The 143,760-nt window shown below is 45.2% G+C and overlaps 4 protein-coding genes and 1 long non-coding RNA gene across 11 annotated transcripts in view; 1 reads left to right on the forward strand and 4 right to left on the reverse strand.

Annotated features, from left to right (window-relative positions):
* Positions 1-9,268: 9,268 nt before the first annotated feature.
* On the reverse strand, positions 9,269-13,782 carry LOC127694582 (uncharacterized). 2 transcript variants are annotated; one of them, XR_007979826.1, is made up of 2 exons: positions 13,615-13,782; positions 9,269-9,916 (listed from the first exon to the last, which is right to left on the reverse strand). It is a non-coding gene; the product is annotated as an uncharacterized LOC127694582 (long non-coding RNA). The 2 variants fall into 2 exon arrangements; XR_007979827.1 differs by having other exon boundaries at positions 9,269-12,788.
* Positions 13,783-13,954: 172 nt separating this feature from the next.
* On the forward strand, positions 13,955-22,407 carry Snn (stannin). The gene is made up of 2 exons (XM_052196219.1): positions 13,955-14,069; positions 19,754-22,407. The coding sequence occupies exon 2, from the start codon at positions 19,841-19,843 to the stop codon at positions 20,105-20,107; it is 267 nt and encodes an 88-aa protein (XP_052052179.1). The 5' UTR covers positions 13,955-14,069; positions 19,754-19,840; the 3' UTR covers positions 20,108-22,407.
* Positions 22,340-83,693, reverse strand: Txndc11 (thioredoxin domain containing 11). Of its 4 annotated transcripts, none has more exons than XM_052196215.1 (12): positions 83,307-83,692; positions 77,535-77,751; positions 71,928-72,025; positions 65,958-66,087; positions 54,194-54,287; positions 42,839-42,951; positions 40,554-40,754; positions 36,223-37,012; positions 33,266-33,408; positions 32,771-32,880; positions 28,058-28,138; positions 22,340-23,041 (listed from the first exon to the last, which is right to left on the reverse strand). In XM_052196215.1, the coding sequence occupies exons 1-12, from the start codon at positions 83,546-83,548 to the stop codon at positions 22,456-22,458; spliced, it is 2,805 nt and encodes a 934-aa protein (XP_052052175.1). In that variant the 5' UTR covers positions 83,549-83,692; the 3' UTR covers positions 22,340-22,455. The 4 variants fall into 4 exon arrangements, with proteins under 4 accessions (XP_052052175.1, XP_052052177.1, XP_052052178.1 ...); XM_052196216.1 differs by having other exon boundaries at positions 22,752-22,941; positions 83,307-83,693; XM_052196217.1 differs by lacking the exons at positions 65,958-66,087; positions 83,307-83,692 and having other exon boundaries at positions 77,535-77,633.
* Positions 83,694-85,032: 1,339 nt separating this feature from the next.
* Zc3h7a (zinc finger CCCH-type containing 7A) lies at positions 85,033-121,202 on the reverse strand. Of its 3 annotated transcripts, none has more exons than XM_052197886.1 (24): positions 121,056-121,202; positions 117,780-117,859; positions 109,913-110,014; positions 108,558-108,597; positions 106,681-106,878; positions 105,057-105,215; positions 104,773-104,853; positions 104,638-104,676; positions 103,070-103,103; positions 102,559-102,842; positions 99,799-100,006; positions 98,692-98,756; positions 97,979-98,165; positions 97,440-97,601; positions 95,857-96,053; positions 95,119-95,219; positions 94,605-94,786; positions 93,724-93,800; positions 93,004-93,137; positions 92,545-92,650; positions 89,931-90,039; positions 88,772-88,905; positions 87,286-87,449; positions 85,033-85,932 (listed from the first exon to the last, which is right to left on the reverse strand). In XM_052197886.1, the coding sequence occupies exons 3-24, from the start codon at positions 109,978-109,980 to the stop codon at positions 85,743-85,745; spliced, it is 2,919 nt and encodes a 972-aa protein (XP_052053846.1). In that variant the 5' UTR covers positions 109,981-110,014; positions 117,780-117,859; positions 121,056-121,202; the 3' UTR covers positions 85,033-85,742. The 3 variants fall into 3 exon arrangements, with proteins under 3 accessions (XP_052053846.1, XP_052053848.1, XP_052053845.1); XM_052197888.1 differs by lacking the exon at positions 117,780-117,859 and adding an exon at positions 120,068-120,275; XM_052197885.1 differs by lacking the exon at positions 117,780-117,859.
* A 17,486-nt stretch (positions 121,203-138,688) lies between these two features.
* Positions 138,689-143,760, reverse strand: part of Rsl1d1 (ribosomal L1 domain containing 1) — an 11,258-nt gene continuing 6,186 nt past the window's right edge. Inside the window, exons 7-9 of the mRNA XM_052195464.1 lie at positions 143,590-143,712; positions 140,209-140,457; positions 138,689-139,471 (exon numbers count right to left, since the gene is read on the reverse strand). Of these exons, the coding sequence (XP_052051424.1) occupies positions 139,211-139,471; positions 140,209-140,457; positions 143,590-143,712 (633 nt within the window). The 3' untranslated portion in view covers positions 138,689-139,210. The remainder of the gene's footprint in view (positions 139,472-140,208; positions 140,458-143,589; positions 143,713-143,760) is intronic.

A 143,760-nucleotide genomic window follows, 5' to 3' on the forward strand; every position in this document is an offset into this window, starting at 1 on the left:
TCGGAAGGCTGAGGCAGAAGGATTGTGAGTTCTGGCCACAGCAATAATTCAAGGCCAGTCTGAGCTATACAGTGAGACCTTGTGAAAAATAACAATAGCTTCACAATATCACCATAAATAGACAATGTGTAGAACTTGGGCAGTAGTGACTTCTTGGTGCCACTAAAGACTATGATGGGGCTGCTGAGACTAAACACACCTGCCAACCAGGCCACTGAGTTCGAATCCCAGAACCCACATGGTGGAAGGAAAGAACTGACTCTTGAAAACTGTTCTCTGACCTCCTCAGGCAAGCTGACACCCGTCCCTATGTTAGACATACTCCCCAGATAAATCTAATTTTAAAAATGACACAGCTAGGGGCTGGAGAGATGGCTCAGTGGTTAAGAGCACTGACTGCTTTTCTGAAGGTCCTGAGTTCAAATCCCAGCAACCACATGGTGGCTCACAACCATCTGTAAATAGATCTGATGCCCTCTTCTGGTGTGTCTGAAGACAGCTACACAGTGTACTCGCATATAATAAATAAATAAACCTAAAAAAAAAAAAAGACACAGCTAGGAATAGTGGCACAGGCTTTTTAATTCTAGCACTCAGGAAGCAGAGGCAGAAAGATCTCTGAGTTCCAGCCCAACCTGGGCTACATAATGAGGCCCTATCTTGAAAAAATAAAACAACAGTAAATCCATAACTTGCAGCCAGGTGGTGGTGGGTGGTACACATCTTTTAATTCAGCAAACTGGGAGGCAGAGGCAGGCGGATTTCTGAGTTTGAGGCCAGCCTGGTCTACAGAGTGAGTTCCAGGACAGCAGGGCTACACAGAGAAACCCTGTTTCAAAAACAAAACAAAACAACAACAACAAAACACACACACACACACACACACACACACACACAAAGTGCCCCTTGCCTGCCAAACACTTCTTCATTCTGTTGACTTCTGTGTCTGTGTCTGAGGGGAAGGGGAGGTTTTAGTGCTGACCTGCTGGGGCATGCCTTGCCCTTGGCATTTCCTTGCAAGTGCCCACAGCCTGCCTCAGATTCCTGACCTATCAAGTGAGGTGACCCGTGTTGAAGGGCTGGTGAAGGCAGACAGAACAAGATTCAGCACGTTTCAGGCTTTAGGGAGCCGCTGCTTTGGCTACTGCTACAGAGGCATGGTTTCTTTTAACTTTCTATTTATCTGAGCAGACCTGGGCTCTAGTGTGTTGGGGGAAGGGTGCAGGATATCTGGGGTATTCTGTATTGTTTTGGTTGTTTTGCTACAAGGCCCTGGAATATATGAACTACAAATCACTTTTTTGAGGTTTTGGGAAATGGGTCATCACTATGTAGCCAAGTCTTGAACTTTGGGTAAGTCCTCTGCCTTAGCCTCCTGAGTACTACCACATCTGTGAATGCATGTGTGTGTGTGTGTGTTGTTCTTTGTGATAAAAGTCTTACTATGCAGCTGTGAGAGTTAGCAACAATCAATTTGACATACCTAAAATCTTAGGAGAGGAATTACCTCTCTGAATCGGATTGGCTTGCCTGTGAGGGATTGCCTGCCTGTGAGGGGTTGTCTTGAATGCTAATTGATGAGGTGTGGGCGGGTCCACCCCACCCCCACCCCACCCCCACCCCCAGGGCGGGTTCCTCTCTAGGCAGGTGGTCTTGGCTTCTAAGGTATCAGGCTGAGTGAGCTGGAGAGAAGCATTTCTCAGGGGTTTCTTCACGTTCCTGCCCAGACTTCCTCAGTGACAGACTGTGGCCAGCGTGAGCTGAAGGCCCTCCCTCCCTCAGTTGTTTTGTGTCAAGAGTTCATCACAACAGACAGGTAAGGAGAGCATGTCCCTGGCTGTCTCATCCCAAGCGCTGGAATTACGCCGGCAGCCTCACTTTACTGAGGGTGCTTGGTGGGCTTTCTTAGCCCAAGACGATGGGTTCACACCCCTTACGAGGTTCACACGTCTTACGAGTCACCATTTGAAGGGCACAGCTTGGTGGATTTTTTTTTAAGCACATCTATGGAGTTGCTGGCTGTGCCTGTAAGGAATTGCGGCACCTTTATCCACATTCAGGACATGGCTAGAGAGGTCCCAGGGCACTACTCTGAACCTGCTGATGGCTTCCTATGACGAAAATACCCTGGAGACTGCTGCCTTTCCACTGCTCCCCCAGGATGGGGTGACAGGCAGCCCTGAGCTATCACCGGCACCATACGGCACCAGCTGGCCCAGCTCCTAGACACTGCATTTACTGCAGTCACGAGAAGTGTATCTTTAGACGGTGGCGCCCACAGGCTTCACTCCGGCTCTCTCAGATCAACGCTAACCTGTCAGTTTAATGTCCTCCCTCCTCCTGGAGGAGGAGCACTGGGTGTGGATGTGCAGCTGGAGTGAAGGCTGCTGCCAGGTCCGGGGAGGACACTTAGGGATGGCCCAGGGGACAGAAGGGGGCAGAGAGCGTGAGGATAGCTCTCAGGTGCCAGGCTCAGCCACATGGAGCTGACCTGGGCAGGGAGGAAAGAGTAATGAGCTCGCAGCACGTCTCCCAACCTTGTGAGGTATGATAAGCTCTGACAAACCTTTGGGGCACAACCGAGCTGGCCCACCTGGCTCCTAAGCTCTGGCCCGATGGTGGGCTCTGAGGGTCTGTGACCTACATCACCCCTACCATGTGGCCAGCACACAGTAGGTAGGAATGCAAGTCCTTTGGGCTGCCACCCATAGAGTAACTCCAGCTCAGAGAGCACCTGACCCTGCGCTGGGGGTGTGGGGCTAGACTGGGGGGGCGGGCGTTGGGGGAAGGAAAGGCCTGTGGAGGGGGGAGGATGAAGCGAGGCCGCATGGTCAGGGGCTTCCCAGCTGTAGGAGGAGAGACTCTGGGAGAGGAGGGAAAGAACAGAGTTCCTGGGCTGGCAACCCTAGATACCTCTCAGGACGCGTTCTTCAGTGTCTGCCATCTGTGGGGCCTGCCTGCTCTGACTCCCTTCTCCACCCACATCACCTCCAATCCCTTGCTCTTTGGCTCCTTTACTTGGGATGTTTGAAGAGTGCTTTCTTGGCATTTGTTGGGCCCAAGCTGTGTGTGCCTAGAGGGTCCCTCCCTGATCTTTCAAATGCGGGTCTCCAGGCCCTGCCACCTCATTGTCTCTCCATTCCTCTCAGAAGGAGATGACATCATGTGACTCTTTTACTCATGTCCCTCCCCTTTTTTGGCAAGACAGCCATGAGCTCTGATCTGTCTCCATGACCTGGCATATGCCTCTTGGATGGCTTGGTGGAGATTCAGCTGGGGCCAGGCTGTGTCTGGACTGGGCTTATTCTGGTCCCTCAGGCCCTGCAAGGCAGGGAGGTCACTGTCCAGGAGGAAGCTCGATGTTTGCTGCAGTGTATGCTTGCGTCTACACTGCTGTCCTGACCTCCTGGGTTAAGCTGCTTCCCAGTAACCTGGTTCCTGCCTGGAGACAAAGGACGGGTGAGCTCTCTGATGGCAGGAGGCTAGCCCGAGGTGAAGCTGCAGTGCAGAGATGTCTGAGACAGACCAGGGCCTACAGACAGTTAGGGCTCGGGTCCTATCCTACCTAGACACCACTCTGGCTATGTGTATTCACTTATCCACTGCTCAGAACCCTGGCTGCCTCGGTGCCTTCTCAAAGAACCTTCCAAAGGCCCAGCAGTCGGCCACTCATGGGCTTTCATCCCACACCTGGCCTTCATGAGTGTGAGCAGGCCAGATTTTTAAATACCAATCAATAACTACTTAGCACCAACTCTGGGCACCATAGAGGCAGGTTAACAGCCTCTCTGCCGTCTGAGACTGAGGCTTAGCAGGTCCTGTTTTCTCTTTCATTCCCCTGGCTTGTCTGTCTGCTGGCCCACGTGCATTCATTTGCCTGTGATAACCATTTACAGAACTCATGGGTCTGTTCCAGACTCTGGTAAGGCCTGGCTGCTCACATAAAGTATGGAAAAGAGCAGGATGTGGGCATGGAAGGGAGAGCTAGTGGAGAGAAAAACAGCATCTGAGGCACAGAAACAGCTGTTGGGAGCGAGGAGAAGACATGTTAGTGGAGGCATGGCTGTCGAAGAGGCATGGAACAGGAGACCTCAGGGCAGATGGCGCTGCTGAGGCTGAACTCCGTGGCTTCAAGAGTTTGAGGAAGGACTGGAGACCTAGGGCCAAACCTCTTCCATCTGCTCCCTCTTCTTCCTCCGGAACTAGAGTAGCAGTGAAGACCAGCTCAGCAGAAGCCCAGGGGAGCACCAGGGACGTGACTCCATCCAAGCTTCAGCCTTGTTTTATTTTCCTGTGTGCTGTATGACTATGGTCATGGATGTGTACATGCATGTGGAGGCCTGAAATCAACATGGGAATGTCTGTCACTCACTGAAGTGAAGCCAGTTCAACAAGACTAGCTAACTCACGCGCCCCAGGGATCCTCCTGTGTCTGCCCCACATCTGGATTTTCACAAGTGGCACACACTTCCCTGACTCTGCTCTCACCCCTCCTCACCCTGCCACTCCTGTTACAGGCACCACCCTGGCCAAGCTCTAAGCAATTATCCAGTCTGTCAGCATTCCAAGGCCACACTACACATAGGAAGGCTCAGAAAAACGGTGCTGGATCAATAGCAGGACCTACCTAGACAGGTGGCCTCGGGTACAGACAGCTCCTTGAGATTTTCAGGGCCTCTAAGGGTGCAGAGGGCAGCAGCAGCAGCAGCAGCAGCAGCAGCCGCGGGGCCTGTTCTAGCACTTTATACACGGTCGGTCTGGTGATCTCACCTAGCCGGATGAAGCAGGCAGCTCTGTGACCCCATCGGGTTATTGCACAGACACCTGGTTGTCCATCAGCTGGTAAACAAGCAGCCAGGATCCTGACAGTGGCAGAGCACTGGGCCACTGCGCACAGGAAGGAGGCTGTGGCTGGAGTGAGGTGTCACAGGAATGCACCACCTCTTGCCTCATAAGCGCCCAGGTCAGGAGGAAAGTTCAGCCTTCATTCCACACACTACTTCACTTCTGGAAGCTTCTTTCTGCCTGAGATCAGAACTTCCAGACTCCAAACTCTAGGACCCTGTCCCTACCCTTGTCCCCCAAAACAGCCTAGAGCCACTGCTGGGACCTGCTGCCCCATCCTTCAGTGTCTGAGAAAGTTTTTTGCTCTTTCTAATTTGGCTGTTTCCCAGTAATTTTCCTTAATTATTTAATTCCCATTTGTTTTATGATTTCACATAATTTCTTCTACTTATTTATAACATGAAATATCATTAGCTCTAGAATATATACTTGATATGCTAAACACATTATGTTAATGTATTTCAGCACATATTAATATTACATATTATAATACTGTATATTGATCTTTTTTATGACATGGAGATCTCTCAGACCCAGCCATTTGTCAGAACAAAATTCCCAAGCAGTCAGGAGTCTCCAGCGCCCACTTGTTCGCAGATACCATCTACATGCTTCAGTTGCTTCCTGGGGAGCGCAGAGAGCCATCGTGAGGGTGGTGTGGGTACCACACCAGCTTCTGTTATCCTAGCTCAGTGTAGTGTGTCTTTATCTGTTTCAAATGATGCATTAAAATCCAAGATCCAGCGACTGATGAGACGGCTAAGTGGTTTAGAGCCATTTCCAATCTTCAAAAAAATCTCATCTGGTTCCCAGTATCCAGGTTGGCAGCCACAACCACGTGTCACTTCAGCGCCAGGGAATCTGATGCCCTCTTTTGGCCTCTGTGGGCACTTACACATGTGTGGTGCATGCATGCAAGCATGTACCCAGATACATGCAGACACGCAGATACACAGTCTCTCTCTCTCTCTCTCTCTCTCTCTCTCACACACACACACACACACACACACACACACACACACCCATGCACATACCTGCCTATACAAATAAAATAAAAATATTTGTAAAATACAAGCTGTGGGATCATGTGAGATCATTGAGGGGGTGGGGGCTTTAGGAGGCCATCTGCTGCCAACACAGTACGGTGATTTCTACCCAGGGACCCAATTGGTAGAAAGAGCCAACTCCCGCAAGCTGTCCTCTGCCCTCCATATTCCGAGAATGGTACCTGCTCCTCCCACAGCATGCAAGAATAAATACATACATAAATAGTTTAAAAATATATATGTTTTAAAGAGAAAAATGGACCTTCAAGATGGCTCGATCCTAAGGCCTGTCTCATCTCCGGCCTCTTGCCCCCAGCATGGGTTCAGGCCCATACCCAGCTCTCGGGAGCATGCTGGCTTTCAGACTCGGGCTCTCCTGTTTTGGCAGCAGATGCAGGCAGAGCCATTTCCTGGCGTCCTCAATTATTGTCTTTGATGGTGGACCAGACCCTAGGGCTTTATCCCTGCTAAATGCCCATTCTACCTCTGAACTCTGCCCCGATATTCTGAATGAGAGTTTACATTCTTTCTCATACTATATTTGTTGTCTAAAGCTTCCAAAACAATACCACAGATTGGTTGGCTTACTCAATGGAGTTATTTTCTCCAGCCTCATGGGCTGGAAGCTCAAAGCTGAGGTGTGCACGAGACCCCAGCTTCAGAGAGGGGTTCTGTCTCTAAAAGGAAACTAGAAAGTGACAGAAAAAGACACTGGGTCTCAACTAATGGTCTTCACATGTATGTGCACCCACATACACACACATCTACACACACAGACACGCACTACACAGACACAACTAATTTTTGTGTTGTTTCCATGTACTGACTGTGGATAGGTTACAGAAAATACATTATTAAAATAAGTGTCATCTGTCTTTCATTTTATTTTTAATTTATTATTAATATATATACATATGTATATGATATGTATGTATGTAGGCACACATGTGCCATGGCATTAGTGAAGGTCAGAGGAGTTCTTCCCTTCCACCTTGGGATTTGGGATCAAATTGAAATTGGCAAGATTGCATGCCAAGTGCATTTACTCACAGAGCTCTCTCGCAGGCCCATTTCTCTCTTTAACACACACACACACACACACACACACACACACACACACACGTGGGGAGGCAAGCCCTTGCCATTTTCTTTGTACTGGGGGCAGAGGACAACTTGCAGGAATTAGTTCTCTCCTTCCTTCTGTCCATCATGTGGTCCCTGGGGTAGAGGTCAGCTCACTGTGTTTGACAGCAGGTGCCCTTACCCATTGGGCTGCCACAGCTGGCTTCCTCTCACTTTTTAAGATTTATTTATTTATTTATTTGATGTATACACTGTAGCTGACTTCAGACACACCAGAAGAGGGCACTGGATCCCATTATGGATGGTCGTGAACCACCATGTGCTTGCTGGGAATAGAACTCAGGACCTCTGGAAGAGCAGTCAGTGCTCTCAACCACGGAGCCATCTCTCCAGCCCCTTTTTTTTCACTTTTTAATGGGGCTCTGGAAAATATAAGTTTTCGTGGGAGGCACCCATCATATTTCTAAACATGTCTAGTTGATCAAATGCTTGGCACAAAGCAGGAGCTCAAAAATATCCGCTGACATTTGTCAGTGGTGGCGCAGACCTTAAATCCCAGCACTTGGGATGGAGGCAGAGGCAGGAGGATCTCTGAGTTTGAGGACAGCCTGGTCTACAGAGCAAGTTCCAGGACAGCCAGAGCTATACAGAGAAACCCCGTCTTAACAAAAAACAATATATATAATACATATAACAATATAATCTGTCATATTATACATATTAAGTAAGTGCATGAACTGAGGGTTGTCTGGAAAAACAAAAACAAAGAAACAGTGGCCCTAAATAAGACAGTATGTATACATACATACACACACACACACACATCATACATACATACATACATACTTGTATCTACCCACACATACACACACATACATAATCAATGTCCAAATCAAGGGTACATCTTGAAATTGTTTCTCAATGCTCTAACATAATTTTTAGAATATTTCAGAAGCTCCCCTTACCCTACTAATACCCACCATATGTATTATTTATCTATTTAATCCTAAAACACAGGAGGAAGAGGCAGAAGCTCTCTCAGTTTGAGGCCATCCTGGTCTATCTATATAGGGAGTTGCAAGCTGGTCAGGGATACACAAAGAGACCCTGTTGTGGTTAAAGATCATGCTGAGCAGGTATGGGACAGAGGCCTGCACCTCCAGGTGGTGTGAACTGTGAGAGACTCTACCTCAATAAAGTGGAGCACAACGGAGGGGACGCTTGACATCAGCCTCAGGCCTCCATTTGCATGTGTACACACAGCAAGCATATGGACATGCGCACACAAGAGCATGCATGTACAGGCCAACATACATGAGAATGTGTGTGAACTCATGACACACAAGAACATACCTGCACACCACCACACACACACACACACAAAGTACGTGCATGAAGACCACATACACATACCAGAAAGAAAGGGGGAAGAGCTTCCTTTGCCAGTGTGGGTTGGTGCCTCACTGCTAAGGAAGAGACTAAGGAGACAGCGAGGTCATGAAAGGCATTCCAGAGTTCTGTGGGGAATTGCCTATGAGGAAGCTGGCCACTGTAGTCAAGCCAAAGTCACTAAGGCAGCCCTAAGGAAGTTGCTCACAGCAAAGATCTGAGGCACCTAGCTCAATGCATGAGCCATCTTGGAAGATGTAAGAGCATGTGGCAGAAATGTTGGCACATGCCTAGAATCAAAACACTCTGTGGATAGAGGAAGGAAGATTACAAGTACAAGGCCAGCCTTGGCTACATAAGATCATGTCTCAAAAACAAACAAAAAAAAGCAACTGTGTGTAAAACTCCCATGGCCAAGTCCAACACAGCTGTTCCAGGTTCATGAATACAGTATATCTAAAGCTCTTAGCTTGCTAAGGCATCTACATCTTATAGATAAGGAAATTCCAGCATGGAGACTGCGTGAGGAAGTCCTAAGCCTGCACAGCTGGTGAATGTTAATGTTAGACTCTTATGCAGCTCCTGGTCTTTTGTGGGTGCGTCTTCCGGGGTCCACCAGTTTGGCCCCATCCTGCCTCACTAGCCGCTCCCTCCTGGAAGCCCCCGGGGTTGGATTCAGAGAACAGGATGTTCAGAGCTAGGCTCAGCTGCAGATCAAAGTCCTGAGACGGGTTTGGGAACAGTTTCTGCCTGATCTCACAGCAGAGCCCAGCCTGATGCGTGGCCGCTGTGGAAGACTGAGTGCCGCGCCCGTGTGAGCTTTTCCTGGGGAACTGTGAGCAAATGTCTACTTGCTTCAAATGGGGCACAGAACAGCTGGAAAAACGACTCCATTCACGTCTAGCTTGGTAAACCAGTGAGTTTATTCAGTTTTCTGATGGAAGCATGGCCGAGGGCTGGCTTACAGGGGCGCTGGCGCTCTCCATCTCTCATTGCAGAAGTCTCAGGCCAGCACAGATGCTGGCTTTCCTGTGGCTGTCCAGCTGGGATCTCCTTTCAGACAACCTTCCATCTTCTCTGCATACCAGAGCAGTGGTTCTCAGCCTTCCCAATGTGCAGCCCTTTAGTACAGTTCCTCATACTGTGGTGATGCGCAACCGTAAAATTATTTTCCTTGCTACTTCATAACTGTAAATTTTGCTACTGTTGTGATTCATAATGTAAATATCTGATAGGCAGGATGGTCGTAGGTGACCCCTGTGAAAGGGTCATTCGACCCCACCCCAAAGGAGTCACCACCCACACAGATCGAGAACCTCTCTATCCTCTAGAAGATCAGGAATAGCTGGGGCAGAGGTGCTTACTCCTGGAACAGAGGAGCGGGACAGAGTGGCTGGGATCTCAGATGACTCTTCCCATTCCTTCCATCTGTAAAAGGTCATAGGCCACTTCTTGAAGATCTCTTGTAGATAGTAGCAACTGCTCTGATAAAGATGGCAACGTCTGTTGTGCTTGGAGGACAGCCATCCACGACACCCAGGGATCCATCTCCACTGTGACCGGACAATTGTCCAAGGATAAGCAAATCTTCTTCCCTTTCTTTCTTTCCCAAACCTTCTTTCCTTCCCTTCCCTCCTTCCTTCTGTTCTTCCCTCCTCTTTTCCTTTTGACAAAGTCTTATTACATAGCTCAGGATAGTCCAAAATTCTCAATCCTCCTGGCCTCGAGTCTCCTGACAGACAGTAGATGTGCACTAGGCTGCTAAGCAAGCTGCCTTTCTCCCGTCACCCAGTTATGCGCCTGGGCTGTGGAGGACAAACGCAGGGCAAAGGCTGACTGTGTCAGCAACACAGCCGGTCAGCAGGGGCCTGCCTAACATGCACAGAATTCTGCTTCCACTCATGCCATGTCTCCTCCACAGAAACTGGGTCCTGTCCTACAAGCCTGTCATCTCAGCACTTGAGCAAGCAGAAAAGTAACTGACACATTTTAACATCCAGTGATTTTCCCTTAAATAGACCCCTTAAAAAGGAACAGTGTGTTACTATCAAAAATGAGAAAGCAACATCTGACTCATAAGACAAAAGGAACTGAGGCATAAATGCTTAGAAAACAACCTGGAGTTCAGGAGCGTCAGCTGCCCAGGACTGGCCAGCACGCATTCTCTCTGCCTGTAAGGGGCAGAACCTACCACAGAGAAACCAGTGAAGCTGGCTCTTCAGCAGCCAGTGAGGCCTGTGCTCTCTGGAGAAGAAGGGGAAATTCTGTGTGTTTCACCTAGCCTCATTCCGTAGAATTCACCGGCGGTTCTCCTCTCCCTGGCCAGGAAACTCCCTGTAGGCAACTAAGTTTCACTTTGTTTTTAGGCCTAAGCTTCTCCTGGGAGTTCCTGGGAAGCAGCTGACTGCTCAGCCTCCTAATTGCTGGCTGTGCAGGAAGGCCCTGCTGCAGGGCCTCTCCTCCAAGGCCTCTCTAGGCCCAACCCCAGCAAGCCACATCTTGTCCCAGTGCCTCTGGCATTCTGGGGAAGTGGGCACAGGGCCAGGCTGGCCCACAGCAGGCCCAGCTGGGCCCCAGTAGCCCTTACTTATCTTTCTTGTTAATGAAAATCTGAGAACCTCCAGCCAGTCCCATTGGGAGGCCCTGGGCCAGATGTCACCGCGGAGAAAGAAGGGGCTCAGAGAGAGGAAATGGGTGGGCAGAGGGGAGTGAGACACCCTGCCTGCTTGTCAGGGAGAGAAAGTAAGGGCCGGGGTAAAGCAGGCTCCTGGCTACAAGTGCAGGCTCCCAGCTGCCCCTGTGGCTCAACCGCAAGCAAGACACCTGCAGCCTCTGCCACCTTCAGTAGCTGCCTTTCCCCCTGACTGCACAAAATGTGTTTCCCACATTATCAACCCTCCTGGGAGCTCATAAGAAAAGCAGAATCTCAGCCAGGCGGTGGTGGCTCATGTCTTTAGTTCCAACACCCAGGAGGCAGAGGCAGGCAGATCTCTGTGAGTTCGAGGCCAGCCTGGTCTACAGAGTGAGTTTCAGATCAGCCAGGGCTACACTGAGAGACCCTGTTTCAAAAAGCCAAAAAGAAATAAAACAACAAAAACAAAATAGAATCTCGGGTTCAAAGCAACTATTGCATTGTGACACTCTCTCAGGTGACTTTGGCATGGCCCTGTTCTTACCCTAGTGTCCCCATCTGTCCAATAGAGGCTGAGCTTGGGAGTATGCAGTGCTTAGTAACAAAGTCATGATAAACGCTAGGCAGGGCCTCACACAGCCCAGGCTGGCTTCAAACTGAACATGTAGCTAAGGAAGACCCTTGAGTTCCTGATTCTTCTGCCTCTACCTCCCAAATACGGGGACTGCAGGCGTGTACTGCTGTGTTCTCTTTATGTGGTCCTGGGGATGAAACCTGATCCTCTCGCATGCTAGGCAAGTGAGCGCTCTACTAGCCTGCCACTTCTGAAATTTCCTGTCTATTATTGTTACCACCAGTGAGGTAACAGAGCCATCTGGGCTCCTGCTAGTCACTGCCTTTCTTGTCTCCAGCAGTGGGAAACATGAGACCCCCCCCCACACACACACACCATGAAGCTGAGAAAGCTGAGCCTCAGAGAGGTGAAGTCACTGGCCGCAAATCCAAAGGTGGTGGTCTGAGTCTTCTCTAAACCTACCCCTGTTAGTAAGGTAAGCGGTGCGCGGGCAGCAGTCCTTCCCCTGTGCCCATTACTTGATGGGTTCCCAATTCTATGAGGTCTGTTTGCTGGTGAACCCATGTTTCAGATGAGGAAAAGTGAGTCACAGAGGTTAGGTTAGTCCACCAGTAGGCAAGGCTAGATTTGAAATAGTGGGGACCAACTCATTTCTGTGGTATGCTGTTCACCTCTTGCCACATCCTCCCCTCAGTCATATATGTCCCTGCCAGTCCCAGCTCTGGAGTTTTGAACCTACCTCTTCCAAGCCTAGACCACTAGTGAGCTCTTGGCCACCTGAGGCCAAAACCACAGCCACTGGACTGGCTTGGGGGAAGAATCTGTTTCCTTCCAGCCTGCACACTGCCAGCCGTGGTTCAGGGGGCTCATGGGGCAGGAGCTGTGAGCACAGTGATGGGCGGGTCTGAGAACAGGAGCTCTGGGCAGTGATGGGCGGGTCTGAGAACAGGAGCTCTGGCCAGTGATGGGCGGGTCTGAGACCAGGAGCTCTGGGCAGTGATGGGCGGGTCTGAGAACAGGAGCTGTTCAGAGCCATCAGCTAGTCCAGAGCCTTGCTTCCTTCTGCCTCTCTACACCAAACCCAGCTCACGTCCTCAGCCTGGTCCTTCAGCAGCAGAGACAGCCTTGCCATCTTACTGTTTATTCATTATATCTTATAAAGAGCCTACTGTGTACTGACTCTTCTGTAGACTCATCAGTGAATGGCTCAGTCTTAGTTCTGAAACAGAGACCAAAAGCTAATGAGATGCCCTTAGAAAACATCATTTCCCATCGGACATGAGAGTCCACTGACTGGGCAGAGCTGAGGTGAAGTGAGGGGGTTCTCACACCTCAGCTTGTGTGCAGGACCTAAAGGAAGTTAGCAGTCCCCAGCTCCCAGCTCCTAGGGGTATATCCCAGTCTTACCTGCCCCAACGAAGTTATCCCTTCCTGACTTCCCGAGTACCTTGGTCCTTAGTGGTCTTAAAACTCTTTGGAGTTCAGGTGGCTATCATGGGGTGTCCTGCCCTCTTGCTAGGCTCTTTTGGGGGGCAGTCAGTACACCAATTAGCTCCTCTGTGTTCCTAGCCAGTTGTGTCTGGCTTCAAATCCTACCTCCAGGAGAGCACATCCTGGAGAAGTATTTAAATCCTCTGGAGTGTTGAGTTCCTCATGTCAAATGGGAGGATATATTTTTATTAGGCCTTCTTTTGATGTGTTGAGTGGACTGAACAGAGTACTGCACTTGGTGAAGGCTTAACTAAGAGGTTATGTTAAAATTATATACCCTCGAGTCCGCAACCCTGGGGATAGGGACCTGGTTTGTCTGGCTCGTGGCCCAAGGGTGCAGCAAGATACATGATCAGTGCAGATGGGTGGGTGGATGGAAGGATGAAGATGGAATTAAAAGAAAGAAAGAAAGCAATGAAATGAAAGGAAATGAAAGGAAGAAAGGTAAGGAAGAAAGATAAGGAAGAAAGAAAATGAAAACGGCTAGCTCCCTTCCAAAGCAGAATCATTCATCTCTGCCGGTGCTTGTAACCTCCGGGAGATGTACCTCTTACCTGCTGGGCACCTCAGTTTCCCCTCTGTCGTTGGGATGGGGCGACCCTCAAGAAAGAGGACGCCAGGCGCAGGCCCAGTACCGCCGGCACCCAATAAGCGCTCAAGGAAGCCCGGTCTCCCGCCCTCTCTGCCGTAGCTCTAGGAGCCGCCAGCCGCGGAATACTACCCACCCCCTTGCTTACACCCCCTCTGCTCACTATGCACCTCCGGGCCCCCGAGCGCACGTGACTCCACCCATCCTGCCCCGCCCCGCCCCGCCCCGCCGTCCTAGAGCGATCTCTAGTTGGCCTCACCAGAGCGCCCCGCCCCCAACTAGGGCGGAGCCTAAGCGCCTCGCCCCCTGCTGGTCGGGCTCTAGGGTCTGGCGAGGGCTCCGCGGCCCGACCGCGGTCGGGCGAAGCCGGGCGGCGGGTCTGCTGCTGGCTGATTGCACCGGACTGCAGGCCACGACATGGTGAGCAGGGATGGGCAGAGCAGGCGGGTAGGGGGAAGGGACGCGCCGGATGGATCGGGGTGCGGCGCTGGCGGGGCAGCGCGGCGGATGCCGCGCGCGGGCGGGGGCTCTTTGTCCTCCGCCGCGCGATTGGGACAAAGGAGGTGGCCGGGGGCGGAGGCTGCTTGGCTGGGCATCTGCCCCTCTCTGTGAACCACGGTTCTACGTCCTGCGCGGATCCTCCGGGCTGCTCGGAACACTCACTCCGCATAGACGGGGTTCCTGGCAGCGCCCCAGCGTGGTCAAGATGGGATCGAGGGGAACGGGGGCCCAGGGAAAATCTGGCGCTCGTCTCATTGGTGGGGAGACTGAGGCTGAGCCGCCGCAGCGTTTAGTTCCAGGTCGGGTCGGCAGTGATTGCGCGGTGTGAGCTTGACTGGGTCTCCAGGATGCCCCCCCCAAAAAAAAAACAAAAAACACCCAACCAGGGTCAGGCGGACTTAATTTGTCTTCAGCTGTCGCTTCCTCCGCAGCTGTCGCCCCCTGCACAGGCCCCTACTTCCCTAGCGCCTCGCCTTGCTCCTTCGGTAGAGTGGAGAGACGCGGCGTCGCCTGGCACCGCGCCTGCACACCGCCCGCGCTCTGCACGCGGGAGCTGCTGGGGCGTCTGTCATTAGTGTCTAGTCCTCTCTGCCCAGGTCACCTAGACTAGCTCCTAAGGAGGGGTCAAACACCAACTCATTGTGCTCAGCTTCTAAGGAGAGGAGACAGGTCAGATATATGACGTTTTAGAATCAGGTTTGAAATCGGTTATTTAGGATCGGGGCTGCCTGGATATCTGCACCTCCACTTTCTAAACTGTGTGACCTTGGGCAACGAGTTAACTTCTCTAAGCTACAGAATATTTCTCACTCAACTCTAGGATTGTTTTGAGGCAGAAATTTTGGAGAGATCCACATGAGATGTTGAGCTTAAAAGTGTGTCACCAAGGAACTTTTCCGGCATCTACTATTCTATCACTACCAGAGTTGTGTGGCCAGATGGGACCCTGACGAGCAGGGCCAGGACTCGGGCTTGGACTATGACCTCTGGCAGTCCCCAGACTTCTCAGTCTTAGTGTCCTTTCCTGGTGTAAGAACTGGGCGCAGTGTGGCATCTGGAGCAGATTTCTCTTCTAGAGGGGTAAGGGGAGGGGAGGGGACAATGGGCACGGCCACGCTAAATGTCCCCTTTCCTTCCCTGTTGCTGTTGGTTCTTCATCTAAACTCTTGGATGACAGAAGCCCTCGGTGATGGTGCCTTTGGGGTTTGACCAAGCAGAACCGGGGCAGGAAATACTTCTGGCCTGGTGTCCCCTGAAGAGGACACTTGGAAGGTGGCTTTGCTGGAGGCTGGAGCAGTGCATAAAGCTCCTGGGTGTTAGCTGGCCCTGCCAGCGTTTCTGACTGCCTTGGAGGCCCTGGGAGGTGGACGCCTCGGGTGGGGTGGGGTGGGGTGGGGTGAGGTGACAGAATGGTGCCCGGCTGAGTACAACTGCACTGCTCAAAAGTGAGGAGCAGGCAGAGGATGTCCCCAGAGAAGAGGCTATTTGTGACATGGGTGCCTTGAGGTACAGAGTTTACAGAGGAAAAGGAAGGACACCAAGAACAGGGTGCTGTGGGCTAAGAGAGGGGACTTGGACTGCCTTGTTGCCTTCTGGGTGGGGTGAAGGGTTAGTTTTGGGATCCCATGAAGAGGTAGGGGTAACAGACGCCTTTCTGAGGAATACCCAAAGGAGAGTGTGAATCTTAGGAGACTGATGCCCAGAGATCACACTGTGTGTCCTTGATAAACCAGGCCCAACAATTCTCAGCCATTGCAGACTGGTCTGGCTTTGGAGTGCCCAGACCCATATTGACAAGTGCTCACCCGAAAGTTGTTGCTGCAGCTGCTTCCAAACAAGGGACATGGGATGGCCTGTGCTCTAACTGACCCTGTGCCTCAGTTTCCTCATAAGCAGAATGGGCAAGTAGTAAGGAGGTATGGTGGACGTGGTGGCATAGCTCTGATGTGGTCCTGGGACTTACTTCCCTCAGCTGGGTTAGGAGATTTATGCCTGACCCGTGGGCCTTGGTGGATGAAGTGGGGTGGTCAGTGGTATGCAGAGGGTTATACAAGTCAGATGCAGGGCATCCCAGTATCCTCTGGATTCTGCTTCTCTGTTGCCACCTTCCTTGCCCCAAGCATGAAGAGTTACCTTGGTTTTCAACCTTTGGGTTACAACCTCTTAGAGCAGAACAAAACTTTCATATGTGGTCACTTAAGACCATTGGAAACACAGATATTTATGTTGTGATTCATAACAGTAGCAAAATTACAGTTACAAAGTAGCAAGGAAAATAATGTTATGGTTGGGTCACCACAACATGAGGAACTGTATTAAAGGGTTGCAGCATTAGGAAGGTTGAGAACCACTGAATTAGCTGTTCTGCTAGGGCCTCTACCCCACGCCTTGTCCCTGCCCTGAACTTGGGTTACATCCTAGCAGCCCTGGGGACCTGTGCTTAGGCATCTGGGGGAAGTCTGGACTTAGGAAGCTGGCTCGGGAATAGGTCCTATGATTGACCCCATGAGAGCCAGCTCTGTTTTAGCTCATCATCACATGCCTGGGCTTGGAATACTCAGTCTTTATTGAGTACCTATGTTTGGTAGAGCATAGCTGTGAACTTGAGGGACGGTGACCTTTTCTTAGACTCTCTGGAGGTCACACACAGGTCAGGAAATGACAGCCAGGGTAATACTCTGTGAACTAGAACTGCAGAGAGCTGAGGGCCTTAGGAAAGATGGGTGCATGTAGGGATGTAGGTGCTGGCCAGGGTGGGAAGAGGCAGCATCTGGAGTCCTGGAAGCAGCTCCGAGGCTCAGAAAGTGCCTAGGTCAGTACTAAGGACGGAGGCAACCACAGGGCAGCTCATGACGTATGGGTGGTAATCAGGCCCGCAGGGGATGCTGAGGCTGCCTCAGGAGATCTCCCTTCTGAAGCCACCATCTCTGGCCAGGAATCAGACTGTTTTTAGATCACTTCTCAAGAAATGTTTGCTAAATGAAAAAAGAAACAAGAAGCCCATTAGGGATATGTGGAGGCCACAGGGCAGGCATGACTGACTGGGTCACAAGTCATTGATTGCACTTAGAGGTGAGAGGTGTATACCTGGCTCTGGCCACCCCCAAGCCTGGGGTGGGCATAGTGGGCAGGAGTTTGAGGTCATGCCTCTTCTCCCGGGCTCCCTCTGGGCATGAGCTGTCTGTGCCTTAGTTTCTTCATTAGTCACGGGACATCTGTTTCCCTCAGGTCATGGTGCCATTGTTTGATTTTTCCACTTCCTATCCCGGAACCACCCCAGACCCTAAACACAAACTTCCCTTTCTGAATTGCTACTGCCTTGCGTTCCGGTCCAGACCCCAGGAGGATGTGCAGGTGGAGGCTGAGAGGGTGTCCTGTATGGTGTGGCTGTGCAGGCTTGTGGAAACTGATGGAGCTAGCAGAGCTCTCTTGGGACACGCAGCTCTGGGAATGGGGGAAAGCCAGAGGCCAGGCAGCCAAGCCAGGGAGGAAGCTCCCTGGTCTTCTGCTTGGGAGAGGCTTCCTTCCTGGAGCTGCTGTGAACTAGGTCAGAGTTTCCTCCTCCACCTCCACATGGGTGCCTTTGGGCCAGGCTATTCTGCATTAAGGTTTTGGGAACTGTCCTATACCTTGAAGGGTACGGAGTAGAATCTCTGGACACTGCCTGCCAAGTATGGCCAGGTGCACGGTTGCACACCTGAGACCTAGTGATCAAAGATCAGGGAATGGAGCACCGGGCAGAAGGAACGATGGGGTCAAAGGTCTGGGCCCAGAAGGATAGAGAAAGGCACATGGTTGGAGAGGACTGAGCGTGGACGGGGAAGCACTGGGGCACATTCTGTGTGTTCATTGCAAGAGTGGACGGGGAGCCAGCTGAGAGGGCCCCAGGCAGCTCAGACCCTAGAGACTGAAGCTGGAGAAGCAGAAGATGCTGCCCTCCTGCCTGGGGCTTCCCTGCACACCTGCACAGGTGATGAGGATGGTATTCCTTGGTCACGAGGCATTCTGGAACATTGCTTGGCTGCCTGTGAGAGGAATGAAGACCCCATAGGCATGTCCTGCACAGGCCAGGCACAACCTACACTGAGGAAGCCGTAAATCTCCAAAGTCTTGCCGCTGTATTCCTCTCACTTCTCTGGTGTCCACTACTGACAGACAACAGTAAGAAAGTGGAAGGCTGCTGGGCGGTGGTGGCGCACGCCTGTAATCCCAGCACTTGGGAGGCAGAGGCAGGTGGATTTCTGAGTTCGAGGCCAGCCGTTCCAGGACAGCCAGGGCTACACAGAGAAACCCTGTCTCGGGGGGAGAGGGGGGGAGTGGGAAGCTGTAAGAGACTGGATCAGCCTGCTGCTGGCTTCAGCACCTGGGACGCCACAGTAGCAAAGCCCTGCCTGACTCCTTGGGGCTGTGGCTGGCTGGGCTCTGGGGTACCATTTAAGAGGAAGGCTGGAGTCCAGGTTCTCAGGGCCTTGTGTGCATCTCACAGCCCTCTACCTCTCCTTTACCACTCTCAACCTTGGCTAAGGATGAGGACTGGGACATTGACCTGGAGTTGTCTGTGATGGAGGAACTGGGAACAGCTCAGTTTTCCATGTGGCCTCACCCCCTCGGCATGCCTGAGCCCAGCTGGCACTAACGCCCTGTTGCCACTCTAGCAGGGTGATGCACCGAACTCTCCCTCCTCCCTCAGAGGCCTAGCAACACTGTTCCCCTGTGGTGAGTGCTCTTCCCTGCCAGTGTGGCATCCTTGCAGCTCACCTGCTCTGCCAGCTAGCATCGCAGCACCTAGCCCCTTGTGCTCCTGATGTGATCATACCTGGACTGACATTTGAGAATGTTGACTTCTTGGTAATTTGGCTTCTATACTAGATGGTAAGCTATATACAGAAGGAGCTAGCTCCTCTACCCCTCCTGCCTTCCCTGAAGCTTCCCTAGTACCTATGTCTTCCAGGACCTGCTTGTCTGCCCTACATCCGTAGGCTTCTTGAAAACTGGGGTCTTCGCAGACAAGCTATGGCTACCTAGGGCAACTCTGTCTGCTGTTGTGACTTTTCCCCTGGGTTCTAGAAGTTCAGACCCTGGAGACCTTGAAGGTTGAGATGCTCTGTGTTACCTGATTGTCCCACAGGAGCTGATGCTGTTTGTCTGCTTCTAGATCCTTCCTCTGTAGCCTCCTGGACCAGTACTGGATACACACTGGTAGCTCATGCAACATCTCAGAAGGCTAAGGCTAGAGAATCATGAGTTTGGGGTAGTCTGGGATACAGAGAGAGCTACTGTCTCAAAGACAAACAAAACAATGTATACCTTCAATAGAACCAGATTAGTGGCCAGTTCTCTTGCAGTCTCTGCCTCAACTACCATGGCACCTGTTTCCCCTTCCATTAGAGGGGCTTACTCACGGCGGAAGCACCTGGGCATCAGAAGGAGCTGGGTGAGCATCTGGGCAGACACAGTGGATAGCCAATCCCATGGTTGTCACTGGGTTGAGGGCAGGACTGGTTGAGCTTAAGAACTTAAAAACAGACCCCAGCAAGGGCCGACTGGGCACCTGAGTCCCCTACAGAGCCCCTTGTATAGTCTCTCCTGGCTTTGTCTTTCAGGACTGTCCTGTGCAGCCCGAATTCCAGCCTCGTTGAGCCAGGCACACCAAGAGCTTTCCACCAAAGAAGCCCCTCCAAGCACTGACCATGTCTATTATGGACCACAGCCCCACGACTGGGGTGGTCACAGTCATTGTCATCCTCATCGCCATAGCTGCCCTGGGGGCCTTGATCCTGGGCTGCTGGTGCTACCTGCGGCTGCAGCGCATCAGTCAGTCAGAGGATGAGGAGAGCATCGTGGGTGATGGCGAGACAAAGGAGCCCTTTCTACTGGTGCAGTACTCTGCCAAGGGGCCGTGTGTGGAAAGAAAGGCCAAGTTGATGACCGCCAACAGCCCCGAAGTGCATGGCTGAGCTGAGCTGCGAAGGCCTCGGTTCTGTTTGCAGCCAGCCCAGAAGCACTGAGAGGGCAGAAGCAGACATGTTGCTATGTGAGAGGGGTTGACACTTGCTGGCATGGTCTCCTCGGGCTTCGTTATCGCATGCACTGACTCCAGGTCCCAGCTCTTCCCCCTCAGCCTCCTGGTGGGCTGTCCATTGCAGGCAGTGGGCAGGCCTGGCCTTGCTGGGGCTCCCAGCCCCTTAGCGCTTTTGTTACTTGAATGTTTTAGCTGAGCCTGTTTTTGATGGAGCTACTACTGTAATGCGTGAACTAACCAACCTGTGAACTGTAAATAGGCCCAGAAGCACGTGCTTAAGCCTTTTTGCTGAGTTTTAAAAAATACCAGATGGAGCCCGTGGACTGGCTTGATAACGACTGTACTCACCGTGGGCTGAGGTATGACCATGGAGGATCTTCGACTGGTCAGGCCCCAGTTGCCCTTGGCAGGGTGCACTGTGGTCTTATCTATGTGCATGGAAAGGAGGTGAAAGGTTAACATGCTGGGGTGCTGGGGTAATGGAGGAAACCATACCCCTCCCTTTCTTTAGCTTCAGCTTTGTTAAATAGCAGTGTGTGTAGATGGCAGAGTTACTGCAAGGAAGCTGTTGTACGTGCTTGGAGGCCTGTGAAGGATGAGACCTCGTGAGTCCTGAGGGTCACCAGGCCGCGCAGCAGAGCAGCCTCTTGCCGTTTGGTTCTGAGCATGGCCACTGCTCCCCTTCAGCACAGGCTTTGCAGAAACTGCTCTGGTCCTCTGCAAACACCAGAACCTGTGCTGGCTACTTGAAGTCTGAAACCCAGTTGGCCCAAGGAGGCAAGGTTTTGTTTTTGTATTTACTATTTTCTGCACTGGAATGGGGGCTGGGGGTAGGGGTGGCTTTCCCCCTACCTTTTCACAAGTGAGCTTCCTTTCTTCTCCAGTGGGTATTGGGTTTCACTCTGATCCTTGGGGCTTTGTAGTCAGAGTTCCCTGACCCAGCTTTCAAGGCACTATGTGCCATAGAAGGTCATTTCTAGTGTGCATATAAGCATTTACAACAGTCACCAGGATATTTCTTATGTCTGTAAGCTTGCTCAGATGTTAATCCCATCACCATAATAAGCATTCTAAACCATTATGATTAAAGCTGACTCTGCTGGCACCCTTGGTGATGAATAGGAGGCCAGCTAGCCCTGGCAGCAGAGAGCTTCAGGCTAGTCTGCAGACAGCTTTGAAAAGCATGTGAAACTAACCCATTTCTTAGAACCAAAGGGAGGAGCTGTAGGGAAGGAATACTTCTTTTTAGCAGTGTATACCATTATGGGGTTGGGGGAGGCAGATGTTAAGAAACAGTCTGAGGTTATACAGAGGTAGTCAAGGATGGACTAGCCATGGGCAGAGGCCGCTGAGGCTGACTTGGATGTGTGTTAGACCTGGGAGCAGTGACTCAGTAGGTCTAGGAGGGGAACAGAAGGTATCAAAGGACCTGCCTGGAGTTGGCTGAGGCTGAGGGGTTTGACCCATTCATTCCTACCCTACATCCACCTTTCTACCTCTGTGTCTTGCAGCCAGCAGCCTAAAAATACCGCTGACCCTTTTCTCCGCCATCCATGGATCCAAGGCCAGCTTGGATCCACACCCAAATCTGAGCTGGTTCATCACTGCACTGTCAGATGTAGGCCGCAGCTCGTACTATGCTGATGAAGTTAGTTTTTCAAACAGACATCAATCGCATTCTTTATCAGTTACACTTTGGGGGAGCTTCCTATCACCTCGTTGCCAGGGGGGGTCTTTCAAGTTTGAGTCAGTCCATCCAGAGGGAGTCCATCAGCACTGGGGGCACTGGTGGGGTCATAGGGCGGAGAACGAACACCTACAGAACTACCGAACAACCATGCAGGTCTTCCTTGTCCTGGGTTTCCATTGGCTACCTTTGTAAGTGTGCACCAGAGCCATACACTGCAATGGTTAATGCTATGACTTCTCTTCAGATTCTTTCCCAATAGTGTAAAACTGTTGTGGTCAGGTCTTCTGATGAGTAAGAAGCTAGCCTTTCACCTGGGAGCTCGCAGGAACTCGGAGGCTAAGCCACTGAAACAAGGACTGACTTTCCTAGACATATGTTCGAATGGACTGTGCTACTGTTGTGTCTCAAAGCTGGCAGTTTGTGCAATAAGTGGAAGGGATGCCATTCCTGATCAATAAATGCTGAATGACATTCAAGTTCATTTTGTAGACCACTGAGAAAAATCTTTATTTACAATAAATTTCAATAAAATTTGCATAACTATATTCCCAATGTACAGTTTTCACCTCTGGTTCCTTCATCTCATTTAAAAGTTAGTCTGTCCTGTTCTCTGAAGCTAAAGTGGGGCTGGTGGTGGAGGGCGGAGGGGTGTCACCAGGCAACTGTGTCGCACCCTTTCGCAGAGGGGCTGGCTCCTGAGCCCCACCTTGGCCCTCCAGCTCCCTCTCCATAGTGGCCACAAGGACCTTGAGCCATGTGCGCTCGGGGAGGGGGCCCTCGGAGGCCCTGGCCAGCTCTTGGAGCTCTCGAGCCTTCTTCAAATACAGAGCCTGCAGTTTCTGGCTGTGTCGCCGGAGGAGCCTGTGCTGCTGCTCCAGGGTCCGCTGACGGCGCAGCAGGCGGTGCCCATCCCTGCGGGCACTGAAGAGCCGGCCCTCCACCTGCTCCTGTGTACGGCGGAGACTGCTCATCTCAGATCTCAGCTTCTGCATTGCATCCTCCACGTGAGAGATGTGTCCACGCTGCAGGGCTGCCTCGCTCTGCACACATTCTTGGGTAGGAGGGCTGATGCCAAGGTCCTGGGGGGCAGAGGCAGGGTCTGAGTGATGCAGAATGAACCGCAGCAGATTCGGGAGGGTGATAGGGAGGTCTCCAGGGTACTTCACACTTAGGTCCTTTCTGGAGAGGAAAGGAAGGTCAAAGTGAGAGTCTCAATGGCACAGGCAGAGACAAAGGGGCCTGGGTGTGAGACCGGCTGAAAGGCAGGCAGTGCTGCTTGGGCAAGTGGTTCTTTGTGGAGTTAAGGAGCCCCACAGACTTGCACTGCAGTTATTAAGGCCATTTGAATAGTGTTTATCTGGCTAAGGACAGAGCTGTTTCTGTGTTCAACCTTCAGAGAGATAAGCATGCCCAGGCCTAAGCCCCAAGCCAGTGCATCTGGTACAGGAAGAATGCTGCTGCTCTGTGAGCTACATGAGCTGGTGAACACAGTCCTGAGCAGGGCTGTCCTCGGTACTATGGCTATTAACAGGGCTCAGTAAAACTGAAAATACAAACAGAATAAAGCCAGCAACAGTACACACTTAGTGTACAGTATCTACAGCACAAAGTGTTCTTAACTGAGGGGGACTGTACTCCAGAGAGGGGACACTGGGCTCAAACCTGGACAGGTGCTACGGCCAATGTACCAACCAAAGGACTAAGATGAATTACAGCTACTCAACCCCGATGGCACAGAGTTGACAATGGTGACATTGAAAGGGGTCCCTGCATCTTCTATACTCTAATTCAGAACAGTCCTTTTCAGAACTTGTTATCTAATTGCCCAGCCTCCTAAGTTTCTCTCACAGGTACTGTGCATGGGCAGTCTAGCCACCATAGCTCAAGCACGTCTTTCTACAGTTCTCCCTTAGCTAGTCCACAGACAGGAACCAGCACCCTTAGAGGCCCCAAAGGTAGCATTCATGCCGCCCTGCTCAGTGCCATCTATCCCCAGACAAACGGCTTGAGCTCTGTGAAATGGGATGATAGTGTCACGTGCCTCACAGGGCTGCTGCAAGGGGTGAGTGAGTTCAGTGTTGAACATTAGCTTTTCTAGACTGCATTTTTAATCCTTATGGCATCATACATAATCCCTCACCTGGGCTATATAGTAAAGCTAGGTCTTAAAAAAAAAAAGTGCCAACCTTAATATGGCAACCAAGTTGGGGCTGTAGAGATGCCTTAGTGGTTAAGGATGCTGGCTGCCATTCTCAGAGGACCTGGGTTGATTCCCAGCACCCACACAGTGGCTGACAGCTGTCTTAAGATTTCAGCCCCGGGGATTTGATGCCTTTTTCGTGCTTCTGTCTGAGGGTATTGTACACACAAGCTGCACAGATATACAGGTAGGTAAAACACCCATATAGAGAAATAATCTTTTTTTAAAATTAAAAACTGCATGTTGGCACACACCTTTAATCTCAGCATTAGGGAGGCAGAGGCAGGTGGATCTCTATCAATTTGAAGCTAAGCTGGTCTACATAGCAAATTTGAAGCCAGCCAAAGTTGGTCTACATAGCAAATTTGAAGCCAGCCAAAGTTGGTCTACATAGCAAATTTGAAGCCAGCCAAAGTTACTTAAAGAGGCCCTATCTCAAAAAACCCAAATAAATAAAATTAAAATTAAAAATGGAAAGAGGAATGCATTAACTGAAAACTTGTATAACCTTCCCCCACACAAATCCAGAAGCTAAATACCTAAACACGACAGAACATGTTTTATTAATAGAGACTACTCTTCCTATCAAAAACCACTAGAGACTTAAATAGATATGCCAAACCCACATGGGGACCCCAGCACTTAAGAGGCAAGAGGAGAACCACACGTCTGACATTCGCCTGGACCCTATCTCACAACAAAAAAGAAACCAAGTTGTAGACCCTTTATGTAATGTTCATGGGGGTGGGGGAGCCTCTAGGTAGCTTTTTACAATTTTAAAAACTTTCATGTAACAGAAAAGAGAATTTCAAAGTTTACATATTAACTGTGTCTATTAATAATCTGGTAAGTGCTCTCTACAATAGAAGAAAGGCACTCAGAATGAGTCTGCAGTGGACAGCTAGTCCTGTCACTCTACTGAGCAGCAAGGGGCCAAGTGGAACTGCAGCACTCCATCAGAGCTGCAGCAGCTCAGCATGTCCTGGAGGTGTCACAGTGTGAGATTGGCTAACAGAATGCTTTCATACCTTCTATTTACTTTACACACACACATACACACACACACACATATATATAGATTTATTTATTTATTATATATAAGTACACTGTTGCTGTCTTCAGACACACCAGAAGAGGGTGTCAGATCTCATTACAGATGGTTGTGAGCCACCATGTGGTTGCTGGGATTTGAACTCAGGACCTCTGGAAGAGCAGTCAGTATTCTTAACCGCTGAGTCATCTTTCCAGCTCCTTTTATTTACTTTTTGTTATACTTTGGTTTTAGAGACTATTGCATTTGGTTTTAGAGACTTTGGCTAGCCTGGAACATACTATGTAGACCAGGCTGGCCTCAAACAGAGATCCAAATGCCTCTGCCTCTTGAGTGTTCATTCAGATTAAAGCTGTGCACCACCATACCCAGCGCACACCTTTATTAAAAGAAAATTTTAGTGTTTTATTTTTTCAAGTTAAGATTTCTCTGTATAGCCCTGGTCATCCTAGAGCTTGCTGTATGGTCCAGGCTGGCCAAAACCTCAAGGGATCTGTCTGCCTCTGCTTTAAAAAACTACACTTTTTTTTTAAAAGATCAAAATGTTGGGTTTATTTGTTTGTTTGTAGACAGGGTTTCTCTGTGTTGCCGTGGCTGTCCTGGGACTAGCTCCATAGACCAGGCTGGCCTCAAACTCAGAGATCCACCTGTCTCTGCCTCCAGAGCCCTGGGATTAGAGGCCAGGTCATGATCAGGGGTTTTTGTTTTTGTTTTTGTTTTTTCGTGTTTAGGACAGAGAATATCTATAAACTGCTTCCAAAAAGTTCTTTCAATCTGGAAGTGATGGCTCCCATCATTAACCTCAGCACCTGAAGGCTAAGACCATCCTGGGTTACAAAGTGAGTTCTATACCAGCTTATGATAAAATGTGAGACTCTTGTCTCAAAAAAATAGCTCCCTCCCCACCCCCAAAAAGGTCGCTGTCCTGAAAGCATGGTGCTGGTTAGAGCAAGTGACGTTCTTCTGGGGGAACCCTGGACTGTCCTTGTGGAGAAGGTACCAGCACCCCCCCCCCCCAGCCTAACTGCTGGTTTGGGGGAGTGGCTCTAAGATGTCAGTATGCAAGAAAGTGATAGTCTGCATCCCATCCTTCCCTCTTCCCACTTGTGATGAAGAGAGGTGGGACCTGAGCAGAAAGAGGCTGGGCATAGACAGGGCTCATTCCAAGACTCTTGTCCTCTCTGACTGCAGTGGGGCACAGTCAATGTAGACAGTTAGCAGGGAAGTAGAGAACATACAACTCGAAGCCCTCATACCTCAGAAGCAACAATGTTGACAGCTTAGCAGTCTTCCTCTGCACATCTCTACTTTGTATATAGAATTTGCATTTTTCACAGAGCATGCACAAACTTTAACTAAAAATAGCAGGAGTGGGTGAACATGAAAACAGTCTTATTACATGTGATCCCACAGTGGTTTCATTTCCTCTTCTGTGAACCTTGATAGTTGATAGTCATGAACCACTTTCAGCTCTTAGAAGCTGCCCAGTGGCCCCACAGTCCTCACTCAGATGACTGCTCCCTGCTAGGCCAGTGCCAATCTCTATCACCTTTTTAGGGGTGGGGGGCGGTGTTCAAGACAGGGTTTCTCTGTATAGCCCTGGCGATCCTGGAACTCACTCTGTAGACCAGGCTGGCCTCGAACTCAGAAATCCGCCTGCCTCTGCCTCCCAGAGTGCTGGGATCACAGGTGTGCACCACCACCGCCTGGCTCTCTATCACCTGCCCCCTTTTACTTATTTTTATACAGGCAATAAATAGTCACACTATGCTTTTTCTCTTCTATCTTCTGGGTAAGCTTCTGGTAATGCTCTCTGGACCAGCTAATAACCTGTGCCCATTTTTAGGGAATGTCAAAAATCTCATTCTAAAGCAACAGACTCTGATTTAAGGTCTCAAGTCTTTAACAGATGTGGACAATCTTCCAGCTGGATATCACACACAGAGGGAACTGCTGGTGTTAGTGTCCATGATTTCTTGACTATATGGCGGTTTAAACATGTCTTGAAAAGAAGAGAGTTCATTGTGGCAGAGCCAACAATGGAACAGACCGAGTCACTGTGTTTTCAGTATGTGATCTGACAAGCCCCTGATACCTACCACAGGAAATACTCTAGCACACATTCTCTGAGATAAAGAGCAAAAACAGATACAAAGTCCAAGGAAGCCCTTGAGCAGAGAGGCCATGAGCACAGCAGTGCTGTAGTGACCTGTAAGTGCCAAGGGCCAGCCCTCCTGGAAGGTCCCTGCATTTCCCACACACACATAGGAGTGTGAGCAGTTCCCATGTGCATCTGTTCTGTAGCCAAAGGGAAGCCATGTGAGAGTGGACAAGGGAGCCAGCATTCAGCTTGTCTGGCTGTAGAGGAGAGTTTATCCTTCTTTGTGGAAATGTTTGGGCCTACACTTCTAACTCCGTCCAGCCCTCCTTGCTAACACTCCCCCAGTTTGTGGAGCTTTCCGCACAGCTGGGTGGCAGACAACCTCAGAGCAGACTGTGTACACGTAGAAGGATCTCCCTAAGAATGGAGCAGTGGGTACAGAACTGCCAGTGCCCTCGGTGAGAGGGACACATAGGTAGCAGCAGGATTCATCCCGCACAAACATGAGCACTGTCCTGTCAATTGTAGCATCTTTACAGGTTCACAGGCTATCTAGTTCCCAGGGATGTACTTGGTAGGTTGAGGTGAAGGCTATCCTAGTCTACATAATGAGTTCTAGAACAGCCAGAGCTACATAGTGAGGCCCTGTCTCAAGAAACAAATAATAAACATATTAATACACGACGTTCCCACAGTAAAGCTCTTCTACTCCATCTCTAATGGCAATACTCTAACAATAGTTTAGAGCATAATGAATGATTTACAGTGGAAGCTCATTTCATCTTCAGCCCTGAACAAGAGAATCCTACTTACACAATATTGAAAAAAAAAATCCAGCCTTACCTATTGCAGGGAAAAAACAAAACAGTAGGAAGACGGTCAACCATGAATTCCCAAGGAAGATCATTCTGAGACACATCGATCCTGACAGAGGCAAAGGGAAAATGACCAGTAAGAAGTGATTGGCCAAACAAGCCCCAAACCTGAAGAATTTGGAGTGTTTCTATGGCCCAGACTAGACTGACCCCCTTACTACAGGTGTAAGTCGGGTACCCACACTTTACAAACGTGCCACTGTGTACTCTGAGTAATAGAAGAACCTGAAACTAAGCATGCATTCCCCCAAGTTGTCTCCAGGAAAGAGTACTTCATCTACTCAGCAGGGTCTGGCGAGTATTCTAATCTGTGCATTAGTTCTAGAAAAGGAAAGCTACCGAGCACAGCACACACGGCAGGCTCCTTTGAAGACTATGCTTTATAGTCAATAAATCTAGATGAAGGCTAAATTGAATGTACTGTCTTAGCAGAGTGCCAAACCTCGTCCCCCACCCCTCCTCTTCTCCCCACCATGGGCCTTGCTGCTGCAGCTGGTCTAGTTCAGCTAGTTTAGCTCAGGATGTCGTCAACCATCTTGCTGCCTGAGCTCTAGTGCCGGGATTACTGGCATGTGCACCAAGGACAGTAGATTAATGTATGTATATAAAAATGACATCTATTAAATCACCCACCCTGTGAATAATTACTGTAGAATTGACCACAACTGCTCTGGTGAATGAACTCCCTCCAGCAGCAGGCTGGGCAGCTGATGAGGATGTGTGCTGACCCATCAGAGGCTGATGGCATCTTAAGGGGGGGATATTCATGATCAGTGCACAAGGAAGATGAAGATGCCTGGACCTATTAATTTGGTGGGGTTTTTTAAAAAGATATAAGTGGTATGGGATGATCAGGCAGTATAAACCAGTGTTATGTATTTGCCCACATTGCCATATGGCCAAGGAATGTGGATGAGGTGTGTCAGTTTGTATATGCTTGGCACCATTAGGAGGTGTGGCATGGTGGGCGTGGGCTTTAAGACCCCTGTCCAAGCTGCCTGGAAGCTAGTCTTCTCCTAGCAACCTCCAGAAGAAAATGAAGAACTCTCAGCTCCTCCTGCTCCATGCCTGCCTGGATGCTGCCATGTTCCTGTCTTGATGATAATGGACTGAACCTCTGAACCTGTAAGCCAGCCCCAATTAAATGTTTTTATAAGAGTTGCCTTGGTCATGGTGTCTGTTCACAGCAGTAAAACCCTAAGGAAGACAAGGTGGTAGAGTGCTTTTTTAGCATAATTTATAGCAAAGCCCTTCTTAAACCAGGCATGGTAGCACACACCTACAATTTCAACACTCAGGAGACAAAACCTAGAGGATTACAAGTTCAAGGTCATCTTTGGCTGCATAGTTATTTGGAGGCCAGCCTGGGATCAGGGATACTTTCATAAATACACAGAGAAAACTCTAAAATTGGCACAACCAAATGCAAATGCAAATTTTCCTCCATATCTTTTAAACAAAGTCTGCCTCTGCTTGTGAAAGCCAAGTGGTATTGGCTGCCATCCTTCATAGTTGAATGTGTTTTCCCTCCAAATGTGTACTTCAAGTCCACTGTGAAGTGAGATCCTTTAACACCCACAGGAACTGCACTGAGCTACCAAGGTTCCTTCTTGAGATCCTCTCAGTGTCAGCAGCAGTCATACAGTGCCTACCCTACCCTTCTCCATTAATTCAGGGAAGTACTGATTTAGGGATGGACAGAAACGTCCACTATGCCAACTTCACTGATACATGCCTTTCCTGTTGCTGTAAGGATTTTCCTAAGTCCCCAAAGTGAAATTAACTGAATCAGAAATGTACAACTTTTTTGTGACTTCTTGCAAATGTTGTCAATGTAAATGTTGTCTTTTGTCTGACTATGCCAACTTTATTTTATCAATAGTAGATCCTGTCACTCGAAAGTATTTATTAATTAAAAAGCATAAATGACACTTGATTATATTTCTCAGGTGGTAGTTTCCCTGTTGTTTGCTTATTCTATCATTGGCCTGTGCTCTTTATTCTTATTGGATTTTAACTGTTTTTGTTAGTTTGCTTGTTTTTCTGAGACAGCTTCTCTGTGTAGCCCCTGGCTGTCCTGGAACTATCTCTGTAGGCCAGGCTAGCATTGTATTCAGAGATCTGCCTACCTCTGCCTCCCTAGTACAGTTCCAAGATTAAAGGTGCATGTCACCACCCAATGTATGGAGTTTAGGATTAAGGCGGGCATTGTGTATGCCAGACAGTACTCTATGCCCCACACTACAGCTTCAGCCCACCTTTAAATGGGGTGGGTCTACAGCAGCAACTCTTTTTTTGAGACAGGGTTTTTCTGTGTAGCCCCGGCTGTCCTGGAACTCATTCTGTAGACCAGTCTGGCCTCAAACTCAGAACTCTGCCTGCCTCTGTCTCCCGAGTGCTAGGGTTACAGGCGTGCACCCCCACCGCCCAGCCAGCAGCAACTCTTGAAGCTAAATACTGGCCCCTAATTTACTTTTTTTTCCCCCGAGACAGGGTTTCTCTGTGTAGCCCTGTCTGTCCTGGAACTCACTCTGTAGACCAGGCTGGCCTCGAACTCAGAAATCCGCCTGCCTCTGCCTCCCAAGTGCTGGGAATAAAGGCATGCACCACCATCGCCTGGCAGGCCCCTAATTTACATGTTGCACAATTCTGGACAAATTGCCTAATATTTCTGTGCCTTATATCAAAAGAAAGCAATGGAGTCAGCAGTTTCACCCGCTTAGTGTTCTGGGGCTTAAGTATATATGTATATAACAGTCTCTTAGCACAGCCACGTCTGAGACTACCATGCAGCAAGTGAGATATAAACACCTGTGTGCTTATGACTGCCCTTTAAAGCATGTTTTTATTATGGAGTACAGCTAAGTGGTAGGGCATTTTGCTTTGTATGCATGAGACCCTAGGTTTAATCCTGCCACCAACAAAGAAAAAGGAAGAAAGAAAACCATTCACATCAAGAATGTTTTCTCACTGCACATACTTCTAGTGGATATGAGTCATTTTTCATTATCTTTTCACTGGAAAGATTTTTATCTCTATCTTCTGCATTTTCCCTCATGATTTGGTCTAAACTGCTCACTTAATGATCTGGATTTGAGATTCTGGTAAAGTGCTTATTATATCAGCTATTGCTATTGCTCTTGGTTGCTGACCAGACTAGAGCCTATTGTAGACACAACACACTTCAGCTGCAGGACAGAGAATTAAACTGGAAAGGAAGTGGAAGGCTACAGGACCATAAGGTGCTATTAGGCAGCTAGGAAAGGAAAGGCATCAATGATCATAGCCAGTGGCAGAGCGTGCATGTACACTGCTGACCTCCAGACAAGATGTGGCCCACAGGCACATCAGTGGCATGCCTATTTTCTGATTGGATTTGAGGCCTGCTGCATAACTCAAAAAAAAAACCCAAAAAAACCAAAAAACAAAGACAAAAACATCAAAACTCATCAAAAGACCAAGGCCGTGAAGGTCACAGGCCCCAGTGGGGAACTTACTAGTGTTAAATGTACAAATGCCATGTAAATATTTATGCTTATGTCCACAGGCAAATGCTGCTTTCTCAGCTTTTATTAGAGAAGCTTCTTTCTGCACCCAACAGTGGCAGATGAAGGAACTCAGGGAGATGGAAAAGTTTGAGAACTGATGACTGGGGGAGGGATTTGAAATCCTCTACTGTGAGCCGACACAGCCATTGCCTTTATGAACGTACAACATTTACTCAGGAACGGGGAAGGGCTCATGGCCTATCCTTCCTAGGGATTCATTAGCCAAGGGAGAGGAAGTACTCATCTTCAATAGTGTAGCCACTGGTATACCCTCTATGGTCAAGGGTATAGCTCCACACCCATAAGCATGCAGATGACTCTGGTTAAACTCAGTTACAAAACAAAAACAGTATGACATGAGATTGGGAAGCGACTTACAAAGAGGAAAGAGAGAAGGTTAACGGGCATGAGGGTGTAAAAAAGGTGTGTATTGAGTATACTCAGGGTGTACCATATATGTGCATACAAAATTGGAGGAGCTGGGTATGATGGTGTGCACCTTTATTCCTAGCACACAAGCGGTAGAGGTAGGTGGATCTGAGTTCAAGGTCAGTGTGGTTTTACATGGTGAGTTCCAGGCCAGCCAGGGCTACATAGTAGACCCTATCTAGAAACTCCCACCTACCCAACTGTCATATAATACATGTAATTAAACTGGTGTTTGAAGGCAGGGATGGTAGCTTATACCTGTAATCCTAGCTCTTAGTAGACTGAGGCTGAAGGACTACCAGGAATTAAAGGCCAGCCTAGGCTACATAGTAAACTCAAGCCAACCTGAACTAGAGTGAGAGTCTGTCTCAAAACAAAGGATTTAAAATGTGTTTATACAAAAGCCCACATAAAGCAACCCCAGTCATAACTAGACGCATAGATATCAACAAAGTCTTCCTCTTGATTTCACCAATGAAGAGGAAAGCAAGGGCAAAGGCCCTGAGTCCTGGGCTGGGTTCCAATTCTGGGAACCCCTTCTCAAGACATCTAAGCAGCCAGACTTGGACCTGGTTTTCTATGTATTCCAGTCAGCAGTAAGCATTTTTTTATGATCATTAACTTGCAACCCACCCAACATGGGCTGGTTGTCAGAGAGGATTAAGAGCAGCACAGCCCTCGAGGCTTAAGACTGGCATCCTTACCTGGCCACAGTAAATGTGTCTTCTGGCAGGAGCCGAGCTAGCTGGATAAAGATGTGATTGAGAGATGGGCAAAAACCACACCACTGTGTATAATAGAGCAGCAGAACATCCTGTGGGAAGGGGAGACAGTAGTTACTCACACCTGCTCTTGGCCCTCGCCTCCTGCTGTGCATTGAGTCAACATCATGGTGAGATTTCCATCTTTAGTTATATTTGTGATTTTGTTTATGGTCTTTGGAAAACTAGAAAAGCCCATGCAATCTGCTCATGTTCCACCTCAAAACTAACCTGCACATCAAACCCAGACTGTTTTCCCTCAAATAACCACAGCGGTAGGAATTAAGACGGATAGAGCGCTTGACTTTTGACCCTCTCTAGCACTCCTAAACCTGTTCCTGAACCAATCGCTACTGAGTGAGCACTCTCCACTCAGACAACTGTGGAGCCTCATGAGGCTCAAATGCTCTCCATGAAGCCCTAGCTCCCATCCTATACCTGTTTCTGAAGGGTTACTTCCCAGAAGGTATCAGTTGTTACTTCGGTGATTAAATGCTGAGTCGGAAACTGAGCAGAATCACTTCCAGTGAGATGCCTTTTTAAGGGGCTGTAGAGAACACTGAAGTTTTGAATAAAAGACTCTGAAAATAAAGAGAAAATGAGATCAGCTTTGGTCTAGGTACAAGCAGAATAGCTTGCCTACTTTAAATTTCAAACACTTCAAAACTGAAATATTTCCCATGTCTACATTTTTATTATTGTTTGATTTTACTCGGTTTTGTTTATAAGACAGAGCCTTACTTTATAGTTCTGGTTGATTTGGAACTTGCTATGTGGACCAGGCTGGCCTTGAACTCAGAGATCTACCTGCCTCTTGAGTAATAGGAGCAAAGGCCTGTGGCCCCATATTTATGGGTTTTTGTTTGTTTGTTTTTTGTTTTAATCACCTCAACAAGGCAGAACCTAACACAAGGGCCCAGGGTACCAACAGACCTGACTTTGGCAGTAGGAACTCCAAGGACAGTGTGTGAGGGTGGTGCTCAATGCATTATGGGGATTCCATCCTGCTCTTCTGCACAGGGGCTGCATGAGAACAGAGTGGCACACACCAACCCTCTACAGGTGGCAGCCTTGAATGCTAAGCCCTTTAAGTATCACTACAAATGCAGTGCCAGTACAATGTGAAGGTGTTTAAAGCTCATTACTCTGAGACCAAGAAGCTTTTCGTTTCCTTTATTAAAATTCTTCAAGTTAACTTTTTTAAAAAAGCTAACAAAAGTAAACAATTATACATGGTAAAAAATATATAAGTAAACCTGTAAATAATAAAAGTCTTAACATTCGCCAACAATCTCACCCTTACCACCAATGCCACATCTCAGAACCCTCTCCCTCTCTTCCAACTCCCTCCAATGGAGGTCTTAACAGTGACTCACTATGAAGAAACAGGAGGTAGGAGGAGTGCCGTGAACACCGAAGACATGTCTTTATCATAGCTCAGCAAAGCTTAATTGGCTATAGTTTTGGACTGTGAAACCATGGCTCCTAATGTTAATGAAGCCAAAATTCTGAAGCCACTCCCAAATCTTCTACAAAGTAGAGAACAGAGAAAACTGCTGGGTGGGCCAGAGTTAATACAAAAGATGAGATGAAACCTCAAGAGGCTGTCTTTCAGAAAACCTGCGAATTCAATGTAATGTGTTATGAGCTTCTCTGAGATGATATTACAGAATCCAGAGAACGTAATCAACACTTGCTTTAAAACTTACATGCTCATTTGGGTGTGGTGGTACACACCTTTAATTCTAGTGCTTGGGAGGCAGAGGCAGGTGGATCTCTTGAGTCTGAGGCCAGCTTGGTATACACAGTGAGTTCTAGGAAAGCCAAAGCTATAGAGACAGACCCTGTTTCACAAGAGGAATAAAACCAAATCACAATAACAAAAACATAGCTGGGGGCTGTGGAGACATAGCTGCTCTTTCAGAGGACCTGGGTTCAGTTTTCAGCATCTACATGGTAGCCCACAATTGCCTGCTGCAGAAGATTCAATGCCTCTTCTGGCCTCTGCGTACCACACATACATGCAGGCAAAATACCATATACATAAAACAAAATAATAAAAATAAAAACTTAAACCACATGCTTGGAGTGGGGGGTGGGGTGGAGAAATGGCTTTAGAGTACTGACTGCTTTTCCAGGGGACCCAGGTTTGACTCCCAGCACCCACATAGTGACTCAGAACAGATTCAGATTCAGAGGCAGGTACTGCACATATGTGATATACAGACATACATGCAGCAAAATACTCATGCACATAAAAATAAACATCAAAATGAAATACATTTGTTTCACTTAAGGAAGTTAATACACTAACACATCATAGGCTGGGGTAACAGTGCTCATGAAGTTCCTGGCCACAGGTCTGCTCTGAGCACCAGAGTGCCTGTGATGAGAATGTCTAATGTGACACAGAATAACCAACATTTCCCGAGCCCTTTCATGAAGGTGGCTAATGTGAATGCTTTGCCTGGACAGACAAAAGGACTAGGACTGCAGGAGCTATGCTCGCCCTGCCTTCTTAGTCTCTGAACTTAGAACAAGTTCCTCTCACTATCACACTCCTCCTTCCTCCACTTGGCAAGCACTGGCTCCCCCTGCACCTCCAGTGATGCTGAACTAACAAGGCTTTTGAATTCTTAGTTTCTTGTGTTTCATGTCAGGAAAAGCAAAGTCTGCAGACAGGACAGCATGAGTCCATTTGCTGCTGCTGCCAAGCCCTGGGAGTCAACTCTGGGCTGCTTTCCCATAGTAAAAAGGCTTAGGTCACCTCATGTGGTTTTTACTGCAACCTGCTCTCAACACTTGTACACTGCAATGTACACTGGAGGATAAGGCAGGCTTCTTCAACATGCTATAAAAGTTCAGTATATTGAATGGGGCGGGGTGTGTGTGTGTGTGTGCCTAGACTCATGTATTCAACCCCTTGGAGCAAGAGTGAGCCAAGCCATCTAAGTCTACTTGCGTCTGCTTCAGTTCCTCTCAACTGCCGTGCTGTTACTGGCCATGGTCATCAGCCCCCACACGTCCCATTAGGAAGTCTCTCACCACTTTGTCTGGCATGGGAGCCAGGTTCCTTGTGATTAGTATCTGCTCAGCTTTGGAAAGGTGACAGAAGTTGCCAGTCTTAGACTCCTAGTCCCTACAGGTTATCTGACAAACTGGACCAAATTTTGACAGACAGAAACTTCTGCTCTACTCCTGGACAAGCTAGCTTTTTTTCAAAGTGACCAACCAACAGATAAAGACAATTTTTGATCAGTTGTCTGAAGACTTAAAATGAGCTATGAAGCTGGTGTCACCCCTATGATTAGGAATAATGAGACCATCAATGCAAATTACAGCTCTTAAGCTAAATAAAGCTTATTATGCTGAGGGAGGCAAACCACCTACAGTACCTAGAGTGAACTTCATGAGGGCTTGTTTGGGATCCAGGATATAGTGAGATTCTTCTTTCACATCAACAATTGTGGCAAACTCCTTCACGGGAGCAGAGCTCGGGGCACCCAGTCTTTCTGCATATACCCAAAATAAATTGGAATCCAGAAGGTAGATGTTCAGGGTCTTGTTGGTTCTGCAGCTCAGGCCTGTGAAGGCTGTGCTCGTGAGGCCCACTTCAGGAAAGCGGTACCTGTCCTCCTCAATGTGAGGAATGGAGCTCGGGGCAGTGGCCTCACAGCTCTTCTCTAAGGAAGAGAACTGGATGGCTGGGGCTGTAAAGACATTCTGTTCAGAGCCAGTAAGGCTTGCCATGCCCCGGGATATGGTTCTGCAACATGCAGTGTAGTAGCTGAAAGGGCTGTAGGAGGTTAAGAAGTTGCTGCATTCTATGCTGCCCGACACCACATGATAAAAAGTTTGCTCCTTGAGGTAGAAAGAATCCAGAGCGGCTGCCATCTCGAAGAAGCTGCACTGTGGCACACTCACTGAGCTAGGCCTGGTACCACCCACTGTCTGGTTGACACACAGCTCACAAACATTGTGGGTCCTGGAGACGGCTGGCCCATGTGGCAGGACCACTGTGTTACAGCAGGGAGACGCCATCAGCTGAGTATCAGGTAGTGGAGCTGGCAGCTCTGGTGCCAGGGACTGGAACACAGGTGCCTCCACCCGCCGCAGGTGCTGAAGGAGGTGCTCCACCACCCGGTCCCCATGACAGTTATTGTACTCCAAGGCCACTTCGGTGATCTGAAAGACAGGGCAGAACTGGTAAGAGGCCCAAGTTTTATGGATGGGGAAAATGGTAGTTGTGCTTAGATGGTATCCCTGAGTCACAGGCAGGAGAGAAGTAGCCACGCCAAACTTTAGCTGTAGTTGTTTTGGTTTTAGTTATTTGAGACAGGGTTTCTCTACAGACTGGCCTCGAATTACTGGCTGCCTCAGCCTCCCAAGTGCTGGGATTAAAGGTGTGTGCTATCACTGCCCAGCTCACACCCGACTCTTAATTCAAGGGTCTTGAGTTATTTTATTTATTTATTTTTTTACAACATGCCCCTCGATCAGCAAGCAATGAAGACAGATAAAGTCCAGCAGGCAAAACTGTTCAGCTCAGGAATGTATCCAGACAGAAAGACGAGCCCTCCTGCCTCCCGGGTGGGCACACTTCTTCATACCTTTAACATTTGTCTATGCTGTCATTTTTTTCTAATCTTCAGTAAGTCTGAAAACTTCTCAAACACATGTAGTAATTTTTTTTTTTTTTTTTTGGTTTTTTGGATTTTTTTTTTTTCCCTGAGACAGGGTTTCTCTGTGTTGCCCTGGCTGTCTTGGAACACACTCTGTAGACCAGGTGGCCTAGAACTCAGAAATCCGCCTGCCTCTGCCTCCCAGGTGCTGGGATTACAGGCATGCGCCACTACCGCCCGACACATGTAGACATTTAAGTAAATTTACAGCATATATTCTTCCAAATACATCCATGCTACACAGGAGGTCACACAGCAGCCTGCTCCCAATAGTCCACACCCACCTTCCCTTTTCCAGAGCATCTCTCCCTTCCATGGACCACAGTTGCCTCAAGCTAGAAACCAGCTAGTCCTCTATTTCTGCTCAGGCCACACCCTCATTTTTCTTGAACTTCCACACTGATAACTGCTGTTCTTAAGACCCTGCTCAGACAAAGGCAGCCCCACTCTGAAAAGTAAGTGAACTAGCTTCTGCAATTTTAGCCCATCACCCACCCACGGCCTCAGAGGTTTCTGCTGGAATGCCCCTTTTCTTTACAGGTTTGTGGATCTTCTCTGACAGGACCAAGTTTGAGCAGGTGCGAACATATGACATTTCTGAGGAGTGTGTACAATATATTTTCTTGAAGAGAGTAACCACTTTACTTTCAAGTTTAAGGTCATCTTCAGCTATTTAGTGAGTTCAAAGTCAGTCTGGACTATGTGAGACTGTCTCAAACAAAAAAGTGTGTCAGTATGTATGAGCCATTTAATGAATACATTTTCAACTTAGACAACTTCTATTTATAGAACTTCAGTATTTATAGAAGATTAATTTAAAACATCAAAACATATTTACAGACTAATTCTTAGAATAAAAAGCCACTTTAGATGATAAATTAGATGTTTTAAGTGACCCCTCACCCATATAAACATCTTTATCCTTTTTGGACAAGATTCTTAACAGCACATGTGCCAATTCCAAAAGATAGCTCAGGGCAGAAAACAAGTCAAGGGGGCTTTGGAGGCTGAGACAAAGGTCTCCTTTGCCTGGCATGCTGCGTAACATACAGCATGATATATGTCTCAAGAACGCTCTTAGGGGCACGAGGGGCTGCTGTTACTGGTGTCAGGATCAATGCAGGTATGGAGTGTGCATTTATGTAGCATTATGTAGCATATGTGTAAGGGCAGCTGCCCATTCCCAGGCTTGGTGTAGCCACCACCTGGTCACTTCTGGCCTACACAAAGCCTACAACTGTTACAAGCATCTTTGTCTCCTATGCCCTCATGAGTGTAAGTTCTTTCAAGCTTCTGCCCAGACCTAGGCCCACAATGTCAACAGAAAACACAGCGACCCGAGTTCACTCCTTCCCCAATGTGCCTGTATCCTTCTAAGCCTCCCCTGACCTCTTCTGACACTTCCTGACCCTGGCCTGGCTGAACCTGACTGTCCACTGCCGGAGTTAGAAGCAGATTCTTGATTCCAGATTAGACCACTTTCTGAGACCAGATGACAGTGTTTACCACACTTCCTTTCCCATGAGCTCCCAGGACGCAATGAACCCTGGCCAGGCTGACCTGCCACATGGAAGGAAAGTGCTGGGCAGATGTTGCTTGTCTCAGAAATACTAAGCCGGGCGGTGGTGGCACATGCCTGTAATCCCAGCACTTGGGAGGCAGAGGCAGGCGGATTTCTGAGTTTGAGGCCAGCCTGGTCTGCAGAATAAGTTCCAGGACAGCCAGGGCTACACAGAGAAACCCTGTCTCAAAAAAACAAAAACCAACAACAACAACAAAATACTAAGGGGCCATACCAACCATATGTGGAGGGAAAGTATCAGAGTCCACCCACCTCAGAGCACCCCCCTAAGAGCTTGGGGAACGGAGTCTCAGATGAAACTGATTTTTTAGAAAAAAGGCTTGTTGGCAGATTGTAAAAACAGAAGATGTAGGGAGATACTCATCTCTGAGCATGAGGCTAGGCACAAAGCCTCCCTTTGGTGCCAAATTCAACCTCAGCCCTCTGAAGTAAGGTACTAGACTCCTGCCAATACTACCCTGCCACCCTGCATGCCCAAGTCAAGGGAGACACTGTCTCAAAAGTTAAAGTAAAAGCATGCAAAGGCTTTGTCAACGCTTAATCTAGATGCCTAGGCATGGAAAAGCGATTCTTGGATCATAAAGCATGCACGCAATGCACATTTTCTAAAGGAATGAGGCTTGAAGTGACACTTTCCCTCCACTTCAGTCCAGTGGAAGGAACAGAACTGCTTCACTTCTTTCTCGTTTCTTCTTTTAAAGCCAGGCTGTGCATCCAGTAGAAGGCTCCCAGTGGGCATAACAACTGAACCAGATGCTGGAGAACAGCACAGTGAGCCTGGCTAGTGAGCTCTTCCCCAGTTTCCAGAGCAGTGCTGAGAGGCCAGGGACAGGCACTGTCTGCCTCGCCTACAGTGACTCAGATTATAGTTTGGGCCAATTAAGGGATCCTTGTAGGAAAGGGGAAAGCCCAGTAAATCCAATTTAGCAACCCCAGGCTGTCTGCTGAGTGTTATTGCTCCCTCTAAGCGCCTCTGAACGATCCACATATAAAATAAACTCATGCTTAGAGAGAACGGATATCCCAGAGAGCAGGGCAGGAGGGAGGGAAGACTCTGGGCATTTGTCTCTGGAAACCTGTGCATCTGCACAACAATTAAGGTTTAGAGAAAAAGGCACATGTCATCAGTCCAGCTGCCTGGCTAGGTCCCCCAAAAGTGGCATCCATAGGCTTGATCAGCCTGCCTGAGTTCCCACTACCCACTCAACAGGAAGGTCAGTATAACCATCTGAAGAAGAGCTGTTTGCTAGGTCTCTGGGGAAACAAGTTCATTTCCCTTCTCTGCTATTTATCCCAGACCAGAGCAACAAATAGAAAGTCCAAGAAGCTGGGGAATCCCTGTCCCAGGCAAAGGCCACTGAGGCCCAGCTACTGTTCCTGATGGCTGCCTGAGATGATGGGTCAGTGCCCATGAATGCGGATGGAGAGCTATGACAGGTGTCAGAACCACTAGGACTCTTACCTCATCTAGGAGATGATGCCTCTCTGCTAGGGGATCAAAAGGTATGAACAGGAAGAGTGCTGGTCCTTTCTTCAGCTCATTGTTCAACAGCAGACTCTTGCCTCCATGGGGTTGTAGCCATCGGAAGAGGGTCTCCTGGTTTTCTGAGGCCCACTTATAGATGTTTTCAGCTGTGAAGTTCATGACTTCCCTGGGGAAGACCTGCCAAGAACAAATGTAACACAATAATGCAGGTGCGACAGCCAAGGCAGAGCGAAAGCCTAGCATGGCATTCCAGAGGCCGAGTCAGGCTGCACTGCGAGGGAAGAAAAGGCACCCAGAGCCATGACTATGGGCTGTGAAGCCAACACTTGGCCCACCTCTCCACACAGTCTCAACAAGAGGGCAGAAAACCACCATGGGAGCAAGAGGTAACTTTCAGATCACTGGGTTCACCTTTTGTCCTGAGATAGACTCACCTATCCAGACACTGTCCCTACCTTCAGGTGGCTGTAATGACCTCTAATCACTGTAAGGAGAGTTACAGAGCACCACGTGCTATTTATAATAATCTAGGTCTATTGTCTATGGTTACAGGATGTTATATCTTAATCTTAGCTTGTCAAATTCTGTCCCAGAGGCCAGAGTGAAGCATCCACTAGGCAGAAGCTACAAAGGCTTTGTTCAAGGTCACCCCAGTAACTGGACAAATTCCTGGCATTGAACAGGGATTCAGCAGATGCTAGAACAAATCAGCGAGTGACCTGAGCACACACAGGTCCTAGATCACATCATGTGTAGCAGGAAGGAAGAGACACTTGGCATTTCCCTTTGCTTTTGGGTTGTGGTTTTTTTTTGTTTGTTTTTGTTTTTGGTTTTTTTGTCTTATTTTTTTTATTTTTGGAACATAAAAGTACTTTTGAAAGTCCAATGATATAAATCACAAGTTTCAAACAATTTCCAGAGTGGTACTTTGGGAAGTTTCACAAAATGAAGTGTGGTAACACTAGAATGGAGACCTAAGTAACTTCAAATGAATGTACCTACTGCTTTTTACGCCACTAACCTTCCAATGATACTTCATTTGATAAAAAGCATCTGCTGGCAAACACCAGAACTACTGCCCAGTTCTTCTTCCCCCTTACTCTTCCGTAGTGTCCTGTGCTATAAATACACGTCAGCTAAAACAATGGTGTGAGAAAATGAGAGCTAGCAAAGCAGAGGAAGTGAGAAGCGAGACAGGCGCAAGGAGAGGGGGCAGGCTGTGGAGAGGCAGCCAGTAGCAATGCTCAGAGGAGGACAGTGGGGGTTTAAAACACTTTTTTTTGGAAAACACAGAAATACGTGTAACGGAATATGAATACCAAGAAGAAAAGCCCAGTATCTGTGTACTCTAAGAGTTAGGCAGATGCTAAAATGACTGGCAAGCAAGGGGAATCCCTAGTGAGTTTTCAATAGCACCTAAAAAGACCTAGGACCCTGAGCCAAGGGAAGGAACCTTCACTGCAACCAAATCCTGCCAGCAGTGAAAACCCTTCAGAGGCCCATCGAGAGGCCTCAGTGTGGGAAGTGCATTTGCTGCCAAGCCTGACGACCTGAGTTCCACTCCTAGGACGTTCATGGTGAAAGGAGAAAATGAACTCCTGCAAATTGTCCTTGGACCTGTGGCGTGTATATGACAAAATAAATGTAATTAAAAATAAAACACTTCAGAAATATACCCTGTCAGCCACGACTGTTTAAGTAGCAAGAACGCAGCTATAGAGCCCGGTACTCAGAGGAGGTGAATGGCGGCAGGCCCAGCAAAAAGGCAAAGGAACTCAGGAACAAGGAGATACTGAGAACCCGGGTCCTCTGAGATCAGAAGCTACCAGCTTCTCCCTGTGTCATGACAAAGACTTCAACACTGCACCATTAATACAGGACATAAGCTACTCACATCCCTGTGTTTCATACAAGAACAAATGAACAATACTGCCCAGTGGAAGCTCATCTCGGAGATCATGTACCTGGAGTGAGAGATCACCAACTGAGTATCTGCAGCTTCACCTAAGAAGGACAACCTAGCAAAGCTAATCCAGAATCTAAGAATCTAAGTAACAGCACAGTCATGAGCCCTCTAGCACTTGGATCTTAACCGGGGCGAGGCTCGAGTGGGCTTACAGGAATTCTCAATTTGCACATAAAATCACATGTTCTTTCCTAAGGAGAGGCTCATATATTCCATCCAGTTCTTAATTGAGTCTGTGACCTACATAAGGTTAAGAACCACTGTGCTAATACAAATGTGATTTTAAAATACTTACAAGTGATGTGTTGAAATGTCTATGTAAATACACACTTCCAGAGTGTACTAAGGATACCAGTTTCGCAAGATGTTTATTTGTGATAACCCCAAATCGTACTGTTCCTAGGTAATCTGAAACAGAAAATGTTCCTTTATTAAAGAGAGGGCCCAGGCCTTAAAACAACACAAACCCATTGATCCAGTCCTAATGCACCTCGTCACTAGAGCAAGGCTGTTGCTAACCTGGCCTGGCCCTGGAAGGAGCAGTTACAAAAGCTAGACTCTTCACTCCCAGTCACTGGGGCTGAGGAGATCGCCACATCGACCTGCAGCCGTCTGACCTGTCTGCCACCCTGTCCCTCTTACTCAAACAGGCCTACCTCTGGGCAAGGCACAAGCTGCTGTCTCTGGACGCGTTCAGCTCCTTCTCATCACTTATCTTGCTCTCACTTTCCCTGCCTATAATCAAGTACTCAGGGGAGGAAAGCTTTGGGGAGATGTTGGGACTTTATCTTATTTTGATGGTATCTATAAGTACGTATATTGTCTTATTCATCTATTTATGTTTTATTTTATCCAAATTCCTCTTAGGAATTTAAGTCCCCCCTTTTTTTTTCAAAAGATTTATTTATTTATTATATATAAGTACACTGTAGCTGTCTTCAGACACACCAGAAGAGGGCATCAGATCTCATTACAGATGGTTGTGAGCCACCTTGTGGTTGCTGGGAATTGAACTTGGGACCTTTGGCAGAGCAGTCGGTGCTCTTAATGGCTGAGTCATCTCTCCAGCCCAGGAATTTAAGTTCTTATTTATTGCTGCTACCCTAGTTGGATGAAGATGACTCTGAACTTCCTATCCTCCTGCCTCCACCTTCCCAGTACTAGACTGAAGGAATGTGTCCCACAGCAGTTTATAGGGTGCTGGGGAGCAAGCCCAGGGTTTTATGCATGCTAGGCAAGCACTCTACCAACTGAGCAGTACCGCATGCCACTGACTGTATGTGAGATGAGTGAATCCAGCATATACAAACAACTCATACAAACTGACAATTAAAAAAATGACTGAAATGTGTACACCACAGAAAGGGAATGGACCTGGATAATCAATATATCAAAAAATACCCAATCTCACTCCGAGGGAAGCAAAATAATACCACCTTTGACCTTCAAACTGAGCCTGAAATATAAGGCATGGGGAATATAGACTATCACTGACCAGTAGCAGAGCACCGAGGCTCTGAGCTAGCAGAAGAGGTAAAGTCTGACACCTGACAACAGACGTTTGTCAACTATTGGCAACAAAGAAGGGACATGGCGGGCATGGTGGCACACACCTTTAGTCCCAGCACTCAGGAGACAGAGGCAATTGGATCTCTAGGCCAGCCTGGTCTACAAAGCAAGTTCCAGGACAGCTAGTGCTGCTACACAGAGAAACCCTGTCTTAACAAACAGAGAGGGGGAGGGGAGGGAAGGGGGAGGGAGGGTGGGAGGGAGACAGAGAAGGAAAAAGGAAAGGAGAAGAGAAACACTCCAACACAGCACAACTTCTGTTTAAAGTCCAAAACAAACCTCTCCCGCTTGGAAAGCAGTATTTTTCTCTAATGACACAGGGGAGTAGAAATGTACAAAGAACCTGAAGCGGGTACAGAGGCACACCATGTACAGTCCCAGACACTCTGAAGACCGGGGAAGAGCAATGCTTGAGCCTAGGAAGAGCTTAAGACCATGTTGGACAAAATATGGAGACATGCCTCAAACAGAACAAGAAGAATTTAAAAGGAGAGTAAAGTTAGTTTGGTGTTGAGGCACAAAGAGGGTTATAGCCACATATGTGATGCTTTTGTCACTAAAAATAAACAAATAGATAAATTAATGAGTAAATAAATAAATAGGCTTTAGTCTGCTATGTGTGCATCTGTCATGCATGAATGGAGAGTAAAGGAAAACCTCTGGTACAAGTTCTGGGGACAGAATTCAGGTTGTTAGCTCAATAGCAAGCACCTTCCCTGCTTAGTCCTCTTTATTTTTCAGGGACCATGCAATACTATATTGTTTGAACAATTATAAAATAAAGTATTCTGTTGAAGGGGATGTAGAAGACAGTGCAGGGAGTACTTCATCCTTTCCCACGCCCCTTCCTTATTGTAAATGTTAAATAAGATCAGTTAAATTTCAGCTTACCACATAGCCAATATACAAATCTGAGCAAATTCAACACACAAAGGTATCACCTTCAAAGCCTGGCACTGTGGTACACACACCTTTAATCCTAGCACTTGTAGGCAGAGACAGACAGGTATCTGTGAGTCTGAGGCCAGCCTGGTCTACAGAGTGAATCCAAGTCAGCTTAAGCTGTTTCATAAGATCCTGTCTCAAAAACAAAAAACATTTTCTTCAATCCCAAGTCCCACCTTCCAGCATTGCCAGCTATACCCATTAGGTGAGGAGCAGTTGACTTGAACAGTAGGAATGCCTCTCTAGGTAAGCAATACCAAACACAAACATGATGAGTTTAAAATGACTGAAGAGAAACACAGGAAGAATAAACCAGAAAGCAAAAATGGTTTGTGAGGAGGCCTGCATGTACCCGGGCATCTGACTCGGGGCCACAGTCATGCAAGGGAAATGGGGGGAAGCTACTATAGAAAGCAATCACTAGGAAAAAAAAAAAACCTAACTGCAAATCAGCACACCACAGTGAGGGTGGGGAAGAAAGAATTAACCTTAGTAACTGCAGAACTATAAAACTAAGGGCCAAGAGAACTGAGCTAGTCCATAAATCTCATTAAAAATGCTTCCCACAAGGCAATATAACTGGCAATCCTGAAACTACTAACACATCTTTTTACCCAAGTATACTGCCATCCTGGGAACCAGGATTTTTACTACTAGGGTAAGAAGTTACACTGTAGGAGAGGAAGGCTAAAATGAATCCTGTTGTGTCAGCCTGGAATCAGAGATAATTGTATAAGCTAGCTTTTTATTTGCACCTATATATAGGATATAAAATATGAATGCAGGGCTGGAGAGGTGGATCAGCGGTTAAGAGCCCAGACTGCTCTTCCAGAGGTCCTGAGTTTAATTCCCAGCACCCACATGGTGGCTCACAACCATCTGTAATGGGATCTGATGCCCTCTTTGGGTATATCTTAAGACAACTACAGTATGCTCACATACATAAAATAAATAATTTTTTTTAAAAAAACATATGGATGCATTCACATATGGGTGTAAACACGCATGTGTTTCCTGGTTCTATCTGCTGAGACATTGAACTAAGAACACCTTAAAGCCACCAAAGAGTACACCTAGCACTCTGTTCATCACCACTGAAAGGCACCAGGCTCCTACAGAAGAGGCTGATGAGAGGCAAAAAAGCAGGGAGAGATGTGTTACAGCCCTACAATGAGCCACTCTCCAAGGCCCTTTAAAATTTTTAAATGGTTCAATATATTAAGTTTAGATGATGAAAATATCAGGGGAAAAAGGCAGCACCTAAGCTACAGTTGAAGCTTCCAGAACCTACATGACACTGCACAGGAAAGGGTGGGGTCCCAGTGAAGAGCAGTGATAAGAACAGTAAAACTAACCAATGATTTGGGACTCTGCTAATGTCTCCAGCATGATAGGCCGCAGCAGAAGAATGAAAAGTGACAGCCAGACCTGAGGCTGAATAGGGACGTTCACCAGCCAGTTAACTGCATCAGCATGGAGGAAGCAGGCTGTTTGCACAAAGCAGAGCCTAACACACTCAACATGGTGGAAATTTCCCAGAAAGAAGTCCATCAAGTTTGTAATCTCATGCAATAATATCTAGATCAACATAGGAAGTTTACAGTCTAAGAATAATGTGAGTGTGCCCTGTTAAAGCAGGCACCAGCACATCTTACACATGTCCTCTTTGTCACTTATAAAATGGATCTTTTATTCTAAAAGTAATGAGGTTCCAATACTTTAATTAAGAATTATGAAAGCCACATGTAATAGCAGGTACAATGATTAGGAGTTCATGGTCATCTTCAGCTATGTAGGGAGTTTGAGGTTAATCTAGGCTCCATGAGAGTGTCTAAAGGAAAAATACAAAACAAAACAACTTTGAATATGTTAAAGAATTTAAAATAAATTAAGGCTCATATTCTCTCCTCCTTTGCCCCCTCCAAGAAAAATCTACCAAGAGCCAGGTATGGTAGTGCATGCTTTTAACGTAGGCAGGGCAGGCAGGTCTGAGTTTAGGACAGCCTGGTTTACAGACCTAGTTCCAGGACAGCCAGGGGCACACAGAGAAACCCTGTCTTGAACACCCCCAGCCAAAAATAAATCTAACATGAGAAAAGTCACATTCTATTACTTTTGTGTGTGTGTATGTGTTTTGAGACAGGGTTTCTCTGAATAGCCCTGGCTGTCCAGGAACTCACTCTGTAGACCAGGCTGTCTTTGAACTCAGAAATCCGCCTGCCTCTGCCTCCAGAGTACTGGGATTAAAAGCTTTTTTAAGATCAGGAAAAAAAAAAAAAGGAGCCGGGAAAAATGGCTCAATGGTTAGGAGCACAATCAGAACTCAGGTCCTGAGTTCAATTCTCATCAACTACATGGTGGCTCACAACCATCTATAATGGGATCTGATGCCCTCTACTAGTATTCAGGTGTACATGCAGATAGAGCAGCACTCATATAAATACATAAATAAATTTTTAAAAGAAAAGGAGATTAGAAAAATCTGTGTGTCTATGTCTGTGTGTGGGTATATGCGCCTAGAGCTGTAGTTACAAGCAGCTGTGAATCCCTATCATGGATGCTGAGATATGGTCCTGGATTGCCTGCAAGAGCAGTATGCTCACTTAAAAACTGAATCATCTCTTCAAGCCTCTCAATTAATTCTTATAGGTCTTTATACAGTCTATTTATTAGCCTGATCCTTAGCCAGCTTCAGATCCCCAGTAACCACTAAGCTGCAAATGGTAGCAAAAATGACTACAAATGTGACAAGCTCTTGAAAGAACATCTGGGCAAGGAAACAGCTGCATGAGGTGACCAGAGCCTGAACTGTGGCCACTCACTCTCCCCAGGAAGGGGAACAGGAAAACACTCAAGACAAGTGTGTGGACCCTATGCCCACAGAGCTCACAGAGCCACTCTCAGGCACACTGTAAGATAGGACATGGCCCATGAACATTGAGGAAAGCAACAGAAGGCGCTGACAACTGCGGAGTCTGGGGGGCTTTCAGTGGTCAGCCATCTTGATTTGAAAGTTCAATCTCACCTTCTGGCCATTTGTTAGAAGGCTGAAGCTCTCTGCCATTAACAAACTACATCACACCAATTCCCATGCACCCTAGGGACAGCTTTAGTCACTTTTCCTGTTCCTTGCACACACGCTTGTCACCACCCACCACTGTTGCTCACTAAAGGTGCAAGGAGAAATGAAGGAGGTGAAATTCCCTGTGGTTTCCCTTCAGGTCAATCTGGACTCATGCTTGCGACAGGATTTTGTTAGGGGGTTTCTGAATGCTTTTGCCTCAGAATGGATTTTTTTTTTAGTACCATTTCCCTTAAAGTCAATATGAAATATCAAAGTCAGTTTTATATTAAGGAGAACACACATCTTCTGAGCCATGAACGACAACAATAAGGTAAAATGTTAACCTTTCAAAGCTAAAGGAAGAGTAAGAATAGCTACTTTCTTAGAAAACAGAATAGAAGACCAGGCATGGTAGTTCAGGCCTCTTATCCCAGCACTTGGGAGGCAGAGCCAAGTGAATCTCTAAGTTTGAGGCTAGCCTGATCTACAGAGTGAGTTTTAGGACAGCTGAGACACAAGACAGTACTCCTAAACTTCCCCATTAGAACCCTCCAACGTCATAATCACCATCAAAGATGCCATTTCTTTCCCACTTCTTCAGAAAGAGATATACATTCTAACTATAAACTGAGCTTATACAATTTAATTGTCTCAGACACCTACAGCACCTCGTGTTCTTGGAGTACTGTACCCAAGGATCCCCAAAGAACAAACAGGCCAGGGCTGAACAGGGCAGAACTCTCAGACCTCCAGGAGACTTCTGTGTGAGCTAATCTCTCAGGGATCTGAGCAAAGAGGTCAAAAGAAACTGCAGACAGACACCTAGTAATAAGTGTGTCACGGTCTACCCACAACTAAGTATCAGCAATGTTTTTTCTTTCTTTTTTTTTTTTTTTTTGGTTTTTTGGATTTGGTTTTTTCAAGACAGGGTTTCTCTGTATAGCCCTGACTGTCCTGGAACTCACTCTGTAGGCCAGGCTGGCCTCAAACTCAGAAATCCGCCTGCCTCTGCCTCCCAGAGTGCTGGGATTACAGGCGTGTACCACCACTGCATGGCTAAGTATCAGCAGATTAAGGTACATACATTTAATCGCCATGACTGAGAAATGATTTACCACTAGGGAAATTTCTCTTCTGGGCACTTTTTTAAAAACTTTACACTGTTTAACTGTGACCTTTCAATAGGCAAACCAGTGTGGCCTAGAAATATCCCTTATTTTATTCTCATTAACATCTGGTTAGCCCTTATTTTATTCTCATTAACATCTGGTTCTCTCTCTCTCTCTCTCTCTCTCTCTCTCCTTCAGGGTTTTAGATAAATTAGGAAAAGGACAATAAGATTATGCTAAAAGAGGATAACAACTGTCTCACGGTAGCTGGGGACTCCCTCCCCAGTGCACTTACAATGACTCCAACGATAAACATGTCTACCAAATGAAAAACCTTAAAAAATAAAAAAGGACACAGTAGGCAGGTGTAGGTAGTGGCACACACCTTTAATCCCAGCACTCAGGCGGCAGAGGCAGGTGGGTCTCATGAGGTTGAGGTCAGTCTGGTCTACAGAGTGAGTTCTAGGCGAGCGAGGCTACACAAAGAACCCTGTCTCAAAAAAACATCCCCCGGCAAGAAAAGACACATTGCAGAAATGTTTCCTATGTATAAACTACTGCAATATTTGTGTGTTCCCTAGAAATGTAACTTTGAAGTTTGTATATTTTCATGATTCTTCACATAAAGGCTAAAGCATTGTATAGAAAGAAATCTGGCATTTGGAGAGCACAAACGCATGCCAGTGTTTGTCAAGACACCACTAAAGTAAACAGAGAAAATCCTCTCTTGTGAGCTGGGAAAAGAGGGAAAGCAAGATATACTATTTTAGAAGACCACACGCTATAGAGCTAAATAGCTGTTGTCACGCATCTTGTGACAGGAAAATATACACTGTCGCAGCGGCAGTTCTGTTCGTTAGGTCCCAAAGCAGTGTGAAGTGCTCAAGCAGTTCCCTTTAAACTCCTTCCTCTCCACCCTTTGAGAAGGTGGCTAGTCTGAGCATGGGCTTACAAGCCGTCCTCCACCTATTTCAGGCTGTACTATGTGGTAATCAAGTCAGCCATGTGAAGCGTTTCTTTCCAAGACAACCCTTTAAAGACGTGAGCAGCACTCTTCTTGCCCCACAGACCCATAGTTACTGTAGAAGGATCTCAGCATTTCAGAGTGAGTGAAGTGTCCTTCAAAGGCTACTAGGGCAAAGCTCCTTTAAGATGAAAAAGAGAAAATACATGCAAGCCATTAAGCCCACTACTACATTTTCATCTTTTTCTTTTTAAAGACAAGGTTCCCTTTTGAAATCTAAGCTGGTCTCAACTCACAGGAAACCTCCTGCCTCCACCTCTAGAGTTATAGGATTATAATCATGTGCTACCATCACCAACTATCATATTTCTTTTTTTCCTTTCTTAGGGTTTTCAGGACAGGGTTTCTCTGTATAACCCTGGTTGTCCTGGAACTCATGCTATAGATCAGGCTGGCCTCGAACTCACAGAGATCTGCCTGCCTTTGCCTCCTGAGTGTATGGGTTAAAGGTGCGTTCCCCACCACCTGGCATATTTCTTTAAGCAAAAGAATAATAAAGACTGTTGACACCGAATGGCTCTAAAAACAAGATAGATGTCTGGATAAGGCTGTTTTCCTTTAGGTCCTAGAAGCCCTAGATACAGGTCCACAGTTAAATACTTAGCACTTGGAAATGACAAAGCATTAATGAGAACCCACTAAGACCTACACTGAAGAATCAAAAGAAGCTGTAACCAAATGAATAACCATGCTATGAGTGAGAAGGGGAAGGTGTGATCCTATGAACTGACTTCAAACCCATTCCTATATTTAACATAATTCCAACCCTAATCCACCCAAAGATGTGGATGCATATACAAAGACTTCACAACTAGAGGAAATAGAATCTCTTTTTTTGTTTTGTTTTGCTTTGTTTTGGTTTGGGGTTTTTTTGGTTTTTTGGTTTTGGTTTTTTCGAGACAGGGTTTCTCTCTATAGCCCTGGCTGTCCTGGAACTCACTCTGTAGACCAGGCTGGCCTCGAACTCAGAAATCCACCTGCCTCTGCTTCCCAGAATGCTGGGATTACAGGCGTGCACCACCACTGCCCAGCTGGAAGTAGAATCTTTCTACACTTTACCAAGTAGTAACAGCTTAGAAAGCCATAAATTCATCATATTTATGTCTATAAAAATGATCACCTTGAGCTGGAGAGATGGCTCAGAGGTTATGGAGGACTGACTGTTCTTCTAGAGGTCCTGAGTTCAATTCCCAGCAACCACATGGTGGCTCATAACCATCTATAATGGGACCCAATGCCTTCTTCTGGTGAAAACAGTGACAGTGTACTCAGATATATAAAAAATAAAGTTTTAAAAAGCAGTATGCGTACGTTTCTCTTATGTGCACCTGTTATTAACAATATGGAAAATAACTCCCTCCTTGAGTCAGAGAGAGAAAAGGGGGAGTAAATCCAGCTACTCAGGGCAACATTCATCTTAGGTAATCCTTCAGGATATACATATTAAGGAAAAAATAACTCCAAATATGTCTTCTTCTTAAGAAAACAGTTCATTAAGTGTAAGTGGGAACTTAAGTCACTCAGGATGAGCAAGTGTGAATCTCAGCTCCTAACACTGTATGCAGCAGGATTCAAAGACCTGGCTAGAATTCCAGCACTGTAGGAGGACAGAGAAAAGGTAAGTCCAACCACACGTAACCATCGGCTCAGCATGCATCTGGGGCCGGAGAGAGGAGGGGAGGATCACCAAGCATGCTCATCTTGTACCTCTGAGGGATCTGGCTTGGTATGGTTTCCTTTTATGAAACCAAGAAAGAACCTAGGGCCCTGGGCATCCTAGAGGGGAGGCTCTACCAGCTACACCTTTCTCCCAGTTTGTTTTATCATTTTGTACTGGAGTGTGGGTCTTGCTGTTTTCCAGGACTGGTCTCAAATGAGCCCCCCTCAGCTCCCTGAGTAGCTCAGACTGTAAATGCCACCAACATGGCTAGCTACAAGTAACTTTATCTCTCTCTCTCTCTCTCTCTCTCTCTCTCTCTCTCTCTCTCTCTCTCTCTCTCTCTCTCTCTCTCTCTCTCTCGAACCCTCCTGTCATTTATCACTGTTTGTCCTCATCTAGCTTGAAGGAAGTGGAGGGAAGGAAGGCTGCTGCCTTGTATCTGGAAAGGCTTTTCCATCTGAAAAACCCCAAATAAAAAAGCAGTTTAAGATGAATGACTCATTTCTTACTAACGTGGCATAGCAGAATATAAGCAATCAAAACAAAAAACAAGCTTTCATGATCTTGAAATAGCTCTTCAGCTCAAGAATTTAAATGCTGCCTTCATTTTAGGGATTGCTGGATTCCCTTTCATATACAACTTTATTTATGTTCATGAAGAGCTTTAAATGTGTGCTTCTAAATTTATTTAAGTTGTATTCTACTTTTAGAATTCAAACTTGGAGCCAGACCTAATGATACAGCCCTGCAATCTTGCCTCTGTGGCAGGCCAAGGCAGACCAATTGCAAGTACAGAGACAACTTAGTGAGACCTTGTCTCAAAATACAATCAGTGAAGAGGGTTGGGGATGTAGCTCAGGAACGGAGCATAAGGCGGAGGGTCCAATCCCTAGTCCAGGGATTTACTAAGCCCTGTCAGTCACTTGCAGCTCTGCGGCTCAGTCTTTCTATAGACAGGACATACTTACATAACAAGTCACTTTCCTCTCCCAGTATCCCCCAGACAAAATGTGAGCAGAGTCATTCTCTGTGCATAAAACCCCAAGACAATGTGCACATTAAAATGGTTACTCATATAATTGTTTGATGTAATAATGATGTACTATTAAGTTTTTAAACCTGAAATAATGCAACACCTAGTAAAAGAAAAATAGATGGATGATCTATTGGGATAATGTGGAACAGCACTTAAAGAGATCACTCACTTGGCAAATACCCAGTCACTAGAGAAAAATTCATGCTCCCATCCCCAGAAACTTAAGTTTAAAAAGACATTCAAAAAAGTATTTTACAATTATATTCATAAATGTACCCATGAGTGGTGTTAATTACTAAGGAGAAACAACAATGAACAATTTAGGTTCTGGGAGGGGCTCCTTGGACACTGATTGTAAAGTGGTATTTGAGCTGGACCCTGAGGGATGAAGAAGAGTCTAACAGGCTTAGGGCTCTTCTGCCTTCAAGAAAGGGCTAACATTTGCAAAGTATCATGGGAAGAGGAGGGCAGAGACTAAAAACAGCTAAGTGCCCACTGACTAGTCCAGATGCGAGTGAAGCACCACCATGGTAACAAAAAAACAGAGACAAGTGTGTTGATGGATGTATCCAACAAAACTGACATACAGACTCAGTCATGACCTTGAGAGAACACAAAGCAATATGGAAAAGGAAGAGGTTATGGGATTAGCACACAGATGTGGAGCGGGACTGCCGCAGGCTCGGGATGTGCTGTGGCATACCTGTGACCTTTGGAGAGCACCCTGTGAAGGAAAGGCCTGAGTTATATGGCATGGCATAGACAACTACTGACTAGGTAAGCACTAAGTCAGATCAAACCTGTCCCTTCACATTAAAGCATGATAACAGTACAAACAAAATGTAAAACACAACAGGGTTTGGCACCAGAGAGTCAAAAACTATTTATATAATAATATGCTACATTTAATAAAGAATAGATCTGATTATTTTATTAACTTATTTATTTTTAGGCAGGGTCTCCCTACATAAAGCAAACTGGCTTGGAGCCCACAGAGATCTACCTGTCTCTGCCTCCCAAGTGCTAGGACTAAAGGCATGCACCACCATGCCCAGCAAGAGACTATTTGGTATAGTACAATGCTTTATTAATCAAAATTAAACAAGAGTCGATTTATTAAAAATACATTGAGAAAAGGAACCTAGCAAATTAGAAAATATAACAAAGATACTATATGCCAAAACATATAAAAATCAGTACATCTCTGCTTAAGTGCCAATGTCTTAATATACATTAGTTTTACCTTTCTTTAAAGAATGCAGTGCTGAGGTGAAGAAGGTCAAGTAACCAGGAGGCTGGGGTGAGCCACTGAATTCAAAGTAGCCGAGTACTCCAGGCTGCAGGGACAAGAGTACAATTAGGTGACAGAGGCATTATGAATGTATGTATGATGAATAGCTGCTATCTTAAGTATCTTAAATATGGGAAACCACGTGATCCCAGGCATGGATAGTGAATGTATTGCTGCATTTTATTTTCTAAATCTGAGACTCCTTTAGGAAGGCTGCGTGTGGGCTGTGGTGAACTTCCTCTCCATTTAGGCAGCCCCTGGGGTGAGGGAAGGAGTGCAGCAGCCTTCCCACTGTGCTTCTCCTCCCTAGACAGACCTTCCCACCTCTCCTGGCAGCACAGAGTACCCCACAGCTTCAGGTTCTCCTCCTTTGTAGTTCTGGGTATACTACATCATTAACCAGTATTCTATTATATTATACTAGTAGCATCACTGTACCTTTCTTGGGCTTCTCTTTCAGTCATTTTCACCCTTTGGTAGAAATCAGGTTATATTTGACTGCCCTCACCTGTAACCTGGTCTCTTCTTTTTCTCCACATCCAATACCATTGAGTGGCAAAGCCCTCTCTGATCAGGTTAGCTACAAAGAAACTCTGGCCCTCCTTCTCCACTATCCTCAAACTCAATGCCATCTGCTTAATCTACTCCTTTAAACTTAACACAGAATAGTCCTTCAATATGCCAAAACAATCAGCTGTTCCCTACAATACATTTGTTTTGCTTGCAGTCTTTGAAGGTGTCACGGCACTGCTGTCTGGTTTGGTTCTGTGGCAATCACATCTATCTAAAGATCCTCAAGGAAGAAATGATGGAGCTAGAGACAGAAGACCTAAGCTCAAGCCCAGGCCAGGAGCTAACTATATGGCTTTGGGGTGATCATGTAAGCAATGGTTTCTTACTGGAAACAGTGTTAGTTCACGGTAGAAGAAAAGCCTAGTAGGCATTAGTCTGATGTAGATGAGCCCTTTAGCTCTGATGCCCTCAGCACCATGCTCTAAAGGTAACTAGAAAGGCACATCCTTAGGACAAAACTGGATTCAAAATTTTGAGACAGAAATTTCATATGTTGATAATATTTAAAACCAATGTTAGCCGGGCAGTGGTGGTGCACGCCTTTAATCCCAGCACTTGGGAGACAGAGGCAGGCGGATTTCTGAGTTCGAGGCCAGCCTGGTCTACAGAGTGAGTTCCAGGACAGCCAGGGCTACACAGAGAAACCCTGTCTCAAAAAACAAACAAACAAACAAAACAAACAAACAAACAAACAAAACCCACACCATAAAACCAATGTTAACCAGTCATGGTGGCTCAAGCCCATAATTCCAGCCTTCAGAAGGTGGATAGTATGCCAGCCTGTTTGACATAGTGAGTTTGAAGGAAAGCCAGGGTTATACAGTAAGACCTCACAAAAAATAAAAATAAATAAAAATAAAAGTAAAAAGCAAAGAAAAGGCCCAGAGTGGTGGTAAAAACAGGAGACAAAGAGTTCCAAGTTGCCCTTTTTAAAACAGATTTATTTATTTATTTTATGAATATGAATGAGTACATTGTTGCAGTCCTCAGACACACCAGAAGAAGGCATCGGATCCCATTACAGATGGTTGTGAGCCACCATGTGGGTGCTGGGAAATGAACTTGGGACCTCTGGAAGAGCAGTCAGTGCTCTTAACGTCTGAGCCATCTCTCCAACTCCAGTTCCAAGTTATTATATAAAAGTTTGAGGCCAACCTGGTCTGCAGAAAACCATTTCAGACAACAGTAAATTGCTGTGTCTCCAACCTCCCTCCCCAGTAGTATGCTACATGAAAAGAGGACCTTTCTGGTCTATACTTCTTTTCTTTTCTTTGAAAAGACTCTTCTTTTCAAGCTAAACTATCTGGTTAACTCTCTAGATTCAATTAAGTCAACTAGTCTTCATTCTGGAAAACAAAACAAAACCCTGAGATGAAATGTTTAATCCTAACATATAGAAAAAAGCCTATTTCCTAAACTGAGAAAATAAGGAAGCTGTTTTTAAATGTCGTATTGGGGGTGGCACCCAGGGCCTCCTACATGGGTAAGGACTCACTCTCCCATGCTGGAAACTAATGTTTTTTTTTTTTCCCTACTCCTACAGGATTCCTTAAACAAGCCAGCCTACAATGGATTTACAACAGAGCATATTTACCTTCTTAAGATTTCCAGCCATTCCATAACAGAATAAGCTTTCCTATCATGAACATAAGACAACCTTTCAGAAATTGTAGGAAGTATTAATACTGTACAAAAATAGAAACTAGTATAATGACTCATTTAAACTTCTTTAATTTCTGATCACTCTCCTAAACCAAAGCCAATGGAGTAAAACAGTTCCAAATATTGATAAATATGTTCCATGTGAATTTTATTTCTCTTTCCACATCACATTACCTTAAAAAAGTTCATGGAAATGGACATGTGTATTATTATCCACAGATATGTTATTTATCTATATCCAGGCATGCATACAATTACAACGTATAAAATGAACATATACAGAATACAAGCTCTGATTCTCCAACTAAATCTTTTTTTTCTAATTGCAATTATCTATTACATTTGAGTAAGTATGTATACATGCTGCGGTGATGTCTGGGGGTCAGAAGACAATATTCAGGAGTCAGTTCTCTCTGCTATGTACTGAAGATCAAATTCAGACTGTCAGGCTTGGGGACAAGTGCCTTTACCCACTGAACAGTCTTTACTAGCTTCCACATGAAATCTTTAAAAATGGAAAACACCTGGACCATTTGCAGTGCCCTTTGAGAGCATATAAGTATAAAGTTTATTCTCACTGCAGCAAGTTTTGACAGTGGTGGGGCTTTTGTGTGTACTAGGCAAGCCTTCTAACTCAAGTCTACACCCCCAGTCCTACTGCTGCATCCACCTGTGTGGATGAAGAAGCCACTGTCTTCAGAGGAATTGACATTGAAACTGTCAAGTAAATAGTGTGAGCAAGGAAATTCACCAAACACTACAATGCAGAACACAGAAAAAATCATTTCATTCTTCACTGTCAAAGGAATGAAGAACAAAAGCTTCACACTGTACGAGGTGACTAAAAGTTGAGTAAAATCTAAAATACTTACCTATTTAAAACACAACCTGTGAGACGGCAGAGTCAATTCAGCAGTTAAAGAGAATCCACTGCTCTTGTAGTGGAACTGAGTTCAGTTCCCAGCACCCATGCTGGGCGCTTTACAACTGCCTGTAACTCAGGTATAGTGTATATACCTGTTATAGTGCTAGCTAAGATACAATTCTATGGCAGTCTGTACTGAGTTGTGAGAACTGGTATGTTTGATAACATAACCTAATATTAATAACTTCAAAATAATATAGAAGGTAGTAAGGTAAGGTGATAGTTATCTGTTAATTTCTATTGCAGATTGTCTAAGTTATGAGACAGCTCTGGTTATGCTGTAGGTAAAGCAAAATCTACAAAGAGTTCCCCAAACTTGTAATGTCTCTCCAACAGAAGCTATGTTATTATTTAACAAATACCATAAATTAGCTACACATATTTCAATTCCTTTCACATGTCTTGCTTACACCTGACTAAAAACCAAGGGTGAGGAACACATATATCCTACATATAAACGTTAGTAGACTTGAGCTCTTGTGTGCTTAGCTGTATCTATGAACTAGCTTGCAACAGAAAACTCCAATCTTGTATTTAATGCTCTCACAGATTCCCTTCTGGAGAAGACAGCTAAGGACCTGGTACTGGTCAGCAGACACCAGGCTTAGGTTCTGGTGATGTCCTGTTGTCTCTTCTTATTCCCAGAGGCTTAACTAGCTCCCCCAATAAACAAGCCAGCTTCCTATCTTTATTTCTTTTCTTATTCCTTTTTTTTTTTTTTTTGGTTTGTTTTTTGAGTCAGGGTTTCTCTGTGTAGCCCTGGTTGTCCTGGAACTCACTCTGTAGACCAGGCTGGCCTCGAACTCAGAAATCCGCCAGCCTCTGCCTCCCAAGTGCTGGAATTACAGGTATGCGCCACCACACCCGGCCTTTTTTTTTTTTTCTTTTTTGAGAGGGTTTCTCTGTGTAGCCCTGGCTATTCTGGAACTCACTCTGTAGACCAGGCTGGGCTCAAACTCAGAAATCTGCCCACCTCTGCCTCTTAAATACTAGTTTTAAAGGCATGGATCACCACCATCCAGCTACAGCCTATTTCTCATTCAGCCAACTGAGTGTCATGTGGAGACAATGGGGACAGTCCTGAAAGCCCATCTTCCACTGTCCTTCTTCCTTGATCAAACAATTCCAGTCCTCATTGGGGATTTTCTACTCTCTCTAGCTTCCTCAGGTCTGGTCTCGTCAGATCATACAAGCTTCATCTTCACTAGGATCTTTTCCTAGTGAGAACTGCTGGTCTTCCAAAACAGCTCCATCCTTCCTCTCCTCCCGGATCATTACTCTCACTTGATGGCACGTACAATCTAAAACTGCCTCATTCCCTAGGGCTGTCCTGACCTCAGAACCATAGCAATCACTTTCTCTGCTCTCTGGAGAACAGGGCCTGGGGAAGGGGAGTAGTGGATTGTCTTTCCTGCTTCTTCCAGCTTCAGATAGTTCCAGGTCTACCCTGCTTTGAGGCTGCTCCAGTATCGGCCCCAGCCTTCACAGTCCTTCTCCCCATACCAGGTGCTATTCCATCAACACACCAGCCGATAGATTTAGGATTTCATCCAAACTTCTGAATGATTTAATCATAAGACCCTTGACAATTACATCTGCAAGGACCCATTTTCTTTTCTTTTCTTTTTTTTTTTTTTTAAGTCAAGGTCTCTCCAAGTAACCCTGGTTATCCTGGAACTTGCTATATAGACCACACTGGCCTAGAACTCACAAAGAGCCACCTGTCTCTGTCTTCCAAGTGTTGGGATTAAAGGTGTATACTACCAGGTCCCACAGGCCCTATTTTTAAATAAAGCCATATTGTAAAGTTTCACACAGATATCAGCCTAGTACCTCTGTTTTATTTGTTTTCTGAGGCTCCCTTAGCATACCGGCAAGTATTAAATTCTACCCCAGCAACTGGGGGTGGTCGCCCATTTGTTGTCAATCTACGAAGCACAGTCTCTCTTGTTCATAAGTAGACTTCACCTCAGAGCTCCTGACACAGAGCTCCTGATAACATGCACTTGACAAAGCTCCTTCATCAACTTTAGCAAAAAACAAGACACAATGAATGGTGGGTTATCTCATGACCCACTTTGTGTGATTTAACTCCATTCCACGATGTAGACTCTTAGTAGCCGTTTTAGCAAGGAGGCAGAAACCAGCTACTTACTTACAGAAGGTCAGCAAATCCTCAATACCTCCTGTAACACATCTGTTCCTGGAGCAGACACCATTTGCAGAATAGTGTAAATTTTGGCAGATGGCATACACCCCCTAGTGGACTAATTAGCAATTACCTTGATGTGTTTCTTTAAAAAATTCCCCCCTTTACCCACACTTTGCTGTTTTGGCTTATGAACCACATGCATACCTGGTGCCTGAAGGGATCAGACGCCCTGGAACTGGAGGTACCAACAGTTGTGAATCACCAGCTAGACACAGAGACGAGAACTAGGGCCCTCCAGAAGAACAGCCTGTGCTTTTACCCTCTGCACCATCTCTCCAGCTCCCTTGATGCACTTTTACTTACTGGTACTTACACCATTTCTGCCTTGATGTTAACTCATTATAAAGCCTTCTTAGTTGCAGTAGTATAAACTATGAATTGACAGAGATGCTGCATACTTGCTCAACACTCAGACTTGGGAATAAAAGCACTATATGATATGAGAAGCCGGGCATTGAAGTTTTTTGGCAAAATCTCAGGTTTTCTCTCACTTAACAATTTGTTAACACCCTACTTACCCCACCCCCACCAAAAGTCCTAGCCCTTTTTACATCCTGCTTAATTTTAAAACAATTTAGTTTACCATAAGAATAAATAGATATATGCTAAATAATCATCTTAAGTAAATTACAGAAATTCACAAAAAGGTTTAGAAACTATTTTGACACAAATATAAGATAAAAGTTCTAAATAACAGTACTTCTGGCATTTGGTGGGTAGACTGTAAGGTAAAAATCAGATGATTTTGTCTATGTGATTTAAAAATAAAGCACTTAATAGGGAAGCTACCAATACCGGAGAGATGATACCTTAAAAAAATCAAAACAAAACAATAACAACAAAACCCCATTAAAAGTAGAAGACATAAAACCAGTGGAAACTTCATCTTATTTATTCAGTCCTATTCCTTTTTCAATCAACCTCAAGACCATCAAAATAACTCTGACCCACTCTGTCTGACCAACATCTGCCTGTCTATAAACAAGTTGGCGGGAAGAGCTATCTGAGCTACAGCAGGAGGAACTGGAGGAAGCACAGGCTAATATGCTTCTGCAGACATGATTTACTTAAAGCTCTCATCTTCCTCTGTTGTATCCCTGGGAAAGTTCACTCCATTTCCTAGCTACATACATGAAGTTCAAGTTAACATTATGCTAGTGCTCAGTAACCCAAAATAGCAATTAAAATAGTTGCTTTAATATGCACTGAGTCATGTCTTTTGTTATTTCTTAGAGTCCTTCATAAAAACAAATAATATTAGCCAAATTAAAAAGGAAACACCTTCTGAATCTTGTTTGTTTGTTTTGTTTTTTGGAGACAGGCTTTCTCTGTATTGACTTGGCTGTCCTGGAACTCACTCTGTAGACCAGGCTGGCCTCAAACTCAGAAATCGGCCTGCCTCTGCCTCCTAAGTGCTGAGATTAAAGGCGTGTGCCACCACTGCTCTTCTGAATCTTTCTATCATAAAAGAAAGGAAAAAAAGAAGGAAGGAAGGAAGAAAAGAGGAAAGAAAGGGATTTTTTTTTTGTTTTTGTTGTTTTTTTTTGTTTGTTTGTTTTGAGACAGGGTTTCTCTGTGTAGCCCTGGCTGTCCTAGAACTCACTCTGTAGACCAGGCTGGCCTTGAACTCAGAAATCCACCTGCCTCTGCCTCCCAAGTGCTAGGATTAAAGGCGTGCACCACCCCTGCAAGAAAGGGATTTTTTAAGTGCCATAAAGAAGCTAAACACTGCTGGTCAGGCCTTTAACACCCCCACCCACCCCACCCCCCCCACCCCACCCACCCCCTCCACCCCCCCCCACCCCCCCCACCCCCTCCACCCCCCCCCCACCCCCGCACTGGGGAGGCAGAAGGCATGCACCACCACTCCTGGCTTACCTGGTTTCTTGATTTGTATAGAGGACCTATGTTATAAATACACCTACAGTGGTCATAAGCAAATCAATAAAACCTGCCACTATGACAAATCTGAGAGCCCAGGTTTGATTTACAACTGGTAGCTCACAACCACCTATATTTCCAGCTTCAAGAGATCCAACACCTTCTTCTGGCATGTACAAGTATTGCATGTACATGGTACACAGACATACATGCAGGCAAAACACTCATATACACAACTTTTCTTTTTTAAGAAGAAGTCTAACAAAGATGTCACAAACACATAAATGCCATTCAGAGCTTCTAGAAGGAAGCAGGCTATGTTCAAGATAACAGAAGTCTTTAAAATTCTAGTCCCCTCTGGGTAACACTCATTTGTTTCCTGCTTCAACGAAAACTAAATTACTGCAGTACGTCACTCTGCATCCCTGGGTTTCACACTGGTGAACCACACAGGAGGGCCATGCCAACACTTAGACCTTGCATGATCTCTGATGGTATCACTGAAATGTAAATACTAATGGTGCAAGAAAATACCAAGAATACACACACCTCTCTTTCTTTGGTACAGATACACTAGCAACACCGAAGCAACAAATACAAAGGACTTGTAACATCTCTGAGTTACTACTTTCTTGTGTGGTCCTCATGATTAGAGAGGCTGAGGATCTTCAGAGCCAGTCTTGGCAACAGACCATCATCTCAAATACATGAGACAAAATAATACTTTCTTGATTGGAAATATGAACCTTCTAAAAACTCTTTCTAACCTTTAAACACCACTGAAGGCAAGAGTATCAGAGGAATTATCTAGCCAAATAATTGTATTTGGAGAAAAAATGTAAGTAAAGCTTAGGTATTAGACTGGATCAAGCCAGCGAAGACCTTTACCTATGACATGTGCCCTCTAAGAAATTAAGCAGACAGAAGCACCAACAGGCTCAATAAAGTATTTATTCCATAAAACTGACACCCTAGTTACATTCTTTAAATCCATGATGGAAGAAGAGGACTGATTTCCAAAGATGTTCTCGGACATCCATATATGCATGTTCCAAGTGTTTGCCTTCAAATGCACGTCTGTCTGTCTCTCTCTTTCACACACACACACGCACACGCACACGCACAAGCACAAGCACACGCACACGCACACACAGAGGCACTCACAAAACCATACATACATGGATTTTTCTTTTGTTGTTTTGTTTTTTTGAGACAATGTCTCACTATGTAGCCCAGGTTGGCCTGGAACTCAGGTCTTGAACTCAAAGAGATCCACCTGCCTCTGCCTCCCAAGTGCTGGAAATAAGGGCATGGGCCACTATTGCCCAGTTTTAAACATAATATATTTTAAAAGAAAAAAAAAAAAACCAAATGCAGCAGAGGGGTGAAGATGTAATTTAATTGGCAAAGTGCTTGCCTATGGTCCAGGAACCCTTGGCTTAATATCCAGCCCAACATATATTAGGTGTGCTGATGCACGCCTATACGTGCATCAACATATATTAGGTGTGTTGATGCACGCCTATACGTGCATTAACATATATTAGGTGTGCTGATGCACGCCTATAAGTGCATCAACATATATTAGGTGTGCTGATGCACGCCTATACGCCCAGAACCAGGGAGGTGGAGGCAGGAGGATCCATAAGTTCAAAGTCGTCTTTTGTTACACAGCAAGTTTGAAGCCAGTCTGGGCTAGATTTAAACTCTGACTCAAAATAAACAACTAAAAGCAAAGGAGCAAAGCCTTCCTGTGTCACAGCTGAAGGAGGACAGAGCTGCCTCTCGAGCCTTTCCAGGAGAAGGTGTGGCCCCCTTTGCTGTGAACACAGATTGCTGAAGCTTTGTGCTATGTGCTGTTTGCCATTTGTTGCAGCTCCTCTCTTTTCTTTTTTCCTTTCCCTTTTAGAGGATCATGAGCAAAACCCCGAAAAGACAAAACCATGCAAAGTACTACACAAACACGCCAACAGGACAAGACTAAAGGGTGGTTGCAGTTGGTCTCTGCAGATCACTTTTTATCTCTTAATTATAAAAAAAAAATTCCTCATGAATAAGGAATTTCAACATTATCTTTATAATACTTAAAGTCTTTATAGCGATAAATATCATAATATTTTTACTGATAAGATTTAATTTTTTTCTTTCTTTTCTTTTTGTTTTACTAATAGTTTCCATTGATTGGGACCACATCCCAAAGATTTTTTTAATTAATTGTTACTTGTTTATGTGTTTTCTGAGAGTCTCACTATGTAGATCAGTCTATTTCTGCTTTATAAATGAGAAAAATAAAGGTTTAAGGAGATTAAATCATCAGCCCAAGGCCACAGAGTCAGTTACTGAGTTAAGGCTTGACTTAAGCCTGACATCAGATTTTTCACTAGTTTGGAGAACTACCAATTGGCTAACTGCCAATCTACAGGAGCACTGAGGCAGTAAGACCACTATGGGTTTGAGGTCAGCTTGGACTAACTACTAACCCTACTTCCAAGACCCCCTCAAAACAAAAACAAAAACCCTGCCCCCATCTCAAGTCCCACACAACTTGGGAGGGGAGGACTGGGATCACTGGCCCTAGGTCAGAAGCTCAGGCTCAGGCTGGGGCTCATGAGATCCTGCCTCAAAGAGGAAACTCAGGCACTGGAGACAAGATGGCTTAGCAGTTAAGAGCACTTGCTACTCTTGCAAAAAATCAAAATTTAGTACCAACACCCACATGGTGCTGAAACTCTAGTTCCAGGGAATCCAGTGCCCTTTTCTGGCCTCCAAAGGCACTCACAAACAAGTGACATACACAGACTCACACAAACACACATATGACAAAAATATTTTTCCCTAAAACTATTTTAACCTGAATGTGGTGGTGCACACCTTTAATCCCAATGCTCAGGGGGCAAAGGCAGATGGATCTCTATGAGTTCCAAGCCAGCCTAGTCTACACTGTGAGTTCCAGGATAGCCAGAGCTATGTAGAAAGACCCTGTCTCAAAAGAAAAACAAACAAACAAAACAATTTAAATAAATGGATTTTTAAGTTATTTTAAAAGCTAATGAAAATTAAGGATTAGGTTTTTGTTTTTAAGATATGTATGCTTTGCTGGCCTAAATTCACTATGTAGAACAGGTTGGCCTCAAACACAATTTACCTGCCTCTATCTCCCAAGTATTAGGATTAAAGGCATGTACTATCTCACCCAGCAACCCAAGAGAACAAAATCTTATAACAATATCAATAATTTAAGAGGTTTTGAAGCTGGTAACAGGGCCACAGGAAAAAAAGCAACATTAGTATGCTAAAGTATTTTCTATAATAAAAGGCATTGACTAAGGAGAGTTCCAGGACAGCCAGGACTACCCAAAGAAACCCTGTCTTGAAAAAGCAAAAGCCAAAAAGACTTAAATAAAACAGAAAGGAATATATTTGCAGGGTTTTTGTTGTTGTTATTTTGGTTTTTTGTTTTATTTTAAACAAAGATTTGTTTTAGGGGCTGAAGAGACAGCTCAGTGGTTAAGCACACTGGCTGCTCTTCCAGACAATCTAGTGGGTTAATTCCTAGCACCCACATGGTACTATCTGTGACTCTAGTCCCACGGTAATCCAATACCCTCTTCGTCCTTCTGTGGATACCAGGTACATATGTGGTACACAGGCATACAAGCAGGCAAAATACCCATACACACGAAATAAGCCCTTAAAAATGATTTTATTATTTATTTGTATGTATGTATGTGTGGGCATGCTCATGGAGGCCAGAAGAGAGCTTCAAATACCCTAGAACTGAAGTTACAGGCAGCTGTGAGCCAACTGATGTAGGTGCTGCAATTGAACCTGAGACACCTCAGAGAGGCGCAATTGTTCTTAACCACTAAGTCATCTCTCCAACCTCATATCTGCAGTCTTTTTTGTTTTGAAAGCTAAACTAAAACTGGCAAGAAAAAGCATGTCCTTATTGTGCAATACAATATTATAGGACCATAGAATATTCTTAGAAATGAGTAGCTGCATAGAAACTAGTCAACTGTGAGACAAGACCAACATCTGTTTAAAATCCCCAAATAAAACAGAGACAAGATTTTGCAAGTATTCTGATCTTTTAATGCTCACTTAGCTAGCTATGCTTATAATTAGAATCTCATGGAGCTCTTAACTGGAGCATGAGATCTCCTGAAACTAGAGTTACAGTCACTTTCAAGTCACCTAATAGGTGTGGGCAATTAAACTGGGGTCTCTGAAAGGACAGTATGTGCTCTTAATCCCAGCCACCAATGTAATTTTTTTTAACTGCTGAAATCCAGGAGATTTTTTTTAAAGTATGAAAATGTCATAATGAACCTACTATCTTATATAAAAATTAATTAATATACACCAAAATAAAACAAAGTAAACTAAAAACCACTTAATACAAACAATCCAGTTCAACCAAGTAAAAAGCATTGGGAACAGAAGATAAGAAAGATAGGTACCTCATAGTTCGAGAGAAAATCTAGCAATTCTGATTGAGATGGGATGTAGAGAAGTGGTTTCATCACCCGGCGAACAAACTTCTCAATGTAAACAGCACTCATGGGGCCTTTGTATTCGATTGGTCCAAAACTAGTACCAAAAAAATAAATAAATAAATAAAAACAATATACCATGCATTAAACCTGTAATGTGTAACAGAAGCCATCAACACCATAAAATGAAAACATCTTTGCTTTAGTCACTGGTTCCGAGGCAAGCAACCTGCTTCGCTCAGGAAGTGAACAGAGAATCAGCATTTTAGGTGGGGAAGATACAAGCACTTCTATGAGATCAATCTTAATCTAGCTGCAAATTAACCTCTTTCTATTCTCCAAAGAAAAATCAGTTCCCATAATATTTCTACTAAAAAAGAAAAAGGTGGCCTTGGAAACTAACCACATACTACAGAATTCCAGGATCTTTGCTATATTACTCAACATGCATAGACAGATTCCTTTTACATGAAGCTGTGAAATGAACACTGGGCAGTTGATCCTCTGCCTATTAAAAAGTAATTACTAATATTTCCAAAGGCACTCGGACAAAGGATCACTAAGTGAACCTGACACCTGCTTAAAGTATTATTACAACAAAACAAAATGGCAAGAATAAAGTCAGGAGGTATATAAATGGTTTTCCTTCTGGTCCTTTATGGCTTTGCTTGGGATGCACAGGAATCTGATCCAGCTATGAAACAGTAACACAGGGATCCTCCTAAACTAATCAGATTTTCACCTTCAATGTCCTGCTAGACTCAAAGTGCTGCTTCAGTGTCCTCCTAGACTCAGCAAAACTCTCTCTAGTCTCTCTCAATGGCCTACAATATATACAAATGTTACTGAATGACAGGGGCAGGGACACTTGAAATTCAGCAATTCTGCAACCATTCTTTTCTCTACAGACATTGACATTAAGTTTATTGTTAACAGCAGCAATGTATAGAGCTCAGGAAAGAATTACATACATGCTGTATTCATGATGGTGTAACATAGTTATAAAAACTCAAACACATGAGATAAACACTGTTCTTCAGTGAACACTGCAGGATACAACAACAATAGAAGGGTAAAAAAAAGTAAGCACAGCATTCTACAAGCATGGCTGGGTAGCGGGAATAAGAATTCCATCAACTCAAGCGGCTAGGCATGGTGCTTCAATCCCAGCACTCGGGAGGCATAGACAGGTGGACAGTTTCAGGTCAACCTAAACTACATAGTGAGTTCCAGGACTGCCAGAACTACATAGATGAAAAATATTAATTGATAGGTTTGGTGATGATGGTGGTAACTGAAATTTTTTTAATTAATGTTTTTTCATTAATATTACCACCATCATCACCAAACCTATCAACTGCCAACAAATTTTAATTTAAAGAAAAAAAATAAGGCAATCCTTTCATCCTAGCACTCAAAAGGTAGAAGAGTTCAAGGTGATCCTTGGATATATCTATTGCTATACTGTATCTATATCTATACTTGTATCTAAGTTTATATCTATAATGACAATTCTGAAATTTTTGTTTCTTTAAAAACAGATTATAAGAATTTGCTTCATTTTAATCCCAGGAGTAGGGCTCTGGGGCTGCTTTGGACTGTCCTCAGCAGCTGACTATGATTTGCCTCATGCCCTAGCAGATGGTTTTGCCATCTGTAGATAATTTCTGTGCTTGTGTGACATTTGGAATTCTGGGAACTATTCAGAGGGTACATAGTGCTAGGACCTCTGAGAGGCAGGGCTGGTAGCAGTTTGTTAGTAGCTGTGGTCAAAGAACAAAAGGAAAAAAAATAGATTCAGGAGTTTTCCTATTTCTTCCCTCCCTTCTATCCTTGTTTCTCTCCCATGTTAGGGTGTGAAACCAGGGAAATAAAGGGTGGGAAAAAGAAGAACCCACAAAGTAGCAAAGACTGGCTACATATACCTCTATCTGTATGTATATCAAACTTGAGGCCAGCCTGGGCTACATTAGGACCTGTTTCAAATACTATGAATGAATGAATGAATGAATGAATGAGTCAATGAATTAGATAAAAAAAAAATCAAGAAAGCATCTGGTAACAAATTTTGTCCAGCAAAAAGGCCAACTCATGTAGAAATCGCATCTATTCAAGGCCTCAGGCTTTGCTGAGTTTGAACTGTAAAAGGCAACAGGATCTCAAGGATACACGAGGGTTTAATTCCAATCTGCAGCCATCAGTGTAGGGTGGGCTGGTCTAGAGCTCCTGGGCACTAACAGGTGGTGGGAACCCATTTCCACGTTCCAAACTCTATCTCATCAACTTTGGGATGGCATCAATACAAACCCCAAAACCTATCCCACAAAGCAGAAAGCTGTTAGTTTAAGTAGCTCAAAGATAAAAGCTTTACAGCAAATGGGAGCAGCAGCAGCAACAAAATACACAAGAGGAGCGTCTGCTCAGCCATGAGCCCCGTGGGGGGTGTGAGCTCTGCAAGCAGGAAAAGCTCGTGAGTGCCAGGAGTGCCAGGAGCGCACAGCTGATGAAACCAATCATGCACATGCACACGTATACAACTGAGACCGAGACTCCCAGAACATGAAAAGGTATCTCTGGGAGTCTGTGCCTCAGCACTGCTGTACCAGCACACTGGATCCTAAGTGACAAAGTGAACAGAGAGGGATCTGAACAGACTTAAGTAAAGCAGCAGCTAAGATGAATGGTGGGCACTTCAAAGCAGAGACAGGGTGCTAGGATAGGTACCCTCCTTTTAAAACAGAATTTCACATAAAAACTGTGGTGGTTTAAACAAAAAATAGCCCCCCTTGGGGCCCTAGGAAGTGCTGCTATTAGGACTATTGGTTGTGGCTTTTTTTTTATTCGATATATTTTTTAATTTACATTTCAAATGATTTCCCCTTTTCTAGACCCCCACTCCCTGAAAATCCCATCAGCCTCCTTCCCTCCCCGTTTTCCCACCCAACCCTTCCCACTTCCCTGTTCTGGTTTTATAGGGTTGTGGCTTTTTTGGAGAAGGTGTGTGACTAAGGGGTGGGCTTTGAGGTCTCAGAAGCTCAAGCCATTTCCCTTCCTGCTGCCTGCAGATCCAAATGTAGACTTCTCGGCACCTTGTCTGTCTATACACTGCCATACTTCTGCCCAGACAATAATGAACTAAATTTCTGAACCTGTAAACTAGCCACAATTACATGTTTCCCATTTATAATGGTTGATGTGGTGATGGTGTCTTTTCACAAACCACAAAAAAAGACAGTAGCTTGGACTAGCTTCAGACTCACAGCAATCCTCCTTCAGCCTTCATAGTTCTCAGTTTAAAGGCATGAAGCAAAACACCTAGCTTGGACTGTTGATTCTAAAAATCTACAGAAGCTGAGAACACAAAAGCTAATGCGTATTCTTGTTCCTCTGAAAATTACCTTCATATCAATTCAAGGGAATGTTCATTTTAATGTCACATCAACTTGAATTCACCTCTGCAGCCTGTAAGATTTTAACCACCCCACTGGACAAAGCCAAGGAGTAACACAGGGACCTTAGTAGGGTAAATGCACCACTGCTTCAGTTCAGTGCTTTCTCCTGGCCTCTACAAAGAAGGAACTAGGTTGGACATGGTCACTGGGACTGTGCCTTATATTTAAGAATCCCCACTTGAGCCTTTAAAGCAGAGGTAGAACCTACTGAACAAGATGCAGAGTGGTGAGATTTGAAAACAATCTAAATGATTACAAAAAAAGCTAGTTTGTTCCTTTGCTTCCCCAGGCACTTCATATAAAGTATAAAATGTAGTCTTGCTTAAATAATATCAGTTGTTCAGGAAAACACTATGCAATGCACAACAGTTTATGCCAGAGATGTGGAACTGAGATGGAAAAGGATAGAGCCTGCCACTAACAGTTTGCTGATGATTTCTGTGAATCCCTAGAGACCCAGGGGGTACATGAGAAGGGGACAGGAACCTCTAACAATAAAGCTCTCACTAATCAAGGTTTTACCCATTTGGCCTTTCATAGACTTTAAGTCAATCACACCGACTGAAGCCTAAATGTCATCTTCTTCTCTAGAAGGCTAAGGTTGGAAGATTATCAGTTCAAGGCTAGCCTGGGATATAAAATGAGACCACCTCAAAGATTAAGATAAATAAACTGGATTGGGTGGCACAAGCCTTTAATCCCAGCACTGGGAAGAAAGAAACAGGCTGAGTTCTCTAAGTTCAAGTCCAACCTGGGTGAACATAGTGAGCCCCTGGACAGCCAGGGCTACACAGAGAAACCATGTCTCTAAATAGCCCAAGGTTTTCAAATATCATTCAACATCCATCATAGGGTCTCAGTACATCTACAAAACCAAACATTAACATATACACAGCAAAAGTGGCTAGCTTAAAGCCAAATGTGATGGCAGATGCCTATTTTCCCAGCACTTGTGAGAGATTAAGGCAGGACCACTAAATTCTAGGCCAGGCCAGGCTACAGCATGAAACCCCCTATCCAACAAAGGTAGGTTTGGCAGCACACGCCTTTAACTTCAGCACTAGGCAACAGAAGCCAGCCAGTCTTTCCAAGTTCCAGACAACCCTGGCTGATATGGTGAGGTCCAAGCTAGCCAGAATTACATAGTGAGATTTTATCACTACTCACAAACAAACCAACAAATAAATAAATAGTGAAGTCCTGTCACCCCTTCAAAAACTGAACAAATGAATGAATGGATGGATGGATGGATGGATGGATGAGCTAGAGAGATGGCTCAATGGTTAAGAGCACTGTCTACTCTTCCAGAGAACCTGGATTTGATTTCCAGCATCAATATGGTGGCTCAGAAGCCCCTAGAGCTACAGTTCCAGATCTGATACTTTCCTTTTGATCTGGTGTGCATATAGTTCATATACATATATTAAGCACACACAGATAAAGAATAAATAAATAGATAATAAAATAAATCTTGGGCCTAAGAGAGATGGCTATACAGTTAAGAGGATGTAACTGCTCTTGCAAAGGACCAGAATTTGGTTTCCAGGAGCCATGCCTGGCAGCTCACAATTGTCTATAACACCAGCTCCAAGGACTATGGCATTCTGAAGTTACAAGTGCTTATACCATACACACACACATACATACATATAACCAAAAATAAAGATTAAAAAACAAGAACAAAATAACTTAAAATAAAAACCACAGGTAGCTTGTCACTTTAGGCAAAATGAATACAACTGGAGACCAAAAAAAAAAAAAAAAAAATCATGAAACTTGAGGGTTTCCATCCTCTGTTATTCAGAACTACAGACCACTTGTAATTTTTTTCCTAACTGAAAGAAATAGTACTGCATCCCCTCCTCCTAATTGCAAGGCTAGGGACTGAACCCAAGATCTCACCCATGTTAGGAAATCCCATTATTACTAAATTAATATTCCCAGCTATTTGGTTGAGACTAAGTAGTCCAGGCTGGCTCCTAATAACCCTCTTGCCTCAGTTCCCAAGAAGCTTAGATTATTGGCATAGGCACCATGCCTAGCTAAAGCTATTATCTTGAGCATGCTACACTATCAGGTTAACAGGCTGAGGGACAAGGTGTACTTCTATATTGTGAGTAGCTAAAATGTACAGCCATACAATGGAATAATTCATCTTTTCAAAACAGTGCTGCAGCATACATACTGATGTAAACACTTATGTTCACAGAAGTGAGAGAGGACAATTTCAGATATAACATTTCATTCTTTCCAATCACATCGCAAGCTTACAACTAGAGGGCAGACATTTATATTCACAGAAAGCAACAATCAAAACAGATTGGTTGCACATGGCTAAGGTAATCATCAAACTCCTTTACTTTTTTTAAATTTATTTTCGCCTATCTGCATTTTCTCAATTTTCCACACTGACTAATTATTTTGTATAAAAAAGTTCCCTGATCAACTGATGAATATAAGAGGGACTGGAAACACAAGCCCTTACCTCCGATGATACAGATGTATCACAGGAAAATAGAAGAAATGCTTCTGTTTTCTGCATTTGCCTTGGTTCCACCAACAGTTTATTGCCACAAACAACACCTGCAGAGGCAAAGCAGGTTTCATATAACTATGAATAGCAACTCAACAGTTACCAAAACTCACAAGTGTAGAAACAGAATTACTTCCCCTGCTAGAACAGAAGGTATTAAGCAAGAAACAAACAAACCCTGTTTCAAGCTTTCTAAGGTGACATTTACCACTAAAATAAAATTACTCAGTGATAGTTTCTTCTTATAATCCCAACCCTGGGGCATGGGAATAAGGGGCAGGTGTAGAGTGGGGTGAGGGCAGTGAGGGAGCTGAAGTAGATGAATTACCATGAGTTATACACAGGCTAGCATGGTCTACAGAATAAATCGCAAAAATGAAAAATAAAAAATGGAGAGCTGTCTCAGAAGAATACTGGTTGCTCTTCCAGAGGACATGGATTTGATTCCCAACACCAATATGGTGGCTTGAAACTATCTATCAGTCCAGCAGCTCCACCCCCCCAGGGTGACCCAGTGCTTTCTCCAAGCAAAATGTACAGGCTTATGCACAGGCAAAACAGCCATATATAAAAAGTAATAATAATAAATCCTTCCTTTTTTCTTTTAATGAAAAATAATCAGGTGTGCTTTAATCCAAGGACTTGAGAGGCAAAAGGAAGCAGATCATGAAGTTTGAAATAAGCCAGGTCCACAAAGCAAATTCCAAACCAGCCAGAGCTACATATGAAAACTGTCTCAAAAATAAATACATGAATGTCAAAGAAAGACAAACCCTTCTCCATAGTTCAACTAGGACTCTTTGAGCCTGTCACAAGAGGAAAATCACTTGTTTTTAATGTTAAAATGGGTGAGCAATATTTTGAAAGGATTTGGTTTTAAATTTATTATTTATTTATTGAGGCAGGATTTTACTATATAGTCTTGGCTGGCCTGAAGCTTTCAATAAAGACCAGGTTGGTCTTGAACTCTTAGAAATCTTCTTGCCTCAGCCTCCAGAGTTCTAGGATTAAGGGCATACACCACCATACCCCGCTGAAGGGAATATTTTAGATGAGAGTCAGGGGTGTTGTTTAGTGTTAGGGCACTGCCTAACCTTTGAAAGACCATGGGTTCACAAACACACAAACACACACACACACACACACACACACACACACCATGACACACCATGGCATGCTCATAGAGGTCAGAGGATAACCTGTCCTTTTATGGTGTGGTCTGATATGTATAAAACTGTATAGCCCTCACCCCACTCTACACTTGCCCCTTATTCCCATGCCCCAGGGTTGGGATTACAAACACAAACTATGACTGAGTAGTTTTATTTTAGTTTTAGGGAAGAACTCAGATCCTTTGGCTTGGTGATGCCTTTACCCACTGAGCAATCTCTCTAGCCTAATGATTATTTTAAAAAATAATAAAGACAACATTTAGGCCATATTCTAGAAGGTAGTTCTAGAAGGTAAAAACATGAGTTAAATAGACATTTACAAGTAGATACTGAGTATTTAGGGAAGTATCCCCATCTGCTAATAAAGAATCCGAACCAGTGTCCCCACACTGGCACATGAAGGATCAGAACTGTCTGATTTGGGTACAATCACTAGCTGCAGGATTAAGTGATTTCCAGCGCTCTTGCCCCTGCCCTCCTGATACCACTATTGCCTCAAGTGTCTCCTGTGTCCTGAGCTCAGCAATAGAGCTAGCTACCTCTATGGAGGACCTCCTGACTATAGAGGGGTGCATCACATTACAAAATAATCAAGACAACAGTCACAGACTTTGGGGTATATGTCCAGTTTTTCATAAGTTACTCAGAGTCAGTGAGATGATTCAGTGGGTCTGAGTCCCATCCCTGGACCCCTCAGTAGGAATGAGCCAGCTCCCCAACTGAAACCCTGGGAAGGCCGGGGCACCAGGCCTGGAGAGATGAGTCACCGCAGTCCCAAAGGACGCAGTTTGGATTCTGGCACCCATATGGAAGCTCACAGCCATCTGCAGCTCTGGTTCCTAGAGACCCGATGCTGACAGCTTCTGTGAACGCATAGCATTCAGTGGTGCAGGAAAACATACACAAAATTAAAATACATTTTAGATTTTTTTCAAGAAGATATTAGGAAAACAATATGAAGTTGGCAAACATAAAGCCGCCTTGACAAGCTTCTGCCTAAGTACAGTACAAATGCTCAAACTTACTGGAACTCTATAGAGTTTTTAGAGGCCATTTTTTAAAATTTGTATTTACATATTTATATCTGTAAATTTATGTTGTGTGCATGTGCATTTCTGTCAGTACAGGCAATTGTGACATCCCTGATATGGGTTTTGAGAACCAAACTCAGGTCCTCTGGAAGAACAGCAAGCTCCCTGACCAGTGGCTTGTCTCTCTGGCCCTGAGAGTCCATTTCGAAGGACATTTCTAAAGCAACAATCTTCACCCATGATTGAAGTCTCATTTCCTTTTCTTAAAAATAGGGCATGATTAGCTGGGCATGGTGACTCATGCCTTTAATCCCAGCTCTCAGGAGGCAGAGGCAGGTGGATCTCTGTAAGTTTGAGGCTAGTCTCAGCCCCAGGACAGCCAAGACTGTTACACAGAGAAACCCTGTCTCGGGAAAAAAGCAAAACAAAACAAAAGGCACAATCTACCATCTTGCTAATTTGACTAAGTGATATGGCTCAAACGATTTCTACCTTTTTCTAAAAATGAATTTGCTCTTTTCCCTGCTATGTAAATAGAGTTGTAAGCTCTCCATTTAGAAGGCCTGAAATGAACAGGTTGGATGTGGGTGGCACAGCCCTGTCTGTAACTCTAGTATGTTAGCAGACTGCTAAGCCTTTACAAGCCAGAGACTCTGCTTAAGAAAGCCAAAGCGAGAACACCAGCTTGAAGAGCTGCTGTGAAATGAGCATAGTGGGCCCACAGGAATGCTATGCTATGCTATTGTCCCATTAATCAGGACACTTTGCTTAAATGGCTACAAACTAAGTTAACCTTTTTTTTTTTTTTTATATGCCAATATCATGCAATTTTTATTATTGGGCATGATGATATCTCAAGATGTTCTTTTCTAAGTTAACCTTAACATGAAACAACTTTCCTCTTTGCTTCCTACATGGAGATAGACCTTTGTTCTCCAGATTCTGGAGAACAGGGGAGTGACTAGGAAAGTGGCGCTCTTTTTTTATACTTAGATACTGAGTGTTTGCCCAAGGATCCCTTAGAATTCTCATTTCCTGCCTGAAAAGTTGATATGATATGATATATTCCTTCAATTTTCAAATCATTAGGCTTGACACAAAGTGCCTTTAGTCACTAAGCCATTTTGTCAGCTATGTGTGTGTATGTGTATATATGTTATGTATGAACATACCACAAACACATAATTAATACATACACACATACACACACAAACCCATTTACACACATAGTCTTTCTTTTGAGACAAGATCTCATGTAACACAGGCTAGCCTCAAACTTACTATATAGATGAGGAAGGCATTGAGCTCCAACCCTCCTGTCACCACCTCCTAGTGCTGAGATTCCTCTCAGGAAACATGAACTGTATAAGGAATACAGTTCCTTATTATTGGTATACTTTGAGGTATAAAATAGCTTAAAAGGCTTTGTGGAACTGGACAAGCACCTAGCCACCATTTCAAAATATTTCTTGTTTCTAGGAAAAACAACTGAGAGTTGTGAATGAAGTCTGCAGCTCAGGGTTCTCCATCCAAGTTTGCTCAGATCGTGGTTCTACAGCAGCATGCACGGGCCCTCAGGAATCTATGGAGTGCCTTTTGCCTGCTACAGGAGTTAAGCAAAGCTCCTACGCATGGAGAGCAAGGTCCTGAGAGAGGTCCTGCAATGCTCAAGTCTGCTCTGATTATGCCAAAGTTATCATGTCATCCCACAGTAGTTTGACAGCCTACCTAGCACTTTTTACCCAGGAAAAAGTCTGTTCTGTTACAATCCAAACCCAGATTCTTAGCCCATCTTACATGTGAATCCAAGGGATCAGGGGAATTCTATGGAATGAGACTACTGTATAAGCAGAGATGGAAATCTCTCTGTTTAGTTAGGGGCTCTCCCAGGGGTTGCTTCCTATTGTGGATCCAGTTATAAAGTCCCTGTGGGATCTGAGCATCAACGCATCACTTCTTACCATAGGTCTGCATCTGTAACTGTCTCATCCACAGTGGCTCTACATAAAGCATAATGCTCTGCCTGTATACTGACAACTAACAGCTAGGATTTAGTTACAGATTACTTTTCCATTTTCCCATCACCTCTGTTACAATTAGTACACTACATTACTCTGAAATCACATGCATAGGGAAGTTTTGAAATATAAGTTGCCTCACATGCAGAAAAGGGGGAACCACAAAATAGTTATTTTCAGGTTTGTGTGCCAGGGTGCACACCTTTAATCCTCGGAAGGATGAGGCAGAGGTATCAGGAACTCAAGACCAGACTTCACCACAAGAAACACTATCTCAAAAATTAACTGGAGCTGGTAATTGGCTCAGCATTTAAGAGCATTCCTGCCCTTTCAAAAGATGGGGGTTCAGTTCCCAGCACCCACATGGTAGCTCAAAACCACTGACATGTAACTCCAGTTACAGGAGATGAAGTACCCTCTTCTGACCTCCTAATGCACCAGGCACATATGTGGTGTACATGCATACAGACAAAACACCCATACACATAAATTTGTATATATATGTATATACACACTCATACTCATTCTCTCTCTCTCTCTCTCTCTCTCTCTCTCTCTCTCTCTCTCTCTCTCTCTCTCTCTCTCTCTCTCTCTCTCATTTTAATTTACCAAGGGACCAGTGAAACGGATCAGTAGGTAAAGGTACTTGCCACAAAATCTTGGTGACTTGTGTTTAATCCCTAGAATCCACAAAAAGGCAGGAGACAAAGATTTGAACTCAGGTCATCAGGCTTGGTGGGAAGCACTGTTAATTTTTTTTTTTCCAGACAGGGTTTCTCTGTGTAGCCTTCACTGTCGTAGAATTCGCTTTGTAGACCAGGCCTGTAACTCAGGGATCTGTCTGCCTCTGCCTCCCAAGTGCTGGGATTAGAAGTGTGTGTCACCACACCTGGCAACATTTAGTCTTTTTACTCCTAAATGTTTCCTGTATAAACATTTAAGTAGTTGGCTACATAGTCAACAAGTACTGACTTCTTCAAGTTGTCTGCTAACTCCACACCTGCACCTTGGCCTGTGTCACTTATAACACAACAGATTAACAAGCCACATAAGCTGGACATGAGAGAGCCAGGGCTCTTGGTCTCTGTTTTCTTCAGTGCTGTATCACACAACCTGGTATTCTGGGCAAGCATACATCCCCTGAAGCCACAGAACTGAATCTCACTCTTGCCACTTGACCATGACAGGATTCTTCTTCCTGTTTCTTCATCAGCTTTGCACCTGACAAGGTCCAGCAGTTTACCTGGATATCACTGCCGGTCTGGCATAATTTCTCTGAGGGGCCATCCTCTCTAATACAAACCTGATGTCACTGCTTGGGTGGAAAGCACACATTACCTGATCCGAAAGCCGGCTGGCTGCCTGTTCAACTTCTGCCTTGGCTGCGATGGACTGGCCACACCATGGGGCATAGAAGAACAGCACCACCACCTCAGAATCCCTGCGGACATGGTCAGCATAGTCCAGCTGGCCCTGGAAGAGGTCAAGGACCGGAGAGCTCGAGGAGAAAAAGCTGACAGGCGGCCTGGCTGGGATTATCACATCCTTTGCTCGACTAAAAAAGAATAAACACAAACAATTTCTCCACTTACAGCTTTGTAGGGAAGAGAAAAGACTTTTTATAAAGGCCTCTTTTGAGTAAGAAAATAAAGAGTTTGCAAGTCACTGTCCTGAACAGAAACCAATACACGGTGCTAAGGCAACACCTGGCTGGAACAGTACAGATGTTGGGCACTGTCCCTGAGGTGTGGGTTTGGTAAGCAGTAAAGAGTGACATGGGCCGGGCGGTAGTGACACATGCACTTGGGAGGCAGAGGCAGGCAGATTTCTGAGTTCAAGGCCAGCCTGGTCTACAGAGTGAGTTCCAGGACAGCCAGGGCTACACAGAGAAACCCTGTCTCGAAAACAAACAAACAAACAAAAGAGTGACATGATCCCTGGTCTCACCGCCCACAACCCAAAATTCCAATCACCTCCTTGTAGCCTGACACTCAACAAAAGCCACTGATCTCTGTGCACTGCTGCTACTGCTCTACAGCTCACAAGAACGAGGAAACCGTATACACTACCATGAGTGCAGCTCCCATGGGAGACATTTACAGTTGACTCAACTTTTAGAAACCCTAATTTATTAAGGGGAGTTGACCTATCCAAAGCATTCAGGAAAAAGCAACTATAACATACACTTCTACACACTAACACTAATCCATGGTAAGAGAGATGAATAACAAAGTAAGAACCTTAACTGGAAAGGTTCTCCACAGTCAGAGAGGCCACAACTCTCCCATCAGGCAATGTGTACAATGCTAGAGCATAAAGCCCTGACCACAGCGCCCTAAAACAATACACTAAGTCAAAAAAAAAAAAAAAAGTCAAGGAGCAAAGAAAGAATAAAACCCAGAAGGTACAAATGAAAACAACTATATCAATAATCACAATTAAAAACGATTAAGCCATTCAACTAAGAAGTGACGGCAAAGATCTTTACCAACCCTACAACTGACAAAGGGCTAATATCCAATATACACAAAGAACTCAAGAAATTAGACTCCAAAGAACCAAATAACTCTATTAAAAAATGGGTACAGAGCTAAACAAAGAATTCTCAACTGAGGAATACCAGATGGCTGAGAAGCACCTAAAGAAATGTTCAACATCCTTAGTCATCAGGGAAATGGAAATCAAAACAACCCTGAGATTCCACCTCATACCAGTCAGAATGGCTACGATCAAAAACTCGGGTGACAGCAGACACTGGTGAGGATGTGAAGAAAGAGGAACACTCCTCCACTGTTGGTGAGATTTTAAGCTGGTTCCTCAGGAAATTGGACATAGCACTACCTGAGGACCCAGCTATACCACTCCTGGGCATATACCCAAAAGATGCTCCAGCATATAACACATGCTCCACTATGTTCATAGCAGCCTTATTTATAATAGCCAGAAGCTGGAAAGAACCCAGATGCCCTTCAACAGAGGAATGGATACAGAAAATGTGGTGCATTTACACAATGGAATACTACTCAGCTATTAAAAATGATGACTTCATGAAATTCTTAGGCATATGGATGGAACTAGAAAATACCATCCTGAGTGAGGTAACACTTTCACAAAAGAACACACATGGTATGCACTCACTCACTGATAAGTGGATATTAGTCCAGAAGCTCAGAATACCAAAGATACAATTCACAGACCACATGAAGCTCAAGAAGGAGGAAGACCAAAGTTTGGATACTTTGATCCTTCTTAGAAGGGGGAACAAAATACCCACAGGAAGAGACAGAGGGAGGGGGAGGGAGAGGGAGATGGAGAGGGAAAGGGAGGGAGAGATGTTGCAGAAGTAGTAGCAGCAGCAGCACCACTACCACCAGCACCACCACCAGCACCACCACCACTACAATGTCCTCTTCTGGCCTCTGCAGGGGCCATACATACACAGTGCACTCGCTTATATACATGCAGATAAAACTTGCATAGACATAAAATAAAAATATCGTTTAAAAGGCAAATAAAAACCTACTAATATATACCTTGAGTGAATCTCAAAATAATTATGCCAACAGGAAAAAAAAAGATGGATATGAGGGGCCATAATGGAATGCAAAACAGAAGGGGAAAAAAAGGAGTTAAAAGGGACAAGCTTAACTAATGAAACAGTTCCCCACTGTGGTCTACCTATAGAGGATACTTCCCTAACCTGAAAAGTGCAATCCCTCACACAACTATTCCAAAAACTCCCTGAGTAACTACTTTTATGGCTCAGACACAGGCAGAGACTGCTGCCAAGTGGTTTCTTCATAGAGGAAGAAGACAGCAAAGAAACAGGTACAAAAACAATCAGCAATAAAAGCTCCACAAAATGACCATTGTTGTGGGAGAACTCAGTATAGAGATATAAGACAGGGACGTGGCAGCTTCTGACGAGGTTGGAACCTAGTACCTCTTAAGCTGAGGCCTGAATGATGGACAAGCACACAACTGGGCACAGAGGTGAGAAAATGTGTTCTGAAGAGATTCTAAAGGTTGCTCATTGGTGGAATTATTTTCCTACCACTTGAATGCAAGTTAAATTGGACATGAAGGCACACATCTATAATCCCAGCATGCAGACAGCTAAGCAGGACAGCAAGCTCCAGGCCAGCCTGGGTTAAAGTGAGACTCAGATACAAAGCCAGGGGGCTGTTGCAAGCTCAGCAGTTAGAGAGTATCTACAAGAGCAGGACTAAGGTTATTTCCCGGTACCTCTGTGCCAAGAACCACCTGGGACTCATGCCTCTGGGCTCTGTGAACACTTGCACTCATGTGCATACACCCACACAGATGTGCACAGGCGCACACACAGGCGCACACACACACACACACACACACACACACTTTAGTGTTTGTTTTTTGTTTTTTAAATTAGAGCCAAGCATGGTTATAACACACCTGTAATGCCAGCATTTGAGTGGAAAAGGCAGTAGGATCAGGAGTTGGGAGTCTGAAATCACCCTGGACTACACAAGAGACCCAGTCTCAAAAACAAAAATAAAACCTGCACACTTAGTATAAAATAGTGAAATCTGGGGATAAAAATACAGGTGACATCAACTTATTATTTTTTGGAGGTTCAGAGTTCTTAAAGTTAAAAGTCATATAAAACACAATTCAAAACAAAAACTAAACAGCTAGGAAAGAGAAACATGGTCATCTGCTCTACCCCAGACCTTTTTCATGTATCTTGCAAATTTTGTTTTACATTTTTCAAAAATTACATGTAAATCAGAGACTTCCTACAACTCTTAAGTTATGTAGCACATACAAAACAAAAAATAAACAAAGAAACAAGAATTGGTTGTGAACAATAAAGGCATGTTTAAAAACAAAAAAGATGGCCAGGCATGCTGGCCCAGGCCTTCAATCCCGGCATTCAAAGAGGCAGAGGCAGGTGGATCTCTGAGTTTAAGGCCAGCTTGGTCTACACAGTGAGTTCCAGGACAGCCAAGACCACACAGAGAAACCCTGTCTCGAAAAAAAAATTGTTTATTGTCTGTGCACATGATGTGTGTTAGTCCAGGCATTCACATGGAAGTCAAAGGTAACTTGAATCGGTTCTCTCCTTCCACCAAGAAGGATAAAATTCACATAGTCAGGCTTGTGCAGTAACTCACACAGTCAGGCTTATGCAGTAAGTGCTTTGCCCACTAAGCCACAGTGCTAGCTTGACAATTCAATTTATATGAAATGTATTCCTTCAACGTCCCTTCTAAAGGCAACTACACAGGCAGCTTTAATCCTACTAAGATACACAGGAAAGCAAGCAGAATGGATCCATGAAAATGGAGTGCCCATAAACAGAGTGGGCAAAGGTCAGAGGCCCAGAACACCCATAGCAACTCACTGTGGTTCAACTCCAAATCCACCTTCTTACAGACCCCTATTCTGAATCAGCTAAGCACTAGACACTGAGGACAACACTGAGGAAGACAGTCATTTATTTCAGACTTGTAGTATGAATAAAATTAAATCTGAAAAACAGACCCGATATATTCTTCCTTAAGCCTCTGACCTCATTAAAGATCTTAAAATAAGGAAAGCACAACAAAACTGTCAGGGTCACTTGTACCACAGTATCTTGACATCATTCTACCAAATAAACTCCTTAAAACGTCACCTGAGTTTATTAAGAAGGCTGTCCCATTGCCAGTGTTGTAGACAGCTGCTTGAGGAGGTAAGACGCAGGCTCACACTCCAGAAGCAGCTGAAGAGCTAGCTCTCCTGACGGCTCCCACACTGATTCAGACTCTTCCATCCTCCTGACAGAAGGTCTCACAAGTCGCCTCTATCCACTAAGTCACATGTTTTTGTCTCAGATCAAACACTGAGCACTGTTTTCACAGCTGGGCAAACTGAAGTAAACTGATTCCTTGAAAAGGACTGATAATCTGAATCCAAATGCCAAGTTGCAATATTCCACCTTGTAAAACACTTTCTATGTTTTCCTTGTAAAGACAGTACCAGTCTGGTTGCTCAAGATAAAAAAATTTAAACTCCAGACCAGATGTGGTGACATAGCACAGCACCTAACACATTGCAAACACTAAAAAATAGTCTTTTCCCCCTGAACCTCACAATTTTTGGCTCATCTTGACCTCAGGGATCTCATATTGTGTTCATTACACTCAATCTGTGCCCAGATAAACCTCCCCATGGACAGAACTGCCAAGAGGATATGTCAAGTGACAATAGATTTTTTTTTTTATAAACTGCAATTTCAAAGGATATACTGAAGATCTGAGGCGAGGAGTATAATTGAAATATAAACTTTGTATCTATGCAATTTCCTGAAAAGAAACACATTAGCTCCCATTCTTCCTAAACTTCAGCCTACTCAGGCTTTTTCCAAGTTTCACAAAAAGACCAAGCTTGCCCAGACTCCAGATCTTTGCACTTAACTGTTTTGTAATAGATCTTACCCCAGATCTTCCACCACTGCTGCCCTTCCTTTCCTTGTGTAAGCGTCTAATGCCATTTTCTTATGAAGGCCCTTTCTGTCCTACCCACCCTCATCCTTCTATTCCCTGCATAGCACTTATTAAGGTCTCTGAAGTGTTTGTTTACTGTATATCATCACCTCAATGAGAACTCCAGGGAACGGGGATTTTTGTCTTCAGCATTAACGGGTGCTCAGTACAAACATGCACTGTCAGTATATCAAATGCGTGCCTGGATTCCCAAAAGCGACTAAGGCCCCTAAATGGCTTGTGAACCACCACACTGCAAGTATTAAAAATGGAATGAATTAAAACAGAGTATTATAGCCTAGGCAAGAATTGACGTGTGCACCCCGAGAGACCCCAACAGGTGAGAAGCAGCTCAGAAACATGGCCAAACGCCCTCTGCACATAATTGATATAGAGTAGCACCCTGAAACGTCTCCACGCGGAACTAGGACAGTGGGGGGCCGCGGCAGCCGAGAAGGTCAAGCCTGTGGTCTCAGGCAAGGTCAGGCTCGACTTCCCCGCGGAAGACATACGACCCTCGACCCCGGAGGCCCCGAGCTGGCCCCGTGCAGCCGGCCGGGCTGGCAGAGCTCTGGCCGCGGAGCCCGAGTCACAGCAGCCTCACCTGCAGGTGAACTTGAGGGCGAAGAGCAGGGCGCAGCCGAGAGCCACAGCCCCGCACAGCAGCTCCGGCCGCTGGCGCGCCATAAGCGAGGCGCCGCGCAAACCGCGGCGGATCCGGCCCTCCAAGGACGCCGCCGCCCCGGCCGGGCTGAGGGAGCCGGAACCCTTGGGGCCGCCACCCTCGTCCTCGGCGTCCTCGCTGTTGTTCCCGCCGCCGCCGCCGCGGCCTCCGCATTCCGACATTACATGCTCCCCGTGGCCGGCTTTATACCGCCGCTGCCGCCACCTCGGGCCCGGGGACCCGGCCCCGCACGTCGCTCCCGGACCTCGCAGGCAGCTGCGCTGGCTAACCCGAACTCTCCACGTCAGCCACACTTCAGAGACACCCCGCCCACCGACCCGGAGCCTGCGCGAATGCGGGCTTCCCGCGAAGCCACGCCCTTTCGGGCCACGCCCCCGAGCCTAGCGAGTCTGCGCAGATGCTCGCAGCACTGCGTCCCCGTCATCCTTTCACAGGTCCCGCCTCTCCGTACAGACTCTGAGCAGGCCAGCAGTCACTCACACTCAACTCCGCCCTTCATTCGGGACTGCGCAGATGCTCGGTCCTCGTGCCCGGAAGCTAGTTGGTGATGTCTCCTAGTTATCTTGTCTTTCCGTTGGTCGGCCCTTCCGGGTACTGTTAAGGCTCGTATTGTCGCAGAGCATAGGTGCAGTTATCTCTGCTTTTCAGAGGCGAGGACCAGAGGACATAGTAATAAGATGGAGACCGGTCTGCTCTGTAGTGGGGTAGTAAGAACGCCGCATGCCTTCTGCTTCAGTTTCTGCTTTCAGGATCCCCTACCTTGACTTCCTTCATTGATGGATTATGATGGTAAAGTGTAACCAAAATAAACCCTTCCCTCTCCAAGAAGCTTTTTCTTCATGTGTTTATCACAGCAGTAGAAACCCTGAGACCAGTACTGATAAATGGTAATTACATTCAACAAAGAACCCAGCCTTAAGTAAAAGGATGTATATTGTGTAATCCCATTTCTATGACCCATGTTTGATGGGTAAATCACAGAAACAAAGCAGACGTGATTAAAGTTTGGAAGGCATAGGAGTCAGAACATTGTCTGCCTCACATCTCTCAGCAATAAGAATGCAAGGCCAGCTGGGGCGGTGGTGGCGCACACCTTTAATCCCAGCACTTGGGAGCAGAGGTAGTTGTATTTCTGAGTTCGAGGTCAGCCTGGTCTACAGAGTGGGTTCCAGGACAGCCAGGGCTATACAGAGAAACCCTGTCTCAGGGGAAAAAAAACAAAGACCAAAAACAAAAACAAAAAAAATTCACTTGTATACCCAGGCTTGGGGGCATTCCTATAACCCTAACTCTAGCAACTTGAGAGGTGGTGGCAGGAGGATCAGGAGTTCAAAACTATACTGAACTATGTAAAAATCCTGTCTCAAGCCAAAAGGAAAAGACATTTGGTGAGCTCAGCCTACGGATACAGGCTATCATCACTACTTAGGAAGCAACAGTGGGAGGATCACATGTTCAACTGCCCCAAAATAAAAAGTAAAAGCAGGCTGGCATTTTAGTTCAAAGGCACAGTGTCCACTTAACATGTACAAGGTGCTGGACTCAAGCCCTAGCACCCCACACACCAAAAAACAAACAAAACCTCTCCAAAACCCAGTTCCAATAACATCTGATGGAGAAAGGACCACACCAAAACTATGAAAAGTCATCTCTATGTATAATCTTTTATTACAAGCAATATTGGTCCATACATTACACAATACCAGAAGTACAAGTTGAATCTTTCAAAAATCATCATTTAAACAGCAAAAGACCAAGAAATAAAATTTGTGTCAACTGATTATTTTCAAAATATTCTTGATGTGCATGATGATCAGGTCCCTTACCACAGCGAGACACACAAATACAGAAAACACCCATTTAACAGACACTAGTGCTAAATGGTTATTTGGCTTAAAAATCTGAGTTAAGAAAATCCTTTTTAGCAACCTACATACAGATAAGTAGCAGACTTTATTATATTAAATAAATTCATTTCACTAAAACACATAAGATATTTCATCCATCACGTATTCCAATCCCAGTGTGCATTTATTCTCTTGAGGCCACGGTTCTTACCTCAGTCATCCTCAACCTTACCCTCTTCCCCAACACACCTCACCCAAACTTCTGTCCAACAGACAGCAACCTGGCAGCAGGTCACTCCTCCGTCTGGTGCCAGTGGCTTTGCAAGAGCTTAGCCTGGCCTGTCAAACAGCCTTTTTCCTATCTACTGTGGGTTGCCACTCATGGAGGACCATGAGGAGGACCAATAGATGCCAATCAAGCAGAAATCTGCAGTTCCTCTGCTATGCCTTTCAACACTTGCAATTGTTCTGGTCAGTGCTCTGATTGAGTTACATAAAAGCCAATGTATTACTTTAAATCATTAAACAAAAAACTATATTTTCCAAAGTCATTATCATTGGGGACAATTAAGTGATCTTTCCGTGCTTTCTTGAGCTTCATCTGTAGGGCTTTTCTTCTTTCTTCCCATTCATGAAGTTCAGCATTTCCGTGTGCAAATTTACAGCTGCTTCCTTCTGTGCAGGAGCCATTCATATACCTGGAAGGATACATGATGCAATTAGAAACAGTGCCGTACTCTTGAGAACACACTCTTCTCCAGCTGTGTGTCTGATCTGCATACCCCTGCTGCTGCCATAAAGTTGTCTCTCTTCTTTTGCTGCTGGGGATAAAACAGTGGGCCTCCTGCGTACTAAGCACATATTCCTTCTGACCATGGAGCTGCATCCCAGACCCAGTTAGGAAGCGTAAGCCTGGGGCATAAATCTTTTATGGGCACAATATACACAGCAGGGAAATTAGTACTATAAACTGTTTAAAAGTGTTCCATCATTAGCAATCCTGACGAGGGCTGGGCCTGGCTCAGTGAGCAGGGCTGGACCCAGAGGAGGTCACTGGGTGGCCTGCTCTATCGCTCTCCACCTGATTCCAAACTAAACGAGACTGCTGGGACCTAAGCTCCTGACAGCCCTCTGTCCCTGTCCTTCCTACAGGCAAACATATCTGGCTTTTCACATGGATTAAGGGGCTTGAACTCACATCCTCATGCCTGTCCAGTAAGTAGTGCTCATACCTGCTGGACCATCTTCCCTGCAGAAGTTTGGGGGCGGGGTATGTAAAAAGAAAAATATTTTAAGGATCTTATGATATTTAAAATTATCCAACAAGATTATTTTTGTTTTCTTGTGATGTAGGGCCTTATGTATCCTATAACTCTGATTGTGTCCCCAAGTCAAAGGCTCTAAATTTAGTAATTAAATACAAACAATTTTTTTGAGGGAGGGTTGTTTTTTTCAAGACAGGGTTTCTGTGTATCCCTGCCTATCCTGGAACTCACTCTGTAGACCAGGCTAGCCTTGAACTCATCTGCCTGACTCTGCCTCCAGAGTGCTGAGACTAAAGATGTGTGCCACCACCACCTAATACTTCATTTTTATTTTATACATATATGAACATGCCTGAGTATGTTTGAGACCAAGAGACCATGTCCAATCCCTTGGAACTGAAGTTCCAGGTGACTGTGAACCACCTGATATTTGTAATAAGAAGCAGATCTGGGTCTCTCAAAAAGCAGAAGGTGCTCATGACTGCTAAGCCATCCCTCCAACCCAATGCTATATTCTAAGTCTATATTTAATATCTACCTTAAAGCCACTAATTTGATGAGCATTGATTATGGGCAAAGATGTGACAGAGCACTGAGACTCCAAAGGTGGTGAGGGAGAGTGTGGACAGGTGCACCTGGATAGCATTCCTGGGCATTCCAGAGCCTGCCAGGTCACAGCACCATTACGACACTACCACCCACTTCCTACTCTGTCTGCAGACAAAAAGACCATGGAAGGACCATGGGATCAGCCCTCTCCACAGGGAACCTGCAGGGTCTACATACCTCTCACAAATACTGAAGTACCCGGTAGGGAAGCGGTGCTGCCAGCAGTACTGGTCGTCCTCAGTGTGGAAAACCTTCTCCTTGTGCTTCTCGGAGGAGATGTGGTCTTGCCATTGCTTCTCACTATTACAGTTCTTCCCACACATCCAGCAGTGGAAGTCCACCTGAAGGGTGCAGGGAGATGTGCTACCTGAGAGTCTGTACCTCCCCACTGCTGCATAAGCCAGGCAAGGGACATATAACCCCAAAGCAGACATAGCACCTGCACAGGACCAACTGCACTATGGGAACAGAAGCCAATGCACAAGAAGCTAAGGAGTGCTCATCCGGTTAAGGTCAGGCAAGGAAGCCAGAGCAGCTGCTGTGCCAACGAGGTCATTTGAAAGGAGTTAAGTATTCTGGGCAGAATTAACACCCTGAGAAAAAGCAGGAGCTGCACAAGGTCAGAGCAGGTCATCTCTAGAATAACCAGCAGCAATTCTACACAAGTGAGTCTCAACAACACTAGATTTGCATCAGGTACCCAGAAAGTAAAGATGCTTGTCCTACAAAGGCAGAAATACACATAAAATATCCATACTCGCATGTGTCCTGAGCACACACACACAAGGCCAAGACAGAAAACAACAGCCCTGCAGTGGTGATAGGCATGGGTAAGATGCAGGGTTGAAAGCAGGAAACAAGTAGCAGGAATAGACACACACACACACACACACACACACACTGCTGCCAAGTACTCAACACACCAGGCTTACTACAAATGAACAAGAGCCACATAATACTGGTCAGGCATGGTGGCTTACGTCTATAATCCCAGTGTTCTGGAGGCTAAGTAAAGATCAAATTCAAGATCAGCCTGGGCTACAGAGTGAACCTCTGCCTTTCATTTAAAGGGTACATCACTGTTATAAACATATATAGTGAATATGCCAACTGTATCTGGTTCCTCAGGGAAGAACAGACATACTTCCAACTTTATCTATAGTACTTATTTTACAGACACAAAGCATTAACATCAGATAACTAGGAGTGATGGGCTCAAGCCTTTCATGTTTTCTTTACTTTTTACAAAGGTCTCACTGTGGAGCCTTAGCTGACCTAAAACTTGCTATAAGAGGCTGGCTTTGAACTCAAGAGATCACCTGCCTCTGCTTCCCAAGTGATGATCTGAAAGGTGTGCATCTCTTCATGTGTCAATGTGTCATTTTTGGCTTTTGAGACAGGTTCTCATGTAACCCAGGATGGCCTCCAATTTGCCATGCATCCAAACATGACCTGGAATTTCTGGCCCTTCAGTCTGGAATTCCCAGGAGTGCTGGGATTAAAAACGTGCACCACCACATCCAGTTTATGCAGTACTGAAGATTAAATCCAGAGTATTATGCATGTTAAGCAAGGACTCTACCAACTGGGCCACATCCCAACCAACTCCTTTATGGTTTTAAAATTAAAAGTTAAGCAAGATAATTTCAGCACAAGTACTTACAGTGACTTCAGCATAGTCTGTTGGCATGTGGATCTGCTTCCCGTTTTCTTTGCTACAGTGACTGGCTGCCTCGTCACTTTTTTCAGTTTTTTGGTTCTTCAGCCAGAGTTCATAAAATTGCTCTATATCATGTACTGAAGAAAAAGGAACTGTGTTCAGCAAGAACCACAAAATGCCATTCAAAAAACATAAGCATGTGGACTGCCTATTAGTTGCTACACCTTCAAAACAAATGTGGTACACATCTTTACTCCCAGTAGTCAGGAGGCAGAGGCAGGTGGATCTCTGAATTTGAGGTCAGCCTGGTCTATAGGTTGAGTTCCAGGACAACAAAAGCTACATTGAGAAACCCTGTCTTAAAAAAACAAAACAAGGGCTGGAGAGATGGCTCAGCGGTTAAGAGCACTGACTGTTCTTCCAGAGGTCCTGAGTTCAATTCCCAGCAAACACATGGTGGCTCACAACCATCTGTGATGGGATTGGATGCCCTTTTATGGTGTGTCTGAAGACAGCAACAGTGTACTCATATAAATAAAATAAATAAATCTGAAAGAAGGAAGAAAGGAAGGAAGGAAGGAAGGAAGGAAGGAAGGAAGGAAGGAAGGAAGGAAGGAAGGAAGGAAAACAGACAAAAGATCTGTAGTAAAACTATTTAGATTCAAAAGTAAAATACTGTCTGAAGCACCTCTCAAACTCCCATCTATCTGATGGCCACAAGTGATCTTATCTAGAGTCCCAGAGGAACTGAGCTGTCCCAGACAACTTTTTCTTTTTAAAGATTTATTTATTATTATATGTAAGTATACTGTTGCTGTCTAAGAGGGCATCAGATCATACTACGGATGGTTGTGAGCCACCATTTGGTTGCTGGGATTTGAACTCAGAACCTTTGGAAGAAGGTCATTGCTCTTAACTGCTGAGCCATCTCACCAGGACCACAGACAACTCTTAAGGAGGTTACCTGTTATATGCGGGATGTAGAAGTACAGATTCACACTAAATGTGGCCTAACCACATCCACATCAGAAGTCAGCTTCCACACCAGGGAGGCTATAGCTATGCTCCCAGCAAGCAGCAGCAGCACCACTAGAGCTGCTGCGGAAACATGTGAGCTGTGTGCTGTGCTCACAGATATCAAGGGCAGAGAACATGAACTTACTTTTGTTATCCTTCATGTAGGTCCATACTTCCCGTTCCTCAGGACTATGAGCAAAGGAACAGTTGCCAACATACTGACACTTTTTTCTATTAGCAATATGGTTGCATAGCTGTGAGGAGAAAAAAAAATATATATATAATACATATACACACACACAGCACGCACACATGCATGCATGCAGGCATGCATGCACACACACATATACACTAAAGACAGGGCATTGCTTAGTGTAACTAGTTTTATATTTAGAGCAAAATCAGTGCTAATGCTTAGTAGTACAAATTTTAAAATTAATTCTATTTAAATAGACCATAAGCCCAAAATATATGATAGTGACAGTAAACATTTCTATTTTAGAAAGTTTCCCAAAGAAAATGAAGCACAGAATTAAGGAGTACAAATTTCCTACAAAAACACATACTAGGGATCATCTCATCTCTGTAGTGAACATCTGATACCCTTTGTCAAGTGGCTACTGCTCTCTTCCCATAATAGTCATGATGCCTCCACGTCAGAACTGGGAACAGAAAGCAAATGCAGCTTGCTCCACAGGTTACTAGACAGTGCCAGGAAGCTCCCAGACTCAAAGTGCTAATGACCCCACAGGACAGCTAACCTTAGCCACAAGTCTAGATACAGTGTATCTGAAGACACCTACTGTACTAACCAGGTCGGAGAATTAAAAGGCTTTCCAGCAGCACTCCTCTGGTTAAGTGGAATTTTAATTAACAATGGGAACAGGGAGGTACCAGCAGGAGAATGAAATGACAGCCATCATCAGCAAGTTCTCCCTGAGAATCACCAGTCTCCAAGAAACAGGCGAACTTCCATCACCAAGAAAGCGCCTTCCTAGGTCTCTCAGCTGGCTGGCCCTTAACTGCTACCTGGGCTGTGGCCTTCCCACCCCTTCCCTTCCCTTCCCTTCCCGACCAGTGAATGCTCTGGCTTTGCAAAATTCTCAGCACTACATTTCCTCCTGCGATGAAATCAGTAACCCCGCACGGAAACCGACATGAGCCAGCGGTCTATGTTTTAAGTCTGCTGGATCAGGGGCTTGGGTACATTCTTTTTGTTTTTTTCTTCTGTTTGAGTCTTTGAGGAAGGATGTTTATGTAGCCCTAACTGGCCTTAAGCCAGGATAGCTTTAAACTTGTGGTGACTCTTGTGCCTCTGCCTTCAAAGTGCTGGAGTTACAGGTGTGAACTGCCACCCCTGCCACCCGCTAGTCAGGCCAGGCTCTGTACTGGGTTTCAGAGATTCCAGAACAGATAACTGACCTTATGGCATAATGATCCCATTTACCAGATAGGCAAATGAAGCCACAGAATATTACAGGTCCCTTCTGAAAGAGGGTGTTTCTACCTCCCCATAATCTCTAACACACACACACACACACACACACACACAAATTTATTCTAGGAAATAGGTCCCTACAACATCTACATGGTTGGGGGAAGAGTCGGTAAAGCTGCCCAAGTGTCGTTAAGAACAGAGCTCACCAGTCCTGGCAGCACCGCAGGAACTAGAGAAAAAGCAAGTTATTGGTTTTGGCAGCTCTGGGGATTGAACTCAGGACCTCACACATGCTAGACAAGTACTCTATCACTGAGCCCAGTTGCCCTGTTTTAGCCAAATCTCTAATAACACATTCTCATCCTTTATGGCCCAAGATATCAAAGTTCCAATAAATCTCCTTTTCACATAAAAGCCTTCTGATCTCCTTTTCACATAAAAGCCTTCTGATTCTACTTCAGTTAGAGCAGATCACTGCCTACCAAAGACTGGCCTTGTGACTTGCACTAAGCCTTACAAAGCTACAAGAAACATCGGCAATGCCAACATTCCACGTGCTTCCCCCACTTTCCAGTCACAAAGTGGACCAAGTGCCTGGCTTCCCTGAGGAGACAAGATGGCACGGTGTTCTCTTCCCAAGAGGTATGCAAAACCTGAGTGCACATCGCTGGCACTGACACTCTCTTCTGGGCCACCTTAGCAAGTCTTATTTCTTTGAGTGTCTTTGTATGTGTTGGGGGGTGGGCATGAGACAGAGTTTCTCTGTGTAGCTCTGGCTGTCTTGGCATGACCTCTCTAGACCAGGCTGACCTGTAACCTGCACAGATCCTGCTGCGTCTGCCTCCTGAGTACTGAGATTAAAGCTGTGTGCCACCACTGCCTGGCATCTTTGAGTGGCTTTTAGCTTGCATTCTGTGTTATAGTGAAACAACCAAGATGCAACAGGAAAAATGCGAGCAACTGTGTCTAGCATTGCTAACAAAAAAGGTAGCCCTGGCTTCACCTCCAACTCAGACAAAATAAAAGGAAATACTCATTCGGTCCCCAAAATAAATCCTTTGAAAAATAAATTATGCCCTAACTTTCACTCAGCTCTGGTATCTGCTTACTCTGTCTATGTAACCTATGAAGTACAAGTCAATATGAAAACTGTTAGTCACACACATACACCACGGAGCAAGGAAGAAACCCAACAGCTTCAATTTCATCACAACTGAGGAGCAGTACTTAAAGAGCTTGGTGCTTCAGTCTGAATTAGCACTACTTTCTAAGAACTGGAAATGCCTAATTTTAAAAAGTGGCTTAAAAATTACGTATGTACATCAAACTGTAAAGGCATTTGTTTCTTTGTGGGGAGAGGACGGATGTTCATCCACTTCTTACGTTCAAAAGACATGGCTCTCATTGCACGACGTTCTTTGGTCCACCTAAAAAAGATGGAGTTCAGAAAAAAACAACACTCGGGCAAAAAAAAAAACATAACATAAAAGGCGAGCACAGCATGTGCACCCAGAGGAACAGAGAGGCTTCTTCTCAACCCTCCTAAGAGATGCCTTGCGCGTCTACTGTCTCACTTCCTCTTGACACTTTTCAGCATTTAGTACAAACTAAACAAAGAAAGTGGTAAAACCAAACAAAATGCTACTCATGACATACCAGCTACTAGATCCTTTTCACTTGTTACCACAGCTCATCACCGACTTCTCAGTGTTCTGGTCTCCTCTCACTGCATGACTGGACCCTACGGAGCAGGGACTCACAGGCACACACACATACTTACGGGTGCTGTGCTTTGGCACTGCAGTACTTTCTGTTCCTGTCTGGTTCAATGACTTGGCCATTTCTCAGACACTGAGCACATACAAACTTTATCTCCATGTTAAGTGATCCAGGCATTATTTGATTACCAAGGACCTTGAACAATGAAAGATCAATTAGAGTAGAAACCACTTTTCTAAAATCAGCATACAAAATCGCCATGCATTTTGTACCAGCATAGCTGTCTGGCTCTATGACTTGACAAATACATATATGTTGATAGTTAATCCAAACTGTCTCAAATATGCAAAAGAATATGATAAAAAGATTACAGACTTATAGGTGCCAAACCTCAACTGAGAGAAGCTAGTTGTGAAACTCGGTGGCTTTTGGGTGGGTCAAGGAGAACAATGGATAAGGCATTTAAACCATGTAGGACACAATAGGTTATGGAGAAACCACAACCTATTACCCGGATCCAAGAATTATCAAAGGCCAAGACCCAGTGTTTTCTCAAATGGGCTAAACAGGAAAACTGCGTCCTCTATCACTGGCAGATAGCACAGGCTGCCACATGCTTGTTTATGGCAATCAACCAGCTGCAAATGTTTTCACAGAAGAGTTATTCAACTGAACAAGCAGTTAGGAAAGGACTGCAAGTGTGAACCTCAATCTATCACAAATCCAGCCCCAACTAGACAATTCCCGAAGGGCGCCCAGCTCACAGGAATAGGGGAGATACCTGCACTCCAGGCATGCTGGCTTCCAGACGTCTCCAATATTGTTCAGACTGTTGAGCAATATCATCATGGGCGATACCTAGGAAATGTACAAGTTTCTCTTAAAGAACACATGGTGGTACCCACTCATCTGGTCTCAGCCTAAGAGAATTCTTAACTCTCCAGGCTCAGGCAGTCTGATCCATCAAAGATGAATATACATTGCATCACATTTTTTAAAATGGGGTATTTACAAGCACAGTTCTTTATGTCTTCCAAGGAATCCTTTTCCCATTCAAAAAATCCACAACGTATGCACAAATTTGTGTTAATGATTAACTGCACGAAAACACATCCAAAATAGGTAATTCTTTAAAAATACAAACAAACAAACATTACAATAGCCGAGCTCCGTGGCCCAGTCCAATAGTCTCGGCTACTAAGGAAGCTCAGGTAAGATTCCAAATCAGGTCTGCTGCGGCTACAGAGTGAGTTCAAGGGCAGTCCAACAATGTAATAATGACCTATCTGACATCAACAGGAGCAAAGAGGACAGGAGATAAAGCTCAGTGGTTGAGAGCTTGCCTAGCGCACACAAGGCCGGAAGTCCAATCCCACCAGAGGGATGGAACCGCATACTTACTTACATTTTTTGTTACATGTAATTTATCTACTCTGTGTCTGTGCATACAGGGGTGCATGTCGGTTTTCTCCTTTTACATTGATTCAAGGGATCCAACTCAGGTCAGCATGCCTGGCATGAGTGCCCTTCCCCACCAAGCCATCTCACCAAACCCAAACTGTTACTGAATGACCTGGCTGAGACGTGTGGCTCTCCTGACTACTGTTCTGTCCCCACCCCACCCCCAACTTCTCTCTCACACACAGTAACAAGCTCACCCACCTCTTTCATTTTGCATTATCCAGACTTTCAGTTCAACAAGACTATGGGCATAGAAGCACTCATCTTCCCTCACGCAGCCATAACGAACTTCATGTCGACATAAATCAAGTTGACATTGTTTATGAAAAGAACGTATTTTTGAATATTTTACTGTGCTCTCTCTCAAAATGTGGACAAGGCACCTAAGGCAAAAACAAAGTGACATTTTAATACTGACTGTTCTGCCAACTTTGAAAACCATACATATATACATACATATATCTATACATGATGTCAAGTTCTAGTCTGAAAAGCCATTTTATTAAAATTAGTACCAGAAAAAAATTACACATGCAACTTTTAATGGTATAATTATAGTTTAGACAACAACAAAACTCACAAATGCATGTCATGTGAAGCTATAAATTAATGGACTTTTCTATACAAAGTAATCAGTCTAGTAATTCAGTACTTAATTCTCAAATGAACAAAAGTACTTTTTAAATTTTTCTAATATGAGAAATCACCAACATACTTATTGTCCTCAAATTCATGCTTTGTGACCGGGTGAGAACAAGCAGTGGAATTATCTTTATTTCTTTTACTTATCATTCTAGGTTTATGATCAAAACATTTCTGAAATAGAAAGAAAAGAAGAATTATCACACAAATAAGCACAAGTCTAAGTTTTGTGCCCAGAATACTGCCTTAGTTTCAGTATCTTTATACATTTATAATGAATAATTTGTACCAATTGATACTCAGCACAAAACCTTACTACTATGCATGCTGCTCTAGTTGATATGAGACACGATCTCTATAGCCCACCACACTGGCTTTGAACTTAAGACTTCTGAGCATGAGCTGCAGGCACGTACCGCCAGGCCCAGCTTTCTTTCATTCTCTCAGAGGCGTAGCTACTGGCTTAAACCTCATAGAGATGGACCTGCTTTTACTTCCGAAGAGTGCTAGGTTAAAGGAGCATATACCAGGCCTGAACATACTTTCTTTTAGTTTGGTTTTTGATGAGAAAAGTAGCCTTAGCTGGCCTGGAGCTCACTATATAGACCAGGCTGGCCTGGAACTCAGAGAGATCTGTCTGCTTCTGCCTCCCAAGTGCTAGGGTTAAAGACACGTGCCATGGCACCCAGCCATAGTATTTAACTGTGTTAACAGTTCCGAGGCCTCCATGCATACTAGGTTCTCCAGTGAGTTACGCTCTCCACCACTCTCACCAAATTTGACAGCAGAAAGTGAGTTGTGGAGAAATCACCTCACAAAGGAATGTAAACTCTCCAAGATGCTCCTGGAGGATTTTGACCACAGTAAGGCTGATCTTTCCATTGCCACCAAAAAAAGCCTCTCGACTGAAGGCCCCTTTTCTTTCCAGGGTCCACACATCTATCTCTTCTTGGCAATAAGCAAATGTACAGTGGCCAGAATATCGGCATTCATCCTCTGCAGCAACATCTGGAAAGCAGAGAGACAGAGACAGCTGTTCTTCCGGGCCAGTGAATAGCAAGCACAGTTACAGTGTCGGCGAGCATCCTAGGGAATCAGATAATTCAAGCAGGAAAGTCACTGCAGTGCAGGCTGGGGTGGGATTCCGTCTACCAGCTGAACTGGTTTTGATGGCAACTGGGAGAAGACACAGAGCTGCATCAAGGTTGAAAACCATTTTATGGGAAAAGTGGGACATGAGACAGAAAGGGGGTTAAATTACTGAAGCCTGTGTTACATTATGTGTGAAAATGTCATTGTGAACAATCACACTCTCATAAACAACTGGAGTGAAGAGAAGGCTCCGCAGTTAAAGAGCACTGACTGCTCCTGCAGAGGGCCTGGGTTAGACTGGCAGCACCCACCCTGTGGCCCCCCAGCACCCACCCTGTGGCCCCCCAGTACCCACCCTGTGGCCCCCCCAGCACCCACCCTGTGGCCACCCAGCACCCACCCTGTGGCCTCTCCAGCACCCACCCTGTGGCCCCTCCAGCACCCACCCTGTGGTCCCTCAGCACCCACCCTGTGGCCCCCCCAGCACCCACCCTGTGGCCCCCCCAGCACCCACCCTGTGGCTCCCCACCTTTGGAACTGCTCTGCACTGGGCAGGTCCTGACCTTAGAGGTACACAGACATACATTCACAAAAACACTCATATACATGAAATACATGAAAATACACCGGGAAACTGTGACTTCCTTTCTTTTCCCATCATTCCTTAGTGGCTTTCAAAGCTCATTCAGATGAAGCTTAAGCCAAATGCAAGTCTTCTCCAAAGCACATTCAGTCCAGCACTGCAATTCTATGGGGATGAAACTGATCTCTTTGTTTAAAACCCAATCTAGGCCTTGTCTCCACAGACTATAAACTATATACAAGATGTTAAAAAAAAAAACAGCAAAAACAACAAAACTATGAACTGACCTGATTCAACACACTCCTGTGCTCCCGGTCTAAGCAGTTTTCTAATTACTTTTTGTTTTTCGGGCTCATTTATTTATTATATACATTGGCATTTTGCATGCATATATGTCTATGAGGATGTCAGATTCCCTGGAACTGAAGCTACAGACAGTTGTGAACTCCAGAAGTCTTAACCACTGAGCCATCTCTCCACACCCTTGCCTAACCATTTTGTTTGTTTGTTTGTTTGTTTGTTTGGTTGGTTGGTTGGTTTTTCGAGACAGGGTTTCTCTGTGTAGCCCTGTTGCCTAACCGTTTTTAATAACAGGAAATATTGGAACAAATGCAGCCAACAGATCCAGATGACAAGGCCTGGAGTTAGCAGAGTGATTCTCAAAAAGTTGGTTAGTCATATAACAAACACCAATTAATTAATTAATTATAATAAAATACCTTTGCATATATAATATGGTCCTTCATAATTTGTTTTTGTTGGTCTTGGACGTATTTTTTTCCATGATTTATCTTCAAGATTTTTTATCCGACCAATCAAAATATCTTTCTTACACTTATGGTCTAAATTAGCATGGTACGTGAAATCCATTAACTTAGGGCCTGAAAGAGACATAAAGATGACTGTCCATTTTTTGAGCAGAGCAAGTACCTTCCAATCGTACAGGCAGTCACAGCAGGTGAACACTGACCACCTGGGCCCGAAATCCCATAGGAACAAACAGGCCGCCAGAGGAAACTTGTGCCTTGTCCTATGGAGCAGCAGTGCTTCAGAAATGATCTCAAGAGGAAATCTAGCCGCTCATAAAAGCAGACCCAGGCAAGGATTTGAATAGCTTTGGGAGCAGAGGCTGCCTGCTCTTCCCACTGCTCCCTCCCCCCTCACATTTCAGAGCCAGCAGAGCCAGCAGAGCCAGCGCTCCTCCACCTGGTTAGGAGCCTCACAGCTCGCCTGCTGCCTGCTAGGTTGCTGTGCTGACCTGATTTTACAAAGCAGATCTGGCAAGCCTGCCTCAGCTCATGGGTTCCTTCGAGGGGATGCCTAGGAGTCCCTGATGAAAACGGTTTAGCGATGACACTTCCAAAAAAGTTCCCAAAGTCATTTCTAGGCTGACTGGCAATTTCCAGAAAATCTTCAGAGGCAAACAAACTTCCTGGTCCATTCATCTGCAAAAAGAGTAAGAAAACAAAACAAAACAAAAAACAAACAAAACAAAACAGAAACAGGCAACAAATATTGTACTATCGCTAAAAAAGACCTGAATTCCTGTGGAGTAGACCAAGGCTGGCACCATCTGTCTCAGTCACATCTCTATGACAAACTGTCCGTTTCTGCATTTCCATCTTTCCACTCTGGGCCCCTTTGGCGATCCTCTAATGGCTGTTACTAACGACACCTGCTCTGCTTCCACAGGACACACATCTTTACATGCTCTGCTCTAGGTCTCCTCACTGTGCTAGGCTGTCCTAAGGCTTGCACTATCTGCAATGGTGATTCCTTTGCTCTGACAGATCCAGTCACACACTCAAAACATTTATACTGGATGTTCGGGATGAGTCTTATAATGCTATTCCCCACAGCACACAGAAATTCAAAAGAGGCTCTCATTTCCAATCACATTATCCAGTTCCTTAAGTACAGGCCTATATTGAATCTTAGCGACGTATTCACAAAAGAGGAAGTGACACTTACAAGTAAAAGGGAGGAATTACTGTTGTTAAGCGTTGTTCCCTCTCTAGCAGTTGAGGTGGACAGATCTAAAATAATAAAAAGACTTCAACAGACCTTTTCACTCTAACCACAGAATGAGCACACAAGGGCATTGCAGCTGACCAGCTATGGCTTCCCACGGCTTTCCCATCCCGATCCTATAAGCTTTCTTATTCACTACTGACAAAGAGGGCTTAGGGTCTTCTAGAAGCCAAGAGCGAAAATTACCCTTAGCCATTATTGGAAAATTATCTACAGCAGGGCCTACTGAAGATAACGAAGACAAACCCAAGAAAGTAATACCCACACTCAAAAACCTGAGAAGACGCCTCCTCTCTGACACTGAGTAGCAGGCAGCCCAAGAGCTGTCTAATCTTAATCTACCATTCAACTATTTCCCTGTCATCCCGATGGTTTTCAACCTCTTCTCTGTAAATCTCTGTAACAATAATTTAGACCTTTACCCTTTTACTACATAACAATGTCCCCCAAAAATATGAAGGCTTTCCTCACTATTTATGGTATGGGTGTAGCTCAACAATAGAGCACTTTACATATTATGCGGAGCACTCCAGAAAACCAAAGCAAACTAACAACAAAACCCAAACCAAGTACTCTGCCTAGCACTGGTGAGACCAAGCCCTCAGTACTCCATGATAAGATAAGGACATAGGCTGCTGAGCTCAACAGATGAAGGCCCAACCAGGTCTAAATGTTATCATATTAAACCCAGATATGAAGCTAGTTTTAATGTTTTCCCAGTTTACATGCTTTAAGATGGGATTGACTTTTTAATGCAGAAAACACTTTAAATCATTTGCCCTGAAACAGTAAACAGCAACTTAGCCAATCATACGATCTAAAGTCAGTGACATTCCTGTGCCTACCCAGATGCTCTTGCTTCTTATTCTCAAAAATGGCAGTTAAGTCAAGCCAAGCTCAAACCTGGAGGGTCCCTCTTTATAGTTTAGGCAAAATAAAAAACAATTCAAGAAATTACCACCTAAAAGTGCTTTATAAAATTATGATGCATATTTTTATTTTTAGAAAATCGACTGCAGTTATTTATAATTTAGGAGAAAGTCTTACCTCGTTTGGATTCAGTCACTGAAAATGAATTTAAAGAAGAGTAAAAGTCTTCCAAGGATGAAGTCAGAGGTGGAAGAAACTCTGCAAAGGAGGGCTCAGGAGCGTACCTTGCACCAATGGGCAAGGTTCCAAGCAGGGATGGTGTCCGGAAGGGCAGGCTCGGAGCCGCACTGGCAGTCAGGAGGGGTCCTCTGACCAGGGTGGAGGACTGAGGAGAAGAATGCAGATTTAGCACCAGCTTCCACGGGCTTAGCTTCCTGCTTTACCATCAGCTTATCAACCCCCCCATGCCCCAAACTGAGGCAATGAGCCACACAGAACGCTTGCATCCAAATGAAGGCTCACTGTAACAATCTTAGAGGAGCGCCCTCTGCCCACCACGCTATACCCACCCCGCCATGATGGACTGATTCCTCTAAGATCCAGTTCACAACTAACACAGAATCTTGGTAGAGACTTTTTAAAAGACAGGATCTCATACAGATCAGCTCAAACTTACTATGTTACCATCGCTGACCTTGAGTTTCTGATTCTGCTACCCCTACCTCCCATGCCACCATGCAATACTGAGAATGTAACCCAGGGCTTAATATATGCTGCAAATCATGAGTTACATTCTTAGCCCTGAACTCACACTTTTACTTTATAATTATTTTTAAATTTTTAAATTTGTTTAGAAAGGGGAATAAAGGACAGCAAGACGGCTCTGAGGTTAAGGCACTTACTGTCAAACCCAACATGGCGGAAGGGCTGACTGCTGCAATCTGTCCTCTCACTTCTCCACACACTAATATACAAATACACGTACAAATAAGTAAGTGCTACAAGATAAAGATTGTGTGTGTGTGGTGTCTGCATATGTGTGCCGGTGTTGCTGGTGAGCCTCTTCATGTGGGTATGTATGAAGGCCAGTGGCTGATGTCAGGATGTTCTCAATTGTTTTACCTTATTCTGACACATAGTATCTTTACTGAACCAAGAGCTTGGGACTGGGCTAGATTGGCTGGCGGGTCTGGGAAGCATTAGGCTCTGCATGGCCTAGCTCTGGCTTTACAGGCAGGGAGCACACGCTCCCGACTCAGGCCCTTATGCCTGCACAGTTATCCACTGAGTAAACTTTGTTTATTTATATGTTGGTGTTTTGCCTGCCAGAAGAGTTATCAGATTCTCTGGGAGTTGCAGACAGTTGCGCTCCATGATGCATCAGGATGTTAGGAATCAAAGCCCAGTCCCCTGGAAAAGTAACTAGTAATCTCAACTGATGAGTCACCTCACCAGCCCCAATATTGAAGGTTTTTAAGGGAAGTAATTTGTGTATATGTATATAAATATGTATGCATAAAATATTATATATGTTTACATATAACACACATAATATAGTAACATATAAATAAACATATATAATACGTATTTATTTATATTTTATGTGTATAGATGTTCTACTTGAATATGTGTCTGTGCACTACACATGCCCAGCATCTTCAGAGGCTAGAAGAGGGCATCAGATCCCCTGGAACTGAAGTTTCAAACAGCTGTACACTGCTGTATGGGTGATAGGACTCAGACCTGGGTCCTCTGGAAAAACAGCCAGTGCTCTCCAGTTCTCCAGTTCGTATGTGTGTGTGTGTGTGTGTCTGTGTGTGTGTGTGTGTCTGTGTCTGTCTGTCTGTCTTGGGAAAAGGTCTCATTATATAGTCCTGGCTGGACTGGAACTACATATATAGACCAGGTTGGCCTGAAACTCACATAGATTTTCCTGCTTCTGCTTCACAAGTGTTGGAATCGAACCATACCACTGTGTGTGTGTGTGTGTGTGTGTGTGTGTGTGTGTGTGTGTGTGTCCCCATCCCTGAGTAGACACATGAGTCCAGAGATAAAGATCAACCTAGGTATCATTCCAGAGGAGCTACCTACCTTGTTTTTAGGACCTAGGCTCACCAATTAGGCTACACTAGCTGGCCAGTACGCCCCAGTCATCTGCTTGTGTCTACCTCTCCAGCTCTGCGCTTACCAGCTTACACTACCATACCTAGCTTTCTTACACTGGTGCTGGGATCAAACTCAGGTCCTATGCTTTTATGGCAAACACTTTAGTCACTGAACCCTCTCCTGAGCCCTCAAATGCCTGTTCTCTATCAGAGTCATGCTTAATCTTCCCATTCCAAAAATGCTCACTTCTTTCTGGACAGCATGCTTCTTTTTAGTATTCAGCAATGACCAAGTTATCTAGTTATCCTTAGAAGCAAATAAAATGCCAAGGTAAGAAATCCAAAGTTAATCCTAGATGCAATACAAGTTACCTAGCATGTCACATAATGATTTAAATGGGAAGTAACTACGTCCTTGAGAAGAGAAAATAGGGCTGGAGAGATGGCATAGTGGATAAAGTGCTTGTCTCGTAAGCTTGAGGACACGATTTCAATCCCCAGAACCTTTGTTAGAAAATATATAAATAAAAAAAATTGCCAGAGGGAGGGAAGAGGGGAAGGGAGGGAAGGGAAGGGGAGGGGAGGGGAGGGAAGGGGAGGGAAGGAGACTAAACAGAAAAGGAGAAATGGCATGGCTCACCGGTTAAAATACTTCTCTTCCAAAAGACCAGAGTTCTGTCTCCAGCACCAAATGAGAGACAACAACTGCCTGTAACTGCAGGATCTGATCCTGTTCTCTAGCCTTCATGGGCACCTGCACACGTCACACACACACACACACATGCACGCACATTCATGTTTCTTACAAGAGAAACTAAACAGTGAAACTCACCATGACAGCACTGTCTGTTTCTGGAGCAGAATCAAGAAGAGCATCTATTTCATCCCCAAGGACAGTGTCATCATCCAGAAAAGCTTCTGATATGGTGAAGGGGACCTTCCCGCCATTTGCAAACACTGTGGATGGCAGAGGGCTCTCATCCACTTGCAGTTGAAAAACAGAAGTTACCGGCATAATAGGAACAGAGGCCAGCTCACTCCCAATGACTTGAGAAAAACTCGATGTAGGAAGGGAGACAACCGAACGTGCTTCTTCTTGCCTTGGGATTAACAAATCTGTAACAAGCACAGAAATGTACTCACTCTAAGACACTATGTCACAGAGTAGGAGTGTTGCTGGGCACTAACAGAGGGCATAAAGGCTGGGTGAGAATACGGATGCAGCCCCAGCCTCGCTTCCATCAACAGCCATCTCCCTGGCAATACTACAGAAAAAGCACAGCCTAACCCTGGCTAGCTGGCAGGCATACTTTAGCGGGATAAGATCGCAAGTAAAAACGTACCTGGCTCAATATCTTCCACAGAATAGTTTACAGCCTGGAAATTAAACAAATAATGAATCATGTTTTCAAGATGCTAAACTCTTAAACAATCTGTAAAAATTTTAAAAGCATGGTGCAGATTTGTGAAGACATTTGAGAAGATAAAAGAAATCAAAGGAACAGTCTTCTACTCAATGTTGTTAGTTTGTTACCAGACAGGGTTTCTCTGTGTAGCCCTGGCTGGCCTGGAACTTGCTCTGTAGAACCAGCTGGGCTGGAACTCAGAGAGCTACCTGCCACTGCCTCCTGAGTGCTGGAATTAAAAATCATACACCATGCACGCCCTGCTTCTTCTTCCTTTCAAACAGGGTCTCGTGTAGCCCTGGTGGCCTCAGACTCAGGGTAAATTCGAGAACAGCCTTGAACATCTGGTCTTTCTGCTTCAGTATCTGGAGTTACACAGGTATCATCAGACCTGACCTTTTCCTTTCTTAAGATCGATCTCACTGTGAGCCTGGCTCATGCCACACTCCTTGCCCCAAGTGCACAGCCACTAGGGAACACTGTGAACTTAGCAGACGGGTGCTCCTCGAAGGCTATACAGAATGGAACAGAAACTGATCTCACCACCATCCGCCAGCCCTTCACAGTGGCTGGTGCCGTCCCAACAACCACAAGATTTTGCTTCAAGTTTAAAAGAAGAAGAATTGCCTGAAGTGGCGGCAAATGCCTTTAATCCCAGCACTACAGAGGTAGACGGGTCACTGTGAGTTCGAGGCCAGCCTGGTCTACAGAGTGAGTTCTAGGACAACCAGTGTTACAGAGAAAAACACTGTTTCAAACCAACACCTCCCCCCTGGGGAAAAAACAAACAAACAAAAAAAAAACGAGACAGTATTTAACTATGTAGTCCTGGCTGTCCTGGAACTGTCTATGCAGACCAGGTAGGCCTCGAACTCACAGAGTTCCTCCTGCCTCTCTGCTTCTAAAACCTGAGATTAACACCATCTATAGCCATTTCCTGAGAAGGTAGTTTTGTTTAATTTTTTTTTTTAAGGTTTTAAAAATTAGATTTGTTCATTTTACCTATGTTTTGGCTGTGTATGTCTATACACCACATGTGTGCTTGGTGTCCTGGAAGGACATAAGACAGCATCAGATCCCCTGAAACTAGAGTTACTGATGGTTATAAACTGCCACATGAGTGCTGGGAATTGAACCCTGCAGTAAATGCTCTTAACTGCAGAGCCATCTCTCCAGCCTCTTTTCTTTTTTTTTTTTTTTTCTTTTTTAAACCCCAATGTTTTCAAAACTAGTATCTGGCCCAGAGCCACAGTTTTCAAAGAAAACGGAACATTTAAGTGTTCACATCCTGTCACATGCTCTAATGGCCCACAGGAGATGCTGGCTGGAACTAAAGTATAGGACTTGAGATGCTTTTTGTTCTCTAAAATGATAGGAAGCCATGGCCAATTTCATGTTTGAGGCATCACAGGGAACCACACTGAACATACAAAAGAGCACAGTTGCTGAGCCCTCCATCCCTGCTTTCCTCAGAAACATGATTCTTGTATAGATAATAACCCTACCTTGGGAGCCCCATCCCCAGGAACTGCTTTCAGTGAGTGCTGAAATAAAATGAAAACACAGTTTCAAAACAAAACCGACTCAAGAATATAAAACAAGTTGAAAAAAAAGAATTCTGAGAGATAAGTTCTGCTTACCTCAGCTCTAACATATGCTTTCCTTATTTTAAATCCCAATTTCTGAGCTAATTCTTGAGTTAGTTTTATTACATGTTCATCCTGGAAAGAGCAACATTCATGAATGTATCTCTAGTGAAGCAAGGAAGCAGGGCTCTGGTGTTGCCCATCTAGACATTTGCTTTGTTAGCTATTACATTCAACTGAAGCAAGTTGAAGATTGCATGAAAACTTGGCTATTTCTCACATGAGCGCCGATGGATACTCATGATGCAAATCAACGAGCTGAAGCACTGACTCCATACCTGAGGCACTGCTAAGGAGCACTTTGCCACAGCATCGTAGGCCTCTCTGTAGTGCCCTAAGTCATTTAGAGCCTTAGCCTTCCGATACAGAGCCTTGCAGTTACTGGCATTAACACTGAGGACAGCATTACAGTCATCTAAAACTTTATCACGGAGACCCTGGAGGAAAAGGCCAGAGAAAGAGAAAGCCAGAATCACAAGATTAATATCGTACTCCACACCTGTTTCATACATGAAGCCAAGTGCATGACACCATTTTACAACCTTCAACTTAAACTCAAAGTGCACAATGATATTTTTCATTTGAGTGATTGTTAGAATATTCCACAGATATAAAAGTAGGAAAATTATCATGAATATCCATATACCCCTAGCCTATGTCAGACAGATATGACTACGTGGTCATAGGGTCCTAGGTCTCCAAGGAAGACAGCTTCTGAGACATGTGCCCTATTTTCCTCCTCCATGTCATCACTGCTTTTAAATCCATTACAAATGACAACTGTGGAGACTCGGGAGATGGGTAAGCAGTTAAGAGCATTGGCCACTCTGAGAGTTCCCAGGTTTAATCCCCAGCATCTATCAGGAGGCTCACAGTTGCCTGTAACTCCAATCCCAAGGAGTCAGACATCCTCTTCTGGCCTCTACAGACAGCAGGCAAACATGGCAGTGGACAGACACACAGGCACACTCATACACACATGCATACATGCATGCTGGCAAAACGTAAAGCAAAATAAAAAAAATCTAAGAAATATATTTTTAAAGCCAAATGGGGTGTCAGTGAGATGGCACGCCAGGTAAAAACATTTGCTGAGTAATCCTGATGGCCCACAGTGCAACTAAAGAACCAAGCACTGGCCCTGAGTTCTGCTCTCATTCTCTCTGTCCTCTCCCATACTGATAAATAAAATAATAAACTTAAGTGCCAAGTAGGTAGCTCTAGACAATGACAGTGTGCTATGCATTTTAAGAGGGCACCACTCAATGGTAAAGGGCATGTCCAGCATGTACAGGCCCTGCATTCCATCCCCAGCCCCATGAGAAATGAAATAAAACTTCTTGTTGAAAAACAAAACAGTAACAAAAATACTGCAGATTCATCTTGCAAGAGACTGTTCTTGGCTGGCACCCAGAAGCCCTCCAGGAGCATAGAGCTATAACAACAATTCTTTGTAAAAATAAAATTAAAAAGAAATTTGAAAAATAGAAGAAAAAAGAAGGATTTGCCTATGTTCTTACTGCAAACAAATAACTCTTACCCTGGTGTGAACACTGTATAGTGTATGGACACATCACTGACACACCACAGGGCATGCCACAAATCTCCAGTGCTAATATGTCAATTTTAAAAGGAAAATATAATATAACTCCTAAATAACTTGACCAGGAATCCATTATAGAAGGCAACATCAGCCACCCATGAGCACACATGAGCAGAGCTAACGGTGGGGTGCAGCCCAGTAGTGGATGTCCTACTCTTACTCTAGAGTCCTAAAAACACAAGGTCCAAGCACAAGGTTCCAGACCTCATGCAGATCAAAATTTAGGAAAATGACTTTTTATGAATGTACCACATCACTGAAGAAAACCCTCTAGAATTATTTTAAAACTGCCAACTCACCATATTAGAATAGCAGGCAATACGATTTATATGAAGTTTTTCAATGATTTCTTTAGGAATTAAAATTTCTTCAGACTTTGCATAATTCGCTATACTCAAAGCTTCTGAGTACTGAATTAGAGAGCCACTCCAGTCACATTCCCGATAAATATCATTTCCTTCATTAAAAAGATTTCTCACGAGAGCATGTAAATACACCTAAAAAGAGAAAATTGCCTCTTGAAACCAGAACAAGCGAAGACAGAAATAAATATCATCTTTCTGCTTAAAACCCCAGAGAGCACCGCTGTACAACAGGGCAGAACTGCAGTGAGAAAGCCTGCCCCTGCAGCCTTGCTAGGAAGTTCACCTTGCCTATGTTAGCAAGAGACAATGCTTTCCCCTTATCAGGAAAGTTGGGGCAAAAGCACTCTGTATGTGTGTCTCAGATTCTGGGCAGATAACAACAAACATTTGGTGGACTCAGTCAAGAGAGTCCATTTTATACTTACGGCTTCTAATTTGCAGCCATCCTCCTGCCTCTGCTTCCCAAGAGCTGAGATTACAGGCAATAGTTACCACAGCCAGCTTTAGCTTAAGCTTTCGACTAGTACTTCTGATAAGGCAACAGTAATAAATGCTCTCAGCAGGTGGTTGTGCAGCATAGGAAGAAGCGTACATGGGTGTGCACACATGCACAACACCCTTTTGTATTTTCGAGTCTTTACCAGGAGGGTTGAACCATCCCACATGTTTATATTTCTTCTTTAAAAGCATTACATCAGTCAGAGGGCTGGGAAGAGTGGCGGTGTGCGGGTAGCTCCGCATGGGCGCAGGCCGATCAGTCAGGGCTGGGGGCAGGGCTCTCCTACTCCATGGGATCCAGGTCAGCAGGCTTAAGGCCTGGCACCCTCACATGCTGAGCCATCTCTCTGGCCTTCCATAAGCTATTTGGTTAGATCATTTCCTGATTTAGGGAAAGGAAATGAAGCTAAGTAATTTAAATTTTGAGTGATTATAGCCATCTTTTGGTAAGTGCAAATAAGGGCTTGATACTTTAAAAGACCTTTTCTATCAGAAGATCAGATAAATTTTTTTTGATCTTAATAAACACATGTTTAAAATGACTAGATTACTGACAAGCAAGTCAGGCTCTGATGCCTGATGCGGCCGTGACAGACCACTTAACCTTGGTGGGCCACAGCTCCACATGTGGGAAAACAAAAGTATTTCTCAGGGTAGTTCAACTCAAATACTTTCTGACTCTCCTCTGTGGAGAGAGAAGGAAGAGGAGGAACTGAACACAGGGGAAGGAGGGAGGTAGACACTTGAAAACACACACTCTCAGAGATTCAAAGCCACAATTCTGTAGTCCAAAGCCCAGAGGAATGGCCACCTTCTCCCTGGGTCTGGGCAGCTCTTCCCTCCCTATCTAGACAGTCCTCTTCACTGCTTTCAGGACTTAAAAAACAAAGACAAAAATAATGATACCCCACATTCTCTGCTGAATTCTATCCCACTTATTTTTGATAAAATGTTAGTTAATTGGCAAAGGACTAAAAATGCAAACTACACTAACACAGGAAAGAAAACCCAGGACAACTGTCCAGAAATGGCCCCCCAAAAGGGTGCACTACATAGAAGAAATTGGCAAGCTTTTTCTGTAAATGCGGAAGTATTTAAAGCACTGTGGGACATTTGAGTTCTGCCCTGTATCACACAGGCACCACAGAGAATCCATAAACAAGCAGCTGTGGCTGCAGTGTTCAGGGGAAAGCCTCTATGAAGGAGGGCAGCTGGTCAATGTGACAAGTAGTCAAGGCTAGACTGCCGAGTCCTGCTGCAGATTACAGTTCCTGAGCCCCTGTGCCCATCCATAGGCATCCCCAGATCATTACCTCATATTGCTCCTGGGTCCCTGGATATGACAGCGGGGACCTGAGAAGAAGAAACAATTACCTCCTGTAATTACCAAGTTCTACTAAAAGTTTGTTTGTTGTAAGGCAGTAACCCTGACTGGCCTGGAACTAAGTTAGATCAGCTTGCCTCTACTTCCCAAGGTCTGGGATTACAAGAATGCTCTATTACAACAGGCCCCCTACCAGCATAACTGAGTCAGACATTATCTTAAACTGTGCTTCTCAGGGGCTGGAGAGATGGCCAAGTAGTTAAGAGAACTTGGTGCTCCTGATTCAGTTCCCAACAGCCAGCCACATGGCACTTCAAAGATCCAACACTCATCTGGCACACATATTGTGTACATACATACATGGAGGAAAAACACTTAAACACATAAAAATAAACCTTAAGAAAACAAACAAACTTGTTTTTAGCTTGGTGTTGGTTCAAAACACATTTTTTTTTCTTCAGAGACAGGATTTCTCTGTAGTTCTGGCTGTCCTGGAACTTATTCAGTAGTCCAGGCTGGCCTTGAACCAAGAGATCTATCTGCCTCTGCCTCCTAAGTGCTGGGATTAAAGACTCTAATAACCACTGTCCAGCTTTAAAAACAAACACACACACACACACACACAACCAAAAGAACAGGGTCTCAAATAGCCCAGTTGGCCCTGAGCTCCTCCCAGTGCCCCCCAGTAGCTCCCATGTGCAGGGATTAACCCAAGGGCTGAGATTTCAGGCATGAAACACCATTACAATTATTGTTTCCCTAAGTTCAATACTTCTTTTGCATTTATTCCTCTTAAAAATAGTACAGAACTATTAACACTTTCTGATCTGACTTAGTGCAAGCCAGTGTCTCTTCAGAAGGAACAGAGAGGCCCTCCTGCCTGGACATGCGTTCTGGGAACATCTGTCTGTCGCTAGTCTGTTCCTAACAGTAAAGTCTGATGGCAAAAGTCCTGGGTGCTGCAGATGTTCACTTCAGACTTTTAATTCACCAGAATGCTTCTATGGGAATGCAGTTCTTTAAATTGTGAGAAGACGCTGAATTATCGGAGCTTTAGCCCTATAAACCAGCAATAAAAATAATATAAAAATATCCAAGGATAAGGAAAAAAAGTGTTCGAATGGAAATTTCTCAGCTTGGCTAGGTATGGTGGCTCATGCCTAGGGGCTGAGGCAGGAGGCTTGCTAGGAGTTTGCAGCTTTCCTGGGCTACAGTGTGAGATTTTATCACAAAACAGAACAGCACAATTCTAGAAAAACCCAAAAGAATTCTCTGACTTTGTCCATGTGAACACAGGGGTAGCCGTCGGACAAGCACAGCAGTCATGACGTGTTATGCTCTTACTGGATGAACTGTAGACCTTCCTTTATGCTGAGCTGCCTTTTCCTTCTCTCCTCGGACACACTGGACATGTTACCCTGTACATCCACTTGCTAAAGGAGCAATCTGAAAAGAAACAAGGCACAAAATTACTGCCAGCAAGTCAGATAGTTCACAAGAGAACAAGGCCACTACCTACCACATGTTTCTAAATATTTCCCTAACTAAGTCAGGCATGGTGGCAAACAACTTTAATCACAGAGTGAGTACCAAGACAACCAGGGCTACACATTGTCTCGAAAAACATAAATAAATACATATAAAAATAAAATTCTGCCGGGCAGTGGTGGCGCACGCTTGTAATCCCAGCACTCTGGGAGGCAGAGGCAGGTGGATTTCTGAGTTTGAGGCCAGCCTGGTCTACAGAGTGAGTTCCAGGACAGCCAGGGCTACACAGAGAAACCCTGTCTCAACAAAACCAAATCCAAAAAACGAAAAAAAAATCAATCAATCAATCAATCAAATAAAATTCTGAGTTTTTAAAACTCCATGTCACTGGGGACTGGAAAGATGGTTCAGTGGTTAAGAGCACTGACTGCTCTTCCAAAGACCCAGGCTCAAGTCCCAACACCCACATGGCGGCTCATAACTGTAAAGTCTATCCCAAGGTACCTGATACCTTCTTCTGGAACCAGGCATGCAAGTGGTAAAGAGACATGTGTTTTGCCTGCACAAAACACCCATGCATACATGCAATAAATAGTTGGGTTTTTTTTTTAAGTTCATGATACTGAAGTAATAAAATGACATTATTTCTGGAATTTAGGGGGTTGTTTTTGGTTTGGTTTTGTTGTTGTTGGGTTTGTTTGTTTTTGTTTTGAGACAGGTTTCTGTTTAGCCCTGGATATCCTGGAACTCACTCTGTAGACCAGGCTGGCCTCAAACTCAAGAGATCTGCTTCTAACTCTCAGTGTCAGGATTAAAGGCTGCACAGTCGCCACCATACCCACCAGGCTATTGGCTATTTCTGGAATTTTAAAACAGCTTTTAAAACAGTTTGGTCTGAAAACAGCAGAGATAGCTCAGAGGTTGACATCCTCTGAGATTTTCCTTAGATAAACCACAGGGATTATATAGCCTGCCGCTCCCTCCCTCTCTCTCCCTCCCTCTCTCTCTCTCTCTCTCTCTCTCTCTCTCTCTCTCTCTCTCTCTCTCTCTCACACACACGGAACCGGTTTAGTTGCCTCCCTTCCCCCTCCCCCACACTCCTCCTCCCCTCCCACTCAAGTCCCTGCTCCCTCCTACTAGCTTTTTTTTTTTTAATTTAAAGATTTATTTATTGTTATATGTTAAGTACCCTGTAGCTGTCTTCAGACACACCAGAAGAGGGTGCCAGATCTCATTGCAGATGGTTGTAAATCACCATGTGGTTGCTGGGGTTTGAACTCAGGACCTTCAGAACTGCAGTCAGTGTTCTTAACCACTGAGCCATCTCTCCAGCCCCTCCTACTAGCTTTTTGTGTGGCACGAGTGTGGAAGGGAGTGCCAGAGCAGATAGAAAGCCTCACATAGACTGAACATGGGATCCACCATGTAGTCTACCATGAGACTACATCACAAGCCCTCTCAGGAGTGATTTAGAGTCGGAGCCTTACCAGGCTCAGTGAGAACGTGTACCTGATATGCTTGCCGTCCTCGAGTCAGTTTTCAGCACAGGAAGCGTGAGGGGGGAGGAGAGGGGAGGAGCTAGAGAGATGGCTCTGTGGTTGCAGAGCTGAAGAATGCACACTGCTCTTGCAGAAGACCTGAGTTCAGTTACCCACACCCATACCCAATGGCTCACAACCGCCTCTAAGTCTAGTCCCAAAGGATCCAGTGCTCTTCTCTGGCCTCTGAGAGAGCCTTAATACAGGCGGCACACACGCATACAGACACACACACAAACAAAACAAATACAAACAAACATGATCCTTAGCCAGGCACTGGCGCACACCTTTGATCCCAGCACTTGGGAGACAGAGGCAGAAGGATCTCTGTGTGTTTGAGGACAGCCTAGTCTACAGAGCTAGTTCCAGATCAGCCAAGGCTACACACAAAAACCCTATCTCAAAAAAAAAAAAAAAAAAATTAAATCTTTAAAACAGAAAGAAGGGTGTATAGGTTCTATCACAGATTTAACTTGACTTGAAAAATAACCCTACTTCACTCCTCCATTTTTAAAGAAAGAAAACTATTTTAGTTTATCACCTTACTTTGGTTTATGGTTTTATTATGTCATAATCTACAGTGCTGAGGAATAAACTGAGTCCCTGAGTTAGTCAGCACTGTGACCACCGCCTGCCTGCATCCCTCTTCCCACCTGACTCTTCAATCCAGTCCAAGCAGGGCCTCAGCTTTAAAGACAATGTGTTTTCTTTTCTCCTTCTCCTCCTCCTCTTCTTCTTTGGTTGTTATCGTTGTTTCAAGAAAGGGTTTCGCTGTGTAGTGCTGTCCTGAACTCCCTCTGTAAACCAGGCTGGCCTCAAATTCACAAAAATCCACCTGCATCTGCCTCCCCGGGGCTGTGCCACCATGTGCAGCTGAGAATATTATTTTTCTTGTCAGAACACAAATGCAATTCCCCACTACCTCAAGATAGACAGTTGTGTTTCCTGCATTGGGAAACTCTTAGGAGTCAGCAAACCCCTAGTGCAGCAGATGAGCATCCCCTGAGACAACCGCCTAACCCATCATGGCACCTCCCCTGCCAGCTAAGTATGAGAATTCCTCTTTAAAAGTCCAATAGTGAAAGCCGGGCATGGTGGCGCCGAACGCCTTTAATCCCAACACTTAAAGGGAGGCAGAGGCAGGCGGATTTCTGAGTTCGAGGCCACCTGGTCTACAGAGTGAGTTCCAGGACAGCCAGGGCTACACAGAGAAACCATGTCTCGGGAAAAACAAAACAAACAAACAAACAAACAAACAAACAAAGTTCAGGCCGGGCAGTGGTGGCGCGCGCCTGTAATCCCAGCACTTGGGAGGCAGAGGCAGGCGGATTTCTGAGTTCGAGGCCAGCCTGGTCTACAGAATGAGTTCCAGAACAGCCAGGGCTATACAGAGAAACCCTGTCTCGGAAAAAAATACCAAATCCAAAAATCCAAAAAAAAAAAAAAGGCTTCGTTTTCTTAGCCGGGCGTGGTGGTGCACGCCTGTAATCCCAGCACTTGGGAGGCAGAGGCAGGCGGATTTCTGAGTTCTTCGAGGCCAGCCTGGTCTACAGAGTTGAGTTCCAGGACAGCCAGGGCTACACAGAGAAACCCTGACTCAAAAAACCAAAAGTCCAATAGCAACTTCTCTCACACAGACACACACAAGCTATGCTACCAGATGTCACCCTCGCTCACAGCCATTCCTAGGCTGTCCCTACCTCACCTGCTGCTGTATGGGCACCACAGCCTGAGCCCCATCTCCCCAGCTTCCCCTGAGCTGTCATCTGCCCTCTCTTCCCTACAGGACCTCTAGCTCCACCCCTGACTACTGACCTCACCATCCGTCTCTGAAAAGGTTGCAGATGGTTCTCGACTCTTGACAGTTCCACTTGGGTGTCACAGATTTTTTAAACTGTTTACAAGGAACTATGACAGCAAAAGGAATGTGTCCTTTCCAATAACACTGTCATGTCTACCCCATTTGCCCCCCCCCAGGCAACCAATCACTGCTTCCAGTCTCATATGTGTCCTGCCAAAGATACCCTAGAGAAAGCCCTTTATCTAAAGCAGGCCTGGTGGCACACACAGCTATAATCACAATATTTAGGAAGAAAGAGAAACATCAAGTTTTAGGCCATAGCTCCATAGTGCATTCAAGGATAGCCTGGGCCTAACTCAAAGAGAAAAACCAAACAGCAACAACAAAACTTCTTTGTCCCAGTTTAGGTGCTAGCTATGAACCTCTAGACAAAACAATGTAAAATGACATGTGACACATGTACACGCAAGCACAACAGTGTTCATGGGAAGTCAACACAGTGTAAGGCCAACAGTCTTACACCCATGGCCTTTGCCTACTTGTAATGTGTTTGTCACCAGAGGGAGAAGGGTAAAAGTTCATGGGACTCTAGAGACTCCCTTTGTGATTTCTGGAGTCTTTGTCTCTTAAAAGAAAAACCATTTTGTACACAACTATTTGTTCTGCACTTGGCCTTCTGCACTAAGCACCAAATAGTATTCCATATCTACCCACATATACCATACACAATGTTCTGTGATTAGGCTATACCACAACTTACCCAAGCCCTGGTGTGCATCTCCTGGGCACACAGGGCATCACATGAATTGGCATTACTCACTTCTGTAGGATAAGGGGGTAGGTGTGGAGTGACACTGCCCACCAACAACCAGAAGGGCTCCTGCTACAGCGTGCCACCAAGGAACTGAATGTTCACCTTTGTCAACCAGGGAGGCGAAAGCAGTATAGAGCATGCTGAGAGCCCAGACCTCCCAGATTCCCATTTCTTCCGCCTCCTCCATGAACCTGCTGCAGCTGAGTTTACTACTTACAGGAACTCTACCGAGACAAAACACCTAAGATGTCTCCCAATTTTATGTCTTTTTTTTTTAATTTGTCCTAGGACTTTCCACAGCAAGCATTTTATTTCTCAGTAGCTGAATTCATCAATATTTCCTTTGTGTCTTCTGGAGTTTCACAGAGTCATGAATGCATCATCCGTGTCATCTGTATACAAAGGCCATACTAAACTTGGTGTTATTCCAAGATTAGTACATGTGCTTTCGAAGCAAGTACTAGAGTCTGACATACTCAAAATATATTCATCTGTGGCTGGAGAGATGGCTCAGTGGTTAAGAGCACCGATTGCTCTTCTGAAGGTTATGAGTTCAAATCCAGCAACCACATGGGGGCTCACAACCATCTATAATGGGATACGATGCCCTCTTCTGGTGTCTGAAGATAGCTACAGTGTACTTACACATATAATAATAAATAAATCTTTAAAAAATAAAAATAAAAAAGAAATATATTCATTCTAAAATTATAAAATAAGTTTTTAAATGTTTTCTTCCAGTATGTATTACTTTTTTAATAAATCTGATCTAGGGGATGGAGGGATGGCTCAGCAGTTAAAAGCACTGGCTGCTCTTCCAGAGAACCTGATTCTATTTTCAGTATCCTTAGGACGGCTCACAACCACCTGTACCTCCAGTCCTAACGTATCTAATGTCCTCCTCTGGCCTGAGTGAATATTGCATACACATGGTACACAAATACACATACACTCAAAATATCTCAATGTGTTAAAATGAAAATCTGGGGGGGCTGGAGAGATGGCTCAGTGGTTAAGAGCACTGACTGCTCTTCTAGAGGTCCTGAGTTCAATTCCCAGCAATCACATGGTGGCTCACAACCATCTGTAATAGAATCCAATGCCATTCTGCAGCAACAGTGTACTCACATAAAATAAATATTTTTATGAGAGAGAGAGAGAAAGAGAGAGAGAGAGAGAACAAGGGAACTGGAGTGATGGTTCACTTAATAAAGTACTTGCACACACACAAGAATCCAAATTTGATCCCAGTACCCAGAGAGACGGGGATGCCAGGCTAGTCAGGCAGGGCACGGGAGGAGACTCTCAAAACAAGCAACAAAGGCTGAGCAAACAAATGAAGCACCAGAAGAAAGGCTCCAAACAGGAAATGGCTGGTGCGAATGCGGCATAACAGCTAAGGCGGGACTCTACCGCCAACTGCCCAAAGAACAGTGAACATTAGGAACAGACATAGACAGCCAGTCACAAAGAACCTAAAACCATAAGGGACACCCTAAGGAGTATGGGAACCATAAGGGACACCCCAAGTAGTATGGGAATCATAAGGGACACCCCAAGGAGTATGGGGATCATAAGGGACACCCCAAGGAGTATGGGGATCATAAGGGACACCCCAAGGAGTATGGGGATCATAAGGGACACCCCAAGTAGTATGGGAACCATAAGGGACACCCCAAGTAGTATGGGAACCATAAGGGACACCCCAAGGAGTATGGGAACCATAAGGGACACCCCAAGGAGTATGGGAACCATAAGGGCCACCCCAAGGAGTATGGGAACCATAAGGGACACCCCAAGTAGTATGGGAATCATAAGGGACACCCCAAGGAGTATGGGGATCATAAGGGACACCCCAAGGAGTATGGGAATCATAAGGGACACCCCAAGGAGTATGGGAATCATAAGGGACACCCCAAGGAGTATGGGGATCATAAGGGACACCCCAAGGAGTATGGGGATCATAAGGGACACCCCAAGGAGTATGGGGATCATAAGGGACACCCCAAGGAGTATGGGGATCATAAGGGACACCCCAAGTAGTATGGGAATCATAAGGGACACCCCAAGTAGTATGGGAACCATAAGGGACACCCCAAGTAGTATGGGAACCATAAGGGACACCCCAAGTAGTATGGGAACCATAAGGGACACCCCAAGTAGTATGGGAACCATAAGGGACACCCCAAGTAGTATGGGAATCCATTCCTATACCAGCAAGAAACTGAGGGAGGGCTGTTAGCAGAATACATCCAATCAGAAAATCCAGTTAAGTAAGAATTAGTCTCATTAACTCTAACAAGCTAGAATCTCTGATCTCTTTTAGAGATCAGCTGCCTTAAAATTCCTTATTTGCCTGAAGTTATGTGAGGAGAGGGAAAAATTGCCCTGGATCCCCTGTTCAATCAGTGTCTATTAGGTGAAAAGCATTGATTGTCCTTCAATCTAGCACAAGCCCAGGACGGTGAAATCCACGACCTTTCAACTTTCACAGCATGGTGAGATAAGAGCTCTCATGAACAGATCCCAAGAAAAGTAAGATGCTACTACAACATACTGAGACAGAAATGGCAAATGTTTCTCTCTCTCTCTCTCTCTCTCTCTCTCTCTCTCTCTCTCTCTCTCTCTCTCTCTCTCTCTCTCTCTCTCTCCCTCTCCCCCGACCCAGGCTATGTCAAGAGCTTTACCTGTAGGAAGTCATCTAACCTCAGTGCTATGAGGATACACAAAGAAGTGACTCTGGACACAAAGCTGACCTCAGGCCACAGCACAAGGAAGTGACAGAGCCACACTCCAAAGCCAGCCTGACTCCTGTGCACCTCACTATTCTGTGCCAAGTGCCCCAGGCTCCTGGAGGAGGGTCAGTTTATATCTCAGGTGGCCTGGGCTCAACACAGGTGGACATTGGATGGTCACTCAAGAGGACTGGCATAAGCATGCTCTGCACACGTGTGCACACACAGACATACTCAAGTAATCATAAGCATTCAAAGCATCTTAGCTCAAGCTGAGGGGCCAGGAGACACTTCCAAGAAAACTTCTGAGTGAACTGTACTTGGCCAGGACATATCTAGATACAAATACTCATGAGATGCAGCCTTCTCTACAAGACGGACACCAGGTGGGCCTGACTCAACTACCATTATGGGACTGGCAAAGCATTCTGGCTGTGTATATGATCAAAATATATGTATGAAATTGTCAAGATATAAACAAAAGATATTTTTAAGATACTGCAGGAAAAGTGGCTCAGTATTATTGTATTTAAAAAAAAAAAAGTGTCCCTAAGGTTTCATTATTTGTGTGACGTGTGTGAGCCTGTGTGCCATGGCACACACATAAAGTCAGGTGACAACCGCATGGTGTCAGTTCTCTCCTCCCCTTTGTGTGGGTTCTGAAGACCCAACTCAAGCCTTCAGGCTTGTACAGCACCTTTACCCACTGAGCCATTCCCTGCCCGACTGTCCCTAGTTTCAAGTAAACTTTGTAATTGTAATACTCTCCTCAGGCTTTTTTTCTGTGAACCAAATTTAAGAAAACAACCAAGTCAGAAGACGATGGCGCACAAACCTTTAGTCTCAGCACTCAGGAGGCAGGGGCTTCTACGATTGGGAAGGCAGCCTGGTCTATAAGTTCCAGGACAACCAGGGCTATAAAACAAAATAAAGCCAAGCAGTTCAAGTAACGTTTTGAGAACCCTGTCTTGCAAAACAGTGTACACCAGCTGACTCTTCACTTATCCTGCCCTGGGCAAGAGGGCGGAATGCCACACCTGCCTACTGCAGTCCAGATAGACAAACCCTGCCAAACAGCTTCTCCCTTCCCAGAAAGGGTCCTCCCTTCCTTGAGACAGTTTCTTTCTTCTTGAGATAGCTCCCTTTCATGGAAACTGGAAAGGTAACTCCAGATTTGAACCAAATCCTCCCTTCTCCCCAGCAGGAACTTTGAAACAGCCAAGGGATTCTGGATTCCATAAGAGAAGCACCTCGGCCAGACAAAGCCACTCCCAGGGGACCCTGCGGCTCAGACACACCTGGGATTCTTCATGGGGAGATTGCCTTGAGACATCTGTGCCAGCACAAACACTGTGTGCTCCGATCCCCAGGAGGCCCTCCTGCTCAAGAGCTGACACTTCTAGCCTTCTCACCATGCAGGTTCGCTGGCGCAACCCCTCCTACCCCCCACCCCGGCTCCACACTCACATCCTCTCTTACTTTCCATAAAGTTATGAAATTAACTAGACAATACATTGCTAAACTTGTAAAATTAAAAAGCAAATTTGCAAAAATTCTTGTTGGGGCAAAACCTGGCAAAGTTAAGTAACCTCATTTTTTTTTTTTAATGTCAATGAAGTCACTTAGAAAGCCATGACAGAGTTACAAGACAGGTTAAGTCATTACTGCCAAACCTAATGACCCTAGTTTGATGCCCAGCCCACATGGGAGACTGTGTTTTGTTTCTTTTTTCTTTTCTTTTTTCTTTTTTTTGAGTCAGGGCTTCTCTGTGTAGCCCTGGCTGTCCTGGAACTCACTCTGTAGACCAGGCTGGCCTCGAACTCAGAAATCCGCCTGCCTCTGCCTCCCAAGTGCTGGGATTACAGGCATGTGCCACAACACCCGGCTCAAGACTGTTTCAAAAAAAAAAAAGTGTGTGTGTGTGTGTGTGTGTGTGTGTGTGTGTGTGTAGAGGAAGAGAGGGAGGGAAGGAGAGAAGGAAAACCAGCAGTGCTCACCAACCACTTTTTCCTCATTTGTATATACCTCAGAAGTTTGTTCCAATTGTTTTGTTGTTTGCTGTTTGAGATGAGACCTCGCTGCTGCCCAGGCTGGTTTGAAACTCCAGGGTTCCAAGATGCCCTCCCCATTTCACTCTAAGTGGCTGAGACCACAGCACCCAGCTGACACCCGGCACTGTAAACACGGATCACTTAAAGATCATGGAGAAAATGTGAGTTTGCTGAGACAAAGCACACAAAGGTATTATCTAGAAAGCAAGTTTCCTCAGGTGGTGGAAACATCTGTCTAAAGATGTTTTGATTTTTATCTCCTTCTTAACTAGCTACTCAAACTATTTCCACAGTTGACTGGATAGTCATTTACAAATGGACTGAACATACCCCAAATCAACAGGTTTCAAAAATCAGTCAATATTAACAACTGTAAAACCTTACAGCTGACAAATGAACATTGTTACTAATAGATCTGGGAACCACAAGGGAAGAACCTGTAGGTTAGAATATAACCCCTAACCAAAAGTCACAGGGGCACAAGTGTTTTGGTTCATCCAGAGGACACTAATCAACTTGTTCTTTGCACAATACCCTCTCTAAATGTTGACAATATTCAACCTCAATAACTCAATCTTATGCCCATCTGTAGCGCACCCTGCTGCTCCAACAGAGCAGAATGGGGAAATTTTCAACAGAGAAAGCTGTCCATACACTTTAGTCCAAAGATGAAGAACACCATACCAACACCAACTCCGAGTCTCTCTCACACACACACACACACACACACACACACACACACGCAGCAGCAGCAGTTCAACTTAGGTGAAAAGAACCTTGGATTCCTTAAGGACCTCCAGGATAAGCAGTCACTTCCAAAAGCAGCAGGAAAGGAGCAGCTGGCAGGGGCGCCCAGCCCCTCCCCCACCCCACGCTCCAGCAGAGCGTTGACCAATCGAAATTCGATACCGGCGTGTACGTGCCATTTTAAATTACTAGGTGGCCGTACTAAAAAAGTAAAAAGAAACTGGACGGAATGGTTTTATTCTAACGTAGCCACAACAGGTATTACTTCAAGTAACTATGTAACACTGTTTGCTAAAAAGATGCTGATTTACCCAAAGGAGCTTACCAAGGACATCTTTTTCGTTCTTTTTTTTTTTCCTCCCAAACTAAATCTTTCACATCAGACTTTAAAACTGAAACCAGAGCGGAGCGGTGGGGGCACGCAGCGTTTAAATCACGGCATTCGGGAGGTAGGGGCAGTCGGATCTCTAAGCTCGAGTCCAGCCTGGTCTACAAAGTGAGTTCCAGGACAGCCAGGGCTACGCAGAGAAACTCTGTCTCGAAACAAGCAAACAAACAAACAAAAAACTGAAACCAGAAGTGAATCTCAATTCTTGGCACATCCGAGTGCTCGAGGGCCCCGCATGACCAGTGGCCACATTACTGGACAGGTCTACACCAGACCCTGTAGGACTTAAATACCTAACACTATGACCCTCTTTGATCCCTTAACATCTGGGGACCCGAAAGCGCCCAACCCCGGAATAAATTCACCCAGTCAGAGCACGGGCACCACCCCTTGGGCCCAGCCAGGACCTTCCAACCTGACCACACCCCTGCGCTGACTACCCCTAACCGGAAATTCCCGCTAATGGGAACTGACAGGTCTCCATTCTTTAAGGGTGGGGAAAGGAAAACCGAGAACCCTCGCATAGTCTCCGAACCCCGACCGAACCCCGGAAAACTATTCGCCACCCATACGCGGGGTGGGCCGCGCATAACACCGCAAGGGGCGAACCCGACGCGGGCGAGCGCGCACTCAGCTGGCATCGCGAGCGTCCCCAAACCGAGACACTTATTAACACGGTCGCTCCGCGACCACCGGGAATCACGAAACGCTAAACCACCAAAAGCCAGTGCGCCAGGTGGCAGGGGCCGCGGCGCGTGCCCGGCTTACGACCCCTGAGGATCCCCCGCGGCCGGTTCCGGGGTCCGCGCCCCTCCCCCGCCTGGAGTCCGTTAACGGCCGCGCGTGCTCACGAAGCGACGGCGGCGCGCACGCGATCGGAAGAGCGCGACCCTCCCCGCGGCGCCCGCGCGTCCCCTTCCCTCACCTGCGGGGCGGCACCCGGGACGCGGAGGGCGCGGAGTGCGGCGACGACAGCGGGATGTGCGTTTACCCGCTCTAGCTCTCACAGCTTCCCCGGGCGACCCACCGCAGCGGCCAGCCCGCGACGCTCGGGGCGGCGCCCTCTGGCGGCGGGAGGCCTCGCGCGCAGCCCGGCGAACGCCACCATTGGCTGCGCTGCCAGCGTCGATGGAGGCGCCACGTCGGGGCCTCGGGGCTGCGGAAGCGAAGGCGATAGGCGGAACCCGGGGCGGCCACCTCACGGAAGAGGGTGAGCGACCGCAAGCTCGTGAGCCCAGGATCATCGCCCTCTCCCACGCCGCTTGGGCACTAGAGTAGGACTGAAGGAGGCCTAGATTCCTTTGGGCACCAGGGTGTCACTTCCTCCGGAATCTGTTCCCGGCAGTAACTTAACCCGAGCGTCCTGCTCTGCATTCCGACTCTGTTACCATCACCCTGAAAACAGCCGTCCAGTCGTGTCCTTTCTAATGAGTGGTAGGCATAGGGACCCGCATTGAACAGGGAAGTGACCTAAACTCATTCGGACACCAGAGTGTCACTCCGGAACCTATTCTCGATTCCCTACACGCAGTCACTATTTTTATCATCTTGAAAACAAGATGCGGTATTTTTACAAATGAATGGTAGGGACAGTCTCAGTCAACACAAGCTCCATAGCCTCCCTGGCCTTCAGATCTCAACTTAGATGTCGCTGTATTCACCCGTGTTTCAGTGGCCAGGTGTACACTATGCGACTGGAGATGTAAAATGTGCTCCCAGGCAGGGCAGTAGGAGAGAGAGTGCTCCCAGGCAGTGGGAAAGATCCTGAACCTGAGTAGCTAAGGAACAGGGAAGGCTTGTGTGTGTGTGTGTGTGTGTGTGTGCGCGCGCGCGCGTGTAGAAAGCTCAGAGGATGAGCCACTGCACGAAATTTGGAATTCAGTGTCTGAGAAACTGCAAGGTCTAATTTACAATTTTAGAAAGTTTCACAGGCTGGAGAGATGGCTCAGTGGTCAAGAGCACTAACTGCTCTTCCAAAGGTCCTGAGTTCAAATCCCAGCAACCACATGGTGGCTCACAGCCATCCTTAAGAAGATCTCTTATGGAGTGTCTAAAGACAACTACAGTGTACTTACATATAAATACATAAATACATCTTTTAAAAAAGAGAAAGTTTCTTCATGCTCTTGGGCAGATATTTAGGAAAGACAAGCAGAAAGTGACAGGGGCTGAGGATGTGGCTTAGTTGACAAAGTGCTTGCCTAGCATGCACAAAACCTTGGGTTTGATTTCCAGCACCAAATAAACTGGGTATGGTGGGACACCCTTCTCATAGCAGTACATGGGGTGGGGAGGAAGATTAGGAGTTCCAGGTCTTCATTGGCTATGAAGCAAGAGATACCCAGGTCCAGGATCACTGGGGACAGAGGGAAGAGCCTACATTAGAAGGAAGACTCTAAGGTGCACTCTGCCTGGACCCGGACTGCCACTGTAAGCCCGGAAGCTGTCAGGACTGTGCCAGTGCAAAGTGAAACTTGATGAAATTATATGAACTTCCTATTGTTCCTGTAACCACGGCCTACATTTTTGTCACCTTAAAACAACATAAACTTAGAGTTTTAAAGGACCAGAGTCTGCAGTAGATGTTTCACTGGGCTGAAGTCTGGGTGCTGACAAGGCTTGTTCCTTCTGGAAACTAGCAAGGAGCCCTTGCCTCCTTTAAGCTCCTAGAGGCCTCCTGGACTCCTGGGTCATGCCCTTCATCTCCGGGCCAGTGTTTGCCTCTGAGTGAGATCTCCTAACCACACCTCCTCTGCTCCTCTGCTCCAGCTTTCCCTCAGAAGGCCCTGGTGATTGCATTTGAACCATGTGGATAATCCAAGGAGGTCCTGGATCCCGCTTGGAGATTCCCAGTGATTTTCCAGGCAAGGTAGCAATAATCACAAGTTGCAGGTGACAGAGAGTAGATATATTTGGGAACCCATCGTTATATGTACTGTAGGAGCAAAGGAAAAGGAGGGCTGAGCATGGATGAACCTTCTCTAGCCTTGGAGACTCCTATGTAACATAAGCGTCCGCCTCTTGGGTGTCTACACTAGTGGGGAAGTTTCCTATTTCTTACCTGGGTGCTGTACCAGATAGGTGCATTTGCTGAAGAATGTTTTATGCTCCTACCTCCCAAGGGCTGGCATTAAAAGTTTACCACCATCCCAGCCTTTATTCTGTTGTCTATCCTCTGGTACCGTACAGAGGCCCAGGACACATGATCTCTGAGATTGATCTATGTTCTAGCCAAGGCAATGAAGTAAGACCCTGTATCAAAACCACATAAACTGTCCACATGCTGACTGCCTGAATATCTGTTCATACCTGTGACTAATGCAAACTAGCAATCTGTCAACTCACAGAAAATAGTCAAGTTACACAAAGGGGAAGAGAAAATATTTAGGAGTCAGTGGGACAGATTTTATATTTGACTCATTTTATCCAGTAACTATCTGCCCCAGCCCGGGATGGGATGGAAGCCTTCCTTGCATGTGCTAGACAAGCTCCCTGCCACTGAGCTATATGTGCGGACCTTTTAAAGCTTACTTTCAGGGGATGAGAGGGTTTACGTACTTCAGCGTACTTGTTGTGGTCTATCGTTAAGGGAAATGAAGGCAGGAACTGAAGACCCGAAGCAGACTGCACGGTGCAGCTCCGTGGCTCACTCCCAGGCTCAGGTTCAACTACCTTTCTTTTTTTTAATTGCATTTTTTGTTTTTTGTTTGTTTGTTTGTTTGTTTGTTTGTTTGTTTGGATTTGGTTTTTTTGAGACAGGGTTTCTCTGTATAGCCCTGGCTGTCCTGAAACTCTGTAGACCAGGCTGGCCTCGAACTCAGAAATCTGCCGCCTCTGCCTCCCAGAGTGCTGGGATTACAGGAGTGTGCCACCACCACCCACCACCATTTTTTTTCTTATTTTTAAAATTTTTCACCTATTTTCATCATATTATTTCCCTTTCCCTAAGCCTTCAAAGGATGGAATTTTTTAAATTGATTATTTATTGAGGTAGGATTTCATTATGTAGTTGTGGCTAGATTAGAACTTGCTATGTAGACTAGGTTGGACTCCAACTCACAAAGATCTGCCTGCCTCTAGAATTAAAAGCATGTGCTACAAATAAAAGATGAGCTACATTTTTTCCCTTTTTCTTTGCAACAATTTATTTTTATTTTTTAAATATGTTTTTAATTTTTTATGTGCATTATCTACATATATATCTGTATTTATGTGTCAGACTATAGGGGGTCAGATCCCCTGGAACTGGAGTTATAGACACTTGTGGGTGCTGGGAATTGAACCAGGTTTCCCTAGAAGAGCACCCTTAACATCTGAGCAATCTCTCCAGCCCTAAAATTCATTTTTATTAATATGCATGTGTGTATATAGGCACACAAGCCCTCTGAGGTAGAGAGGCCAGGATGCCCCCAGGTCACTCTAACAGGCTTATCTACCTTTTCAAGCTTCTGGAGACACAAGCTGTCCTCCAGAGCTGACCACAGGGCAAGGCCTTTCCTGCCTCAGCTCACAGCCTTTGTAAAACGCCATCTCAGGAGCAGATCCACAGAGATGGTGCCTCAGCCAAAGCTACCTGCAACCAGGAAGGACTTCCCATCCTAAACCATGGGCCCAATGCAGGGAAAAGGAGAAGAAAAAGACAGTCACTAATCTCTGCACAGGAAATCCCACCAATCCCTGACCTTACAACAAAAACCCACCTGAGCCTGAAATCCCACTAATTCCTGAGCTCCCCAAGCTCAGGATATGAAATTCCAACAATCTTCAGTCTGGAAATCTCTGCCCTGAAAAGCTCCGCCCCCTCAGAAATACTATATAAGCCCTGCCCTTCGTTTAATTCCTGCTCTCTGCTCCCAGGGGCAGAGGGCAGCCATCCTTGGATTCATCCTCTGCACCCTGGACCCTCCAATAAATCTTGCTGCCTGGGACTCTCTTGTTGGAAGACGCCAAGAAGAAAAGATGCAATGAAGAGCCTGGGGTTCCTCAGCTCCTCAGCTCCGCCGGGAAGACTGCAGTGCTCCGCTGAGGAGGCTTCCTCTCAGAGATGTGCTTCCCTTGGGGCACTGTCCCACTTCCAAGCTCCTGGGCCCTGTGTCTCAGGATGCCCTCCCCTGGGAAAGGGTTTCCCTTAGATCTGTATGGCTCCCTGGGCTGCTGAGTCCCAGGATACCCTTCGATACCTTTCTACCCTGAGTAGAAACACACAGCCTTAAAATGGATTTGTTTTTTGAAGATGATTTCTCTGTGTAGCCCTGTTTCTCCTGGAACTTGTAGACAAGGTTGTCTCAAACAGATCTGCCTGCCTCTGCATCCCAAGTGCTGGTATTAAAAGCATGTGCTGTATTAAACAATATAAAAAAGTGAGTGAATTGAATTTCCAGGAGTCTCTGGGGGTAGGGGAGCATAGCAAGTCTGGCTTCCCAGACCCAAGTCCAGTTACCTTCCAGTCTTCCCTTACTGTTGAAATACAGTCTGTGTTCCGAAATGCATTTACATTCACTACCACTTCTGGAAGTTTATTTTCCCAAGACTCATGAAGACAAAGAACTCTCATCACTGCCTGCACCATGCCTGCCTGGACGCTGCCATGTTTCTGCCTTGATGATAATGGACTGAACCTCTGAACCTGTAAGCCAGCTCCAATTAAATGCTGTCCTTATAAGACTTGCCTTGGTCATGGTGTCTGCTCACTGCAGTAAAATCCCAACTAAGACACCTGCAATGTATGTGACTGCACCATTTACGCATGCAATGAATGCCTTTGGGGGCCAGAAGAGGGTGTGGACAGTCATTAGCTATCACAGAGTGGGTGCTGGGAATTGAGCCTGGGTCCTCTGAAAGATCAGCAAATGTTCTGAAACACTGAGCCATCTTTACAGCTCCGTATTGATTTTTTTATATGTGCATGTCTGTATGTGTAAGTGTGGATGTCCACAGCAGCCAGAAGAAAGCACTGGATTCCCTGAAGCTGGAGTTACAAGTGATTGTGAATTCCTATCATTTGGTTGCTAGGGATGGCTAGTCCTCTAGAAGAACAATAATCACTCTTAGCTATTGAGCCGCTGATCTTGCCCTAAAATATTTATCTTCATTATCTTCATTAATGTGTGTCTATACGTGTGCATCCACATGTGTGTAGGAGTGTCAGTGGAGACCAGAAGAGGTCATCAGAGCCTCTGCAGCCGGAGTTATGTGTAGTTGTTATGGGGAGTTGAGAAAGGCCTGAATTGTTAACTTCTGAGTGAATGTGTCCTGTTGAGATGAGTCAGCCATATCGAGGACTCTCAGATCCATAGAAAAATGGCTGAGCCCCTCCCCATATATGGTGGGCATGTGAGGCTCAGAGGAGTGGCAAACCCTTCCTTCTGGTTCATGGGCTGCTGTTAGCATGTGCAAACAGTGGTCACCATGGAGTTCAGCAAATATTTCCAACCTGAAGACTACTCCCTGAAGAGTTGAATCCTTCCAAGATTGCTCCAAACTGCCCCTTGTTCAGCTATATGCAATAATCTGCCTCTCTGTTCTACTATATTAAAAAAATGCTGTGTTTTCTGGGTGCTAAAGTTCCTCCATCAGAGAGCCCAGACTACCTGGTCCAGCTTTCCTGTGTGTCTATGTGTTTGTCTTCTCTTCTTACCCTTCATGACCCAGTAAGGTCCACCCCTGGAGTCATGCAAGGTGACATTAGGTTGTGATTCATCTGACATGGATGCTGGAAACTGAACTCAGTTCCTCTGGAAGAGCAGTGAGAGTTCCTAAGCTAAGTCAACTCACCAGTCCCCTTATATATCCAAATTTAATCTCAAACTTGCTATAAATCCCAGGATAACCTTGGATTTCTCATCCTCTTGATTCACTCTTCCAAGTGCTGGGATTATCAGAATGTACTGTGCAGTGACAGCCCAATATGTATTTTTCAGCCATTAACATAGTCATTTTTTCAAGAGTGATAACTGGGTAACTTCAGGGCTCTAAACAGTGTGGGAATCTACATAGGGTTCTTTCTGTGATGATGTGTGCACATGGAGACTCTTTCCTGAATGTCCATACCACGCTGTCAGATGAACTCAGTTCATGTGGTGTACTGCTACCTGGAGTTCATAACATGTATTTGGTGTCTTTTAAATTGGTCCATTCACAAACACAGCATTATGGATAGGGAAGGACCTTATGAGGAACAGTTGCTGGGGCAGTGTGTGTTGAGGGGAGACATTTCCTTCTGGTAAATCACTGTGCTCAAGCAAGCAGCCATAATTAAATCAGTGGATCAGACCACACATAAGACATGAAAGTGGGAGCAGGGCTTAAGGAGATGTTCAGTGGAATGGAAGGGATAGAGATGTGGTATTTCTATCCCCGTTGTACCGGACAAAAGTGAAGTTGGAAAGCAGAGGGACTGGGTAATCTTAATCACAGCAGAAACAGATCCAGTGAAGACATGGACAAGGACAAGGGAAACAGAGGCCAAATTGTCAGAGAATGTGAAGAACAGAATATTCTGGGGTCCTGTAAATAAGTGATGGCTCAAGATATGTAACACTATGGAAGTGAGCCCCCAATAGGGAGAAATAGTACAGGAGAAAGGGTATGAGAGAATTAAATAGAATTTTTAAAAATCCCACTAATTTCTGTGTGCAGACATTCAGTGCCAGGGCTGTGAAGACAGAGAAGAGGAGGTGGTTTTCTCTTCCGAACATGTGGTTCCTGGGGGTGTCAACCTCAGGTTGGGCCGTCTTCCTAGCCCAGATCGTATTTGTCACCTCTGTATATGCTTCAAGTTATAGTCTATGTGAGACGCCAGGAGAAGAAGAGAACCTTCAGCCATGGGAAGAAGAGAACCAAGGAGCTAGGAGTCAGCTCCTGACGACATGGGCCCCATGGATGAACTTCCTCAGAGAATGAACTTTCTATAGTGCCACAGAAAACAAGAACAAAATCAGACTTTTGGGGAGTCTTGCTTTTGTTCTCTTTTAGGAAACAAGCTATTAAAATACTGTTTTTATTTGTACTTTTTAATGATCATATTGTAAGTTCATGGGCCTAGGTTATCAAATTCAGTGTAGAGTTACAGTGAAGGGGAAACATGGTTTCTTTGGAGAGTCGGTTGTGTTGGATGGTGTTTTTCTGGGGCAAACACAAGTATTTTCCTGAAGTGGACACAGGTGAAAGGATGTTTTGCTAAATAAAGAATGTGAAAGGACACAGGATGAAGGGTTCTTTGCTAACAACATGTGTATATTGGTTCGCTTTATGTTGCATAGCTGAGCTGTTTGTCTTGACTCCATAGAGAGAAACTCACCAAAAAACATGTGGTACTCCGGCAGCTCCTTGCCCCTTCCGTGGACTCGGGCTGATTGGCAGATACAACTGATATAGACTCACATGCTGAGCCAAGACCTGTGGCAGACACATGACGCTTGGAGGGAGTATAAACAGGACTCAGCAAACAGTGAGGAAGGCTTGCTTGCATAGTTAGCTTTGCAGCACTTCTTGGTAATGTGTCTTTGCTGATCTTCACTTCTGTTGATCGAGGCACAGCAAAGAACTTCTCCTGGTGAGGTCCTGTTGCTCCTGCTGACTTCTGCAGATTCAGTTGAGGCCTGGCTGTTTCTGCTAGGTAATGCCACAGTTGCTGTATTGTTTGCTATCCCGATACTACTGAACTAGATGGCTGGTCGATTCAAAAAGTGTTTTCGAGTAGATCGAGCTGCTATTGCTGATTCCTGTGAAATGAAGTGATGGTTTCCTGACAATGCAGACGGAATTTGTTCCAAAGAGCAATTTATCAACAGCTCCACTTCCCCTGTATCCTAATAACCTTTCTTTTCCACTACCTCTGGTGGGAGGTAGGCTAGAAAGGAGGTTCAAGTATTTAAGAACTCATATTAAAAGTAGAGTTTTAAAACCCAAAGCTAACAATACACTGTGGTGCTAGCCACTTCCAAACTCTGGGAGTTGAATCAGAGAATTCTCTGCTTTCCTTCCTTCTGCTGGTCCTTGTGTCATTCCCATTGTGGTGAGACATAACTGCCCCATGACTGAAGACAAGGGTAACAAGGCTTGCAGCTATCATGTATATTCCAGTAGAGAAAGTCTCAGATGACAAGAATGATTCCCAGAGGGGCTGGAGAGATGGCTCAGCGGTTAATAGCACTGGCTGATCTTCGGAAGGTCTTGAGTTCAAATCCCAGCAACCACATGGTGGCTCACACCCATCTGTAATGAGATCTGACACTCTTCTAGTGTGTCTAAAGACAGCTACAGTGTACATACATATAATAATAAATCTTTTAAAAAAAATGATTCCCAGAGTCAGAGAAACCAGTCCCATATGGAGATCACTAGTATGTTAACACAGGCAACATCCAAAGTGATAGATAGCAAACAAACATGCTCTTCCTCAGGTTCCTCCTCCCTTCTTCCTAGGCGGCTGCTTGTAACATGCATTTGGAGAGGATAGTTTGGTATTTTCCCACAGTGATTGCTGGGGGAATAGACAGGTCAAATGGGCAGTGGACTGTGCTACCACAGAAGAACTGGTAAGATTGTAGTAAAGTTCAGAACCCCAGTAAAACTCATAATTGAGTGTGGCAGAAGTTCAAACTAGCTCCAGGAGTACGTGACCAAATGACACCCTATTCGGAAGACCATGACAATCAGTCAAGAAGAGACACCTGAAGCCCTTCCTCTAACCAAGCCAATAGGAAAGCACCTACCCCTGGATTCCACCACACCCCAAAATGTTTTTAAGGTCCCTGTCCATGAGGAATAAAATGCATGAGTTATTTTACCAAAGATCATCTGAAAGTGCCTGTCTTATTGAGCTGTAACATTCTAGGGAAAAAGTTTCCTATGCCAAAGCTTTAGTCACTGGATTTCAGCGGGTCCGACCCACTTCTGGCTTCTGCTGGGGCTTCTGGCTGCAGAAGAGGCTCTGCAGCCTCCCAGCCTTGCTCCAGCTTTCTCATGAAGAGCCATTACACTGGTCATTCTGACCATGTCTGAGCCCCAGAGACTTTGCATTCCTGCTGGCTGGTGAAGGATTTCCAGCAGGCTATGCCCCTGTACACAGATCCAGTTGTGGGGCCAGAAGAACTGACTCACTGCAGCTGATACCCACGCAAATTCAACAAGACCTCTGAGTGGACATTGAAGGTGAGCCCTCTCCCCATCGCTGGAGAAAAGCAACTTGACTTTCTGTTGAGCTTTCAATCAGTCCCACCATATGGATTTGAACAACTGATGTCTTCTGGCCAGAGCTACTCTGGTGTGGGCTGAGCCTTTAGTCCCTTTCTAAAACCTGACAGCCCATAACAGGCATTGGCAAAGGCTCTGTAACTTCTCCTTAAAACAAAACAACAACAAACCCTGGTAAAACACAGCTAGTTAAAAGACACTGGGTGGGGCTGGAGAGATGGCTCAGTGGTTAAGAGCACTGACTGCTCTTCCAGAGGTCCTGAGTTCAATTCCCAGCAACCACATGGTGGCTCACAACCATCTGTAAAGGGATCCGACACCCTCCTCTGGTGTGTCTGAAGACAGTGACAGTATACTAAGATAAGTAATTCTTAAAAACATAAAAATAGGGGGCTGGAGAGATGGCTCAGCGGTTAAGAGCACTGACTACTCTTCCGAAGGTCCTGAGTTCAAATCCCAGCAACCACATGGTGGCTCACAACCATCCGTAATGAGATCTGACTCCCTCTTCTGGTGAGTCTGAAGACAGCTACAGTGTACTTAGATATAATAATAAATAAATCTTAAAAAAAAAAATACACTGGGTGGCTACCAGTACTTAAATCTATGGGAAGGCTTTGCTTTTCAGACCCCTGAGGAATCCCAATGGCTGGACAGAAGAGGCAGAGCATCCAGTTTCCCCAAAGGCAGGCTAGGACACACAGGAGGAAGAACCAGATTCACCATGCTTTAGAGGGAGAGAGAATCACCAGCCATGCAAGATCTCTGGTGGAGTTACCATTGGCTTCTTCCTCAGGCAGATTAGAAATTCAACTAAGCTGAGGGCAGACATATGGTGCTGAACAAGGAGTAAAGGAAAGGACACACTAGCCGTGGGAGGCTTAGACGACCTCGGCCACTGAGCCATACGGCAGGTTAAAGATGAGCTATGTGTAAAGATGAGGTCTTTCATCCTCAGATCCAAGGGAACCAGAGTGGTGGCTGGTAGTGTGGTCTGCCCAGAGCTTAAAGTAGGGTGGTGGACACTACACACTCTTGCCTCCTCCCTAAGCCAACAAAGCCAGAAGCCCACCAAAAACATAGCCAAAAACCCACATAACTCCACAGCCCCCCATGCTCAACTATCAGGCCACAGCTTTGTAATTTTCATAACTCTGTTGCAGAAATGAGCTCTGCCTCCCATTCTGCTAAGGACTACTAGGTGGAGAAAAATCCCAAAACACCCAAACATTCCTTGTTAATGTTAACCCCAAGTCAAACAAAACCGCTCAACTGGTATAAAAAGCCCTCCTTCTGAGGACACTGTCCCCTGAAACAATCCAAGCTCTGAATTCTGTCAATGCAGCCATAAAAGACACGGGCTCTTGTTAGATATGATTCAACAATGCCCATACAGTACCTTATCTTTAATTCTTCCCCTACACTTCTGGGAGTCCCAAATCAACCCGAGGGTGTACTGGAATAGCTCCACACCTCAATGGGTGGTACACCCAAAATTCTAAATGAGGTAGATGTACTAATATGATTTAAAATGGCAGGGACAGTTCTACAAACTTTAGAAAAAGAACTTGACATCCTTGTCACCCTCTTCTCTCTGACATTCAATGGAATCAGAACTCACACCTGCTTTGCTGTCAGCTTAACAGGATCCCTGGGCTAATTAAAAACTGTGTCCTACGAGAGATGGGCCTCTGCTCTCCCCTGCTACGATGACTGCCCCCAACTATTTTCAAATTAAAAAAAACTATAATTGGAGCCCTGTAGGCAAAAAAAAAATTTTTATTTATATGAGTACACTGATGCTGTCTTAGCACACCAGAAGAGGGCATTGGACCCCACTATGGTTGTGAGTCACCATGTGATCACTGGGAATTGAAATCAGGACCTCTGGAAGAGCAGTCAGTGCTCTTAATAGCTGAGCCATCGCTCCAGCCTGGCAAAAAAAATTTGCAACCTATTTTATTTTATTTCATTTTGCAACCTATTTTTAAAAAGGGTTCAACCTCTCCTCTAGCCCACCACCCACCAGAGGTAGTGGAAGAGAAGTTATTCCGATATGGGGGAAGTGGACCTGTTCAGCAATAGTTCTTTGGGGGGTGAGCTTGAGAGCCTGATCTTCTTGGGCAGCTGTTCAGTCCCGTAGCAAACATCAAATAGGATTCAGCAGCTGCAGACCAGTCCTCTAGCAGGCAGACACCAGGCACGAATCAGCAGCTACAGTCCAGTCTTTTCAGCAAGTAGACACCAGGCAGGTGTAGTTCAATCCTGAAGAAAACGCCAGGCTCACCAACTGGCCTGAGGCAAGGCCGCAGAAGTGGCAAGCTGCCACAGGAACCTCACTAGCAGTTCTTGGGCGAGTTTCTCTCAATGGCTGCATTACCACAAGTTGAGCTCAACAAACTTTGTGAGGTGGGCCAATGTTTAAGTGTTATTAGCGAAGAATAACAAGTCGGAGCAAACCAAGGGAAAGCCCGTGCTGGCCTCCCACCGTCTGAGGGGTCGTGTTTATACCCCCTCATCATAGGTCCTTTCATGTCGCTATACCCAAACATCCTTTCACTCATGGCTGCTTCAGGAAAAGAATCTTTGGCAGGACATCCTTTCACCTGTGTGCCCTAGCAAAACATTTGACATAAGTGACTTTTCAAAAGGACTAGAAGTTTCTATTGCAGAGCCTCTTCGACATTTACCGATGGGGGAAAGAGAGGAATTGCAGCAATGTATACTACTCCTGAGGAGGACTCCCCATTCTACAACTCAAAGAGCTGCCCCATCACTCTCTGCAATAGAAAGAATTATATGCCATCTCTGTAGTCCTAGATGAAGTGAAGGCCCCTTAACCTCTCTTCAGTGTATATGCTGTCAATTTGCTCCCTTGGCTGTCAAGACTCTTGGTCAAACTAGATGCTAACCCACTTTCCCCTCTACTCATACAGGTCTCCACCCTCATAAAGGAAACAGCCTCCCCCATCTACAAGTGGCATGTCAGACCTCACAATCCCCTGCCAGGCCAGAGGTATGAGGGAAACGCCCTTGCCACACTGACTCCAGTGGAGTCTATGTGACATGGCGAAAGTTGTGCTTTCAGACCTGAGGTGTGTGTTCCTCGGAACTTAGCCTCCCAGAGGTCCCTGGCATCCTGCTTCTGCAAGCTGTTCCAGTGCATTGATCAAATTCTATGGATTTGGGTTCTGTGCCTTGTCTTTCTTGATTTTTATGATAATAGTTAATATAATGCAACCTGGCCAGATCTTGATAGTTCAAGGGCCCAAGGGATGTTCCAGGAAAATTCCTGATAGCGTGATCACTACAGGGCCTACAAAGACTGTTGCCAATGGACCTGATGACCAGCACCAGGTAATACCAGACTTGGGTCAAAGAAGAGTCATGAACTATTCAACATCAGAGTTATGTGGAAGGAAAATGAGATATTTGGAGATGTAATGAATCAGTTGTAACAGGAAGAGTTGTTTGTGAGAAATCCAGACATAGTGGATAGTGAAAGGATAAAAGTCCAACAGCTGGTAGGGAAAGACTAGGAAGGTGTGTAAGAAGTTAAGGAGAATAGTCTGGGAATTACAACAACTGCAATATACGGTAGGAAGCATTATTTACTCAAAGGGTGTTGGTGGGCTCCTCCAGTAAACAGGGAGATTCCACAAAGGCTCAGAACGACAATTCCAAATTAGTCTAACTGGCCATAAAATATTAATAAAATTTACTAGCTACAGCAAATTTGCTCAGAGTGCAGCTTGGCAGAATTCTAAGAATAGAGTGATCTCAATTCTGGGTTGATTAACCACTGCCTAGGTACCAAAAGGTTCCCCCCAAAACATTTCCTGCTCTGTCCTTTTTAGTTTTGAGTTAAGTTGTAAGCATGTAACCCACCATCTGATGTAACCTGGCATGAAGTAAAAAAGTAGTTCCTAAAATCATGTGTATATATCTGAGATGTTTACAGAAGTTGCAGCAGATTCAAAATGCTTTTTGGCCGGGCAGTGGTGGCGCACACCTGTAATCCCAGCACTCTGGGAGGCAGAGGCAGGCGGATCTCTGAGTTCGAGGCCAGCCTGGTCTACAGAGTGAGTTCCAGGACAGCCAGAGCTATACAGAGAAACCCTGTCTCGAAAAAATAAAATAAAATAAAAAAAAATCTCAAAATGCTTTTTGGTGTGTTGTGTCTGTCTGTCACTGGCCGACTCCTTACCGACCTGAGTACTGGGACCCTGCTTCTCCCACAGGAGGAGACCTGACTGGGTCTGTCTGTGGCACGCCCTCACTGATCAAACCATCTCAATAGGAACATTCCTAGCCGACCCATTCTTCACACACACACACACACACACACACACACACACACACAATCATAAAGGGCCACATGCCAGCTTCCCCACATCCCTCTTGCTCAACACCAAAGGACAATAAAAAAAAAATGCTCCTCTGGTGCACCCCTCATTGCCATCCCAGCTTTGCAAATGATGGGCATCACTCCCTGAGGACTTATGGCAAATCGATGTCACATAGTCCCCAAATCATAGACAAATGTTTTTGTTGCCATAGATACATACAGTTTATATGGTCTCCAGCCCAAATGAGTGAAAACTCAAAACGGCTAATTCTTCATATGCTCTCCACCTTTGCCATCATGGGCATTCCTCAACAGAAACAAACTGATATTGGCCCTGCCTTCACTAGCTCTCTATTCAAAACCTGCGCACAATGGAAAATTGCCCACTATACGGGGCCAAGGAATAGTAGAAAAAACACATCGTCGAACCCTAAAAGTCCAATTTCTAAAACAAAAGACAACCACCTACCCACCTAATGTACAATTAATGAAAGCTCTGACTACACTAAATATATCAAACATCTACAGAAACTCCAAGCACCTTCCTGTCTCCCTCGGAGGAGGAGGAGGAGGAGGAGGAGGAGGAGGAGGAGGAGGAGGAGGAGGAGGAGGAGGAGGAAGCACTTAAGAGCCTGAGGCAGGGGGAGTTTGAGGCCATCCTGGGACACATGGCTCAGGTTGGGTAGGCTGGCATATGCCTATAAGCCCAGCTTTTGGGGAGGTTGAGTCAAAAAGACTGTTACAAATTCAAGGGCAGCCTGGGCTACATAATTTCAGGTCAGTCAGCTAAAATAGCAAAACTCTACTGTGGAGAGCTTTTGGTGCTGCTTCTAGAAATGTGGTATTTGTCTCTGGGCTGGGACAAGGAAGGTTCAGATAAGAATATTAGAAATAGTGACCGTGGGCTTTGTTTATTGCCTTGCTTGATTACTGTGTCTTTGATCTAAGAACTGACCAGGTTTTTGGGATGTACCTAGATTGATATAAAAGCAGACTGGGAAAAAATAAAGCCTGCTTCAGCCTCAGCACTGGCTGGAGTCATGTTATAATGTTGTCTAATTGTCTTTTTCTTCTCAATCTTTACTCCCTCCCTTGAGACCCTGTTAACTAACTGAGCTGGCTTGGTCACTCCACCTTTAAAAAAAAAAAAGCCAGGTGGTGGCACACGCCTTTAATCCCAGCACTCAGAAGGCAGAGGTAGGAAAATCTCTGAGTTTAAGGCCAGCCTGGGATACACAGAGAAACCTGGTCTCCAAAACTAAAAATAAATATTACTGCAAGTGTTGTATTTTTAATGAATAAAATGTAAAGTTTTAAGGTCTTTAAAATATAAAGAACATCTACAAATCAAGAGATAGGGTTTTTTATTTACTTTGTGTGCATGAGTGTTTCATTGTATGTATTTCTGTGAGTGTTTTGTTTTTGTATGTTTTTTTGGTGTGCTACTTTCATGTTGAATGCCCTCAGTATTCGGAAGAGAGAATTATATCCCCTGAGATTGGAGTTATGAAAAGTTGTGATCAGCCATGTGGGTGGTGGGAATAGAACCTTTGTCCTCTACAAGAACAAGTTCCTTTTTTTTTTGTTTTTTGGATTTGGTTTTTTCGAGACAGGGTTTTTCTGTGTAGCCCTGGCTGTCCTGGAACTCACTCTGTAGATCAGGCTGGCCTCAAACTCAGAAATCCACCTGCCTATGCCTCCCAGAGTGCTGGGATTACAGGCGTGAGCCACCACTGCCCGGCTCATAAATATTTTTTTAAAAAGTAAAAAAGGGCTAGAGAGATGGCTCAGCTGTTAAGAGCACTGACTGCTCTTCCAGAGGTCCTGAGTTCAAGTCCCAGCAACCACATGGTGACTCACAACCATCTGTAATGAGATCTGATGTGTCTGAAGACAGTGATAGTGTACGCATATATATAAAATAAATAAATCTTTAAAACAAATGTTTTATGTACACTGTTGCTGTCTTCACACACGCTAGAACATCCTATTACAGTTGGCTGTGAGCCACCATGTACCTGGTGGGAATTGAACTCAGGACCTATTGGAGAACAATCAGTGCTTCTAACCACTGAGCCATCTCTAGTCTTCCCCACCCCCCAGCTTGCTTTTATAAAATTAAAAACAAAGACAGGGTCTTTGAAGCCCTGGAACTCTGGAACTTGCTATGTAGACTAGGCTGAGCTAGAACTTAAGAGATCCTCCTTCCTCATCACAACTCCTGGCCCAGGATGTTACTAACATGGGTGTTTTACAGCTTAACACACGCACACACCCCACCCCAGCATTTTCCAGACTATTTGAGCACAGGATATCACAGAAGGCAGTTTAACCACCATTTCTTTCTTTTTTTTTTTAAGATTTATTATACGTAAGTACACTGTAGCTATCTTCAGACCCCCCAGAGGAGGGCATCTGATCTCATTACAGATGATTGTTAGCCACCATGTGGTTGCTGGGATTTGAACTTGGGACCTTTGGAAGAGCAGTCAGTGCTCTTAACCGCTAAGCCATCTATCTCTCCAGCCCCTTAACCACCATTTCAAGTCACAGTGTTCTGTATGCTTATTAATTTAATACTGAGCTCCACTATCTTCCTTCCCTAGCTCTCTAGTTGTTTTATCAATTGACTAGAAATTTTAATGTCAAATGGGAAATATTTTAAACCTTGTAGGACAGACATCAAGAACTGAGACCTAACTCTTGGAACACGGCCTACTTGCTCAGGTATCCTGCTGGTCCAGGACCAACTACAACTTTATTTATGGTCCTAGGCTCTGGTTCCTGAGAACCCAGGCAGCTTTCATTATGCCTCATCAAGTCCTAGAAAGTATTTTAAAGCTTTGTATATCCCAAGCTGGCATTGAACTTTGATCCTTCTGTCCACGCCTCCCATGTGAGGAGACCATAGGCAAGGGACACTAGTTTATGCTGTTATGGGCAGCACTCTTATGAAATGGGCTACTTCCTAGGTTTTTTGTTTTTCAGTTTAATTCAGAAGCATCTTTAATCCACGGTCGACACCGCCACTTAGTCTAAATTTCTCTGGTCATTTAAACAGAGAAGGCTGCACAGTTTCACCCAGGACCAGAGGAACAAGCATCTATATTGGAGTCAAGACGCTTAAACTACAGTCAAAGTCACTGTGCTGCCAAATCCTTAACTGCTCACAAGCACTTGGGAGGTAGAGGCAGCCTTTTCAGTGTAGCCTTGTTTTTTTTTGACAGCATTTCACTATGTAGCAATGCTGGCTCCCTGCTTAGCTCTTAAGATTAAGACCAGAGAATTTAGGCTGGAGAGATGGCTGAGTGCTTAAGAGCACTGACTGCTCTTCCAGAGGTCCCAAGTTCAGTTCCCAGAAACCACATGAAGGCTCACAACCATCTGTAAATCTGATGACGTCTTCTGGTGTGTCCGAAGACAGCTACAGTGTACTCACACATATATGTCTATGTGTGTACTACACTGAGGTACTGCATTAATACACTTTGTTGTGATTATTACCAAAACCCTTGCAGACAAGCCATACAAAGCAAGAAACCTCTCTGCTCCATTTTTTTTTTTTTTAAAGATTTGTTTGGGTATTTTGCCTGCACAAATATACATCTGTGCTCCATTTCTGTGCTGGTGCCAGGCCTCAAAGCCCTGGAACTGGAGTTAAACTTAAGAGCCATCATGATGGTCCTGGGAATTGAACCTGAGTCCTCTACACAGTAGGACCACCTGCACTGTCCCTCCTGCCCTGGAGTTGATTTTCTTAAAAAGATCTTTATAGATGGTTGTAAGTCACCATGTGGTTGCTGGGAATTGAACTCAGAACCTTTGGAAGTGCAGCCAGTGCTCTTAACCACTGAGTTCTCTCTCCAGCTGCCTGTGCCCCGCCCCAAGTTTATTTTTATGTTTCAGTCTCTCACCAATGTTTGCAGAAATTAGCTGATATGCCCAATTGGAAAGCTGTTTCTGCATAGGTCTTCAAAATTAGTCAGGTGAGATGAGAAACACCAACAGTACAGTGAATTTACCCAGAAGGGGATGTAATAGTTTAATTAAAAAAAAAGTAAACATACAGAAGCATCAGCAAATACACTAAACAATTTAAAAATATCTTGGTGTCTCAAACCCCTAGTTTCTATAACAGTAATATTAAACTCAGAAGCACCCATGGAAACGTCTCAAACCTATTTAAGTCCAGGAGTCCTTGTGGGAAGGGCTGTGATGGAATCAGCAGCAGAGTACTCTTGTTGGGTGGGTTTGTTTGACAGTTCTGGGTACTGAAGCCAGGATCTTACACATGCAGGTCAAGTGTTATGCCCAGAACTTATGCCCAGGTCAAGCCCAGAACTTAAATCTAGCCTTTAAATAGTGAATCTTGGTATCCCAGGTGACCCAACTGCCTTTGTAGACAACTAGGCTGGCCTCAAACCCACACACATCTGCCTATGTCTGCATTCCAGCCTGTGCTACCACACCCTGTCTAATTAGTCTTGAAAAGCTCTAAGGTCACCTCTTATGTTCTTCATGCCAATGCACTAATTCTAGTTTGAGTGGGCTGCTTGGGGTTTTTTGTCTCTGGGTGTGTTGGAAGCTTTCTTTCCAGATTTCCCGGGAATAGAGAAGGACTTGGCCTCTAGCTTTCCGAATTCCCGCACATCCTTTCTTTGCTTCTTTACCGAGGTCCCAGGATCTGAGGCTTCTGGAGTCTCTGTAGCCAGTAAGGCCTTCCTTTTCTTACCCTGAGGTGTATTTGGATGAGATTTCAATTTTGGAGATTTTTTCCCTCTGATATTTTCTTGCATCTTAAAAAAGAAAGAGAGAAAACCAAGTCTAGAACAATAAAGAGCAATATCTAACAATCAAACCTAAGGAGCCACTGCTGTGCTTGCAGCCCTGTGTATACTGCAGTGTGGTAAAATGAGGGGCTCTTTCCAGCATCAGACATATTTTCTTTCTTTTTGAGACAGGGTCTTACCTGGCTGGAACTCATGTATTCCAGGTTGGGTTCAAAGTGATAATGTTCTGCCTCAGCCTCAGATTACAGGCACATGTGCAGTCTTTAGAGCATACTCTTACTTCAATATCAGAAACATTATACCAGTAGGTATGCCAGCATTGTGCTGACACCCAAGAACACTGAGAAGTCGCACGGGCTGATTCTTTGTGTGTCCTTTCCAATGACCACCTACACATGAGATATGCTAAGATGCCCAACTGTAAAGTAGCACAGGCCTTTCGGATTATTCAAGATGCTAAAGTAAGTAGATCACTATCGATCTTCATCTGCCTTCCTGGTTCCTGGAATTAAGTCTGAACCTTTTATCACTTAGCATTTTTGACTTTTACTCTTTTCCCCCATGAGACAGTGTTTCTTTTTGTAGCCATGGCTTTCCTGGAAGTCACTATGTAGTCCGGACTCAAACTAAGAGATCCCCCTGCCTCTGGGTAACCAAGTGCTGGAGTAAAGGCGTGGGCCCCACCTGGCATCACCTAGCAGTATGGCCTGAAACACAACAGCTACTAGTATCAATAAAAATACCTTCACATTTTCTTTATCTGGAGTTTCTCCTATTGGCACCAGCTGTGGAATCGCTTCTTCACACTCCTCGGTCACCTCCCGCTTTGTGCTTGCCTTGCTGGTTTCCTTCTGGGTTCCTGGGCCTTTCGCTGGAGCACTGCTAACTAACCCACCTTGAGTGGAAAGAGATGCAGGTTTTTTGGACTTCTTCCTTAGCATTTTGCTTTCCTTCTTCAACTTTGCGTTTTCATACTTCCTTTTCTTTAGTTCCTACCAGAACAGCAGATCAACTTTTAGTAGGAGCCACCCACAGAAGACAGATGGCAGAGGCTTAGAGATAGAAACCGGGTAGTCACACGCTCCCTGAAACATCCTCAACCCACGCAAACAGAGTGCTCCACGTCCAGACAGTCACACCCCAGTCCGTTTGTGAGAGGTGTTTCAATCTGAAGCTCAGAATGGCCTGAACTTAACTCTCTCCTACCTGCCTGCCACACACTACAATTACATGCTCCACACCTGGCTATTTTGACTTGGATACACACACATGTAAACAGAGTATAGCTTAAAGCTGAAACCAGTACTGTCAGCATGTTAGTACATACCTGCAATCCTAACTCCACAGAAGGCTGAGGCAGGAGGAGGGCAACCTCAAAGGCCAATTTGAGCTAGTTATTGAAGTTTAAAATTTAGACTGTCTTAAACTAAGAGAGAATTGTGGGTTTAATTTCGTGTTACAGCACATGTCTACTGTGTCCATGGCCCTGTACTCAATACCCACCATGAGAATGAACGTGTGCATGCAGCCGAGAGGTGAAACATAAGGCTGAGAGAAAGTAAGCCCTTGTGCTTATACAAGAGTCTATGGAGGGCTTTCCTCATTAGGGGCTACACTCCAGAATAAGTCTAAGCAGGAAGCAGAGCCCATGGCCATCAAAGCCTATTTTGGTTTCAACCATCACTAACCCACCTGCCCTTTGTTTAACTGCGTATGTGTGTCTGCAGCACAGGTCAGCTTAGGGCGTTCTTCAGGGGCCACCCACTTGAAGACAGAGTAGTCTCCTATAGGATCTTGGGCTTGATGATTGGCTATACTGAGCTGACACACCAGAGAGCACCAGGGATCTTTCTTTCTCTACCTCCCTAGAACTGGCTCACACTCAGACACCCTGCTTGCATGGCAAGCACTTTTACCCACAGAGCCTAGCAGGCTTGAACCTCCAGTTTTCAAAGTGCAATAGGGCGGTTGTACATTCAGAGCACCTTCACAGTTCCTGCCTCATAGGTAAAGTGTCCATCATTCCTCTACCTTTATAGACTGTCAACTGCAGTGACCAAGAAGTGGGGTTGATTCCTTTAATGAATACAGGGAATCCCACTCTAAATCGAGTCAGTACATCCTGAGAAGCAGCCCAGAGAGAAAGGAGCATGGTGGAAGGGAAGAAAGGTTACCAGAATGCCTTTCACTTAATGGGCTTCCCTTTTTGCTGCTATCAGTTGCAGTGGCATTTTTGAGAAATTTAGTTTAAACACACACACACACACACACACACACACACACACACACAAACACACACACACACACACACACACACAAGAAAGGTGGAAGTGGTGTCACATGCCTTTAATCCCAAAGGAGGGAAAAAATGGTAAATCCTTGTGAGTACAAGGTCAGCCTGTTGTACAGTCACAGGACAGGCAGGCTGAGAAACCCTGTCTTGAAAGAAACAACAACCCGGGGTTGGATGTGGCTGCCTCACACTGCAGCAGCTGGCCAGGGTGTGATTCACACTCTAGCAGAGGCATGGCTTTGCTGGCTGCAGGTATTTTCTTTGATTGTGTATCCTTTGGAATTCTGTGAACTTTTCAGAGAACACAAAAAGCTAGGGCAGTGATAGGGGGTGTGATTGTTGGTTGTGGGTTGTTAGTAGTCACCAGGCTGGGTGTGTTGAAGCACACAGGTTAATGTGCCCAGCAACTACTGGGTTCTCAACCTCTTCAGTGTGAGATAACCTGATACACTAAGACACAATATTATCTGATTTTGGATAGAGACAAGCTGTCATCAAAACATTTGCTGTTTGACTGTGCACTTACTATAAAGATAGCTGGATGAAAACTCAGGAATGGTGGCACATGCCTTAATCCCAGCAAGGTGAGTTCAAGGCCAGCCTAGTCTACAGTCTAGGACCCTATTTAAAACACAAACAACCAAAAAACAGAAAAATAAAGGACCAATAAAAATTCCAGCCTGGGGATGGTGATACACACGTTTAATCCCACCATTCAGGAGATGGAGGCAGAGGCAGGCGGGTCCCCGAACATAATGTGTGAAGACTAAGACTGACCGTATAGGCTCTCTCATTTGGATACTTGGTCACTAGGGAGTGGCACTATTTGAAAACATTAGGACTTGTGGCCTTGCTGGAGGAAGCATGCCTGCCGCTTGCATTTCTGGACGTGGAACTTTCAGCTACACTCCACCACCATGTCTGCCTGATGCTGCATGCTCCCTGCCAATAACTTCACCTCTGAAACTGTGAGTAAGCCCCAAATAAATGCTTTAAGAGTTGCTGTTGTCACAGCAACAGAACACTGAATAAGACAATATACAACTCCTGGAAATAAAGACATGAAACAGAACACAGAAATGAAAAATTCAGTAGAAATGATTAACATGGCCAAAGAGAATTCAAAATAACACTACTCCAATCAGTTATAAATCTCAGCTTCACCATTCATCATTCTGATTTGAAAATAGCACCAGCAGTACGAAGCCTATAGGCTAAGTTGGAGGCTGGGAAGAGGATTCAATGTGCCAAGGGTTTACATGCAAACATGCCAGCCACATAGAAAGATGGGCACAATGGTCGGCATCTGCAATCTTAATTATAGGTGGCTGAGTGCATACAGGATCCCTGGAGATCTTAGCAGCTAGTCCAGCGAACCAGTGACCTCCACTGAAAGATTTTATTGCAAAAATGAAGATGGACAGCACCAGGGGAAGACATTCAATGTTGTCTAGCACACAAAATTAAGATGAGTCTTGTTGGGGCTGGAAAGGCTCAGAGGTTAAGCTATCTGCTTTATCAGAGAACCCAGGTTGAATTCCCAGTGTCAAGATGGCAGCTCACAACTCCAATTCCAGAAGATCTGACACTCATAAACATACATGCAGTCCAAACACCAAGGCACATAGAATAAGCCTGAACATCCCCCTTAAGACCCAACCATACACGAAGCACGTGCCTTACCAGTAAGCTATCTATACCCTCAGCTTTAGTATTAATTTATTTGAAACAGGGTCTTATAGCTTGAGTTAGCTCTGAAATTGCTGTGATCCCTCCCTCTTGGCTATGCGTTATTAAGCCCCACCCAATATTATAACTTTTATATACTAACTTGTTTCTTCACACTGCGGAAGGAAACCATGTTTTCATCCTGAGATGTGACAAATGAAGAAAAGATGGGAAGGGAAACTGACTTCTCAGTTTTCAGGAACAAGAGTTTCACACTCTGCCATTTCTGAAACAAAGAAATGATGTCATTTACACACTCAGCTTTTTTAGAATG

The sequence above is a fragment of the Apodemus sylvaticus genome, chromosome 10 (genome assembly GCF_947179515.1).
Source record: "Apodemus sylvaticus chromosome 10, mApoSyl1.1, whole genome shotgun sequence".
Lineage (NCBI taxonomy): Eukaryota > Metazoa > Chordata > Mammalia > Rodentia > Muridae > Apodemus > Apodemus sylvaticus.

What these genes read in the sequence shown, in the direction of transcription:
- Zc3h7a (XM_052197885.1), bottom strand. Translation starts at nt 109,980, where the DNA reads ATGTCCAGTGTGTCCGAGGAGAGAAGGAAAAGGCAGCTCAGCATAAAG. An exon ending in CTGGGGATGGGGCTCCCAAG is followed by an intron (nt 103,104 to 104,637) that starts GTAGGGTTATTA and finishes TTTAATTTCCAG; the next exon opens with GCTGTAAACTATTCTGTGGA. An exon ending in GATCTGCTTTGTAAAATCAG is followed by an intron (nt 97,602 to 97,978) that starts GTCAGCACAGCA and finishes TGTCTCTTTCAG; the next exon opens with GCCCTAAGTTAATGGATTTC.
- Snn (XM_052196219.1), top strand. Translation starts at nt 19,841, where the DNA reads ATGTCTATTATGGACCACAGCCCCACGACTGGGGTGGTCACAGTCATT.
- Txndc11 (XM_052196215.1), bottom strand. Translation starts at nt 83,548, where the DNA reads ATGTCGGAATGCGGAGGCCGCGGCGGCGGCGGCGGGAACAACAGCGAG. An exon ending in ATACATCTGTATCATCGGAG is followed by an intron (nt 66,088 to 71,927) that starts GTAAGGGCTTGT and finishes TTTTGGTACTAG; the next exon opens with TTTTGGACCAATCGAATACA. An exon ending in GGCATCATCTCCTAGATGAG is followed by an intron (nt 37,013 to 40,553) that starts GTAAGAGTCCTA and finishes CCTGTCTTTCAG; the next exon opens with ATCACCGAAGTGGCCTTGGA.